The sequence below is a fragment of the Schistocerca gregaria genome, chromosome X (genome assembly GCF_023897955.1).
Source record: "Schistocerca gregaria isolate iqSchGreg1 chromosome X, iqSchGreg1.2, whole genome shotgun sequence".
NCBI lineage: Eukaryota > Metazoa > Arthropoda > Insecta > Orthoptera > Acrididae > Schistocerca > Schistocerca gregaria.
Genome location: NC_064931.1, coordinates 372,529,744 through 372,651,994, shown reverse-complemented (window position 1 = coordinate 372,651,994; position 122,251 = coordinate 372,529,744). Strand labels below are relative to the sequence as shown.

The window sequence follows — 122,251 nt, the reverse complement described above, 5'->3', positions numbered from 1 at the left end:
TAAATATGCAAAAATTCAATTGTAAAAATTGGAGCGAAGTGTGTAGAACTACAGAAAATTAACAATGGTGTTGTGTATTTTTGTGCACTACTTCAGTAGATACTGATCTTTTTCATAAGTAAAGTAGCGAAACCATTAAAATGCATATCATCCTATTAATATTGAAATAATAGATATTTCTGTTAAAGCTGGTTAGCTTTATGTACTAGCATGAATCTATGAACAGAAACACACAGAAATTATTTACTTCCTTTATTAAACACATTAATATCCATATCGCACCCATTCAGCACATCACTTTCAGGTGCTTATTGTCATTGATGCCAAAATCCTTTATAATCTAGAGGTCCTTCTGAGTAATAATGTGCATTCACTGGACTTCTTCAATATGGATGGTTCATCTCACATCATCCAAACTCCTCAGTACAGTTAAACCTTTTTGCAATTTTACCTACAACACTTCAATAGTTAGCCCAGTGACAAACTTCACTAAATAAATACTACTAACTATGCATGACACTCTAAAATTTATACTATTCTGTAAGGCTGAATTCTGTGGATAGAAAATGGTCTGTACTGAAAAGTTAATACAATACATAGTTGATGCAAGGTAAAAAGCTTACTGCAGTTCAGCAAAGATGACAAAAATAATCATTTTAATTTATGTAGGATATCAATGGTATGCAACAAAAACCTCATATTCCCATTTTGTTAAATTTTGCAGGTGAAGCAAAAATGGTTTCTCAAAAAATAATATATTTATGCAGAAAATTGCTACATGTGTGACACTATACTAGAAGCATAGCTATTGAGAGATTAGAGAAATCCATGTACTTTCAAATCTTTGTTTGGTTATGGATTTACTCGTCAGTGGAATTGCAAGTTTTCACAGACAGATGGAGTTATGAGGTTTTTGTTGCCTACCATCGATATGCAGAAATTATATCTTTAACAGAACTAACTACTTTTAATCTGTGGAAGACACACTGAAAGCAGTTACGTGTCTGGGTGTATATAATGTGTCATGTGAATTTGGGGGATATACATTGACAAAATACTGTCTACTGATGTACTGGTACTAAGAACATACTAGAGTAATACATTTAGTCTGCTACAGGAGAACACTATCTGTAAGAAAAGTATGACATCCGGAGGGGGCAAGAAAATTACTACAAGATAGCCAAAATAACATTTATCAACAACAGCAGAAACTGCTGCTGCATGCTTTTTGTGTTTCTTCGACACATTAAAAGTAGTTAGTTCTGTTAAAGACATAATTTCTGCATATCTACATCAATTAAAATGATTGTTTTCGCTATCTTTCTGAACTGCAGTAAGCTTTATACCCTGCATCAGTAATGCATTACGTTAACTGTTTATTTCAGGCCATTTGTTATCATACAGAATTCAGCCTGACTGAATGGCATAAAATCTAGAATGTATTGCGTAATCAGTAGTATTTGTTCAGTGATGTGTTTATAGTTGGTCTAACTACTGAAATGTTACAGGTAAAATTGCAAAAGGTGTAACTTCACTGATGATTTTGGATGATGTGAGATGCACCATCTGTACTGATGAAGTTCAGAGACTGCACCTAATTACTTAGGACCTCCACACTATAAAGAATTTCGGAATCATTGATATTCAGCACCTGAAAGTGAAGTGTTAACTGTGCGTGTGTTTGTGTGTATGAGTGTATAATTGGACTATGTGCATATTAATGGCTTTGCTACTTTACTTATGGAAGTAGTCTATAAAAATACACACTGTAGTACAGTACTGTTAGTTTTCTGTAGGTCTACATATTGTACTCCGATTTCTACAATTGCATTTTAGCAGGGCCGGCGCAAGGCGCGTGCGAAACGTGCGGCCGCACGGGACCTCGGAGGGAACGGCTTCGGGAACTGTGGCATGGCGCCTCGACTCCCTGCCGGCCACCCCTGTTGAGCAAGGGGAGGGAGGAGGAGTAATTTCTTCCTCTCCATTGTCGCAGCACCGTCGTGTTTACGCCGGAGGAACAGAGAGGGGGTAGCAGTCTGGTGTACACGCCAGTATTCTTATGAGTGGAGTGCTGGCAGCACTGTTACGCGCGGTGCGTTTACTCACAACTAATTTTGCAAAAGAAGCAAAAGGAAGCACTACAAAGATATTTCAAGCGAAAGAGAGAACGACCTAGCAGCGGCGAGGGTGTAAAGATAGAACCTGAAAGTATAGAAACTAGTGGAGCTACTGAAACTACATCTTCATCTTCAGGACATGACCAGAAAGTTGATGAACACAGTACTGTGACCACCGCATACAGTAGCAATGCTGATAGTGGGCCATCCTCAACATGTTCAATAGACCTCGTCTGGACTCAAGACCTGCTCCTAGATTGAAACATCAGGCAGAACTGAAATTAGGCGACCCGATTCGTTTAAATACCGGAGGAACATCAGCCAAGGTACTCACCACTGGACACGGGATTGAAGGCGAACCTAAACCGAAAGACACAATTGACTCAGATCCTGGAAGATGGTCGGAAATTATTACCGACTGCATTCGAACGACTTTGGTCATGCGAGGTCCTCCCAAGTGCATTAAGGAGACTGAAGAATGTCCTAAAAACACGGACAACCGGCGTTTCACCCCTGTGCACTACAACTATTCTTTGAAAAATTTAGAAGAAGTAGATGGTTGGTGTACTCAAAGAGCAATGATGCTGTGTTCTGCTTTTGTTGTAAACTTTTTTCGTCATCTGCAGTAAAAATTGCAAAGAACGGTATAAGCAACTGGCGGCACCTTGCTTCGATCCCGAATGTCACTGGAAGTCTACCGAGCATTTGAATTCATATAAAAAGTCTATCGTGTTTTCCAAGGGACTGAAAAAGTCACGAACTGTCGACGCCCATCATCAAAGGCTTCTGAATACTGAAATTCGAACATTGGAAAAATGTTCTTGAGCGCTTAATAGCAATAATTCATTTCCTGGGTCGGCAATGTGTGCCTTTGAGAGGAAGTACAGCTACACTCCTTCAGCCTGACAACTGAAACTTCTTGAAACTCGTTGAATTATTCGGAAAGTTCGACACCGTGATGATGGAGCACCTGCACAGAACAAAGCAAGATGTGAACAAGGATCATCATTATCTTGAAAAGAAACACAGACTGAAATAATTCATCTTATTGGATCATCTATAACCAACAACATTCAATTAATGATGAAATCTGCAAAGTATTACAGTATAATTCTGGACTGCACACCAGATATTTCAAAAGTTGAGCAGATGACAGTTGTGGTACGTTTCGTCCAGAAGACAAAACTCGATGGGGTATACGATGTCCGAATTTGGGAGCGTTTCCTGGGATTTCTTCCAGTGCTCGATTCTTCAAGCTCCACTTTGACGCAGATCTTACTCAAGTTCTTGGAAGATAAAAAAATCCTATTGTGTAATATGAGAGGGCAAGGATGCGACAATGGAGCAAACATGAAAGGAAAGAACTCTGGTCTCCAGAAAAGAATTTCAGATGTGAACGAGAGAGCATTTCATGTACCATGTAGTAGTCACTCAATGAATCTTGTTGTAAACGATGCCGCTATGTCTTCTAAATATGTTTTTTTTTCATGTTTTCGACAGTGAAAAGCTTGTATGACTTCTTCTCGTCCCCCGTTCGACTTTGGTATGTCTTGAAGAATCATCTGACTAGCCTTTCGCTGAAGCCACTGAGTGATACTAGGTGGGAAAGTCGTATCGATGCATTTACTTCCCTGGCGTTTAAAATTGGAGGCGTTTATGATGCATTGGTTCAGATATCAGAAGAATTCGATGACATGACCACTCACGAAGCAACGTCACTTGCGAATCAAATAAAATATTACACCTTTCTCACTTCTCTGGTAATATGGTAATCTGGCTTCACATCAATGTAGTCAGTTGACGTAAATGTTTCTGAGGGCGTGGAAATGCTTGAAAAAACGAAAGCATATTTTGAGACCTGCAGAACAGAAGAAAAGTTTGTGTCTTTCTTGACGGATTCCAAGGAATTGGCTACGTAATTACAGCTAGAAGATCTAACGTTACCACAGATAAGTGTTTTCCGGCGACGAAGTAAGAAGCCAATACGCTTTACCTATGAAGGAAGGGATGAGACAATAGACGACCCAGCAAAACGTTGCAAGATTGAATCCTACTATTATCTTTTAGATGTAGAGAGATCCAATCAACTGAAATCTCATTGTGATTATTTTGATTTCCTCACGACAACGGGGAGCTGAATAATGCACCTCCTGACAGCCTGGACACAAAGTGTAGAAACCTTGCAGAGATTTTGCAAGATCATGAGTCAAGAGACATTGATGCACTGGAGTCGAGGGAAGAACTAAAAGTGCTTTCAACATTGTTGAAACCTGGAATAGGTCCAAAAGAGGCTCTGAAGTTTATAGGAAAACATAATTTTTGACCTAATGTTAACATTGCTCTGAGAATTTTCCTAACACTCCCAGTGACAGCTGCGAGTGGAGAGAGGAGTTTCTCAAAACTGAAATTGATAAAGACGTACCTCAGATCAACGATAAGCCAAACTCATTTGAATGATCTTGCAACAATATCGATTGAGCACGACCTTGCAGAGGTCTTAAATTACACAGATCGTGTGAAAAAGTTTGCACAAACAAAAGCCAGGAAGGTTCGATTCGTCCAGTATTTTTTAAATTTTTATATTATGATCAGTATCTTAGTTATTTACTGTGTTGTTTCTTATTTTGTTCAAAATTAGTTATTGTACATATTATTGTTAAAACCAAATTATCGTTAAATTTTAAATATATTTTGTTTTCCGTTGAATACATTATCTGTTCACAACCAATGAAAAATGTTTATTTACATTAACTGTAAGTTCATGCCGCGCGGGATTAGCCGATCGGTCTCCTGCGCTGCAGTCATGGACTGTGCGGCTGGTCCCGGCGGAGGTTCGAGTCCTCACTCGGGCATGGGCGTTTGTGTTTGTCCTTAGGATAATTCAGGTTAAGTAGTGTGTAAGCTTAGGGACTGATGACCTTAGCAGTTAAGTCCCATAAGATTTCATACACATTTGAACATTTTTGTAAATTCACAAGGCTTATTAAAATTAGCTAGATTTCTTCAATCAGTTTTGACTCTATTTTTGAGCTGGTGCCCAGTGACTGCTTTGTACAAATCTGTAGAGAATGTCACCGATCAGTCGCAATCCTTGTTTTTATTTTCCAGATCTACATAGATTTCGGGCACAGTGTGGCTATTCTCAATGCTTTGAGTTATGTTTACATCTATACCGTCATGCTGAACATAACTGTCAATATGACGGTTTAGATGTAAGCACTTATTAACAGCTGTGAGACTGACCACTCAGTGGCCGAAACGTAGGTAGATCTGAAAAGTAAAAACAAAACTTGCAATTGATTGCTGACATTTCCTACAGATTTGTTTAAATAAAATTCCACAAACGTTTAGCAGCTCGCACGGGGCGGCACTTGGGCTTGCGCCGGCCCTGCATTTTAGCATATTTATTACTCTGCTGTGGCAAAAATGCACAGAGTAAAAAAAAATGTAAAATATTGAAATGGAACTTTTTAAAAGGTTGTCTTCTCTGACATTTTCCTTCTCTAATTCTCCATATTTAGCTAGGTTTTTAGGGGCCCTGAGTATAGGGTATATTCATTTGTGACACCACTGACACTGAAAGTTCTGCCAGAGAGTGCTATTTTTGCTATGAGGGATTTTTTGTTTTCCTTGGTTCCTTAATCAGTTATTTTGTAACACTGTAAAAGATATTTCAGACGCATAAGTCTGCTAGGAGCAGCAAGGAATATTTCATAGGAAAACTGAAATATTAGGAGCCCAGTATAATGAAAACTTACTTTGCATTTAATGTTTAGTGTAGGACTGCTCATGAAAAATTACTCATAGTTTGGGGATAGTTTACCTATGGTTTTAGTTGTAGGCTATTTTTTCGTGAATTTTTTTGTAAATTCCTTCATTACCTAAACCGTAGACTACAAAAAACGGGCAAGTCACTTGACACACTTTGGTGTGAAGACTGTGATAACGCGCATGAGTTTAAAACCTCATTAATGAACCGAAAATTTTTAATTTCGCGCGGAATGAATCAAACGCAAGGGCGCATGGAAAGTTTCGCAATCTGCCACCAGGAAGAGCTACGAGCTGCAGACCCGAGACCAGTCAAACGCAACTGATCGATACGGAGATTTGCTTTCACCTGTTAGAATCAGAAACAAGTCAGGGCCTTTAGGTGTGCGAGTACGGGAACGGGAATACCATCTGTCTCTCCAACTGATGTGTGAAGGAACGAGGGCAGTGCGGCTAGTGTTATGCTTCGCAGTATTTTGCAGTTTTTGGTGAGTAAAATGTTATAAAAGTGCAAATTTTTCATTCTAATAAGTAGTAAATATTTTATTTACAATACAGGGCATAAGTAAATGAATATGCATTAATGGAATACGAAATGTAAAATATGACGATACAGAATTTCTATTGTCATATCATATCTGAGAAATAGAATTCACAGTCTTATGGCGTAACGCTTGGAAATGAGCTACAATCTAAACCAGGAGCAGGAAATAAGTATTACCGAATATAAAGAAGCTACGGTGCTGTAGAGCAGCACACACAAGCAGAATTCTTAGGAACTAATTTCTTCCGAAATCCATGTTCTGTAACACCTATTATGTCTGAAGATTTGTGCTTCTGATAGATGCATTATGATATAGATAGCAATGTTCGACAAATGCTTCGTGGCAGTACATAGGCCTAAATGTTGAAATGAATACGCAAATTCGCTGTTAATATATTTTGGTATAAGCTATTTCTACAAGATTTAACTCACTGGAGGTTGCATTGAGGCAGTAGAGTTTGAGTGGTTTTTACGGCATAATTCTGGTGATAGGAAATGTAGTTGAACTACAGCAGAATAGGACAATTTCGTCTACCTAATTTGAGAATCATAGACCCTGTTGTGTATTTAAATGTGTTGGAATGTGTTGAAACAAATGGATAACGTATAGGAAAAATTTACTGGTATCGGTATCATTATATTCACATAAATTAAAAGGTGCATACAGAAATATAGCTCCACTGGTGTTATTTTGACTCTTACAAGCCATGTGAAGCTGTAATACCATATTTCCGATGCAGTTAGTGGAGGGCGACCAGATTTCCATAATCAAAATATGGGACATTAATTAATGTTGAAATGAATCAACATTTTCCGGAAATTGTTGTTAATACTATATATACTTGTAGTCAATTGGTATTAAAATGGTTTATGTTGAAACTACATAGATCGTTGTACAGTTTTAAGACGCTCACCAAAAAAAATACCTTGCATTATTAATAAAGTAAATAGCTTATTGTTTGTCACATGCAGACATATCACTTTAATATAACGAGATTTTAACTAAGGTATACAATGACTATTATGGGATTACATAATCGTCCGATTCCATCAGTCTGCTTTGATCTAAGACGTCATCAATATGGCGAGAATGGCTAGATTATCTGGAGGCAGCATTGTGTGTTACGAAGTCATGACGCTAGACTTCTTTGCCCGCCATTTTGCTAAACGTATCTCTCTCTATCTATCTAACTGCATGTATACAGCTGTTCCGCAAGTAGAAGAGTAAAATTTTGCCATTATTATGAGCACAAAACATCGAATTTTATCTGAATTTTGTATTTTTGACAGTGACTGCTCGGTCTGGCAATTATTTGAACAGGAAGCATTAAATGCCTACAGAAAATAGAGATGTAGCCTGCTGTTTAAAAATATCCTCTTCACATTATCAGCTGAAAAACTGAAAAACAAAACTTCCTTGACGACACAGCAGTTCTGTAATTTTATTGTAACTATTATTACATGTGTCGTTAAAAGTTTGACGACTTTCATTCGAAATAAAATGCAATATGTAGGGAGTGGGTGGGCCTAGTACAGACAGTTTTTATATTTCAAGATTTATCTCTACACAGTTTGAGGCAGATTTTTAAGATTTAATGTATCTCTATTAATCAGTTTTCATACTAAAAGAATCATTAACGTGATTCTGTTTCTTAGAGTTTGATCACCAAATGGAAAAATCTAAACAAATGCAATCTGTCCACATTTACCCCACTGTGAAGTGTTGCCATAAACTGAAGTGGCAAGGGGTAAAAGTTGACACAGTTCTTTTATATATAAATAAGACCTTTTTTCCCAAAACAAAAAGATTGTTTGATTAAAATTATTTTGTGTCCACTTTTACCATCCCCATTCTCCCCTATTTAAACAAAACGTTCAGTATGATAAAACTTCTGATACTTTGATCTAGTTTTTGTGCAAAGGGTGAAAAAAAAAACTTAGAAGTATACAATTTTCAGTTCCACATTAATTTGTATTTTTCATTTATGTTATACATTTGAAAACAAAATAATATTTGTCAGCTTCTGTCGAACAGAATAGTGTTTTCCACCGATCTTATCTGATACATTTTTTGCATTTTCTCTAAGCCTAACTACAATATATGTTGACGCAATAACTTTAATAAGTTTTGTTTTGGGCATGCCCAATAGGCCAAATGCAGAACTTATAGAATGTGAATTAGGTCCAAAAATAGTTTTTCATTAATAGAAAAATGGTGAGGCACTGAATTTACAAACTAGGAATAAACCTTAAGTACTTAAAGCTTGTTCCCCACAGATAAGTAGGATTCTCAGCCACGTATGTAATAGCTCTTTGGAGCAGGGTGTTTTCTCTGATAGACTGAAATATGCCATTGTAAAACCATTGCATAAAAAGGGGGATACGTCGGATGTCAACCACTACTGCCCAATCTCTCTTCTGACAGCTCTATCAAAAATTTTTGAGAAAGTAATGTATTCAAGAATAGCCTCCCATATTTGTAAAAATAAAGTACTAACAAAATGTCAGTTTGGTTTTCAGAAAGGCTTTTCAACAGAAAATGCTATATATGCTTTCACTGATCAAATATTAAATGCTCTGAATAACCGGACATCACCCATTGGTATTTTTTGTGATCTCTCAAAGGCCTTTGATTGTCTAAATCATGGAATTCTTTTAGATAAGCTAAATCATTGTGGTTTGAGTGGGGCAGTGCACAAATGGTTTAATTCATACTTAACTGGAAGAATGCAGAAAGTTGAAATAAGTGGTTCGTGTAATGTTAAAACAGCTGATTCCTCAAACTGGGGTGCTATCAAGCACGGGGTCCCACAGGGTTCGGTCTTAGGTCCTTTACTGTTCTTAATATACATTAATGACTTACCATTCCACATTGATGAAGATGCAAAGTTAGTTCTTTTTGCTGATGATACAAGTATAGTAATAACATCCAAAAACCAAGAACTAAGTGATGTAATTGTAAATGATGTTTTTCACAAAATTATTAAGTGGTTCTCAGCAAACGGACTCTCTTTAAATTTTGATAAAACACAGTATATACAGTTGCGTACAGTAAATGGCACAACTCCAGTAATAAATATAGAATTTGAACAGAAGTCTGTAGCTAAGGTAGAATTTTCAAAATTTTTAGGTGTGTCCATTGATGAGAGGTTAAACTGGAAGCAACACATTGATGGTCTGCTGAAACGTCTGAGTTCAGCTACGTATGCTATTAGGGTTATTGCAAATTTTGGTGATAAGAATCTCAGTAAATTAGCTTACTATGCCTACTTTCATTCACTGCTTTCGTATGGCATCATATTCTGGGGTAATTCATCGTTGAGTAGAAAAGTATTCATTGCACAAAAACGTGTAATCAGAATAATTGCTGGAGCCCACCCACGGTCATCCTGCAGACATCTATTTAAGGATCTAGGGATCCTCACAGTAACCTCACAGTATATATATTCCCTTATGAAATTTGTTGATAATAATCCAACCCAATTCAAAAGTAATAGCAGTGTGCATACCTATAACACCAGGAGAAAGGATGATCTTCACTATGCAGGGTTAAATCTGACTTTGGCACAGAAAGGGGTAAATTATGCTGCCACAAAAGTCTTTGGGCACCTACCAAACAGCATCAAAAGCCTGACAGATAGCCAACTAACATTTAAAAATAAATTAAAAGAATTTCTAGATGACAACTCCTTCTACTCATTGGCTGAATTTTTAGATATAAACTAAGGAAAAAAAACCTTAATCATTAGTGTCATGCAATATTTTGTGTAATGTAATTTCTTGTACAGACATCTTTTATTAACCTGACACGTTCCACATCATTACGAAGTGTCGTATTCATGTTCTATGGAACAAGTATTAATCTAATCTAATCTAATCTAATCTAATCCTTACCCAAATCTTCCACATTTGCAAACATACAAAACTACTTCTCACAATAAATAATAATTTTATAAACTGCTTCAGAAGCAAGCTTAAGTCCTCCTCCAGAAACCTGCTGAGTAAAAGTATTTGGGTCAGACAAATGCCTCTGGCAATGTGTGTGGTCACTTACTTTGTCGTTATCAAAAATTAACAAATTAGTACACAAAATTTCAAACCTTTTAACATTTCATAACTACAAATCCTGCTATGTAATATAAAATATTGCTGAGGTTTAGTCATTCAGTCTACTACAATAATCTAAACACACTCAGTGAAACATCATTTACATTAATATTTTCTGTTTGAACATGGCGGTACCTAAACTGAGCAGTTGAAAACACACTGTTTGATTCAAAATCGAGTACATTTGTCTTACATCCAGAGCATATGGTATTTTTTTAATAATAATAATAGGGCTTTGAGAGCTGACTGGAACTGAATAGTATTTGGGTTATTGTTCCAGCCACCTTTACCTCTAATACATGAAAATAATAATTCGAGTTGATCTCGACACTTTATACATTAAAAAATACTGAAATGGGTCTGTGTCAAGGAAAAGAAATTCTGTAGCAAGCATTCCTACACTTTTAATCGACAGCAAATGTCTTAAGAGGGTGCCATAGAATGGATAAACCTTGAATGGAGATACTTCAAAAAATATTCTATCTCTTCATAATAATTATGGCAGAAATAAATGTTGAACATATTTAATGGTTGTTTGAAGCCTTTCGAAAAAAATATTTCTGCTGTTTAACAAATAAAATAATTTGTCTACTTTTCTGATAAAAGAAACAGTTGCAGCTGACTCTTCAAAATCTGTATGTTGATGTGAATCAAGAAGTTCAATAGCATCTGCTACACTTGAACTCAGAGTTTGAGCAGCAAGAGAGACATTGATCTTCTTATTGTGGAACTTAACATGCTGGCTGGTGACTGAATTAGTAAACTTCAAGCCTTCACTCTCCTGGAGTTCATTTAAATTAACAATGTGGCTCCACTGGACTTCACCATCAACTGTGTGCAAAATCTGTTTGTCAGCCAAAGTATTTCTTGTTAATTTCAGCATGTGGCAAGGGTCCAAAACTACATAAACATTGAATTCAGCTGAAGGCTGCTTACAATACGAAATAATATTACCATGTTCATTGTTGCAGCCATTGTTTTTCAAAACTGGCAGGTTTACAACTAGGCTGTCACATGTGATGGACCATACAACTACACCAACTTCATGTAATTTCAGGAGGCATGTATGGAATAATTCAACTAAAAGATCAGCTTGAATACTGTTTACAAAAAAATATGCAACTGGACATTTAAATTTTTTTCCTGTAGGAAACAATTTGGAATACTAATGCTTCTCTAGCTAGTTCATCCTAATCTACTGGCTTAATGCCACCAAAATTTACATAACCACTGTTAATTTTTTCTACTATTGTCCCATAACAATTATTTATGGATCATCATACTGTCAAAAATTAAAGCACATTCTTTTAAGCAGGGTTTTTCTCCATGTTTTCTTTTAAGAAACTGAACACTTCAAGGATGAAATCAGGCTCACAGATGACAGAGGAGATCCAAGATCTGATGCAGTTTGTATGGGGCAGACTAAATAATGATCTAACATATCTAAATGCTTTAGGTGAATAAAAATGCAGTGTCTGAGCGAACTGTTTTCAGATCTCAGTATCTTCTAGCTTGTTTGTCACACACGGAGTTTTTCAATTCGTTAACGATGAAGTGCACAGGAAAACCACTAAAATTAAAGTTTATATGATTCTCTAAATCACTGTTCAGGTGTCCTTTTTTTCAGGTTCATTGATCAGCTTTGCCATTATCGAAATCTTTTTGTTTCATCGGCCTACAGCCATTTACAATCTTCTTTCTTAAATTTGTTTTTGTTGGTGAAGGGAGGTTTGCCTGAATTCCTTCATTTTCAGCAAGTGCTTCAGGAGACTTTCCCAGTTGTACACCTGCCTGGTTTACATCCTGCAAGAAAGGAGGTCATTGTAAATTTGCATACATCACAACAGTTCAAAATTATAAAACCTTCATAAGTAAGGTTAAAACAATAATTATAAATATAGACCTATTGATGTTTATTTCATTTAGGCCTATACAATTATAATTCAAAGCTTGTAACATATTCTACTTACTTGAGTACTAGCAGGTTCTTTACGAACCAACTGTCACCTTGCAGTCATATTTTTTCTGCATATTTTTTGGAAAATCATACGGATGAGATGGTATCTTCTTTTAACAGTCTTAATGATGCTCCTGGCCTCACTTGATAAGTTTTCTGTAAAGTGCTTCATGTCATACTGTATGCAGTAGGTGACCACTTGTCTCTACGAATTGATGCACCCATAATTTCAGAATTTCCGGACGAGAAAATGAAAACCTGCATAAACAAGAGGCAAATACAAAACTGAATCCAAGAAATATCATTTACAGTAGTCCAATTTATACATGAAATACAGAGCAGCAGAAACAAAACGTTCTGAACAAAATATAACTTCCTGAATGTGATTTTCACTCTGCAGCGGAGTGTGCTCTGATATGAAAGTTCCTGGCAGATTAAAACTGTGTGCCCGACCGAGACTCGAACTCGGGACCTTTGCCTTTCGCGGGCAAGTGCTCTACCAACTGAGCTACCGAAGCACGACTCACGCCTGGTACTCACAGCTGTACTTCTGCCAGTATCCGTCTCCTACCTTCCAAACTTTACAGAAGCTCTTCTGCGAAACATGCAGAACTAGCACTCCTGAAAGAAAGGATACTGTGGAGACATGGCTTAGCCACACCCTGGGGGAGCTTCTGTAAAGTTTGGAAGGTAGGAGACGGATACTGGCAGAAGTAAAGCTGTGAGTACCGAGCGTGAGTCGTGCTTCGGTAGCTCAGTTGGTAGAGCACTTGCCCGTGAAAGGCAAAGGTCCCGAGTTCGAGTCTCAGTCGGGAAGTTTCAAAATATAACTTATCAATGAAATTGCACTCCACTGCCTTTCCTCTGGAGTTCTTTACAACCATGAGCTACACAATATTTCACCATTATAGCTTCACAAACTTAATAAATTGCTCATGAATGAATGATTGTCAAACAACAGAAAGCACAAAACAACACGACCTATATGTATGGAGTTGCCAGCCAAACAAAGGTTGATGGTTACAATTTCCAAGGGTTCAAAGCACGTCAGTTGTGTATCCTGTTTTTATTGAAATCATTGGGCTATTATCAATGTCTCCATTATGGCGCCTTTGACGTCACCGCTCCCCCCCCCCCCCACACACACACAGACAATAACATCTCCCTCCAAAAATATAAAGAGGTAAATTGGGGGTTTTAGTGTGGGGACAAGTTAAATTTAAGGGTAAAAAAATCACACCACGATCCCAATACACACAACATTACAACATTCCGCTACACCAACAAAATCCATAGGAATCTGACACTTCCCTGGACCTATGTAGGTCAACCGCAACTGTCGATACCACAAAAAACACGTACAACTACGAAAATAGGAATCTTTGACCTATATAGATACACAACTACTATCGATACCAAAAAACCAACACCTACAACTACAAAAAAGAAAACCAGAACTACAGTACCTCAAATACCCAAAAATCAAACCACTACATAAATTAGAGCATAATCAATACACTATAGATACACACATCACAACAGCGCCCACCGGCACGCGCTCGCCCACACACACACACAACCAACCATTGCCGAACCATCCACGCTTCCCCCCCCCCCCTCTCACTCCCCCTCCCAAAGCAAAAAACCACCAATGAATAAAACCACAAAATAAACTGAAATCAGTCACACCTTACAAATCAACAAGAGCAACAAAAAAAGGGCTCTACAACATAATCATAAAACAACTCCCCCCACACACAACCCACGCACGTAAATCCACAATAATCAAGGTCACTCATAATCAAAACAGAATCCTCTGCTCAGTCACAAGCACTACTCGCCTGTGACAAGCTGGGAGAGCTTTGTTTCCATCACGCCCCATTAGAGCTTAAATATTGTCCAGGGTACTATATTTCACAGGGATCTTCTTTCACAGTCTGACAATGAGCTGCATGCCAATTTAGAGCAGCGAGATGTCCATTTCATCCGGCATGTCCACCAGGGACCAAGGGATAATCAGGTTGCCACCGGTGCCATCATCTTGGCCTTTGGGGAGGGGGGAGGGGGAGCGGCACAGCACACATGGACTTAATAACAGAATCAGTAAATGTGAGGCTCGAACAGCTTTACCCAATGCTCAACAGGAAAAGCATACTGAATAGGTGGGTGTCAACGTCCATCTACATGATACTGACTAGACCTCTGATGATATACGCACCAACACACTTGTGCCACCTGCAGGCTATACAAAACAGGTGCTCCCCCCTGCGGGTCCGGGATAAGAATAACCCCGAGGTATTCCTGCCTGTCGTAAGAGGCGACTAAAAGGAGTTTTAACCATTTCGGCCTTCCATGTGATGGTCCCCCTTGGGGTTTGACCTCCATTTTTCAAAATTCTAAAGAAGTACGAGCCTTTTGGGGAAGGATGCCTTACGTGGTGTATCACTAGTCCTCAGTGCACTAAGACCTTGGCACTCAGCATTGTAACGGCGGCATAACTGCACCCACTATTCCTCAAATTGGGCCTAAACGCCTGATGGGTTGCACAAGTTACGCCCATAGTGCATCCCCATCTGGACCTACGATCATGATGTACTTTCCATGGCACCCGAAATCCAGCACGGTAGCCAGCCCGTTGTGGTGGGGTCGTTATGTACCCTCTAGGTTGTAGCCCCCTGACAACACAGGGATCGTACTGCCGATACCTGAGCTGCACCCTCCCCATGTCAGCCAAGGAGTAGATGCCCGTCTCCTTGAGGCATCAGGACTCCCGGCAACGGTCATCCTGCCAGGTGGCCCTTGCTGAGGCTGGGTGGCGCCCATGGGGGGAGCCCCTGGTCGGAGTGGGTGGTATCGGGGCGGACGTTTAGAAGATGAAACGTCAATATGTATCAGGTCACTCTGCGGCTGAGTCTTTTAAAAAGAAAGGTACTGTATATGGTTCTGGTTCTCCTGCCCTTTCCCCTTGGCCACTCCCTGGGAGGAAGGACAGGCCCGCCGGCTTGGGGCAAAGTACTTCCCCCGCTATTTAGTCTGTTCTCAGACCAATGGGGGGACGTTCGCCACCTCCAAGCCCATGTTCTTTGTCCAGCACATCGAGGACATCTTCGGAGAAATCGAGGCTCTCAGTAAAATGCGTTCGGGGTCTGTTCTTATAAAGACCACCTCCACCACACAGTCGGCGGCGCTCCATGCGTGCGACCGACTAGAGGACATCCCAGTGTCCATTGTCCCGCATCTGGCACTGAATAGGACACAGGGGGTTATTTTTCATTGGGACATCCTGCTGCAATCTGATGAGAAGCTCAGGGCCAACCTGGAGTGCCGAGGCGTGCATTTCGTCTGACGAGTCCAGTGCGCCCCCAAAGACCATCGCATCGACACCGGGGCCTTTATCCTCGCCTTCGAGGGGGACGTTCTCCCGGAGAAGGTAAAGGTGATGTGCTAGCGGTGCAACGTGCGACCTTGCGTCCCACCTCCTATGCGCTGCTTTCAGTGTGCGCTTCGGGTACATGTCATCACAGTGTGAGGCTGAGCCCCTTTGTGGCGATTGTGGACGTCTTCTTAGTGAGGAACATGCATGCACCCCACCACCTCGGTGCGTCAATTGTCCTGGCCTCCACTCGCCTAGATCTTTAACCTGCCCCGCGTATCAGAAGAAGAAGAAGAAGAAGAAGAAGAAGAAGATTCAAGAATTAAAAACTTTGGACCGTCTCTCTTGTTCTGAGGCCAGGAAGTAGTATGACCGCCTCCATCCCGTGACGTTGACAACTTGGTTTGCCTCGGTCGTGTCCACTCCTTCCATAGTATCCTCATCCCTATCCTGTCCCCCCTCCACCTCCTCACCCCATCCGGGGTCTATGCCTCCACCTCCCAAATACCTCCCTTCCAAATCCTCCTCCCTCGTGGCCCCTGCCCCCTCTGCCCCAGGGGCCACCCTTCCTCCTCCTCCCCCTCTGCCGCCTGAGAAGCGATCCTCTTCTCAGGTGTCCATTGGGGAAACGTTCCGGACCCCGGCTTCCGAGGTTTGCATTCCAAAATGGACCCCCCTGCGTTAGGACCTTCTTTGGATCCAGCCCACCATCCCCGTGCCTCATCAGACTTCCAAGAAGGCCACCAAGAAGAAGTCTTTATCCCCCTCTCCACCCCAGCGCATTTCGTCTGACGCTCCATCCGTGAGTCACTGCTCCCAGCCGTCCTCAGTTTCGCCGGGACGCTCTGCTGCTAGGTGCTCAGCTGGCCTGTCGTCGGCGAATGATGCTGCCCCTCCTACGCAACCCAGGAATGCGGCCGCAGCTGGCGACGACTCGATGGAATAAGATCCGCCTCCCGCCGGTTGTAGCGTTGTTCCCTCGAAACCTGGGCCTCCGCGGCCGTCGAGGTGACCAGCTCTTCACCCGTTTCGTTCCCCCTTTTTTCTGACTAGCGATGGCTTTGTTACATTGGAACATAAGAGGTATTCGATCTAATCGGGAGGAATTACAACTTCTCCTCCGCCTGCACTGTCCGCTCGTCCTTGGTCTCCAGGAAACCAAGTTGCGCCCAACTGACCATATTGCTTTTACCCACTATACCTCTGAGCGGTCTGACCTCACCCCTGTGGACGGTATTGCAGCTCATGGTGGGGTCATGTTGCTCGTTCAGGACGATGTATATTATCATCCCATCCCATTGACCACCCCACTCCAAGTACTAGCTGTCCGTATTACTCTTTCTGCCTTTACTTTTTCTGTTTGTACTGACCACACTCCATCGTCATCCGCAGTTAGTCGGGCTGACATGATGCACCTGATTGTTCAGCTTCCTCCACCGTTTTTATTGTTTCGCGACTTCAATGCACATCATCCCCTTTGAGGCTCTCCTGCATCCTGTCAGAGAGGCTCCCTCTTGGCGGATGTCTTCAACCATCTCAATCTTGTCTGCCTCAATACTGGCGCCCCAACTTTCCTCATGGACTCTACTCATACCTACTCCCACTTGGACCTCTCGATCTGTTCTACCACTCTTGCCCGTCGGTTCGAGTGCTATGTCCTTTCTAACACCTATTCGAGCGACCATTTCCCCTGTATCGTTTGTCTCCTGCACCATACCCCATCCCCATGTCCTTTGAGCTGGAACATACCAAAAGTTGACTGGGGACTTTACCTCTCCCTGGCGACCTTTCCAGACCCGATTTTCTCAGTTGTGACAGTCAGGTCGAATACCTCATGGCTGTTATCATCAATGCTGCCGAACGTTCCATTCCTTGTACTACCTCTTCTTTACGTCGCGTTTCCATCCCCTGGTGGAATGAGGCTTGTAGAGACGCTATCCGGCTCGACGACGTGCTTTACGCACCTTTCGCCGCATCCTATGTTGGCGAATTGTATTGGATACAAACGACTCCGAGCGCAATGCCATAGAGTCATCAAAGACAGCAAAAAAGCTTTTTGGGCCTCGTTCACCAGGTCCTTTAACAGTTTTACTCCCTCTTCTGTCGTCTGGGGTGGCCTGCGCCGGCTGTTGGGCATTAAGGCCCACTCGTCGGTACCTGGCCTAACTTCAGGTAATGAGGTACTTGTTGATCCTGTGGATGTCTGCAATGCCTTCGGCCGCTTTTTCGCGGAGGTTTCAAGCTCCGCCCATTACCACCCTGCCTTCCTTCCAGGAAAGAGGCAGAAGAGGCTCGGCGACCTTCCTTCCTCTAGCTGAATCTTGAAAATTATAATGCCCGCTTTACTATGCGGGAACTCGAACGTGCACTTGCACTATCCCAGTCCTCTGCTCCGGGGCCAGATGCCATTCACGTTCAGATGCTAACATACCTTTCTCCGGCAGGCAAAAGCTTTCTTCTTCGTACCTACAATTGCGTCTGGACCGAAGGTCAAGTCCCCATGCGTTGGCATGACGCCGTCGTTGTTCCTATACCCAAACCCGGGAAGGATAGACACCTTCCTTCTAGTTACCGCCCCATTTATCTTACAAGCTGTGTCTGTACGGTGAAGGAGCACATGGTTAACGCTCGCTTAGTTTGGATTTTTGAATCTCGACGGCTACTTACCAATGTTCAATGTGGCTTTCGTCGCCGTCGCTCCGCTGATGACCACCTTGTGACCTTGTCAACATACATCATGAACAACTTTTTGCGAAAGCGCCAAACGGTAGCCGTGTTCTTCGATCTGAAGAAGGCTTATGATACCTGTTGGAGAGGAAGTATCATCCGCACTCTGCACAGGTGGGGTCTACGCAGTCGCCTGCCCCTTTTTATTGATTCCTTTTTAACAAATCGAAAGTTCAGAGTTGGTGTGGGTTCCGTATTGTCTGATGTCTCCAGGAGAACGGAGTGCCTCAGGGATCCGTCTTGAGCATAGCCCTTTTTGCCATAGTGATCAATCCAATTATGGATTGCATTCCACTTAATGTCTCAGGCTCTCTTTTTGTCGATGACTTCGCGATCTACTGCAGTGCTCAGAGAACATGCCTCCTGGATCGCTGCCTTCAGCGTTGTCTTGACAGCATATACTCATGGAGTGTGGCTAATGGCTTCCGGTTCTCTAAAGGAAGACGGTTTGCATCAACTTTTGGCGATATAAAGCGTTCCTTCCGCCATCCTTACATCTCGGTCCCGTTATTCTCCCATTCATGGAAACAAGTAAGTTTCTAGGGCTCACACTGGACAAGAAACTTTGTTGGTCTCCGCACGTCTCTTATTTGGCTGCCCGTTGTACACGTTCCCTTAATGTCCTCAGTGTTCTTAGTGGTTCATCTTGGGGAGCAGATCGCACTGTCCTGCTTCGCTTGTATCGGTCCATAGTCCGGTCAAAGCTGAATTATGGGAGCCTCGTCTACTCATCTGCTCGGCCATCCCTCTTACACCGTCTCAACTCCATCCAACATCGAGGGTTACGTCTTGCGACCGGAGCATTCTACACTAGTCCCATCGAGAGCCTTTATGCTGAAGCTGCCGAATTACCATTGACTTACTGGCACAGTGTACTGCTTTGTCGGTATGCCTGCCAGCTTTTGTCAATGCCCGACCACCCCTCTTATCAGTCCTTCTTCGCCGATTCTCTCAACCGTCAGTATGGATTGTACGTGTCTGCCCTGCTGCCCCCTGGAGTCCGCTTTCGTCGCCTGCTTCGACAATTGGATTTTGCCCTCTCTATCACCTTCAGAGAGGGTGAGAGCCCGACACCACCTTGGCTCCAGGCTCCGGTTCATATTCATCTCGACCTCAGCTCGCTCCCGAAGGAGGGTACTCCGGCTGCAGTGTATTGCTCACAGTTTGTCGAACTTCGTGCACGACTTGCCAGTCACACCTTTATTTACACTGATGGCTCAAACACTGACGATGGTGTCGGCTGTGCCTTTGTCGTCGGGGCCGTCACCTTTAAATACCAGCTCCTCGACCAGTATTCCAGCTTTACAGCTGAGCTTTTTGCTCTCCATCAGGCCGTTCAGTATGCCTGCCACCCCCGCCATTCGTCATATGTGCTCTGCTCTGATTCACTCAGTGCTCTTCAGAGCCTTGGAGCTCCATATCTGGTCCATCCCTTGGTGCAACGGATCCAGCAGTCCCTCCATTATTTTGCTGATGATGGCTCTCCTGTCAGCTTTCTGTGGGTTTCCGGCCATGTAGGAGTGCCTGGGAATGAGGCTGCTGATGCTGCAGCTGAGGCTGCTGATGCTGCAGCTGAGGCTGCTGATGCTGCAGCTGAGGCTGCAGTCCTCCTGCCTCGGCCAGCCTCCCATTGTGTCCCGTCATCTGACGTTAGTGGGGTTGTTTGTAAGAGGCTTGTGTCATTGTGGTGGGATACTGGGTCATCACTTCAAGGAAACAAGCTCCGGGCCGTAAAACCGTTCCCAACTGCTTGGACAACCTCCTCCCGACCATCTCGGCCAGAAGAGGTCCTTTTGACCAGGTTGCAGATTGGGCATTGCCGGTTTAGCCACCGCTACCTGCTCTCCGGTGACCCAGCCCCGCACTGCCGTTGTGCTCATGCATTGACAGTGCGCCATGTTTTATTGTCGTTTCCCCATTTTAGTCAATCTCGTGTTGTCCTGTCTCTGCCATCTACTTTACAGGATATTTTAGCTGATGTCGCTAGAGCAGCTGCTCATGTTCTTCGTTTTATTACTTTGACTGGCTTGTCCAAAGGCATCTAACTCTTTCACTTCTTTTATCTGCATCTTTGTAAGAACTTTCTGGTGTCCCCCCCCCCCCCCACCCCTCTTGAGTTTTACTAGATTCTATGTGCTCTTACAATTGTGACTGGGCGCTAATGAACTCAGTAGTTGAGCGCCCTTAAACCCCAAACAAACAAACAAACAAACAAAAAAAACCAGGTGCTACATGTAATAAGCAGTGCTCCACTACACACATATGCACTGCAGACCTTCACAGAGAATACTGCCTTTAGACTATCATGGAGGTATTAAAAAACTAACAAGACTGTATATGAACTTAAGAAGCTCAATCCCTTCATTCTAAACCTGATCAAAGCCATAGGTGAAAACATAGTCGATCAAAAACACTTCTTTCTGAGGACAATTAACCACTCATGGCTAGTTAATGGTCAAAAACTAAGCAAATATGACGAACCCCTGCATTACAACAAATCTGTGGCAGTGCCAGCTGAATGAACCCAGCCAACCATCCAGCAACACAGGGAAGTCGAATTGCATACCAAACACAAACAAAATCAAACAGTACCTCACACAATGTACAAATTAATGACCAATTGGCTGCTCATATGACAACCTTTGCATGTTACAGATACAGATGCTGCAGCTGGTCCTGGTGACTACACAGGTGACCAGACTCAGCAATACCTTTCCTCAATTGGGCTGATTGTCTTATGTATCCTCTAGCTGAACATGGAATCCATTTTTATCCATGGCAGATAATTCTAGTAGAGGGGAGAGGGATGGATAATACTCACGATGTCCATAGCATTGGATGAAGTACACAAGACCCCAGGTGAGACCAAATAGAGAACACATCTGGTAACTCTGATATTCTTTACTGCACGCTGTTCCAACCGAGCTCCATGGAGCCGGAGCGCTCACTGTGGCAGCTCGGAGCCCGCGTGGAGGGGGAAAGCGAACTCACTGCCACCTGGCGGCATGCAGCCGCAACTGACGCAATAATCCGTGTTCGATAACAGCTATGACTAGGGGCGGGAGCCCTGTACCTCTATTGGAGGATGTTACCTTTCTATTCATTGGGAGGGATGGTCGTCCGCAGTGTCTTGTGTGTCTAAAAGTATTTAATTCTGGGAAGAGCTACAATATACAACGACATTATGTACGTCTTCATGCACCGCACAGGTAGAAGGCGTTGCACGCAGAGAACTGGTAGCCACGCTTAAGAACGACATACCAGGACGCGTAAGTTTAAAAACGGTTTCGTAATACAGAGGGTACCAAAACATGCAACATAGTTCGTGTTCTGTAACGCGTTTATAATTTTCAGGTGAATGAGAGTGGAGAAAACACTACTGAATCTGCAATTGGAGCAAGCTACAGGGTCGCTCACATCATCGGGACGAGTGGCAAGCCGTTTTCGGTGGGACAACTCGTAAAATCGTGCATGGTAGCAGTTGCAGAATGTTTGTTTCCAAGGGAGGTGCAGGTAATTGAAGGGGTTTGCCTGTCGAAGCAAACAATGCCTCGTCGAATCCTGGACATGGCAGCGCATTTAGAGACACAGCTCAGGAAAAAGGTGGAGAAACTTGTTACATTTTCACTAGAGCCTGACGAAAGCACCGACATATCGGACTGTGCTCAGCTTGCAGTCTTTGTGCTTGGTGTCGACATGGAGCTGCAAGTAACTGAAAAACTCTGGGATGTGGTACCACCCGATTACACCGCAACAGGACGTGACATTTTTAAGCTGTTTGTGAATCAGTGGACAATATGAATTTGCAGTGGGATAAGCTCCATTCTGTAGCGACAGACGGTGCACCACGAATGATCGGGCGTCACCAAGGTTTTGCTTCTCGTTTGAAAAATAAACTCAGGGACGCATTCGGGAAAGACATTTTGACTCTTCATTGTTTTATTCACGAAGAAGCACTGTGTGCTGAAACAGTAGAGCTAGGTGGCGTAATGAAAGGTGTCGTGAAGTGTGTGAATTTTTTGCGGCGTCACGGTATGAATCATTGCCAATTCAAAGGACTCCTGAAAGATATGGAAGCGGAGTGAGGATATACCTTACCACAGTACAGTTCGTTGGTTGAGTCGGGGAAAAATTCTTGATGTTTTCTTTGCCATTCGTGAAGAAATATCCCTTTTTCTCGAAATGAAAGGGGAAGAAATGCGTTGTCTGAAAGATATAAAATGGATATCAGACCTGGCGTTCCTAGCTGACATAACTATGCATCTGAATAATATAAATCTGTCATTTCAGGGCAAAGGGCAGCTAATCGCAGACATGCACGACCAGATCAAGCGTTCATGGAAAAATTACGTTTATTTGAGAGGCAGATGAGTAATGGACATTTAACGTTCTTCAATCGTCTCGCTTCTTTAAAACTACCTGAGGGTACTACTTTCGGCGATTACCAAGCAAAGTTAAAGCAGCTCATCGCGTCGTTTGATCACGATTCCGAGACTTCACTAGTTTGAAAATGGAACTTAAGGTGTTCAGCGCTCCTTTTTCAGTTTCTCCTGATGACTTGTCATCGTCACTTCCATTTGAGATTATTGATTTGCCAAATTCAACTTTGTTGAAAGAGAGGTACTACAAGACGATGGTATCATTCATTACAACAAAAAACATTTCCCAAGCTTCACAACAATGCCGCTCAGATCACGTGCGTGTTTGGATCTACGTGTTGTTGTGAGCAGCTTTTCTCAGCAATGAAAAGAGTAAAAAGTAAGGAACGATCGTTTCTTCGGGATGCAACAATGAAGGCCTCCTCCGCATTAGCGCTGGACCACTTTGACGCCTGATATTTCCGATCTTGTAATGAAAAGAAAATTTCAAGCTACAGAGGCCCAATAAATTTAGTATGCAATTTCTTGTACAATAGTTATTTCTTATTTATTTTCTAAACATCATATTTCCTGGTGTAGCATGTCACCACGTCTTAGCAGCTACGAGTATGAGGTTGTCGATCTTGTAAGACACAGCTGGCACATCAAAACGCTTGCATTGCCGCCTGCCTCAGCCAGCCGTGCCACGTGCCGGCGTGCCGGCACACTTGAATTGTCACGGCGAGCGACACGGCTCCCTGGAGCAGGGAGCACTCCGCGGCTCATAACGGAGCCGACGAGCTGGAACAGCCTGCTTTACTGGGTATGGATTAGATGAAGCCAGGTCTCCCATCTGTCAACTGATGATGCTGTGAGACTTCTATGTAAACTACAAACACACTTCAGTGATCACCTTTTAGTGCAGTGGCACTTTGTGTGTCAGAGGAAATGAGATTTTTCACTGAACTACCTGCATCATGGGAATAATATCTAACTCGATTCTTGAACTTCTGCCGGCGTACTTGATAATCAAAATATCCACGGGTGTACTGCCGGTCTACAGTGTCCAGCGGGCACAATATTTCGGCGATCATAAATATCGCCATCATCAGGTGAACTGACGGACTGAGCTCCTGTGAACGTGCCGGCACGGAGATCCGTACGCTATGGTTGCTCAAAGGGAACGGGGTTCGGTCGCGGCGGCGGCCGATTTAAGTACCCTCCGCCTGCGGCGCGCTCCCTCCACTGTCCGCGCCACGGTCGCGCGGTAGAACAGACAGCTGCCACCACCCTTCACAGAGGAATGGAGTACTTAAAACTCTAGTACATAGGGCGCGCACTATCTCTGACGCAGAGTGTCTACCCCAGGAATTGGAACATCTGAGAACTGTATTTCGAAAAAAATGGGTACTCAGAATGGCACATTCAACGTGCTCTCCGCCCAACCACTACAGCACAACCTGTGGAGATGGATGAAATCACGATGGAGCCTCTGCACTGCGTTTATTCTATATACAGGCGCACTCTCGGGGAAAATCGCCCGCATTTTGAAGAAACACCGGGTCGGAACTGTGTTTTGTCCTCCGAATAAAACTCGTGCACTGGTGGCGAGCGCCAAAGATGACCTCGGTTTGAGGAAGGCCGACGTGTACCAGATTGCGTGCCAATGTGGCAAGTCGTATATTGGTCAGACGATGGGTACCATCGAGAATCGACGCCGTGAACACCAGAGGCACACTCGACTGATATATCCGAGCGAGTCGGCGGTTTGTTTGTCGGAAAATCACGCTATGGAATATGAACGCACGAGGATTCTGGTATAGACGTCGAGATACTGGGACAGCGTTGTTAGAGAGGCCATCGAAATTCGCACCAATTACGACCTCATAAACCGTGACTGTGGCTATAATCTTAGCAAGGGTTGGGAACCAGCGATTGGGTTAATCAAGAGTAAATCGAGGAAACGTATAGTTGTGACGACCACGGCGGACAGAGCCACCGCGCGACCGTGGCGCGGGGCGCGGGGCGCGGGCAGCGGAGGGAGCGTGCCGCGGGCGGAGGGTATTTAAATCGGCCGCCGCCGCGACGGAACCCTGTCACCTGCCCCCGCCCCCACTGTGTGGGGAGACGCTGACTAGAGCGGAGCGCTTGCTGCTGTTGCTGCCGTCGCTGTTGCTGCCCAGATGCCGCCCAGAAGAGATGGGAGGCCGGGGCGCCGCATTGTGGCTGCCTTAATGGAGCGTCTCGTCACTGAGGCGCTCGGTTTCGGCGGCAGCAAACCAAGCCGAGACGTGCAGTGCTTCCGCTGCCAGCAGATTGGCCACGTGGCTAAATATTGCCGGCGCAACCAAGCGGTGTGCACGACATCCGCGACTGCACAAAGCCGCGTGATGTGGCGCCGAAGTGCGCAAATTGCGGAGGAAAACACGTCGCGAGCTTCGTGGCTGCAGTTACATCGTTAACTGGGGTCGCGGGAGCAACATGAGGAAGAAGAAGAAGAAGAAGAAGAAGAAGCGACGACGGAAACGTCACGGCGTGGGCCAGCGCCTGTGGCAGGGACAGAGCAGCAGCATCAGGGGGCCTCTCCGCCCCTCGCAAGACGCAGCCATGACGCCGCAGTGCCGCACAACAAGCTCCGTGCGGCCACAGAATGCGCAATAGTGGACCTCAAAGCCGCATTTGCGGCAGAGAGGACCTCCCTACGGGACAAACTGGCTGCGGCGCACAGGGAAATCCAGCGGCTGCGGGCTGAAGTGGCTTCTGCCACGAAAGCCTTGCGGCCCCCGCACCTGCTCCCTCCCCCCCCCCACCCCCTCCACCCCCCCTTTCGGGGCAGGAGCCCACAGAGGCAATGGACACGACTGAATCGGAGGCAGATCACGCCCAGCCGCCACCCAAGAAGAAACTGGCGGTGCGGATCTCCGAGGACTTAGAAGGGCTGCTCGAACTGGCCGCCTCCCACAAGGTTGAGGCAGCCACCAAGCCAAAGGCAGCCCAGGTCTCCGAAGAAGCTCAGACGAAGAAGGTTCAGATGAAAGCTGCTTCACAGCAGCCAACAACCGTCCGACATATACCTCAAGACGTCAGGAACGCAGTTGCTGCCTTCATTATGGGGTCATGTTCGTTCGCCGAGCCACAACGTCATCGGCGCGTTGGGGCACAGGAAGCCAAGAAGACGCCGACTTCAGACAACATCCCATTCCATGATCAACCCACACCATAAATATCCACAAAATATCTTCAAACGAGTTAATTCCCCCATCCAAAACCCCAAATATCCGACAAGAGTAAAGGAACAAGTGCGTTCCGGGACTCTTAACACACGAAGACGTTAGTCCTATCCGACAAAGCTCTACTCTATTCTACCGAACCATGTTCCCTCTGAGCAGCCATAGCGTACGGATCTCCGTGTCAGCACGTTCACAGGAGCTCAGTCCATCAGTTCACCTGATGATGGCGACATGTATGATCACCAAAATAATGTGCCCGTTGGACACTGTAGACCGGCAGTACACCCGTGGATATTTTGAATATCTAACTCGGTCCCTAAAGGATATGGGATGGTGACAGTGGAGGCAGAACATTATCAGGCAATGTATGGGACACCTCTGGCCACACTTCAGTTGAGGCTTGTCCAAATAATCTAGGATGCTCCAAGGATTGACCTTCATTTCACTAGCTGCTCTCGGGCTTCAAATTCAGAAAACATAACACACTCACTGGAATCTGTGTACTGCCTGGGAGCAATAATACTCAAATAATATGCCCTGTGAAAATATCATTCCCAAATGTGGAACGAAACAATAACTGGACTGCAGTTATTTCTTAGAACACTTTATTTAGTAAAAGTGGTGACTAGCTGTTTCAAGTGTAAACAGCGTGTATAGAAAAGATGTGCACTATATTGTTGAAACCTTAAAATCTGTCAATTGAGTCTTGATTGAGATACTCTTGCTAAAACTGGCTACTTTGTAATGCAAGGTAGAAACATAGACTAAATTTCGTAAAAAAGTCCACCAGTTGCAGGACTGAATGACACCTTACTTTCATTTTCAGAGATTTAATTAATTCAGACTTGTAACATTTTAAACACAATGATAATTTGAAGGAATAATTGATTAGAAAAACTTCATGGAGTGGGTGAATGTTGACTGTTTTCAGTTACTTTCATATGCAGGATGATTCTGTGATGTTAGAAACTTTTAGGGATGATGGAGAGTAAATGCATCAGTTTGAGGTAAGGGACCCTAGTCTGGAAATCTCAGTTGAGTTATAAGTGAAAATGATTCAGACCTCTGACAGTGGAGTACATGTACTAGTACTGTTTTTGCTAAGATTGTAGGGTAGCATGAACCGAAACAATGAAATAACGTCCAGTAAAAAAGGGTTCTATAAAGTGCATACCTTAAGAGCTATGAACACTTGTTCATTTTCCTTACTGTGCAAAGAATCTAGTCTACTGAACAAGTGCCCATAGCTCTTAAGGTAGGCATTTTTTAGCCCATGTTTATTAGGCATTCTTTTCGTGGTTTGGTCCATATCATCTCCGGAAGTTGCCTGCCCTTCAATCCTAGCAACAACAGTGCTGATAGAGGTATTCCACCGTCAGAGATATCAGAATGATTGCAGTTTATAACTGAAGACCAAGTTATTTCTGGACCAGTGTCCATGATTTCAAATTGATACATTTATCCTTCTCCATCATGCTTGAAAGTCTGTAACATCCTCAAGGAATCACATTGTGTACCATCAATTTTGTGATACTACAAACATGAGTATGATTTTTTCATTAAGATTAGACCATACACTGCTAATGAACTGCACTATTTCAAATGTCACCTTTATGGGCACACCACAGTAGGCTAGCTACTGTAGAATATGGGAAACGTGGCCAACTAACACACAAATTTGGAGCCACATATACATTAGTTTTTTCTGTGTCAACTATTTAATCAGTCATGTTATATGTATTCACCACAGTTTGTGAGTGGGCAAATCAACATATGCAAAGGAGGATTTCTGTACACAGACATACGCAACTGAAGCCAGGTCAGGCACTTGCATCTGTAAGTGCACATGTAGTGGTTAAGTTATTGGTAAACCTGTAACCTTCCCCACAGCACAAATGTTGCTGGCAAATGTTTACCATGTGCAAGTTCCGTCTTGTAAGCAGACCAAGAACAGTGACAGTATGTATCATTTACAATGTCATCCATACTATGCAAATCACTGTGAAATACTACCCTTTGTCCCAGTTACTGTGGTTTCTTCCTGTTCCATTCATGTATAATGCATGGGACGAATTACTCTCAGGTGCCTCTGTGCACGTTGTAATTAATCTAACCTTGCCCTCATGATCTGTATGAGATCTATACTTATGGGGTTGTAGCATATTAATTAATTTATCATTTAAAGCTTGTTCTTGAAATTTTGTAAGTAGGCTTTCTCAGAACAGTTTGCATCTGTCTTTGTGTCTACTAGTTAAGTTTCTTCATCATATGACACTCTGCCATGGGTGAAACAAACTGTAGACTATTTGTGCTGCTTCTCTCCTCTTCATATGTTCAATACTCCCTTTTATCCCTGTTTGCATGGGTCCCACTCACTTGGGCAATATTCCAGGATGGGTTGCGTGAATGATTTGGAAGTAATCTCCTGTGTAGAGTGCTTGCATTTCACTTTAATTCTACAAGTAAACCCATTAAACCAATGTCTGCCATCCATTTTACCTGCTACTTAGCCTGTGTAGTCCTTCTACTTCATATTCCTGCAAACGTTTAAACCCAGGTATTTGTACAAGCCTAGCAGTTCCAGTTGTGACTAATTATGTTTGAGCTCATAATATTATAAGATTCTGCAAGGAATGGATTTAAGGGATAGTGGATAGTAGTTCTTTGGACCACTTATATTACCCTTCCCATAGGTGAGTGTGACCTACACTTTCTTTCAACTACTCCACTGGTTTTGTTAGAGGGATTTACTGTAGATTATGGTTAAAAGATGGGCTAACTTGGTGAAATGGCTATAGAACATGAAAGGGATTCCACAAGGCCCTAGAGATTTGTTCAATTTCAGTGATTTCGGAGGTTTCTCAACATAATGCTAAAATCTATAACATCTTGCAGTGGTGTGAGAATTAAATTATTCAGTATCCCTGAATAATTGTTTGCAAAGTGAAATTTGAAAACAGAATTGACTGTTCCTGCTTTTGTTTTGGAACCTGCAATTTCTATTCTTCTCATCTGTGTGTGCTCGCACACTAACTTTTGTGCCACGAACAGCCTTTACATATGATCAGAATGTATACAGGGGATGTGAGAGAGATCCTTCAATAAGATTCTTCTATGGTTGTCACTGAAGGCTTCCCGTGTTACCTGCTTAAGAACTAAAAACATTTTATTCAGTATCTCCTTATCTGTAGATGGATGCTTTGTTTTATGTCTGTTATGCAGTAGTCTTCGTTTATTTAGAAGTTTCTTTGCAGTGAGTATATACCATGTAGGCTCTCTTCACCAGCAACTTTTCTACTTGGTAGATAACTGTCAAGAATGTGGTTAACCATTCTTCTAAATTCGAGCTACAGTTCTTGTACATGCTGCTCTCTGGAGCTAAATGTTTAAGTTCCCTTAATGTAGTTTGCTGAACATATAAATCCTACTCTTTGTAGTTGCCCTTTGTACCTTCTTAATTACTTTTGCTACAACAGCCACATGGTCATCGATACCAGTTTCAATGCGAACATTTCTAAGATGATTTTATATCCAATATTTGTTCTTTGTAGTTGACAGAGCAAGAATGATGATAGGATGATTGAAAAACTTATGTACTAGTTAATTTAGGTTTTCTCTAAGGGTTTCAGTTAAGTATGGAGGTGAATCTGGTGGCAGATAGACGGATCTGATTACTTAATGCCCACCTTGATCCTGAATCTTGTCCAGGCATTTGTGCATGCAGTTTCAATTTATACCTCAGAGGATTTGTGTATTGGGATGTGCACCACCTCCATTTACCACATGCTTATCCTTTCGAGACACTCTTAGATTTTTCCAAAACGTCTGACAGCTGTACTGCAGTATAATTCCCTTTCTCATCTTCTTAATCTAAACTAGTGACACATCTCCCATAACAGTAATATTGGCGTTACTTCACTTCAACTTTCCTTCCACTTGTTGAAATATGCTAGAGATTTAATGAGTAGATTTTGCCGCTTCTTGGAACATCACCCCCCCCCCCCCCAAAATCCCTTGTTTTATGGAAACACATTTCACAGTATATTACCTCTTTGCAACTAGGTATTCATCTTCATGGAAAGAGTAACCTAACAAGGTGAAGAGATAAATGGAGACAGTCTGCTGTGTATACATTGCCCCATCAACTATACGTGTGACCTGAGTAGTGCTAGATGGTAAGCATAACAGTTAGCTAGTTAGCTTAGGTTTAGTCACAAATGGCTGGGCTCGGTTTTTGAGAGACTTGGAAATCCAGCCTGGGTACAAGTCACTGCCACCATTCATTTGTTACCCTAAGCTGTGGCATGCTGCAGCAACTAGTTGTTCGTATTCTGGTGATTTTTTGCGTTACAGGTATGGAGTTCCATGTCTGGCTCATGAGTAAGGCAGAAACCAGTTAATAACTCTATCTCAAGGTGACATGTAGATATTCTTGCCACATGTAAAATCTCTGTATGTCAGTACACACATTAAAAAAGTTTTGCATTTCCCCGGTTTCCAAAGTTCTTGAAGACAGACGTTGACTGTGGACGTTGTATCTGACACAGTCCCTTTGATTGTTCAGAGATGTCACTAAAACTGCCCAAAGATGTAAACAACCATGCATGAGCAGTATCTATTAGATGGAGGAGGTCTGACAGTTGATCAGTTCCAGTCATTCCATCAGAAATTAGGTACACTGCTTATTTTGTCTGTAGCTCAACCATTCCTAGACAGTCAATACCACAGTTTGATCGTGTCCGCATTGTTATTTTGTGCCATAAAGGGCTCTCAACAAGGGATTGTTATTTTGTGCCAGGAAGGGCTCTCAACAAGGGAAGTGTTCAGGTGTTTCGGAGTGAACCAAAGTTATGTTGTTCGCTCATGGAGGAGATACAGATTGACAGGAACTGTCGATGACATGCTTCGCTCAGACTGCCCAAAGGCTACTACTGCAGTGGATGACCACTACCTACGGATTATGGCTGACAGCAACTCCACCATGTTGAATATTGGACGTAATGTTATGATGCAAACTGTGCGCAATAGGCTGCACGATATGCAACTTCACTCCTGACATCCATGGTGAGGTCCATTCTTGCAACCATAGCACCACGCAGCATGGTACAGATGGGCCTAACAACATGCCGAATGGACCGCTCAGGATTGGCATTATGTTCTCTTAACCAATGAGTGTCGCATATGCCTTCAACCAGACAATCGTCGGAGATGTATTTGGAGGCAACCTGGTCAGGCTGAACGCCTGAAACAGTGTGTCCAGTGAGTGGAGCAGGGTGGAGGTTCCCTGCTGTTTTGCAGTGGCATTACGTGGGGCCAATGTATGCCACTTGTGGTCATGGAAGGCGCCGTAATGGCTGCAAGGTACGTGAATACCATCTTCCAACTGATAGTGCAAGCATTTCGGCAGCATATTGCCGAGGCATTCATCTCGTGGATGAAAATTCACGCCCCTATCTTGCACATCTTGTGAATGACTTCCTTCAGGATAGTGACATCGCTTGACTAGTGGCCAACATCTTCTCCAGACATGAACCATATCAAACATGCTTGGGATAGATTGAAAAGGGTTGTTTATGGATGACATGACCCACCAACCACTCTGAGGAATCTATGCCAAACTGCCATTGAAGAGTGGGATAATCTGGACCAACAGTGCTTTGATGAACTTGTGGATAGTATGCCACGATGAATACAGGCGTGCATCAGTTCAAGAGGGCATGCTACTAGGTATTAGAGGCACTGGTGTGTACAGCAATCTGGACCACCACCTCTGAAGGTCTCGCTGTATGGTGGTACAACATGCAATGTGTGATTTTCATGAGCCATAGAAAGGGAGGAAATGATGTTTATGTTGATCTCTCTTCCAATTTTCTGTACAGGATCCAGACTACTAACCCATCCGTGTGCACGCCAAAATGGCAGCTTCCTAAGGCTGACTGGCAGCTTTTCTCCTCCCTGGCGACCTTTGAGGAACAAGGTTTCCCCAGTTGTGATGACCAGGTGGACTCTCTCAAATGTTACCCTTACTGTTGCAGAACGTTCCAATCCTCGGAATTTCTCTCTACCACGTTATGTCCCAGTCTCTTGGTGGACTGAGGCATTCTGCAACGCAATTCACGCACGTAAATGTGTTCTCCACATTTTTAACTGCCACCTTATGCTGCCAAACTGCATTCATTATAAACAGATGGGTGAAAAGTGTCATTGCGTCCTTCAGGATAGCAAAAGAGCTAGCTGGATTTTATTCACTAGTTCTTTCAACAGTTCCACACATTCCTCTGTCATGTGGGCCAACGGAACCAAGATCCGTTCAACAATTTCTGGCCTGACCGTAGCTGATGATGTCATTGTGGACCCTCTTGTTATCTCGAACACCTTGGGCCGCCATTTTGTGGAAGTCTTGAACTCTTCCCACTATCACCCTGCCTTCCTCCATCGGAAACGAGCAGAGGAGGCTCCGGTGATACCCTTCTTGTCTCCAAATCATGAGTGCTACAATGTCGTCTTTACTATGAGGGAGTAAGTTCATGATCTCAGTTCATCTGGATCCTCTACCCAAAGGCCAGATGCCATCCACATTCAGATGTTACAGCACCTTTCTTTTGTCGGCAAGCACTTTCTGCTTAACATGTACAATCGTATATGAACAGAGGGCACACTTCCTGGACGCTGGTGTGAAGCCACTGTCATACCCATACCTAAGACCGGCAAGGCAAAAACCTTCCTTCTGGCTACCATCCCATTTCTCTTACCAGCTCCATTTGCAAGGCTGGTATCGTGGCTCAAGTCTCGACATTTAGTGATCAATGCACAGTGTGGATTTTGAGCACGGCGTTCTGCATATGACCATCTTGTTGCTTTGTCCACCCATTTCTGAATGGTTTTCTGAGGAAACACCAGACTGTGGTCGTGTTTTTCGATTTGGAGAACGCCTACAACACCTTCTGGAGAACTGGTATCCTCCGTACCCTTTACACATGGAGCTTCCTTGGGCGCCTGTCCTGTTTTCTTCGGGCATTTTTACAAGACCGAGTTTTCCAGGTGAGTGTGGATTCTGCCTTTTATCCAAGAAAATGGTGTGCCTCAGGGTTCTGCCCTGAGCAGTGTCATCTTTCCTATTGCCATTAAACCTATAATGGCCTGTCTACTGTGAGGCATCTCCGGCTCTCTTTTTGTAGAGGATTTTGCCATCTATTACGGTTCTCCATGGACCTGTTTCACTAAGTGGCGTCTTCAGCGCTGTGTTTATCGTCTTTACTACAGAAGCATCGACAATGGTTTTCGTTTTTCTCTGACAAAACCGTCTGTATGAATTTCTGGTGGGGCAAATGGTTTCTCCCACCATCTCCACATCTTGGGCCTGTTGCTCTTCCTTTCGTTGAAACTATGAAATTTCTGGAGCTCATGCTCGATAGGAAAGTCTCTTGGTCCTCCTATGCATCTTACCTGGCAGCCTACTTCACCCGGTTCCTCAATACCCTGTGTATCCTAAATGGTACTACCTGTGGTGCCGATTGAACCACCCTCCTCAGTTTGTACCGGTCCCTTGTCCGTTCGAAACTCGACTATGGGTGCTTTGTTTATGCGTCTGCATGCCCATCCCTCTTACACCGTCTCAACACTATCCACCATCATGGCATCCATTCTGCCACAGGTGCCTTTTACACCAGCCTGGTTGAGAGTCTGTATGCTGAAGCTGCTGAACTACCATTGTGACTTTCTCCTCAGCACGTATGCATGCCGTTTGTCTGCCATGCGTGGCCACCCCTCCTATGCCTCCTCCTTTTATGATCCCTTTCATAGTCAGTATGGGGCATGTCCCTCTTCTCTGTTACCTCGTGGAATATGCTTTCGCCACTGTCTACGGCAGCTTACCTTCACAATACCTTCAACTTTCTCGGTGGATGTGAATCCTTCACCACCTTGACTTCGAGAAGCAACCCATGTCAACCTTGACCTTCATTTGCTGCCTAAGGACACTACTTCAGCCTTGGTCTATCGTCTCCAGTCTCACAACCTTCGATTGGAACTTCGCAATAGTACCTTTGTCTACACTGATGATCTCAGAATGACCGTGGGGTCAGGTGTGCCGTCATCATTGGCACCCGTATCTTTCAATATCAGCTTCCGGCACACTCCTGAGTATTTACAGCCGAGCTCTTCGCCTTGTGTCAGGCCATGGAGCAAACCTGACGACAGAGCCTTTCCAGTTGTATCCTCTGCTCAGACTCACTCACTGCCCTCCAAAGTCTGTGTGTGCTGTACGCTGCTCATACCATAGTGCAGCGGGTCCAGGAAAACTGTCACTTGCTCACTCTTCGTGGAGGCAGTGTCATGTTTCTGTGGGTCCCTGGTCATTCCTGTTTGCCAGGCAACGAGGCTGCTTACGCTGCTGCCAAGGCTGCAGTCCTCGTACCGCATCCCACAAGTACCTATATTCTCTCTGATGATCTCTGCATTGCCATCTGTCAGGAAGTGTGTCCCTTCGGCGTCGCCAATGGTCCTCCCTTCATGGAAATAAGCTCAGGCTCAGACATTGTCTCGAAATTTGGTAGAAAATCCGAAGAAATTCTGGTCGTATGTAAAGTACACAAGCGGCAAGACGCAGTCAATACCTTCGCTGCGCAGTGCCGATGGTACTGTTATTGACGACTGCGCCGCTAAAGCGGAGTTATTGAACGCAGTTTTCCGAAATTCCTTCGCCAGGGAAGACGAATGGAATATTCCAGAATTTGAAACACGAACATCTGCTAACATGAGTTTCTTAGAAGTAGATACCTTAGGGGTTGCGAAGCAACTCAAATCGCTTGATACGGGCAAGTCTTCAGGTCCAGATTGTATACCGATTAGGTTCCTTTCAGATTACGCTGATACTATAGCTCCCTACTTAGCACTCTTATACAACCGCTCGCTCACCGATAGATCTGTACCTACAGATTGGAAAATTGCGCAGGTCGCACCAGTGTTCAAGAAGGGTAGTAGGAGTAATCCATTTAACTACAGACCTATATCATTGACATCGGTTTGCAGTAGGGTTTTGGAGCATATACTGTATTCAAACATTATGAATCACCTCGAAGGGAACGATCTATTGACACGTAATCAGCATGGCTTCAGAAAACATCGCTCTTGTGCAACGCAGCTAGCTCTTTATTCGCACGAAGTAATGGCCGCTATCGACAGGGGATCTCAAGTTGATTCCGTATTTCTAGATTTCCGGAAAGCTTTTGACACCGTTCCTCACCGCGGTGTGGGATCCTTACCAGGTGGGATTGACGGAGGACATCGAAAGGGTGCAAAAAAGGGCAGCTCGTTTTGTATTATCACGTTATAGGGGAGAGAGTGTGGCAGATATGATACACGAGTTGGGATGGAAGTCATTACAGCATAGACGTTTTTCGTCGCGGCGAGACCTTTTTACGAAATTTCAGTCACCAACTTTCTCTTCCGAATGCGAAATCAGTGCTCGAACAGAAAGGTTTAGGTGTTCGTTTTTCCCGCTCGCTGTGTGGGAGTGGAATAGTAGAGAGATAGTATGATTGCGTTTCATTGGCAGGACACTTAGAAGATGCAACAAGTCCACTAAAGACTTCTAATCAAGCTGCGGAGCTATGGGGTATCGTCTCAGTTGTGCGACTGGATTCGTGATTTCCTGTCAGGAAGGTCGCAGTTCGTAGTAATAGACGGCAAATCATCGAGTAAAACTGAAGTGATACCAGGTGTTCCCCAGGGAAGCGTCCTGGGACCTCTACTGTTCCTGATCTATATAAATGACCTGGGTGACAATCTGAACAGTTCTCTTAGACTGTTCGCAGATGATGCTGTAATTTACCGTCTAGTAAGGTCATCCGAAGACCAGTATCAGCTGCAAAGCGATTTAGAAAAGATTGCTGTATGGTGTGGCAGGTGGCAGTTGACGCTAAATAACGAAAAGTGTGAGATGATCCACATGAGTTCCAAAAAAATTCCGTTGGAATTCGATTACTCGATAAATAGTACAATTCTCAAGGCTGTCAATTCAGCTAAGTACCTGGGAGTTAAAATTACGAACAACTTCAGTTGGAAGGACCACATAGATAATATTGTCGGGAAGGCGAGCCAAAGGTTGCGTTTCATTGGCAGGACACTTAGAAGATGCAACAAGTCCACTAAAGAGACAGCTTATACTACACTCGTTCGTCCTCTGTTAGAATATTGCTGCGCAGTGTGGGATCCTTACCAGGTGGGATTGACGGAGGACATCGAGAGGGTGCAAAGAAGGGCAGCTCGTTTTGTATTATCGCGTTATAGGGGAGAGAGTGTGGCAGATATGATACACGAGTTGGGATGGAAGTCATTACAGCATAGACGTTTTTCGTCGCGGCGAGACCTTTTTACGAAATTTCAGTCACCAACTTTCTCTTCCGAATGCGAAAATATTTTGTTGAGCCCAACCTACATAGGTAGGAATGATCATCAAAATAAAATAAGAGAAATCAGAGCTCGAACAGAAAGGTTTAGGTGTTCGTTTTTCCCGCTCGCTGTGCGGGAGTGGAATAGTAGAGAGTTAGTATGATTGTGGTTCGATGAACCCTCTGCCAAGCACTTAAATGTTAATTGCAGAGTAGTCATGTAGATGTAGATGTAGAAGCGCCTTGGACGACCTTCTCTCGGCCCTCCCGCCGGGAGGAGATTATTTTGTGCGCCACTTCGTGCTGGCATGCCCCCTTTTAACAATTTATGTTCCAGCTTGGGTTTTCTGTCTGATTTATCAGCCGTTTTAGCGAATGACGTGCGAGCTGTTGACATCAATGTACTTTTTATCCACCAAAGTAAAATGTTGAAGGTCATTTAATTTTTAGCTTTGGCCCTCAATTTCTGTATGGTGTTTTTAGCCGTTTTTCCATGTGCTTGTTTTTAGCTGGCTCCTTTTCTGTCCGTTGGGACTGATGTATGGTCCTTTAACTCCTCTCTGTGTTCGTGTTTGTGTTCTGTAGTTTTTACTTAGGCGCGCTTCACCCCAGTTGCCTTTTGCGCCCTAAAGCAAAACAAAACAAAATAAAATCCTCCCTTTTGTTCCCAAACCACCTACCTTTGGAGCAATACCCCCCTCCCCAATCATTAGGGACACCAGTCCCCACTTCTCAGCTAGAGAAGCACCTGTCTTGTACAGCTCCTCTCGCTAGGAAGGGGTCCCTTGGATCACTCCCTTCCCAAGTTCCTACAAGTGGGAAAGCGAACACCTGCCAGTGGCTGTAGCACCCACAGGCAACTGGCCATAGGGCTTCAAGATCCTCCTCAACCGCAGAGACTGAGTCGGTGTATCCCTCCCAGCCAGAGAAACCCAAGGAGCAGAGAGAGAGAAATCTAAAAAGAAGAACCCCAAGAACAAGGAAATGGCAGTGGCACCCACGCCACCAACGCCTACAGGTTCTGCGTCTGTGGATGGTGTGGAGATTTTGGCGTCAGCGGAGGACCTAGATCTCACTGGACACTCAGACATAGTGGATATACACTCCTGGAAATGGAAAAAAGAACACATTGACACCGGTGTGTCAGACCCACCATACTTGCTCCGGACACTGCGAGAGGGCTGTACAAGCAATGATCACACGCACGGCACAGCGGACACACCAGGAACCGCGGTGTTGGCCGTCGAATGGCGCTAGCTGCGCAGCATTTGTGAACCGCCGCCGTCAGTGTCAGCCAGTTTGCCGTGGCATACGGAGCTCCATCGCAGTCTTTAACACTGGTAGCATGCCGCGACAGCGTGGACGTGAACCGTATGTGCAGTTGACGGACTTTGAGCGAGGGCGTATAGTGGGCATGCGGGAGGCCGGGTGGACGTACCGCCGAATTGCTCAACACGTGGGGCGTGAGGTCTCCACAGTACATCGATGTTGACGCCAGTGGTCGGCGGAAGGTGCACGTGCCCGTCGACCTGGGACCGGACCGCAGCGACGCACGGATGCACGCCAAGACCATAGGATCCTACGCAGTGCCGTAGGGGACCACATCGCCACTTCCCAGCAAATTAGGGACACTGTTGCTCCTGGGCTATCGGCGAGGACCATTCGCAACCGTCTCCATGAAGCTGGGCTACGGTCCCGCACACCGTTAGCCCGTCTCCCGCTCACGCCCCAACATCGTGCAGCCCGCCTCCAGTGGTGTCGCGACAGGCGTGAATGGAGGGACGAATGGAGATGTGTCGTCTTCAGCGATGAGAGTCGCTTCTGCCTTGGTGCCAATGATGGTCGTATGCGTGTTTGGCGCCGTGCAGGTGAGCGCCACAATCAGGACTGCATACGACCGAGGCACACAGGGCCAACACCCGGCATCATGGTGTGGGGAGCGATCTCCTACACTGGCCGTACACCTCTGGTGATCGTCGAGGGGACACTGAATAGTGCACGGTATATCCAAACCGTCATCGAACCCATCGTTCTACCATTCCTAGACCGGCAAGGGAACTTGCTGTTCCAACAGGACAATGCATGTCTGCATGTATCCCGTGCCACCCATCATGCTCTAGAAGGTGTAAGTCAACTACCCTGGCCAGTAAGATCTCCGGATCTGTCCCCCATTGAGCATGTTTGGGACTGGATGAAGTGTCGTCTCACGCGGTCTGCACGTCCAGCACGAACGCTGGTCCAACTGAGGCGCCAGGTGGAAATGGCATGGCAAGCCGTTCCACAGGACTACATCCAGCACCTCTACGATCGTCTCCATGGGAGAATAGCAGCCTGCATTGCTGCGAAAGGTGGATATACACTGTACTAGTGCCGACATTGTGCATGCTCTGTTGCCTGTGTCTATGTGCCCGTGGTTCTGTCAGTGTGATCATGTGATGTATCTGACCCCAGGAATGTGTCAATAACGTTTCCCCTTCCTGGGACAATGAATTCACGGTGTTCTTATTTCAATTTCCTGGAGTGTAGAATGATCAGGTACTAAGTTGGTGGCAGTAGGTGACCATGAGGCATAAACTCCCTCCTGTCTCACTTCATGCCTTCCCAGCCCCACGATGATGTCGTCTTCCAGTGGAATTGCGGTGGTTTTTTCCTCCACCTGGCTGAGCTATGACAACTGTTAAGCTTTACACCTGCTACCCGCATTGCCCTCCAGGAACCTGGTTCCCAGCAATTTCGACCACTGCCCTCCACAGCTATAAGGGATATTACAGGAACCATACAGACAATAATAGATTTTCAGGTGGATTTTGCGTTATGTGCTGACCTCAGTATGTTGTGAACCTGTGCCCTTTCAAACCTCACTTGAAGCTGTGGCTGTCAGAATTAAGAAGACTCAGGAAATAACTCTATGCATTGTTTATCTTCCTCTAGATGGTGCAGTATCGCTGAACGTATTGGCTGCGCTGATTCATCAACTTCCTAAACCTTTCCTAGTATTGGGAGATTTTAACGCCCATAACCCCTTCTTGGGTGGCACCATGCTTACTGGTTGAGGTAGAGATGTCGAAAATTTACTGTCTCAACTCGACCTCTGCCTCTTAAATACTGGGGCCCCCACACATTTCAGTGCAGCTTATTTTGTGTGCTTGTGTGTGCGCTGAACTGGGAGAGGCTTCATCCCACCATAGCCCTCAGTGGTTCACAATCCCACAACAGGCCATAGCAGTCCATCTGCCCCACTGCTGCCCCATACTGAACCCAAGGTTATTGTGCAGTTCAGCCCTACAGTGGACCCACCTCCGCCCCCTCCCCTCCCCTCCCATCCCCTTCCCCAGCAACATCTCACACCAGACGAGTGTAACCCCAAATGTTTATGTGGTAGAGTAATTATGGTGTACGTGTACATGGAGACAGTGTTTGCACAGCAATCGTCTACATAGTGTAACTGAGGCAGAGTGAGGGGAACTAGCACGCATTCGCCGAGGGAGATGGGAAACCGCCTTCAAAACCATCCACTGGGTGACATGCAGGACGGCACACCAGACCTTGACACATCCGCCGGGCAGATTCGTGCAGGGGACTGGCACACCTTCGTGCTCGGGAAGCAGCATGTTAGACAAAGTGGCTAGCCGGGCAGGCTGGCTCATGGTACTTACTTAGCCATTGATTTATCACTTTGCAGCCCAAGACTATTTCTGTCTGCCCACTGGAGAACCTGCAATGACGTGTGGTAGTGACTGCTTCCTCATTTTCCTGTCACACTCCTGATGTCATGCCCACTGATGCCTACACAGATGGGCTTTAAACAAGGCAGACTAGGAAGCTTTCACCTCTGACATCCCCATTGAATCTCCTCTACACGGTAACATTGATGTGCTGGTTGAGCGAGTCACCAGGACTATAGTTTCTGCTGCAGGAAATGCGATCCTTTGTTCCTTAGGGTGCCCTTGGCGAAAGACAGTACCTTGGTGGTCGCTGGAAGTTGCTGAGGCCATTAAAGAACACAGTCAGGCTCTACAGTGAGACAAGTGGCACTTGTCCCTGGAGCACCTAATAGCTTTTAAACGGCTCCCTGCCCGTGTTCAGCAACTCATAAAAAGACAGAAACAGGTGTATTGGGAGAGGTACGTCTCAACCATTGAGCACAATATATTGCCTTCACAAGTCTTGACGTAGATCAGACTTGTGTTTGAGTACCATACGCCGGCAGGTGTTCATGGCATTAACATCAATGGCGTATTGTCCTCTGATGCAAATGTAGTTGTCGAGCAATTTGCTGAAAACTATGTTAAAACCTGTGCATCGGAGAATTACCTCCCAGCCTTTCGCACCCTCAAACGGCGGATGGAAGGATTATGGCAGAAGTAAAGCTGTGAGTACCGGACGTGAGTCGTGCTTCGTTAGCTCAGATGGTAGAGCGCTTGCCCGCGAAAGGCAAAGGTCCCGAGTTCGAGTCTCGGTCGGGCACACAGTTTTAATCTGCCAGGAAGTTTCGAACCCTATAATGCTCCATTTGCTGTGTGGGAGTTCCTCAGTGCCCTTGCACATGGCCCCGACACAGCTCCTGGGCCAGATCGGATCCACAGTCAGACGATTAAACAGCTCTCATTGGACTATAAGCGACATCTCCTCCTCATCTTCAACTGGATCTTGTGCGATGGTGTCTTTCCATCACAATGGCAGAAGAGAACCATCGTTCCAGTACTCAAATGTGGCATGGTGTGGATAGCTATCAGCCCATCACCCTCGCTAACGTTCTTTGTAAGCTGTTAGAACTATGGTAAGTCTGCGATTGTGCTGGCTCCTGGAGTCACAGCGCCTACTGGCTCCATGCCAGGGCAGTTTCCGCGAGGCTCGCTCTACCACCGATAATCTTGTGTCCCTCGAGTCTGCCATCTAAACAACCTTTTCCAGACACCAACACCTGGTTGCAGTCTTTTTTCATTTAGGGAAAGCTTATGACACAACCTGGCAACATCAGATCCTTGCTACTTTATATGAGTGGGGTCTCCGTTGCCGTCTTTTTTCTTTTAAGGAAAGCTTATGACACAACCTGGCAACATCAGATCCTTGCCACTTTATATGACTGGGGTCTCCGTGGCCCGCTCCCGATTTTTATCCAAATCTTCATGTCGCTCCGTACTTTCCGTGTCCAAGTTGATACCTCCCATAGTTCCTCTGATATCGAGGAGAATGGAGTCCCACAGGGCTCCGTGTTGAGTGTCTCTCTATTTTTAGTGTCCATTAACAGTCTAGCAGCAGCTGTAGGGTTGTCTGTCTCACCTTCTCTGTATGCAGACGACACTTTTGCATTTAGTACTGCTCCTCCATTACTGGTGTTGCTGAGTGGCGCCTACAGGGAGCCATCCACAAGGTGCAGTCAAGAGTTCTAGCCCATAACTTCCAGTTTTCAGCTGCCAAGTCAGTGTCGTACCACTCATACGGAACCAGAACCTTACATTAAAGATTATCCACTCATGGTAAGGGAGACATATGGATTCTTAGGACTGGTTTTAGATGCTTGATTGACTTGGCTTCCTCATCTTTGTCAGCTTTAGCAGAAGTGCTGACTGCTCCCCAATGCCCTCTGCTGCTTGAGAAGCACCAACTGGGGTGCAGGTCGCTCTACACTGCTCCAGTTCTACAGAGCCCTTATTCAATCCTGCATGGATTATGAGAGTCTGGTATATAGTTTGGTGGAGCCCTCAGTGTTGGGATTACATACTGGTGAAGGCTGGAGTCATCGCATTACAGATGAGGCATGCACAACCGCTTGCCAGTTAGGTCGCTCACATTCCTGGCTCTCCTGAGCATCCAAATGCCATCTCCTTTACCCAGTCATGGTGGTTCATCTCTTGCATTGGCTGCCCAGGTCAGGGCTTAAGATTGTGGTTCACATTCAGTCCCTTCTGTCTGGAGTCCTCCCCTTTACCACCTCCCACCCAGGTCTGTCCGCATGCACCTTCCATGGTGTACATCTAGGCCACAGATTTGTCTGGACCTTCCGCGTAACCCTAAGGACTCAGTTACTCCTGCCGCTCTCCGCTGTCACTTCCTCTAGATTTTTGACATGTCTTGGGGCTCTGAAGTGATTTACACAAACAGCTCGATGGCTGATGGTCACGTTGGCTTCTCCTACATTCACAGAGGACATATTGAACAGCACTCTTTGCCAGATGGCTGCAGTGTTTCCATTGCAGAGCTGGTGGCCATATCTCCTGCTCTTGAGTACATCCATTCCTGCCCTGGCGAGTTGTTTCTTCTCTGTAGTGACTCCTTGAGTAGCCTACAAGCTATGAACGTGCGTTACCCACACCATCCTCACCATCCTATGGTAGCGGCCATCCAAGAGTCCATCTATGCCCTGGGACACTCCAGCTATTCTGTGGTCAGACATGACGGAATCCCAGGCGGTGAACTTGGTGACAGGTTGGCCAAATAGGCAACACGGAAAACGCTTCTTGAGATCGGCATCCCTGTAACTGACCTGCATTCATTGTTACGCCACACGGTTTTTTGGCTTTGGGAGATGGAATGGCGTAACCTCGGTACGCACAACAAACTGCGTGTCATTAAGGAGATGAAGACTGTATGGAATTCCTCCATGTGGGCATCTCACAGGGACTCTTTGGTTCTATGGCAGCTCCGCACTGGCCATACTTCTGTGACCCATGGTTATCTCCTGTGCTGTGAAGCGCTGTTGGCGTAGCACGCAGTTGGCAGTGGCAAAATTCTGTTATGCTGTCCTACTTTGGCTGCCATGCACCATAATCTTCGGTTTCTGGACTCATTACCATTAATTTAATGGATAACGCCTCATTGGCTGATTTAATTTTACTTTTTATACATGAGGCTGAGGTTTATAATTCTAAGTTTTAGCGCATGTCCTTTGTCCCTCTGTGTCCTCCACACTAGTGCTTTTATGCTCGAGGTTTTAATGTGTTGCAGAGTGGCTGGCTTAGCCTTTTTAGTCTCGTGATTGACCAGTAATGGTCATCTGCTCTCTTGTTTTAATCCCTACTACCTGTTTCTTGCGTCTCTCTGTGGTTTTATTGTCCTATTTTGTCCATTGTAGTGTTACCAACCAACGAATACATCTGCCAAAAAATCTTACACAAAAATGTTCTGCATAAGAAGTTGGCTGTTGTATGGTCAGTTGGTAATATGTAAAGCAAAATAAGTAGATTACAATCATGATCCAATGCACAAACACATCTGTTCCATTGTCCCGAGGAGAACTTAAGAGGCAATTTTTCTCCCATATGAGTGACTGGTGGACTGTTTTCAGAGCTTTAAGCCCAAACCAATGAAGTAATATCTACCAGCCATATCATTGGTGAAGACAAATAGGAGTATGTTAGGTGGAGGGAGTAAGAAGAGGATCAAGTGAGAGTTTTGAGTGTTCCTTGAATCGTTTCAGCCACAAGAGTATGGGATTAAATTCAGGGGATTTGTGGAAAAAAGGGTATAAGAACAGAAGATGACACACACAAAAAATAATAGGCTCGATATATCACCATAAATTATAATTTACTGATGCATCCTGGTAGATTACTTCTGCCAAGTAAATTCTTGTTACAGACTAGACCTTTTATAGAATCTGAATCTTCTGAGCCTCTCATAATCAGGGTGTAGATACTAACATTCTATTTTGAACACACAGCCCTATAGTAGTAACTGTATCTACATAGTGTAACGCCCCAAGGACAGAAAACCCCAATTAACAAGTAGGGAAGTGAGTCATCTTGACAGTGACAACAACTGTTGGTGATTAAAAATTAATTACACTGATAATACTTTGATTAACAACTATAACATTTAAATACTGACAATGAGAGGAACATATAAAAGAGGAGATAAAAGCAAAGGGTTGTTATGCATTATCTTTTAAACATCTATAGAATAAATTTAAATTCATATGAACGAAGGTTAAATCAAAGGAGGTAATTCGGTCAAAGATAACATTTACCATGGAAGAGAGTTGCTGCCACATTGAAAAGGAAATTCATGTCTTGAGTCGCTCCAGTGTACTATTGCGATAGTCTTCTGGAAGTAAACGCTATTAGATCGTTTCAGTTGTGAAAGTTCAATAGTTCGTGAGAGAAAGACTAAATCCATACTCAGTCATTTGACTGAATAAAGTAATCGCTACCTTTATCAATTGATTTTAATAGAGTGATACTGATTTACTGGACCTAACCTTCAGACTGAAGAACAGTTGCGAACTCGATAGTAATGGATCAGTGACACGAAAACTATTTGTAGTCTTCAGTAGAACACAGTAATAGAAAGTCATGAAGAAAAACCAATACGCTGGTCAATCAAAAGTTGTTGTCACTGTCACGATTACTGGACTGATGAGAAATTAATCTCGAATGAACGTATCGGTGTGTGTGCATGATAAGGACAAACAATTAATTACAAAAAGATTAACAAACTATTAATCGAGAGACAAACCAGATGTGTTGTCTACATGATTCGAGGAATAATATTACGTATGTTCTTGCTTTTGATTGAGTCTTTTAAACATTTTAAGTGACTCTGTGAAGACAAGAATAACAGACAGTGAAAGGTGAATAATATAAAAATCAGCATTACGGCGTGTTACAAGGACGTTACTTCAACATAAGTGATCTCTGGAGTTACGTGGGACCATTGTTAATAATTTGACATAGCAATGGCATAGCAACCGAATTACGAACAGCAATTATTGATCCTCTCTAAGGATGATGTGAAAAACGACCATAATGTTAGGATTAAGAACCAAAATTTCACTGCTCAACAAAACCAACCGGGCATAAGATGAAAGATAAAACAGTTGATCAGTTAACACAGACTGATAAGACTGTTACAGACGAACAATATAATATATCTTAACTACGCAGGGAGCTGTGTTTTACGAGAGTTACAGGTTCTGTTCCACGTCATACTGACGGGGACGAACATCATTACGAGATGCATCTCCTCTCGACAAGTGCAGAAGGAGCAAGGAATGTTACAATAGGAAACACTTTGTAGGAATATTTTTTTTCCTTACACAAGGTGTCAATGAAGGCTTGTTTGTTTCTTTACACGATCTGGGCATGAGTCCTCAAAACATCTACAGTAATTTCTTGATCCATGATGAATGAGTTTCTGATGAACCATGTCCCTGACGTATTCAGTGCAGTATTTGGCAAGTGATTCTGAAGACCTTTGAAGCAGTGAAACCTTCCGTTCCTGAAGGGTTTGCAGTCCTTTTAATACAAAAAGTGAACTTTCCTAATGTAACAGCTGTTGGTGTTCAGTGGGCTATATATGCACAGGAAGCAAGACAGTATCTTGTATCCGGTGTATGCCAAACCAACACACACAACCTTTGACCTTATGCTCCCACCATTGCAAGCTGCCAAATAGCACTGTTTATAGTAGTTTCCAATGTGGATGTGTTGTTATTCTTCTGTCAAACATGACACTACAATTTCATGCTGCTGTAAAGTAAGTTACTAACTGCATTGATTGAAGGCCCAAACAACACATACAGCTTTTTGGGGCATCAAGCCGAGAAGAGCACCAGAGGTATCAAAGTGCAAAATTTCTGTAAAGGGTAAAAAAAGCAAAAAGTTCCACTAAACAGTGACCTGCAAGAAAACCCATTTGTGACGTAACGGCATGACCATCAACTTAGTATCAAATATTGTCCTAGATTGCATAAATGTGTGTGAAGTGTAAACTTTTTGATTAAGTCCACATCTAAATGGCCACAACTTTAACCAAACAATGTTTTGTCCTTAGAACCCATCGTTCATGCTGGAAATATTGCAAATTATGTTGTCAAGTAGAAGTAGGTGTCACTAGATGAATGACGAACAATAACTTCACTTACCGAAGGTTTATTGAGCACTTGCATATACAAGAGCGCGGAGCGAACTGCCTCCGGCCTGAACACACATGGTATTTGTACAATCACAGAACATTCCAGTACAATGATTCTTGACATTTGTGGATACTTCTGGAAAGTACTCGAACTGAAAACACAAATTAAAATTTTACAGTTCATGTGAGTTTTGAACGCACGACCCTGCATGGAACAGTTTAGTATCATAGCCACTACACCACAGTGACTGTGCTACTCGGCTTCTTCTGCGACATTGCTCCCTCTTTAAGAAAGAGAACCACTTGGCCACTCCGGCCGGCCGTTTACCTACAACGCCGCCAAACAGGACACCACAGGATTTACGCCATTTTTCCTGGTGGATGGGCGTGAGGTGACTACGACGATGGACACTGTTTCCGTTACATCCTGATGACGTGGACGACGACTACATCAGCCAAGTGCTCAAGAGAGCTGAGGCAGCTCGGCAATTAGCTTGACTCCGCACGCTGAACGCTCAAGAAAACGATCGCCGAAGTTATGACGCGAGCCACCGCCCTGTTGTCTACCAACCTGGTGTTACGTCCTCCTAGTCTGGGAACAAGTCATCAGTCCTGCATACTTCGGCTCCCGATGACTGACGTTCGCCCTGGCGGTGGTCGTCTTAGAAATTCCTTTGCCGCTACACTCTTCGTCACCTTTCTGCTTGTTGCCTGTTGCTGGAGCTTCGAATTTCTCCTGAGTTGCAGCATCCTTATAGGGCTTCATTCGAAGAACGTGGACCGTGAGCTATCTCTGATCTTTTGTCGTCTTGTGTTGGGGTCGAAATCTTCAACTTCAAATATAACATTAGACAACTGTTTTACAACCTTATAAGGTCCAAAGTACAGCCTGAGGAGCTTCTCAGAGACACCAACCTTCCGAACAGGAGTGAAGATGCAGACGAGGTCACCAGGCTGGTAGACAACAGGGCGGGTGCTCGCGTCATAACTTCGGCGATCGTTTTCTTGAGCCTTCAGCGTGCGCAGTCAAGCTAATTGCCGAGCTGCCTCAGCTCTCTTGAGCACTTGGCTGATGTAGTCGTCGTCCACGTCATCAGGATGTAACGGAAACAGTGTCCATCGTCGTAGTCACCTCACGTCCATGCACCAGGAAAAATGGCGTAAATCCTGTGGTGTCTTGTTTGGCGGCGTTGTAGGTAAACGGCCGGCCGGAGTGGCCAAGTGGTTCTAGGTGCTACAGTCTGGAACCACGCGACCGCTACGGTCGCATGTTCGAATCCTGCCTCGGGCATGGATGTGTGTGACATCCTTAGGTTAGTTACGTTTAAGTAGTTCTAAGTTCTAGGGGACTGATGACCTCAGAAGTTAAGTCCCATAATGCTCAGAGCCATTTGAACCATTTTTTTTGTAGGTAAACGTCACGAAAGATACCACCTCTTCCCAGTTGCTCTGCTCAACATTGACAAACAAGGCATTCAGTAAGCTTGTTAGTTTGCGGATGGTAGGCAGTCCTCATGTGATGAGTAATGTTGCACCGACGGTTTGTCTTTCACAAGATTTGATTGAAAAACTTTACCTCAATCTGTAATTAACGACCTTGGGGGCATGCTTTAATGCAATGTCTTCCACGATGAATCTGACTGCCACAAATGCTTTGGCCGTTTTCAAGGCTTTTGTAATGGCATAGCATGTCAGATAATCAGTTGTAAGTAGGCTGTTTAGGTTTTCTTATTGGTAACACCGCTTAGCGCTCGGTATGAAAAATCACTGGCTGTGCTGTGCGCAGTCTGTGTTTAGTTTGCATTGTTGTCTGCCATTGTAGTGTTGAACAGCGGCAGCTGGATGCTAACAGCGCGTAGCGTTGCGCAGTTGGAGGTGAGCCGCCAGCAGTGGTGGACGTGGGGAGAGAGATGGCGGAGTTTTGTAATTTGTAAGACTGGATGTCATGAACTACGAATTATATTATGACTATTAAGGTAAATACATTGTTTGTTCTCTATTAAAATCTTTCATTTGCTAACTATACCTATCAGTAGTTAGTGCCTTCCGTAGTTTGAATCTTTTATTTAGCTGGCAGTAGTGGCGCTCGCTATATTGCAGTAGCTTGAGTAACGAAGATTTTTGTGAGGTAAGTGATTTGTGAAACGTATAGGTTAATGCTAGTCAGGGCCATTCTTTCGTAGGGATTTTTGGAAGTCAGATTGCGTTGCGCTAAAAATATTGTGTGTCAGTTTAAGCACAGTCCTGTATAATCTTTCGAAGGGGACGTTACATATGTCGACCCTTAGCCGAGGATACCTCACTGGAATCTTCTGATTTTTTCTTGTAGTTTGTGTAATTAGTGTAGATTTTGTTTATTGCTAGCGCGTAATTGTAGAGAGAATTTCCTTTGTAGTTGCAGTCTTTCATTGTTGTACTGTTGTACAGTAAAACAGTTGTGGCATGCATGTAGATTTGCACCAAGTATTTCGCAGCTTCGCTTGCAATTAACTAGATATTATTTTCAGTGCTACGTTAATGTGTTCTCTTATTTTTGCTCTTCAAATTGTGCTTTTATGTGTTATCGTGTGAAATATTGTGACAATAATGGCGTGTGAAAAACGAAACACTAGGCTCCAAAGTAAACTGAGAAATAATAGTGACGACGAGCGTCGCTTATCATCACCACTGTGTAGTGAATGAACAGACATTCGAAGTAGTAATTTGGTAATTGTGCATAGGGAAATGGAGCGGGTGGCAAATAATGGTGTAGACAATGAAACAAGTAGTGAACAGGTAACAATGATCGATCGATCAGTCGGCAACAGCTCGCCTCAGGAATCCGAAATGACAGAACACAATATTGCAAATACTGTAGACTTAGATTATAGGTCCTCACCGTTTTCTCAAATGAGTCAAGACACATTTTCTGCCTGTCAAAATGTAAATGTTGCCGGTGAAAATGCATTGCCAAAAAGCACAAAAAACAGATTCCAGACACTAATACATTATTATTGCAATTAATGCAACAAATGGAACAAAATCAGAAACAAATGGGACAAAAGCCTCAAAAGTTAGACACAATGGAACAAAATCAGAGACAAACACAGCAAAAGTTAGACGCAATGGAGCAAAAGCTTCAAAAGTTAGACTCAGTGGAACATACGCTTGAACAAACACGTGAAGATTTAACTACTGAATTACATAAAATCGAATAGAAATGTCAAAAAGTCTGTAATGACGTAAAAACACAAATTTGTGAGCATTTCCAACCTATTTTTTCGCGGCATGAAAATGCATTACAGAATCACGAAGCAGCCATAAAAGAACTGCAAACAATTGTTCATGAAAATCATGAGACCTTGCAAGCTAAAATTGACTCAGTTGCATCTACCGATTCGGTTACGCAACTTGCAAAAACTCAAGCGAACTTAAAGGACACCGTAGATACTCTGAAAATTGGTTCAGAAAGACACACAGAGGAAATAATTTCACTGTCGGATAAAGTAGCCGAACTTTCAGATCAGTTCACTAACTTATCTACGAAGGTAGATGATGATCTGAATGACACAAAACCTGTAGCCTTCACTGACACTGAAGAGTATGAACAAATTAGGAAATTCAAACAGAATCAAAATCAAATCAACACACTGTACAAAAGAGAAATGCGGGAAGTACAAGATCAGTTGGCTCAAGTAATACAAGAATTACATATTTCAGAGGACACTCGCGCCCCAGTATGGGAAGAGGGACGTAGCAATACAGAACAACCACAAAATAATAACACAGGGCTTTTCGGAAATCATGAAAGTAATTGGCAAGGTGCACCGAATTTTGAGATGGAACCGCCGATACGACGTAACAATGACCGATATGCTACCCGCCGACACGATGATTTTGACTATAAGCTGTTCATTACTGCAGGTAAATTCAAAACATTTAAGAATTCTGGCAACGACATTCATCCACAAGCGTGGCTCCATCAATTCTCTCATTGTTTTCCTCCCAACTGGTCATTAGAGCACAGATTAGAATTTATGTGTGGCTACTTGGAGAATGAACCAGCTGTAAGAATACGATCGGTCATTCACGATTGTCATAGTGAAGCAGAATTTTATCATGCCTTCCTCTCAGCATATTGGTCTCAAGCTACACAAGACCGAATAAAACATAGCATCATAATGATGAAACATTTCGAACAATCTGAATTTTCCAGTCTTGTCAAATATTTTGAAGTCATGTTACATAAGAATCAGTATCTTTCAAACCCATACAGCCCCTCAGAACTCATCCGCATTTGCTTAATCAAATTACCTGAACATTTACGACAGATTATTTTAGCAGGACGATGCAAAGACGACATTGAAGCTTTTCAGGGACTGTTACAAGAACTGGAAATTGACACTGACAATCGCGGAACGCGAAAACAGGAACACAACAATTACAGGTCACACCTGTCACAATTCCGCGATGAAAGAAATAATACACGACAAGGCTATTCGTACAACGTAAATCGTGACCAAAACGGACACCACCCGTATGACAACCGTTGGCAGAGTAGTAATTATTACAGGGAAAGATCACCTCTCCGCGGTAATGACTATCACAGAGACAATCAGAGAAACAGACAATATGGAAACCAAAATAACTATTATCAAGGGAGACGGAATAACTTAAGACGCAACGGTCCAGCGCGCAGTTACGATTCACGGAGAAATTCTCCACCACGTGACCGACAAGAAAGAAACTATGGAATCCGTAACGACAGACCTGAATTGCAGCAGAACTGGCGGGATTCAAACAGAGCAGGGCCCTCTGGACAAGGTGAATTTGTAGAAGTTAGGTCTCCTAATCCCATTAACGACTCGCGCCAACAAAGACACAATAGGCAATGACTCATACCGCTGGCAGCCACAAAACGTACGCATGAAACTGACGACGCAGCTGCCGTAGCTAGCAATTACGTAAAAATGGAAGACATTAGGGACATCTTACTCCAGGAACAGGACGTAAAACATAACAACATTGCATATCCTGTGATTGACATTACAGTCAATGACGTAAAATTTACGGCAGTACTTGACTCAGGCAGTCCCATTTCAGTAATTAGTGAAACAGCTTTTAGTAAATGCAGCAAATCGAAAGATTGCCCCACACTTCCGTTACGCAAGATTAAATTACAAGGTGCAGTCACTGGAAAAAGTGTAGATGTACGCCAACAAACCAACTTAGAATTCTTTTGTCAAAGCCACAGCTTCTCTATGAATTTTCTTATTGTTCCATTATTGTCGACGGAAATTATACTGGGAGTAGACTTTTTGAATGAAAACAAAGCAATCTTAAACTTTCACGATGCTGAAATAAGTTTAGAGGAAGAAGGTAAGTCAATATCTTTGAAATTTGAAGATTGGCTCTCAAACCATGACGAGGAAATTAATCGGCTTTACCTTCTGTTAGACAACAGTTCGGAATTTTCTACGGAACTAGACACTAACAGTCGTTCTGAAAGTACTGACAGGGATGATATCGACGGCACAATTGAAATTAATGAGTTAATTCAGAATAAAATTCAAACAATTGAGAATTGTAATGACCTTTTTGAGATTTTACAAGCACATTCCACAGTTTTTACTCACAAAACAGGAACAATCAAGGGATTTCAATACCAATTTCGTGTTCGTGAGCATACTAAATTTTGTGTTAGACCATACGTAATTCCAGCACATTATAGGGACCGTGTTAGAACAGAAATACAATCCATGCTTGACGACGGCATTATTGAGCCTGCAGTAAGCTCATACAACAATCCATTACATGTTGTTGAGAAGAAAAATGGATCGATCAGGCTTGTCTTAGATTCGAGACAAATCAATACTATCATTATTCCTGAAACAGACAGGCCGCAAACGTTGGAAGAACTTCTTCAAAATTTTAATGGTGTAAAAGTGTTGTCTTCCATTGATCTCAGATCCAGCTTTTATCAGATCGAACTTCATCCAGAATGTAGAAAATACACAGCTTTCCTTTGTTTCGGCGTTTGTTATCAGTTTCGGAAACTTCCTTTTGGTTTGAACATTTCCTCGGCAGCATTCATTCGCGGGCTAAATTCCATATTACCTGAGCTCTTAAAACGTCACATCACCTTATATGTGGACGATATTCTGATAGCAGAAGCCTCATGGGAACAACATAATCGCATCCTCAACAGCGTGTTACATATTTTTGCAGAATCTGGAATTACAGTTAACTTGGAAAAGTCTGAATTCGGTAGGACAAAAGTTAAGTTTTTGGGACATATTATTTCTTCTGAAGGCACCCAGCCGGATCCTGAAAAGTTAGAAGCAATCAGAGCCATTCCAATTCCATCCACAAAAAAACAAGTCCGCAGTTTTCTAGGTCTCGTAAATTTTTACCGTCGTTTTCTGAATATGCAAATTCTAGTTACACCAAAACTTTGTTCTCTCACTGGAAAAAATACTATTTGGAACTGGGACGAACAAGCACAGTTGGAATTCAATTCTTTGAAAGAATCGTTACTTAACGCGCCAATACTAGCTCATCCAGATCTCTCACAAGATTTTTGCCTTAGCACGGATTCTTCTAAAGTCGGTCTTGGTGCCAATTTATTTCAAGAAGCCACAGAAAATGACATTACTGTTCAGAAAACCATTGGTTTTGCTAGCCGAGTGCTAACAAAATCTGAAAAAAAATATTCCGTTACTGAATTAGAAGCTTTAGCTATCGTTTGGGTATTTAACAAATTCCGTTTCTTTCTTTATGGTAAGCACGTAAAAGTATACAGTGACCATCGTGCATTACAATTTCTTATGTCTTCAAAATTAAATCATGACAGGTTAAAACGTTGGGCATTGTTTCTGCAAGAATTCCACTTCACAATAGTCTACATTCCCGGCAAGGAGAACATTGTTGCGGACGCACTGTCACGCGCACCGGCTGGGCTTGAGAAAAGTAACACAGAAAGCAACCCTCGAGAGAAATTTCAGTATTCTTTACGTCCAGAAAGTCGCCTTTGAAAATTTCATCACCACATCTTTAAAGGACATTGCTCATGAACAAGATAAAGATCCGATTTGGAAAGACATCAAAAGTAAATGGCATGAAAAAACACACACACAGATTCGGCATTATTATCTGGTTAGAAACAACATACTGTTCAAACGATACACTGTTGATGACAAGCTATGGGTACTTTGCATTCCAGACGATTTTGTTAATAAGCTCATTTGGTACATTCATTTCAGCTATGCACATTTTGGTCCACGAAAATGTTATCATATTCTTCGAACGACTTGTTATTTTAACAATATGGAAAAGAGAATTCGAAGAGTCTTGTCTATTTGTAAACTTTGGCAAAAGGCGAAACCATCTACTGTCTCTTATCGTGCTCCATTGTTTCCTATCATTCCTTCTAAATTAAAAGAATTTGCTGCTGTTGATCTCTTGGGACCGCTTGTCAGAACATCTAATGGATCTTCGTACGTTCTAGTCGCTGTTGAACTTACTTCAAAATTTGTTTCTTTCACTCCGTTACGTAAAGCCACTGGACGGTCTGTATCCAACGCCTTTGTTAGAAATTTCTTATTTGAAGTTGGACACTTTAGTAAAGTAATTTCAGATAACGGACCGCAATTCAGATCTGCTGTTTGGTCACGTATGCTTCGTAACCATAAAATCAAATCTGTTTTTATTTCATTGTACTCACCACATTGTAACCCGTCTGAACGGATTATGAAAGAAATCAATAAGCTTTGCAGACTTTATTGTCACAGAAAGCATCAGCATTGGGACAGATATTTACACTTATTTCAAAACGTGCTTAATGAAATGCCTCATGACTCCACTGCTTTACCACCTGTTCTTGTACTGAAGAATAAAGAACCACCAAACAGAATCAGAGAGCTTGTACCTTTTCCGAATACACGTAAACTTCGACACAAAGACATAATTGATTTGGCTATTAAAAATATAAATTCTGCTGCAGACAAAAGGAAAAAATTACACGGTAAAGCAAATGCAAAGAAATTATATATTGGTCAGAAAGTTCTCATTAAAGCTCATCCATTGTCACATAAGAAGAAACACTTGAGTCACAAATTCTTTCCAGTTTACAATGGACCTTACAGAATCCGACGTATACCACATGATAATTGCGTTGAAGTTGAAACTCTGTGTACTAGGAAGAATAAAGGTTTACACCACATTTCACATGTAAAACCGTTTATTGAAAGATAATCTGCTTTTTAACTTTGTCTTTGCCATAAAACATTTCACTTCACATTTCTAGTATGCTTTGTCACACTTAGAAACTGTTAACATGCAACAATGTTTTGAAGTTAACTATCCAGTCTAGAACTTAGAGAACTTATTTAGACAGTATTTACGAGTGCATTGTTATAGTGAACAGACGTCACAGTGTTATTGTGTGTGTACATTCTTGCTTGTTAGTTGCACGATTACGTAATGACTATAAGGCTTACATACTTAGAACATATACTTTTAATGAGGTTTTAATGCAACATTTTGGTTCAGTTGAAAAGACATTCTTTATTTGAAGTACTTTCTGTGAGATTAAAGATGACTTAGCATTTGGTTTCTCTGACAGCTACACGATTTTATCACGACGCTACTAATATGTGACACGATTTACATTGTTGCTTTTGCGGTGTATCTGTTTTATATCCGCACAGTTTTTCTGTATTATTCTGGAAAGTAAAACATGTTTTAGTAGTAACTTTTGTGGTATAGCTACAATGAGACAGCCTTTATCGTAGCACAACAATTCGTCACATTATAGTACTTTCTTGATCACGGTAAGGTACGTAATAAATACGATATCTATACGCAAAGCATTTCACCTTCGTTTATGATGAGGTAAGTACATTGACTTCAGCAGAACTTTGCTTACAGAGGACGATCACTACGACAGTTCCACAGAATTATCTTACAGCAAAACGCACATTTAGCAACACAGGGCACGCATTTGACTGATTAATTTGGTACTTAAACCATTTATTTATTAATATTGTTGAATTAAAAAGAAAGTTTTCTGTGATACATTTCATTCCATTGCTGTAATCTGTAACACCTGAGGGTATAATTACATTAATCCTCAGGGGGGTACACGCTGACTTTGTGTACCATGTGTGTGGCAAGCACAAGGAGCCCTAGCTAATATGGTATTTGCTTATACAACTTTACACATCGGTACCATTTTTCTCTAACACATAAATTACACAGCTATCTGATCATTTAACTGGGAGAGTCAAACATTTATTTTAATACATCAGTGACAGATGTTTACGTAATTACACAGTTGGACAACTTCACACTTATGAAACTGTATTTTGACTGTACTTTGTGAACTCTTCATATTTTTCGGAAACCATTGTGATACTATGAGAGCTTTGAATGATGTATTTGGTATGGGATCATGATTTTTAAAGTACGTTTGAGGTAGATGACACTTTTGACATGAGCAGAGAATCCTTTTAGGTTTTGAAATTATTGGAGGAAGCTACGACGATTTTGAGAATTTGACTGAGGTGTTATGATATTATTACGATGACTATGTGTATTATGCTGCTGAGGTATGTTTATGATCAATAAGCTGATGCTATATGAGGAATTTAATTATGCTACATATTTATTATGATGAGATATTGAAGAAGTGTCGACGAATATGTATATGTGTAATAAGGTAAGGAATAATGAGTAGTGGTTAGGGACTCTGGTTTGTGAAAAAGGATGTTGGAAACCGAGAATCGTACTTTAAGTGTTATGAAATGTGTGTATATGTGTGAATGTATCACTATGCTAGTGAAAATGTTTTGGACACTATTATATTTAAAGGATTTTTTTTCTACAGATTTGTAACCAAATTCTCAACCTGTGAAAATATTTTTATATGAGACTGTCACTGTAGTGGAAACTGCTGTCGTAAATTTTTCAGTAAGAAAGGTAAGTGACCACCTGCACGTAATGCGTCGTGGGCACCCAGCTGTGCGACAGTCGCCTGGGAAAAGAGCCAGTAGTGTGTGCCTTTCAGAGGCATAGGTAAAAAAAAAAGGAAGCCATTATCCTCGCTATTGACATTCCTTTGTAGAAAGCATTGTAAATACGACACCCTCAAACTTGAAAACATGATTACACTGTAGAGATCTTAATTTATGACATTTAATGAAATGAAATGATGAGAAACATTTTATATCTATTGTCTTTCTAGCTGAGAGATTGCTCATTTTGTTTAATATCCAGTTTCTATCTGCACTGCAGCATTAGTTAAAATAAAATTTAATAGATGTACTAATATCACTATTTTCTGTCTACAGACCCATTAAAGAATCATTTTATGATTTACTTTCTTGGAAAAGAGAGCACGAATAGACATTTCCCTTCACGGGAATTGCGAAAATAATTTGTTAACGTTTTGGTAACTTATCTGCTAGCGTATGTTCTCATGATGCATCACTCTAGTGTTAAGATGTGACATAGGTATTAAACATTTTTACTGTAATATTTTTTCTGCTTCAGCTTCGTCATGTTTAGATATAAGTTATGACATTTATTGCCGCTTGCTTTGCTTACTTGCATTTTTTTTTGTCTTTGCTGTTTGTATTAATTGATTTGTGCTGCTGCATTGTCTCGTCCCTTAGTTTAGCATCTGAGCTCAGTAGATTTTAAGTTAGCTTAAGAGGGGGTAGACTATATAAGAAAATAACTATGATGAATTGGAAGAAATGCATTGAGAAGCTATAAGAAAAGGGTTTGGCCAAAAAGTAGTGTACAGTGGACAAAAACTATTTTTTGTAAGAGGACGTGAACAGAATACAGAAAGCAGGTTTAGATAGGACTTTTTGGGAATAATGATGAACTAAGAGAGATCTCTATGCAAAATACTGCAGTAAAACAAACCCTGTCCTTTCCTTTCGTATTATCCCTCTATGTGTTTATGTACCCTTGTGTATTTGTCTTTTTCCTGTCTTTATGTGTTTAGCTAATAAGATTTATGTTGTAGAATTTTTCAAATACTATGTTATTTTCTTTGTAAATATGTTCAGACATTATTTATTGTGTTTTGTTTTAATGCTCATGTGTGAAGTTGATGTTTCAAAAGTTATTCTGATCTTTTATGTATGTACTTATGTCATAATTTTTGTAACACTGATGTATTTGTTGTTTCGATTCTTTTGTAAAGCCTGTATTACTGCAAATGTTATCGGTACTATTATGTTCTTTAATGATATATTTTGTACCTTTGTTATTGTATTCTTATGTTATAAAATTGTAATTGACACCAGTTCATCAAATTAAGTAACTTGTAAATTACATTTCACTGCACACGTTTCTGTTGGTCGTAGTATATGGACAATATGTGAGAAGTAGGGACTGATAGTGTTTGCACGTGTGTTAATAACTCAGTAAGGGACTGGATAACAGCATTGCTGGTTCTAAGGACATTTCAAAAACAATTTTTCTGAGTGCACAAGTGGTGGTTATGGACTTGCTATATTATCCGCAAGACTCTTCAATGGTGATTGTGCGCCTGCACAGTCAAACAGATGGCTGCTGGCCATCTCTACAAGGACTACAGTTGGTCTACACCTTTGATGACCCACCAATACCATTATTTCTACAAGGACTGCAGTGGGTCTGCACCTCTGGTGGCCCACCAATAGTAATCTCTACCAGGACTACAGTGGGTCTGCTCTGTGATGACCTACCTACCGATAGTCTTCAACGTTGACTGACTCTGCTGTGGCCCATTAACTGTCTGCATGTCAAGAGTCAGCACTGTCTGTCTGTTGGAAGGACAACACTACTTCTTCAAGACAGCTTAGAAATCCACTACTTCGAAGTTCATTTTCATTTACTACTCAGACTTTGAGAAAAACACTGCAATTTTACTTTGATGAATGATCAGGACTGTCTTTATGGACTGTGAGAAAATTTTAGCTTTTGACCAACATTGTATCGATAAGTGTGTGCATTTCATTTCTTTGTTATTTTAATTATGAAAAAAATTTCAAATCTGTATTGGCCACTGCCCAAAACAATTTGTAAATTTTTTTGTGGGGAGCATGGGGGCTATGTAAGTAGGCTGTTAAGGTTTTCTTATTGGTAACGCCGCTTAGCGCTCGGTATGAAAAATCACTGGCTGTGCTGTGCGCAGTCTGTGTTTAGTTTGCATTGTTGTCTGCCATTGTAGTGTTGAGCAGCGGCAGCTGGATGCTAACAGCGCGTAGCGTTGTTCAGTTGGAGGTGAGCTGCCAGCAGTGGTGGACGTGGGGAGAGAGATGGCGGAGTTTTGAAATTTGTAAGAATTGGTGTCATGAACTGCTACATATATTATGACTAGTGAGGTAAATACATTGTTTTTGTTCTATTAAAATCTTTCATTTGCTAACTATGCCTATCAGTAGTTAGTGCCTTCAGTAGTTTGAATCTTTTATTTAGCTGTTTCACAGTGTATACAATAACCCATCTATTGCCGCTAGCAGATGTTGGAAATCGTCCGAGGCGGTCAATCCCAACACGCTGGAAGGGCATTTTGGCTCGTGGAATTGGTATTAGTCAGCCAGGCGGTTTCTGAGGAACTTTCGACAGTGTGACACATAGTGGCAGACACTCCTAAATAAACCTGGCCAGAAAAATCTCTTGCGGGTCCTATCTCATGTCTTATGTCTTAATAAATCCTAAATGACCAGTCTTAGGTGTCATGGAATTTCTGTAGAACATCTAAGCTTGTGTGTTTAGGAATCACTGGTAGCCGCCTCTTTCCAAATGGATCAAAGTTTTTTCTTGCAAAGTAATCCATTAACTACCTTAAATTGTCCTTTCACATCTTCTGACCAATTTAAGGCAAGCATAATTTGAGATATCTTGGTGTCCTTCTGCTCAGCAGAGAGATCCTGGAGTTCAACCAGACAGTCACTATCTTCATCGAAGTCTTGATGATCTTGCACAGGGTTTCTTGAGAGACAGTCGGCATCTTGGTGTTTCCATCCACTTTTGTACACTACGGTAATGTCATACTCTTGAAGATGTAGTGCCCACATGGCGAGTTGTCCTGTTGGTTCCTTAAGATCTGTCAACCAACAAAGTGAATGATGGTCTGTAAGAACTGTGAATGGCCTTCCGTAGAGATACTGTCAAACTTTGAAAATGATCCACATCACAGCAAGACATTTCTTTGTGTAGTTTCTCTCGGCTTTTGTAAGTGTCCTAGAAGCATAGGCTCTAACCTTCTCTTTTCCATCCGAAATCTGCACCAGAACCGTACTGATCCCATACCCACTGGCATCTGTTTGTAGTTCTGTAGGCGCTCTCTCGTCATACAGACCAAGTACAGGGTCAATCGTCAGAGCTTTTCGCAGCACATCAAAGGAATCTTGTTGAGCACCACCCCAGATAAATTTAGCATCAGCTTTTAACAACAATTGGAGTTGTCTGGCTTTGGTACAAAAGTCTTTGATAAAACGACAGTAATAAGAACATAATCCGAGGAAGCTTCTCACATCTCTAATACTTCTAGGAATAGGAAATTTCGTTATAGATCTCGCATTTCACACTTTCATTTGACACAAGGTGTCAAAGTGTTTTGATTTATTTTGCTCCAAAGATACTTTCTTGCATTAAATTTCAGTCTGCCTTATTGGAGACACTTAAGAACAGCCCTCAGTGTTTTTATATGTTCATCAAATGTCTCTGAGAACACCATATCATCTAAATAACAAAGACACATCGTCCACTTCAGGTGACTTAGAAGATTATCCATCATCCATTCAAAATTTGCTGGTGCATTGCACAAACCAAACGTCATTACCTTAGACTCGTACAGACCCTCAGGGGTGATGAATGCAGTTTTCTCACAACCAGCCTCATCTACTTCAATTTGCCAATATCCCGAGTATGTGTCCATGGTTGAGAAAAATTTAGCCCTCTTCAGGCAATCTACTGTATCGTCAGTTCGTGGAAGAGGGTAAATGCCCTTTTCAGTTATCTTATTCAGCTTCCTGTAATCGACACAAAAGCGCCAACAGCCATCCTCCTTCCTGATGAGAACCACTGGTGGTGACCATGGGCTCTGCAAAGGCTGAATGATATCATTTTTCATCATTTTCTCTACCTCATCGCGAGTTATTCAATGTTCCATTGCTAACACACGGTGCGCTCTCTGGCTTATTGGTTGATGGTCTCCAGTGCTGACCCGGTCCTTCACTGTAAATTTGTCGAATCTGCTTTTTACCTGTGGATTGAAGCATTCAGAGAACTCTTGAAGAATGGCAAGTAGCACAGGGTGCAGCCAGCTGCAGGCGGTGGCACATGTCGGCACTAATGACGTGTGTCGCTTTGGATCTGAGGAAATTCTCTCTGGATTCCAGCGACTATCTGATTTGGTGAAGGCTGCCGGTCTTGCTTACGAGATGAAGGCAGAGCTCACCATCTGCAGCATCGTTGACAGAACCGACTGCGGACCTTTTGGTGCAGAGCCAGGTGGAGGGTCTGAATCAGAGGCTCAGACGGTTTTGCGACCGTATTGGCTGCAGATTCCTTGACTTGCGCCATAGGGTGGTGGGGTTTCGGGTTCCGCTGAATAGGTCAGGAGTTCACTACACTCAGCTGGCGGCTACACGGGTAGCGGAGGCTGTGTGGCGTGGACTGGGCGGTTTTTTAGTTTAGAAGGCCTCAGGAAAGTGCGGGATGGGCTGCAATGTCAAAGGGTGCTTGGCAATTGCAGGACGTACTTGGATCAAGGAACAGTCGGAATTATGGTTGTAAATTGTTGTAGTTGCGCTGGAAAAGTCCCTGAGCTTCAAGCGCTAATAGAAAGCACAGAAGCTGATATCGTTATAGGTACAGAAAGCTGGCTAAAGCCTGAAATAAGTTCTGCAGAAATTTTTACGAAGTCTCAGACGGTGTTCAGGAAAGATAGATTGGGCAGAATTGGTGGTGGAGTGTTGGTGTCTGTCAGTAGTGGTTTATCTTGTAGTGAAGTCGAAGTAGATACTCCGTGCGAATTGGTGTGGGTGGAGGTTATACTTAACAGCCGAATTAAGTTAATAATTGGCTCCTTCTACCGACCCCCAGACTCCGATGATACAGTTGCGGAACAGTTCAGAGAAAATTTGAGTCTCGTAACAAATAAATACCCCACTCATACGGTTATAGTTGGTGGGGACTTCAACCTACCGTCGGTATGTTGGCAAAAATACTTGTTCAAAACCGGTGGTAGGCAGAAAACGTCTTCCGAGATTGTCCTAAATGCTTTCTCCGAAAATTATTTCGAGCAGTTAGTCCACGAACCCACGCGAATTGTAAATGGTTGCGAAACACACTTGACCTCTTAGCCACAAACAATCCAGAGCTGATAGAGAGCATCATGACTGATACAGGGATTAGTGACCACAAGGTCATTGTAGCTAGGCTCAATACCATTTCTTCCAAATCCATCAGAAACAAACGCAAAATAATTTTATTTAAGAAAGCGGATAAAGTGCCACTAGAAGCCTTCCTAAAAGACAACTTCCATTCCTTCCGAACTGACTATGCGAATGTAGACGAGATGTGGCTCAAATTCAAAGATATAGTAGCAACAGCAATTGAGATATTCATACCTCATAAATTGGTAAGAGATGGAACGGACCCCCCGTGGTACACAAAAAAGGTCCGAACGCTGTTGCAGAGGCAACGGAGAAAGCATGCGAAGTTCAGAAGAACGCGAAATCCCGAAGATGGGCTAAAATTTACAGACGCGCGAAATTTGGCACGGACTTCGATGCGAGATGCCTTTAATAGGTTCCACAACGAAACATTGTCTCGAAATTTGGTAGAAAATCCGAAGAAATTCTGGTCGTATGTAAAGTACACAAGCGGCAAGACGCAGTCAATACCTTCGCTGCGCAGTGCCGATGGTACTGTTATCGACGACTGTTCCGCTAAAGCGGTGTTATTGAACGCAGTTTTCCGAAATTCCTTCGCCAGGGAAGACGAATGGAATATTCCAGAATTTGAAACACGAACATCTGCTAACATGAGTTTCTTAGAAGTAGATACCTTAGGGGTTGCGAAGCAACTCAAATCGCTTGATACAGGCAAGTCTTCAGGTCCAGATTGTATACCGATTAGGTTCCTTTCAGATTACGCTGATACTATAGCTCCCTACTTAGCACTCATATACAACCACTCGCTCACCGATAGATCTGTACCTACAGATTGGAAAATTGCGCAGGTCGCACCAGTGTTCAAGAAGGGTAGTAGGAGTAATCCATTTAACTACAGACCTACATCATTGACGTCGGTTTGCAGTAGGGTTTTGGAGCATATACTGTATTCAAACATTATGAATCACCTCGAAGGGAACGATCTATTGACACGTAATCAGCATGGCTTCAGAAAACATCGCTCTTGTGCAACGCAGCTAGCTCTTTATTCGCACGAAGTAATGGCCGCTATCGACAGGGGATCTCAAGTTGATTCCGTATTTCTAGATTTCCGGAAAGCTTTTGACACCGTTCCTCACCGCGGTGTGGGATCCTTACCAGGTGGGATTGACGGAGGACATCGAAAGGGTGCAAAAAAGGGCAGCTCGTTTTGTATTATCACGTTATAGGGGAGAGAGTGTGGCAGATATGATACACGAGTTGGGATGGAAGTCATTACAGCATAGACGTTTTTCGTCGCGGCGAGACCTTTTTACGAAATTTCAGTCACCAACTTTCTCTTCCGAATGCGAAATCAGTGCTCGAACAGAAAGGTTTAGGTGTTCGTTTTTCCCGCTCGCTGTGTGGGAGTGGAATAGTAGAGAGATAGTATGATTGCGTTTCATTGGCAGGACACTTAGAAGATGCAACAAGTCCACTAAAGACTTCTAATCAAGCTGCGGAGCTATGGGGTATCGTCTCAGTTGTGCGACTGGATTCGTGATTTCCTGTCAGGAAGGTCGCAGTTCGTAGTAATAGACGGCAAATCATCGAGTAAAACTGAAGTGATACCAGGTGTTCCCCAGGGAAGCGTCCTGGGACCTCTACTGTTCCTGATCTATATAAATGACCTGGGTGACAATCTGAACAGTTCTCTTAGACTGTTCGCAGATGATGCTGTAATTTACCGTCTAGTAAGGTCATCCGAAGACCAGTATCAGCTGCAAAGCGATTTAGAAAAGATTGCTGTATGGTGTGGCAGGTGGCAGTTGACGCTAAATAACGAAAAGTGTGAGATGATCCACATGAGTTCCAAAAAAATTCCGTTGGAATTCGATTACTCGATAAATAGTACAATTCTCAAGGCTGTCAATTCAGCTAAGTACCTGGGAGTTAAAATTACGAACAACTTCAGTTGGAAGGACCACATAGATAATATTGTCGGGAAGGCGAGCCAAAGGTTGCGTTTCATTGGCAGGACACTTAGAAGATGCAACAAGTCCACTAAAGAGACAGCTTACACTACACACGTTCGTCCTCTGTTAGAATATTGCTGCGCAGTGTGGGATCCTTACCAGGTGGGATTGACGGAGGACATGGAAAGGGTGCAAAAAAGGGCAGCTCGTTTTGTATTATCACGTTATAGGGGAGAGAGTGTGGCAGATATGATACACGAGTTGGGATGGAAGTCATTACAGCATAGACGTTTTTCGTCGCGGCGAGACCTTTTTACGAAATTTCAGTCACCAACTTTCTCTTCCGAATGCGAAAATATTTTGTTGAGCCCAACCTACATAGGTAGGAATGATCGTCAAAATAAAATAAGAGAAATCAGTGCTCGAACAGAAAGGTTTAGGTGTTCGTTTTTCCCGCTCGCTGTGCGGGAGTGGAATAGTAGATAGTATGATTGTGGTTCGATGAACCCTCTGCCAAGCACTTAAATGTGAATTGCAGAGTAGTCATGTAGATGTAGATGTAGATGTAGCTTCTTCTGTTGTTCCTTAGTGAGATCTGGTGATAATTGAGCTAGATCATCTTGTCTTGTAGTGGTAGCACTAGTTTCGCTCACAGACTCAGCATGGGAAGTTTCTAAGATGCTCAGCTGTTCTGCAATTAACGGCTCAGCGTTGGTGATGCAATTGCGTCTTGGAAGGACCTGCAGTTCTTGGCGACAGTTAACTACCCAGCGTCTCCACCAGAATGATGTCACGTAGAAGAAGGTGTAATTACATGAATGACGAACACTAACTTCACTTAACTAAGGTTTATTGAGCACTTGCACATACAAGAGTGCAGAGCAAACTGCCTCCAGGCGGAACAAAAAATGGTTCAAATGGCTCTGAGTACTATGGGACTTAACAGCTGTGGTCATCAGTCCCCTAGAACTTAGAACTACTTAAACCTAACTAACCTAAGGGCATCACACACATCCATGCCCAAGGCAGGATTCGAACCTGCGACCTTAGCAGTCGCACGGTTCCGGACTGCGCGCCTAGACCCGCGAGACCACCGCGGCCGGCTCCAGGCGGAACACATACATTATATATACAGTTGCAGAACATTCCAGTACAATGATTCTTGGCATTTGTGTATACTTCTAGAATGTGCTCGGACTGAATACAGAAATTAATATTGTACAGTTCAGGTGAGTTTGAACTTGAGACCATCCATGCAACAGTCTAGTATCATAACCACTATACCATGGTGACTGTGCTACTCAAATTTTTCTGCGACAATATTATAAAACGAAGTTTTACTGTCATGTTTCCCAGTACTGCTGTAATCTTCCAGATGGTCCTGGCTTAACGTATATGTGTAACTAGTGGTGAAATGGGTTTTTCAGAACCCAGAACCTGTGTATACACTTTCCCAAGAATGATGTGAACTGTGAATGTTAGTCATTGAAAATGGCACTTCGATGTAAATAGATTGTTTCTATTTTGCAAGAATTGTGCTAAGGTAAAAAGGCCAGAAAATGTTAGTACAATGTTTTTTATAAAAGGCAGAAACTGTTAACATACTAAAGTACTGTTTTTTAATATAATATTTCTCTTTTGTATATCGTAGAAATTTGTTTTCCTTTCCAGTTGTACATCCAAAGTCTGACCATGTTTATCAGTTTTCAGCTACTGTCAGGATATTTTCTAAAATTGAACTACTTACTGCTGTATCCGTAATTGGAGAAACAACAAATAATGATTGGCGTCAGTTCCAAATTCTGTTTATTGCCAACAGTTCCACAATACTAACACAACTTCGTGCTTGATAAAGAGCAGCGACTGGGCCGCAGAGTCCAAGTCCGGTATGGTAAACAGCCATAGCGCAGTGTAGCGTCGTTCCAGGGTGCGACGTCGACGTAGCAAGTAGGTAGCCCAACACGAGACTGCCAGGCGTGGCAGCGTATGTGGCTGTATAGGGCGAGTAGTGGAGGAATATGCCCGCCGTAACTGAGTCCGCTTGTCGTGTCCTGTTATGATTGGTGGTGCGGCCTCATGTAACCCTTTCTCGGGAGGACGCCGGCTAAGGTTGCCATGACAGTGTGGAGGCACTCAGTGTATGAGGCCCGCGCATGCGCTGTACAGTTGTGCAGAGCTGCGCATAATCAGGGCGTGTCGGCCGTTGGCTGTATGACGTAAAGACTGCGTCCATGCAGCTGCTGGCGCCACGGTATGGGCATTGAGAATACCCCACTTACTGAATAATTTTCATCTCATGTCTATGGTTAACATGTCAATATAACAAATACGTTGTCTGACTCGTCCTGAAAAGTGCTGTCCCGAAATTTCAGATGATCATCTCTCCGTAATGCACAATGTCTCTCTTGTAACGTCTGCTAGTGGAGTTCGTTTAGCATCTCCGTTATGCTCTCTCGCCAGCTAAACAATCCCGTGTTGAAACAAGCCACTCTTCATTGGATCTTCTCTATCTCATCTATCACTCCTACCTGATGGGGATCCCAGATGGATGAACAATACTCAAAGAATTGGACAAACAAGTGACTTATAAGTCACTTCCTTTGTGGGTGGGTTACATTTCCTTAAGATTGTTCTGATGAATCTGAGTCTTGTCTGCTTTTCCCACTGTCTGTTTTATATTGTCATTCCACTTAAGGCCACTCTGGATAGTTTCGCCAAGATATTTTATGGCAGACACTGTTTCCAGCTGCGGTCTCCCCGCCCCGTCGGAGAGACAGGATGAAGGTGCTACCCCCAACATAGATGGCTCCCATACTTCAGTGGAACTTGCAAGGGTTCAGGACGCATGTGGAGGAACTTCGTCTACTCTCCCAGGGTAGACCACGGTGTCTCTGTCTCCAAGAGACTTATTTCCATCCCTCATACTCCCCTGAGCTGCGAGGCTATACACTCCACAAAAAGGACGACCTGCGTGGAGAGAGAGCTAGAGGAGGTGTAGGTATTTTCGTCAGGACGGACTACCACTCCTCGCCTCTCTCGCTTATGACGACTTTACAGCCTGTCGCTGTGTCTATGCAAGTACTTCATCCATTGACTGTCTGTTCACTTTACTTGCCCCCACATGACGCACTTGATGAAGTGGCCCTCACTGGCCTTCTTACACAGCTCCCCCAACCATTCATTATTTGTGGTGATTTTAATGCCCACAATGTGCTTTGGGGCTCTGCAATTACCTGCCCCAGGGGTAGAGCAATTGAGAGGCTTCTCCTATCATCCTGTGCCTACTTGCTCAATGGAGGACAGAGTACTCATTTCTGCACAGCGACTGGGTCGTTCTCTGCCACTGATCTCTCACTTTGCTCTCCAGCTCTTGCCGCCAGTGCTCACTGGGAAGTGGTCGCTGACTTGCATGGCAGTGATCATTTCCCCATCTGGATTCACCTGCCAGATGGCGTGGGCCCTGAAAGGAGACCACGATGGGTGCTCAGTGGAGCTGACTGGACACTTTATAGCCAGTTGGCCCAATTCGAACACTGTGCGACTGTTGAGGTGTGGGTGGATCATATTACCGAAACGGTCCACCACGCCGCTGCAGCATCCAGTCCACAGACCCCCAGAGGAGGCCACCTGTGCCTTGGTGGAGTGCCGACTGCCGCTCTGCAATCAGGACCAGGCGTGCGGCTCTGCATCAGTTCAAGTCTCGGCCGACTGCTGAGAATCTTGCAGTATTTCGGGTGGCAAGGGCAAGGTGTCGCCGCATTATTCGTGAGAGCAAGAAGAGGTCATGGCAACAGTTCCTGAACACCACTAATCGTTCCACCAAAAGTTCCATTGTGTGGGAGACCATCAGGAGAATTTCTGGCAGAGGAGGGAGGTGTCCCATAGCTGCTGTAATGAATAACGGCACTCTCCACACGGATCCGCGAAACATTGCCCAGACTATGGCAGCGTATTTTGCCACAGTTACTGCAACAACCAGTCAGGATCCAGGTTTCCAGCGCCAGAGGGCCGTTGCTGAGAGATGTAGTCTGGACTTCCAGTCCACCTCTCATGAAGTTTACAACTGCCCATTTTCTATGTGGGAGCTGGATTCTGCATTGTCTGGAGCTCGTGACACATCCCCTGGTCACGACAGGGTCCATTACAGTATGCTATGGCACCTCACAATGCGCAACAAAGAAATCCTCCTCGCACTTTTTAATGGAATTTGGGCGTCGGGTCACTTTCCTGATGCGTGGCGTGAGGCAGTTTTAATCCCTTTTTTAAAACCTGGGAAAGACCGCACGAGCCCGAGTAGCTACCGTAGTGTTGCCCTCACTAGTTGCATAGGGAAGACCTTGGAGCGGATGGTCAACCGCCGCCTTGTCTGGATGTTAGAATCCCGGCGACTCGTTAGTCACTTTCAGTGTGGGTTCAGGAGGTTTCGTTCCACCTTCGATAACCTGGCCCTACTGAAGGCGGCTATACAACAAGCTTTCCTACGCCGTCATCACCTTATAGGTGTATTTTTTGACATTGAGAAGGCCTACGATACCACTTGGAGGCGCCTCATCCTGGAGCAACTTCATGAATGGGGTTTTCGGGGTTGTCTTCCTCTTTTTATTCAGTCTTTCCTCTCGCCACGATATGTTAGATACCGAATTGGTGACGTCCTGTCTGATCGCTTTGAGCAGGAGAACGGTGTCCCTCAGGGTAGCGTTTTAAGTGTGACTCTCTTTGCCATCGCTATTAATAGCATTACGTTCATAGTGAAAAGTCCTGTCCAGTGTTCTTTGTTTGTGGATGATTTCTCTTTGTTTTGCTCTTCTTCAAGCCTTGCAACGACAACTCGTCAGTTGCAATTTACGATTAGACGTTTGGATGACTGGGCGCGGAAGAGTGGTTTTAAGTTTTCCACCGAGAAGTCTGTATGTGTTCTTTTTAACCGTTCTCGTGCGATTTTAACCTTTGCTGAGTTGCTGATGAGGGATACTATTCTCACTTTTAAAGACACGGTGAGGTTTCTGGGGCTCATTTTTGACTCGAAGCTCACGTGGTTACCTCATCTTAAAGACCTGAAACGGAGGTCGCTTAAGGCTTTAAGTATTTTAAAATGTCTTAGCCACAGTAAATGGGGAGCTGACAGGACTTGTCTGCTCCAGTTTTACAGGGCGTTTGTGCGATCTCAGCTCGATTATGGGTGCACGGTATATGGGTCTGCGAGGCCTTCTTACTTAAAGATGTTGGACGTTGTGCACCATGAAGGGCTTCGGTTGGCCACTGGGGCATTCCGAACTAGCCCCATACCAAGCCTCTGTGCAGAGGCTGGTGAACCGCCACTTCCTATGCGGCGACGGCTACTTACACTGCGCCAGGCGTATAAAACTTTGTCCACACCATACACCCCTGCATACCCTGCCATTGCTCATCCTCCTCTGGCACAGTTATTTCATAACCAGCAACGTGCGACGCAGCTCTATGGAATTCGCGCACAGGATTGCCTCGCTGCGATGTCTATGGCTGGTCTTCGTGTTTTGCATCGCGGTTGGAGCAGATCCCCACCTTGGCTCCTCCGGAGACCCAAACTTATTTTAGATTTGGCTAATTTTAAGAAAGATCGCACACCATATTTTACATTCCAATGTCTGTTTTTTAACATTCTAGATGTGCATCACGGTTTCACTGTCGTGTACACTGATGGCTCCAAACAGGAGAATTTCCTTGGCTGTTCTGTAGTGTTCCCTGATCAAGTCACCCGGATTCGCCTCCCTGCTGAATATACCGTTTTCGCAGCGGAGCTCCACGCGATCCTGAAGGCACTGGAACAGATGAATCGTGTTCGGGGCGATCGATTTCTTCTCTGCTCCGATTCTCTTAGTGCCTTACAATCACTGCAGAACCTGTACCCGACTGAGGCGATGGTCCAGCTGATACATGACCAACTGTACTTGCTCCAACGGCGGGGTACAGAAGTATCCTTCTGCTGGGTGCCTGGTCATGTTGGCTTCTGGGGCAATGAACAGGCCGATCGGGCTGCCAAGGAGGCCGGCAGAGAGCAGGATGTGGTCCAGTGTCGTATTCCCTTGCAGTCAGTCATCGCTGCACTCCACAGGAAGTGCATGGTGTTGTGGGAGGACAAATGGCTGGCGGTGACGGCCAATAAACTGCGGTTGATAAAGTCAACCACTCGGCCGTGGCGTTACTCCTGCCGGTTGCTCAGGTGGGAGGAGGTGGCCCTCACACGTCTTCGGATCGGGCACTGTCCTCTCACACATAGCTTTTTATTACGGCGGGAGGACCCATCGTTTTGTGATGCTTGTGGTGTGCACATCTCTGTCCGGCACATTTTAACAAACTGCATTTTGTACCGTGATGCACAGGCAGAAGCACAAGTTGCTGGGGATCTGCCTTCTGTTTTAGCTAATGATGAGACGTGTGTGTCTAGGGTTTTTAAGTTTTGTGATGTGTCTGGACTCTGGCCTAAAATTTTAGGCTGGAGGTTTTAGTGTATTGCAGAGTGGCTGACTTCTCCCCTTTTTTCCTTGTGGTCAGCCAGCCACTTCCATCTGCTACATTGTTTTAGCTTCCTCTATCATTTTCTTCCTGTGTTGTCCATGTTTCATCCCACGCTTTGGTGTGGGTGAGCACATGTTTTTCAACGATTGTTACACATGTTTTCTGTTCCGTTTTATATTCCTGTTCTGGGATTTTTCTTGACCCCCATCTCACTAAGTTACTGAACGGGTGCTGAAGACCTTGCTGTCGTGTGCCCCAAACCCCTTTACTACTACTACTACTACTACTACTACTACTGTTTCCAGCAGTTTGTCATCAATAGTGTAACTGTACAGTAGTGGATTTCTTTTCTTATGTATGGGCAATAGTTTACATTTATTTACATTCAGGGTCAACTGCCAGAGTCTGCATCATTCATCAGTTCTCTGCAGGTTGTTCTGCACTATCTTCTGGCGTTTCCACTTTGGTATAAACAACTGCATCATCTGAGAATAGCCTTAAAGAGCATCTGACACTTTCTATTATATCATTTATATATATTGTGAACAGCAACGGTCCTATCACACTTCCCTGTGGTACTCCTTATATTAACTTTACATCTGTTGATTTAGTTCCGTTAAAAGCGATGTGTTGATGCCTTACTGATTTTACATACAACCAAAATCTCCTACGGTTTTTACTCAGGTCGGTTGACAACATCTTACTTTCAAAATCATTGAATACTCCTCTCATTCAAATTGTTGATTATATTACCAATTTTTGTTCCATCTGCAATTATATTATTCTTAGTTCTCATTGACTTAATCAAATTTGTATTTACACTCTTTTGACTACTGTTTTCAATTTTGTTTGTTTGTTTCATAATTTGAATTTGCTACAGTCATGTTCATTGAAATGGCTTTTGCTTCTCTTATTGATAGCCTGTACTACTTCTGACCTTGAGTTCAGTCATTTCTTGATTGTGATCCATTTGTTACTGTGACTTTGCTTTTTCTGAGAGGTCATTTCGGGGAATACATGAAAATTATGCACTAGTGTGTTAAGAAATGTCACTACTTGCCATTTGTGTTTGCATTGTTTCAGTCCAATCTTCCATCCTCAATGTTATTTTTTAAAATGTTCATGTTTTTTCCTTTAATAATCTTGAGTTCTCTCTGGTCTTCCTTTCTTTGTTTTTCAGCTCCAACTTTTGTAAATACAAAATGTTAACTCATGATGAACAGAGATTGCTGTTTACAGAACTTTTGCTTCGCATTCACTGTTTTGATTATTGTTAATAATGTTATCAATGATGATGTGACTGATCACTCTTGTAGGTAGATTTATCACCACCATACTACACTGTATTACTGTTTCATTTGATTATTGTTTTGGTTTTGATTCTGATTATTTCCCATACCTATATTGTAGTCTCAAAATATTACAAAATCACTCAATTTAAATTTTAGTAATAATTTTGTTAGTTTTTTCAGAAATGTTGCTGTATTACCACTTGGAGACCTGTTTTACACAGAAAATTCTTAGTTTGTCACTCATTATGCCAGTAATTTCAAAATCTTTTTCCATGCATGCTATAAGGTTCATACATTTACTGTATTCAGTATCTTGTAGACTACAATTCTTCTTCTTGTATGTAGCATGATATCCACTTTTGTGTTTTGATCTCCAGAAATAATCAGATCATATTCTCTTATTTTTAGATAGCAAAGATCTCTTTCATTGAGGTATTACTGGGGTGACTGCAGTTAGAAAAAAAGGGGTACCCAATAATGCTCTCCCATGAATGTGTAGGATATGAGTGTAAGACAGGAAGATCACAGAACAACAGGTGAGTGTTTGTACTCTTGGAGCATAGATTGAGGATGTGCAAATACAATTGGAGCAGCTGAGAGGGGAAAACAAGATGGGGAGAAAATGGACTAGTCTGGATAGCACTTTTTAATTTAGTGCAAAAACAGACATGGCCTGCTACTGTTGAAGAGGGACAGTCCCATTCAGCTGTAGAGGAAATTAGGGTGCTCTAGACAAATAATAAGAATGTAATAGGCAGGGTAGACTCATAGTTCAGCAGAAAAAGAAAGACTTTGTTGCATGGTAGCAGTCGAAGGAGGGATGCAGGAAAAACTTGGATTACAGTACCAGATAACAAGTATTGTAAAACCTATTGCCAGCCTTGGCCAGGTAATATGATATTGTGGCTCTGACTTAGGATTTGAGAATAAAGGAGCAGATATTGGTAGTGGAGGGGGGAGTGGGGGTTCACAGGAAAATCTGGACCTGGTCCAGAACAGACTACTGGTGTAGAATGAGTAGTTTACCTTTATAAAATGTGTATTGGAACCTTACATGCATGTGATTTGTTTTGGTTGTACAGCAACATCAGGAATCTTGCATGAACAAAGATTTCTGGTGAGTTACCTCAGAACTGACCTGGTTGCTGCCAAGTTTTGTGGGGAGCCAGTTTCCACTTTTGGGAGATGGGGATACACAAGACAGAGCCTACACCTTAGCAGGAGGGAGAAAGATAGATCAGCTGAAATGGTAAATGAAAATATAAGGGGGAGACACTGCAACTAATGGTAGAATTCCTCTGATTACTAATGTGACAGTAAGCCTGTTTTAGTCTATACACATCATCCAGACTGACAGTTTAAAAGATATCCATATACATGCAGTATCAAAGAAAAAATACATGTATTCAAATAATCTTGCCATGGTGCATCATAATTTTTGAGGACTAAAAATATATGTTTACACAAACAAGGATATCAAGAGCAAGTTGGTGTCTTATGTCTCTCTGAACACCATATAAATACAGGACTGCATATGTTGAGCATAAAATACTGCAAATTAGCAGCCTCTTTCTGTAGCAAAATATAAGAAAGTAGTAGTCATCATTTATGTTAAAAATGCCAATTCAAAGCTATTGAAACCAGTATTTTACACTTAGATGAATAACTGGAATCTCTACTAGTTAATTGCTGTCAATGGAAAATCATGCATGGTTCTTACAGTATTTAGATGATGATGATACTCAGAGGAGTTTAGGGGATGAGGCAGGAGACATGCACCACTGACTAGGCAAAGTCCTAGCGGAGGTGGTTTGCCATTGCCTTCCTCAGTAGATACCCGCTGGTAAAGTTTCAAATCTTCTTGGAAATATCTGAGTCCTGGTTCTACCATCTAGCAACCAAAATAAAGCAAATCATTATGTGTGGAAGTCTAAAAAATAATTTTCAGAACATTCAGATAAATGAAATAATTTGGAAACCTGAGTTCTAATAATTTTTTCTCAAGAATTACACAGGAAAATAATACACTAATAGAAGACATGTTTGTAGGTGTACAGTTAATCAACAATATAAATGTTATCCACTAGTGAATGGGCTCTGGGCCATGATCCACAGCTTGCCAAACTAAATAACTTAACTAATTACAAGGAAGTGAAAAATAAGTTTGAGTAGTGGATTAACAAAACTCAAAGTTTAAAGGCAGACAGCAGTAAGCTGACCTGAAGAATATGTATAAAGTGACAGATAAATTCCAGATGTTATGTATTTAAAATGGGTTTCTATAAATCTTAAAAATTTGTTTCCCACATAAACAAAGCATGGTAGTAATAAGAAATAAAAGAAATCAGAAGAGACTTTGATCACAAAACAAATCAGCATATCATAAGCAAAGAAACAAAGCATGATACTAATAAAACATAAAATGTGCTCCTACTACAAAAAAAAAAAATCATACAAGGAAAGGGAACTGTATGAAGTAGTTAGGAAAAAGAAATAGGCCTGATCTCATAATACAAGAAATACTATACTCTCTTCAGGAATATGATCTTAAAGTTTTGTTATTGGTGTGCAGTATCCTACATTACTCGAAAGCTGAGTGAGGCTCTTCAACAGGTAGCAGACTGTGTCGGTTATTCAGCTCAATTAGAACACAACTATCCAGAATACTCCCATTTTTTTTCCCTTTCCTGTCTCTCTCTCTCTCTCTCTCTCTTTTCTCTCTCTCTCTCTCTCTCTCTCTCTCTCTCTCTCTCTCTCTCTCTCTCTCTCTCTCTCTCTCTCTCTCTCTCTCTTCATTTTCTCATACCTTGCATATTTATGGAGGGGCATTATCCTTCTTTCCAAGTGCAGTCACACCACGAAACTGAAATTTACAATCCTTGTGCACCAATCCCAAACTATTAACTAACATGCAACAACATGTAAATTTATTACCCACTCTCATACTTTTAGTTGCAGTTTGTCCTGCATCACCACATAGTAGTGAACCATTGTAGAAATATTCATGTCTAAGAGAATTTTGTAGTTCAAAAAGATTTTAAACTTAAAATTATCAATTCTCCTACCTCTTTAGCAGATAATTATTTAGTAAAGCATGCAAACCTTGCCACCAACATCCACAGTGGTGTCTGAAACTGGCTGTCAGCACTTGGTTAGCGTGACTCGTGTGCAAAATCTGATTCTGCACCCCCAATGACCAAATTCCATCTGTGGAGTTCATTGGTGAGGGATTGAGGGAGTGGAGGTAGGGTTTGTTTCATAACCTGAGCATTGGAGCAATGCTCTGGCATGTATCTGCGAGATCCTCATTTTGCCATGGAAACACTGCCAAAGTGTGGTGCCACTTCTTCCCCATTCATTCTGCCAACATGACACACACATAATTTTGAATCTAATTTCTATCCCAACTATTCTGTACCTTATAATATCTGTTGTCATTAAACACTGTAAGTAATTATATTTTTAAACTGAAATTACATTGTGAGTTTAGTCATCAGACAGAAAAGAATTTTCTTGTTCGTTGTAGCTAAAAGTACTGACACCCGATTTTACTGTCTGTCACTCTGGAGGATTCAATACACAGTTGAGAGTTTGAAGATAAGAGTTCGCATAATTGCAGTATCTACAGTACAAAGCCAATGTGTGAGACATTTCAGGGCAGAAGTTTACTGAGGAAATTGATTTTTCTCTGCTGCTTCAAGATGAGATCATTGTAAAGAACATAAGGGGACTGCCACTGGAAATATGTATAGTTAGTCAAGAAAATGAAAAATGAAAGTGAAGAAATTGTAAGAATTTTCAAACCAGGTATTCAAAGAAAGTAGGCTGAACATGTGGTTCTTATATCACACAGTATTGTACTTTTTTCAGAGTTTTTTGTTTGCAAATGTAAATGCTGGGTGTGAAACAATAAGGATGTTAAATGGTGGTGATGCCATTTACCACAGATGATAATATATCATGTAAGGGGTCCAGATCACATATAACTGTACAGCTAGATCACAATATTTTAGGGTAACAGGATATTAGACAAAAAATTCATAGTGCTTGTAGGCAGTCAATTGACACACCATTATTGGATTCAAAAATATTATGTACTCCCTAAAATTGTGTACTGAAATAAAGTTTGTTGTGTTTCTGAACTGACACTTCATGAACATAACGAATGCAGTGCTTTAGCTCCAGGAATTTTCTGTGGCCTTCTAAATTTCACTACAGAATTTTATGCTGTTCATAGCAATCAAGATTTGAAAGTTACTGTTTTCAAAGGCATATTTTTTTTTTTTTTTTTTTTTTTTTTTTTTTTTTTTTTTTTTTTTTTTTTTACTGGAGATTTACCATGAATGAATAAGAAATAAAATTGCTGCAACTGATTTTGCAACAGTTATTGGATGAGACAATGAATAATAACAATTTCACAGTTTGTTGTAGTTATCTGATATGTTTTGACAGAGGGTAAATCTCATGCATGTGACTGAAAAATGTTATCAGTGTGGCTCAACGAATACACTGGATATTGCTGATAATTTATATAAAGGGGCAGCTCTTAAAAGTGGTCATCATTTAGTTGTACAGACTTTTCTGATAAAGAATGTTAAACATGCCTGTTTTGTTGATTACTGTGCCCATAGGTTGAATTTGATTTTAACCGAACCAGAAAGTCGGAAGAACGACATCATTTTTTTATGACTCTAGTGCAATTCTTTGTTATGATATTTTCATAATTCATGGCAAACAGCAATACTAATTGACATAGTGAACAGGCAAGTCCCCCATATTTTATCATAAGGTAAACATATTTCAGTGTACATAGCAATTATTTTGTTACTAACTTTAGCTTTCTTATTTCAGTTATTTTAAACTACGTAGACCATTTTCATTGAACTCAATACAGAAGATGCACAAACTACCACCTCACATTGCTGTAAATCATTACTTGGACACATTTGTTTATTCACATTAGTGGCCTGTTACAGCAATGTTTACACTCGTGGATTCATGACAAGAAATTGTGCCAACTATTTGGCTTGTTAAGTCTCACAGTACATTAACACAGTTGTGAAGTTCAATGTCAACAGTTTGTTTCGAAGCAGCACTAGTATACATAAATATAATACCAAATGGAGAAATGGCCTGCCCTGTCCATCACTCACTCACTCACTGTGATACAGAAAAGATTGAGGTATTCACCCACAAAAAACTTTTGATCACCTATCTTGTTAGTTAAATTCTTTAATACCAGTAGATAAAAAGTTAAATTCCAACATGAACTAAACCCATATCTGATTGACAATTCCTAATCTTCCATAAAATAATTCCTGAATGTCTAATAATTATATATACAGGGGAAAAGAGGTATCATTGTGTGTGGCAACAGCATGTCCAGAAGGAAGGAAAATTATAGAGGGCGGGGAGGGAATGTACTATAGTATAATGGGTTCATCTCTCTGCATGTCAGTACCTGGTTTCTATTTCACACTCAAAATTTGATTGTGGTGTGTCGTTCACCCAACCAGTGAATTATAACCTAGACACATGCTTTCTAAATGTCATTGTGATCATCATTACCACAGCAAGCAATTGACATCCACTAGTATTAAAGACCTCATTTAGACATTTTTATGTATTACAGTTTGGTGTTAACCTCTTCAGCTATTCATACTTGTTTTCTACTGGCATCTGTTATACTTTCAGTGGCTCAATGTTTTGGGCAGTTTTTCTCTGTTGGAATCCAGAAGAGAACACTTTGGTCCTGGTTACAGGTCCTGCCCACCCCCATTTAGTATTTGTTACTGTCATAATTATGTCTTCCATTCCAGCCTAATCCCTGATTAATTTATTTTCCTTTCTCTCCCTGTCCTTCTGAATATCTCCATTCCTAAGAGATGAATCCTCAGATTTTGACTTTTTTAATTTAAAGTCAATGACTCAAGACACTGGGTTCATTGTTACAAGTAATGCTTCAGACAAGTTGCACAGTTTATTTTGAAAGCTGTTGTACTAAAATTGCTCTAGGCCATTTCTAAACTTCTGTTTATTTTTCTCTCATTCCAATTGTCCTGTCTGCCATCAGTATAAAATCTCAGCAACTTGTTCTGTGACTTAATTGCTAATTACTGCTGTTTTCCTGTAGTGTGTTGGTGTACATTATTTTGTTGTTGTTGTTGTTGTTGTTGTTGTTGTTGTTGTCGTCGTCGTGGTCTTCAGTCCTGAGACTGGTTTGATGCAGCTCTCCATGCTACTCTATCCTGTGCAAGCTTCTTCATCTCCCAATACGTACTGCAGCCTACATCCTTCTGAACCTGTTTAGTGTATTCATCTCTTTGTCTCCCTCTACGATTTTTGCCCTCCACGCTGCCCTCCAATACCAAATTGGTGATCCCTTGATGCCTCAGAACATGTCCTACCAACTGATCCCTTCTTCTTGTCAAGTTGTGCCACAAACTCCTTTTCTCCCCAATCCTATTCAATATCTCCTCATTAGTTACATGATCTACCCATCTAATCTTCAGCATTCTTCTGTAGCACCACATTTCAAATGCTTATATTCTCTTCTTGTCCAAACTATTTATCGTCCATGTTTCACTTCCATACATGGCTACACTCCATACAAATACTTTCAGAAACGACTTCCTGACACTTAAATCTATACTCGATGTTAACAAATTTCTCTTCTTCAGAAACGCTTTCCTTGCCATTGTCAGCCTACATTTTATATCATCTCTACCTCAACCATCATCAGTTACTTTGCTCCCCAAATAGCAAAACTCCTTTACTACTCTAAGTGTCTCATTTCCTAATCTAATTCCCTCAGCATCACCCAACTTAATTCGACTACATTCCATTATCCTCGTTTTAATTTTCTTGATGTTCATCTAATATCCTCCTTTCAAGACACTGTCAATTCCATTCAACTGCTCTTCCAAGTCCTTTGCTGTCTCTGACAGTATTACAATGTCATCGGCGAACCTTAAAGTTTTTATTTCTTCTCCATGGATTTTAATACCTACTCTGAGTTTTTCTTTTGTTCGCTTTACTGCTTGCTCAATATACAGATTGAATAACATCGAGGAGATGCTACAACGCTGTCTCACTCCATTCTCAACCACTGCTTCCCTTTCATGTCCCTCGACTCTTATAACTGCCATCTGGTTTCTGTACAAATTGTAAATAGCCTTTTGCTCCCTGTATTTTACCCCTGCCACCTTCAGAATTTGAAAGAGAGTATTCCAGTCAACAATGTCAAAAGCTTTCTCCAAGTCTACAAATGCTAGAAACGTAGGTTTGCCTTTCCTTAATCTTTCTTCTAAGATAAGCCGTAAGGTTAGTATTGCCTCATGTGTTCCAACATTTCTACAGAATCCAAACTGATCCTCCCTGAGGTCATCTTCTACCAGTATTTTGCAGCTGTGACTTATTAAACTGATAGTTCAGTAATTTTCACATCTGTCAACACCTGCTTTCTTTGGGATTGGAATTATTATATTCTTCTTGAAGTCTGAGAGTATTTCGCCTGTCTCATACACCTTGTTCACAAGATGGTAGAGTTTTGTCAGGACTGGCTCTCCCAAGACTGTCAGTGGTTCTAATGGAATGTTGTCTACTCCGGGGGGGCCTTGTTTCGACTTAGGTCTTTCAGTGCTCCATCAAATTCTTCACGCAGTTTCGTATCTCCCATTTCATCTTCATCTACATCCTCTTCCATTTCCATCACCTAACCAAAAATCTTGTTCCTCCTGCCACCGAACTTACATTATTTTAGCCTTTTAAATTAATTTCCAGGGCAATTTTTTAAACTTGCTCTATTAAGTTAGTTCCATTCATCATAGAAGTTTCCCTGCATTCACATGTGCTGACTCTATGGGGCCTAAGGGGGCCCGAGCCCCCTCAGAAATTCATTTGGGGGGGGGGGGAGGGGGGAAGGGGGAGGCTCCCTCCCCATCTTCGCCCCTACCCCACCCCAGCCTCTCCCCCTAGCCTCCTTCCCCCCCAATAATTTAAGAAAATTATTAGTTATATTACACTCTGTAAAATCACAAAATTATGTTGGAATTTTTTTATTTTCCTTGTTTGATGATAGCTACCTTTTAAAATACATTCAGTAATGAGTTAAAACAAATAATTGTTATGGTAGTAATCAAGTTAACTGAAAATGAGTGGTGTGATTCATGATAGTGTTACGGTGCTGTGGGCACACTTAGAATTTGTCCCGTTGTGTGAATATTTGGGTAAAGTCTGGCACCGGAGGGCCAGCGCTGCGGCCACAGCAGCATCAAAAGGACTGGAGCAGGAGCGCCTGGAACCCACGTCGCCTTGACACTTCGAGAAATTATGATGCAGTGGTTATACAAAGCCCACTCTGCTATCCCAGTTATTCAGTGTGGATAGTTTTGTTCAGTGCATGCTGCAGATGTGTTTAGTGCTCAGACTTTAGTGTCTAGTGGACTATTTTATAGGACTATATTTTATTTGTTTACATTAGTCTCTTAGTGTATTGTAAATTTTATTTGCAATGGATACATTTGTTATCAAAATGGCACACTTGGAAGTTGATGCTCCTGCAAGTCAACCTCCAACAATTATTGTGTCATCAGTTGCTTCATCGTCTTTAGGCGAGAACCATTCACAGCCTACACCTGGACAATTCAGTAAGGGAAGATCATTTCAGTAGTCTTGGTTGATCAAATGTAGATGGCTAGAATATGAAGCGTCTACCAAAAAGGTTTTTGCAAATCCTGCAAATAGGCAGATGCTAAAAGTCTATTACAGTTTTCTTAAAAAAAAAAAAAAATGCATTTACTTCAGTAGGGTTTTCTAACTGGAAAAAGGCTTTGGAAAAATTCTGTCTTCATGAAAATATGTTAATGCATAAAGATGATGTTCTGAAACTAAATTCTATCACTAACCAAAGTGTGGCCTCCCAATTGAATGAACAGTTAGTGATATAAAGAAAGGTCATTTAGGTCTTGAGACAATTTTTACTACCGTGCAATTTCTATGCTGACAAGGACTAGCAATTAGAGGGCACAAAGAGGTAAACTCAATTTTTTTTCAATTGTTGGAACTCTGAAAGAATGAAATATGAGTTAAAGATTGGTTAGGGGGTTCGGAGTATAAGTGGACATCCCACGATATTCAAAACAAGGTCATTAATCTACTAGGAAAGTCTGTGTTGAGAAAGGTATTGGCATGAGTTTTTCTGTTATGGTTGGCAAAAAAGTGATTCTTAGATTCATGAACAAATGTAATTTTGTATTTGTACTGTTGATGATTCCTTAATCATCAGTGAAGACTTTATTGGATTATATGAGGCCCCCAACACTGAATCACAAGCTCTGTTTAGTATTTTAAAAAATGCTTTTGCTCATCTTGATTTGTCAATGGATAACTTAAGAGGATAGTGCTATGATGGTGCCTCGAATATGAGAGGTAAGTTCAAAGGATTAAAAAAGTTAGCTTTGGATATTCAACCAAAAGCATGTTATGTGCTCTCCACTGCTCACAGTTTAAACTTTTCAGTTGCTCAGTCTCCGCCACCTTACATCTATGAGGGATATTATGGCTTTAGCGCAGGACTTAATAAACACCGCAAGGGAATCCATCAAAAGGATGGGACTTTTCAGAAGCATACGCTATGAGAGTGCCAACGACCAAGCTGGTCTATGACTCCTTTGTCTGACTTATTGGACTATGCAAGCTTCTAGTATCTTGAGAATATTGGAAAACTTTAAAGAACTTCTACAGTTTCTGGAAACATTTTGTGTAGAGGACAAAAGAGAGGCAGGTTACAAATGTGCAGGATACTTTGAGTCAATGTTACAATTCAAGACTTATTTCTTTTTATGTCATTATTGCCATGCGATGAACCCAATATAGGATGTTAATGAAAAAATTCAATGCCCTCATCTAAGTGTTACTGATCTGGAAAAAATATGAGGGCTTGATTTGTATATTGAATGGAAGGCATGATAGTTTTGAACACTTTTGGGAATTGTATTTAAAAGAAAAACCTTCACAAGTTGATGATCCTTCGCTTCCTCAGAATCGATGTACACCAAAGAGGCATGAAAACAATGAAGCCAGCTAACTGCACACTTTCAAATGCCCAAAGGAATGCTACAAAGCTATTTACATTGAAGTTTATGAAACAGTGCAGCCTTGCATTACTGAGCAGTTTTCTTCACTTGGACTCACACATGGTCATTGCAGTTGAAGAAGAATGCTTGATTTTAGTAAACAGAAGTGAGACAAATTTGGAAAAATCAACTGAGTTTTTCAAAAATGACCTAGACATTGCACTTACACCTGAATATGTTAGCCGATATCACTAATAAAAACAACTGGTCTTAAAAAGCACGAGTGATATAAGAAAGTACATTACACAAGAGCCTGCAGTTGGAGAAATGTTGTGTTAAGTAGTGAAGTGCATTAAGCTTCTCCAAGTAGTTCCAATCACAACAGCAACAGCAGAAACATCATTTAGCACCCTTAGGTGTCTGAAGTCAAATCTCCAGTTAACAATGGCACAGAAGCTATCTATTCTTCATGCCCACCTAGATGTTTTGGATGAATTGGATATCCAACCAGTCAACTACTTCATATTCAGTAATCCAGTCAGACGGTCGACATTTTGCACCTTTCTAAAGACACTCTAGCATTAATGACGGCATTTAGAGCAATATTAAAAATCTTTATAAAATAGAGAATTGAATACATACGTAATGTCAAATTTTCAGTTTTGAAATATTAGTACTAGTTTAGTACGGTATTACTATATTACTGTATTAGTTATTTTCAATTACTTAAATATTTTCAGGGTGTAAGACCCAATTAAAACCCACTATTTAAATACTTTTTGACAGAAAGTATTAGGCACACTGTATTAACTTTATTAACTATATTAAAGCATTAACTTTGAGATATTCTTTTTGTTTAATGAACCCTTAGGCTTGTTCAAAGTAAGCTTAAATTAACTATTTCACTTATTAATCGAAGTGCTATTACTGTGTGACAGCAATATTTTGTGTTTTATTCTTTTAGTGATAGTTTAGGATTTATTTGAATATAATTGCAGTCTTTTCAGAGCTATATTTTCACTGAGCATATGATTCTAAAATGCTTAAAAAGCTTTAAAACTCAATATTTTTCATGTAAAATTTAGAAAATTTCCTGGGGCAAAACCCCTTATATGACCTCCCCCCTCCCCCAATATTTTTTATAAGTCGGTGCCCCTGTCTGCATTAGAGGCTAATGCTACGATTTCATCTGCAGAACTGTGGGGGGTTCCATGTGTGTTATATCAATAAATATTATGTTCTAATTTTCTCTGTTTTAAGGGTTGGAAAACTACCTGCAGGTCTAGTGAGAATGTGTGTAACTCTTGCCATTAACACAAGTAGTAAGCATTGTTTGTATTTGTTATTGCATTTTTGAAACTCCTTTTCACCTGAAATTTTCCTGAATTTATAATATTTGTTCAACAGGTACTGGATGATAGTCTTTGACCAAAACTGGTCACACAGTTAACAATAATTTAAACATTGTCTCCTGGTGTTATGAAATGTCATTTTGAAAGTTTAGCAAAGCTGTGATACACTGTAAACTATTTTGAAGTGATTATAGGGTGACGGAAACAATGTCATTGTTGTGAGCAAAGAATAAGACAAAAGATCTGTAGTACCAAAATAGCTCATATTGACATTTCCAATTATAGAAACTGAGCATGTATAAGCTGGTTCTTTCAGGATATACTTACAAAAGCAGTATGATATAACTATTCAGGTGCAAGCTGACACATGAGAAAAAAAAGACCTCATTATACACTAGCCATTCATGTGACCTGATACCACATTTCATTTACAGGGCTCAAAGAGTGTTCTTTTAGGAAGAATATAGAGCCAAGAGTTAAGTGACTGAAACATCTCAGTTCCTAATTAGGTGAGTAAGAACATTAATTTTAGAATAATTTATGAAATAACAAATATCTAAAGGAAGATGATTGTATATTATTATTTACCCAGTATAGGTGTAAGATTGAAATTACTAAATATAAGGTTGGTGCAAAAATTCTAATTGTTTTTGTTTTGCATGCTGGCATTTTGGTTGCTATGGGTTTATTTGTCAATCATCATTTTCAATTTGTAGTTCACTGTTGCTGTTTAATTTACATATTGTTATTTTGTCATCTGGAGATAGTGGGTGGAGCTTTGGACACTAGATAATAGTGCCAAGTGGAGAAATTGGAACATGTCCAACAAATTCTGAGTTTGATAGGGCGATAGAGGTGTGACAGCAGTAGAAGCAGCCAGAAATGTTTGCGCCATGTATGGGGATAATTCCATTGGACATAACGCAGCAAGAAAATGGTTCCCACATTTCAAGGAGGATATTTTTGAGTTCAGTGACTCCATGTTCATGAAGAGCTTCAGGGTTGGATGAAGATCATTTAGTCACATTAATCCACAATGATTCACACCATTGTACTTGATAACTGGCAAATGTGATGAACTGTGATTATTCCACCATTGTGCAACATTTGCATGCAATGAGGAAAGGTAAAAAATTCAGTGTATGGGTACCACATGGACTAAGCCAAAGCCAAACAAATTATTGGATGCCACTCTGTACTTGTTTGCTTGCTCATGAGCAGTACCATTCATTCTTATCCTGCATCATTACTGATGATCAGAAATGGTGTCTTTATGCTAATGTAAGGACAAGAATTGTTGAGCCCAAACAAAGCAGCAACTCTCTGTTCAGAGATCTGCACATGTCCAAAAAAGATAATGTTAGGGTTGGTTGGAGGATTAAAGGGACCAAACTACTAGGTTAGCAGTCCCTGATAATGTTATGAATGTGGTGGAACAGTGATGGTGTGGTGCATTAAGAATTGCTTCCCCAAGGTGTAGCCATCACTGTTGACATTTGTCAACAACTGAGATGCTTTTCAGATGCAATCCAAGGATGGTGACCATGATAACATCCACTTCCCTTCTCCTAGACAGATAAAAAAGCTATAAAGGAGTCATTCTACACCCACCTTATTCACCTGATCTTGTACTGTCAGATTTTCATCTTTCCTTCTCTCTATCAACCATCCTTCATGGAACTTCCTTTCTGGATGAAAATGCAGTCCAAACATAAATTGGCAAGTTCCTCACATCAAAACTACCTGATATCTAAATTTGTGGAATTGAAAAGTTACCCCAGCATTGGCAGACTGTTGTAAATAGTGAAGGAGAATAGGTATATTATTGATGACTAGAGTGTGTTATGTATATCTGTTGTGTTTATGAAACTTACAGAAAAATGGTTATATTTATGTAACCAACCCAATAACCATGAGCAAATGTTCATCAGCTTTGATATCTAGTATCATCCCTGAAAAGCAACTGACAGCGGAGAAAAACTGATTTACAAGGGGGCTGTAGTTCTTGGCCAGGTAGTGAGACACTTTATTTTAGATCAATGATGTATTTATTTTTCTTGCTACTTTTTAGTTTAGTACACTGTGTCCATTGTTTTGCCAATGTACTGATACAATTTAGAAACTGATTCAGAAAATCTGCAAAATACCCTTTCCCATATTCCATAGCCCTTTCAGTGGATTCATTGTTTCCCTGCCACAAATGTCTTTAGACAGATGGAACCCAGAGTGTACCAAATCTATTAAAAAGAGACGATTTGGCAAAAATACTGAAGTTTTTATCAGTGCCGAAGTGCCCTTGTGGATTTGTGAATTTTTGTTAGCTATTCGGACCACCTCTCACATTTTTTTATCGAGATTGTGTGAAAGACTTTAGTTGTAATCACTGTTCTAATATTTGCAATGTAACAATTGTTTTGCATTCCACAGAACACTTGCTGTAAACCATCTAGCAGAAGAAACCTACTTCACCATTTCTAAAATGGGACCATTAGCTTCGAGTTATTGCTTTGACTGCATGTGAAGTAGTGGACCAACATTTCGTACACAATAAAAGACTGTTGTACAAGATCAGTTAGATTTTATATAAAACGTTCTGAACATCACTGATAAATTCATATTTCCTTTTGCTTTGGCCATGATTCAAGAACTGTGGCAACCTATTAGCACAAAGCTTTTACATTGTTAACTAATTATATAATATTGCTCTTATGATACGCCTATGATGTTACCTGTTTCATGCATCCTAACTGATCATTAACTGTTTGTTTTTTCTCAATTTTTCATATGTGGTTTCATGTTTTGGCATATCCTTCATATGGACTCTCATCTAGAAAATTATGGCTACGTTTAAATTCAGCTGTCCATTTGTTGAAAATGAAGAAAGGCAGTCTCCTTATGATGATAAATTTTTCAGGAGAGTATGACTACATTAAATTCTAGATTCCCTTTCAACAAAGCACCACTGCTTCAAAAAACTGTACAAACAGAACTAATCTACTGATGATGCTTGTTCTTGCCAGACCGTGTACTTTCCACCTTGCCAAACATATAAAAATAAAGTGTGTATTATGAATTGCCAAAGTGTCATAAATTACATTTATGTACTGTAATTCATATTGGAGATGTAAGAGTTTGCATAAAACTTGGAATACATAAATGTTTCTCTGAAGTTTGATAAGATAGGTCTAAACAGTAAGTTTGCACATATTCATTTCACAACACTGCTGAACAAAGGTGGTTGTTTTTTGGGGTAATGTTGGTCAGGTCCATATTGTTTTACTAAAATTGTTGCTATAGTATGATGGTGATTTCATGTTCCCAAAAATATTTTCTCACTCTTACAGTGTTTTCTATTGGGCCCTTCATATTTCCTATGTAACTTAATATTTCCTACATAACAATGTTGATTCATTCCTGCTTTCATGTTAACATAATTTTGAATTTCCCTCAATTTACGCTTAACAAAAAATAACACAAAATTCATGAAGAGAAAAGATTTAACTTACATAACATGATGAGGGCATGGTGTTGGCATTCAAATAGTGTTTACAAACTTTATGTGGTTAACTTTTAGTCCTTGACTCCATATCCTAAATCAGAAGAAAACATTAAAATTTAGAAAAGTTTGTACCACTAGTGCTTTGTCTCCTAACAGAGTCAACATGACAATTATATTGCGTGGAACATTGTCTTTAATCATAGTTGTCAGAAGGGAGAGTGAGTTGGCAACAGTAAACTAAAGCTACAATAGTACCTCTCTCAGATAATTTTCAAACTACTTTGAAACCCCTCTCATACACTTTCAAAGGTCTTTTTAAAAAGGTGTAAATTGTGGACAAATGAAAATAGCGATAATTACTTTTTAAGAACATACTTTACAAAATGTCAATGACCCATTGTATTAATTGTACCAATCTCTAGATTGATCCCAAGTGGGGTTGCTGGTTCCCCATTGGGCACTTCCCCAAGTGGCAGATAGGGGAGCATTCTCCAGATATGGTGGGTACCAAGGAAATAAAATCCCTATGGTGGACCAAAACCAGCAGGTATGAGGGCCAATGGCTTGGAAGAAAGGCAGAGGAGCCCCCATCTCTCAACTGCTGCCTTGCAGTCAGTACCCGGCGAACTGTAAGGGGCAACACGCCAAATGGTTGAGCGGAAAATTAACAATCTTCCCCTGTAAAAATAACTTGTTGCAAATGCTAACAAAGGAATAATCCAGACAGATATTTTGATGACAACCCTAGCAAACAAAAAAGGATGAGAAAGATGTACACAAGAACATTGAATGTGCGGAGCCTGTGCTGAGCTGGAGCCCTATGCCAGCTGCTAATGCAAGTAAACAACTTTGTATAAAACTATTGGCTGTCTAGGAAATGATGTGCCAGGGAAGTGACATAATGGACTCAGGAAATGTCACTCTCTTCTACAGTGGTGGGAAGACAAATACCTTTTGTACAGGTTTAGTGGTCGCTAAATGGGCTTCAAACCAATCAATGAATGGATGTCCATGTTAAGATTCAGGGGAAAATTTTTCAACATAACAATTATAAATGTTCATGCACCCACAGAGGAGGCAGATGAAAAACAGGACGAGTTTTATAGCAAGGTGGAGTAGTTGCATGATCAGGCTCTCAAATATAAGATCTTAATAAGACTTGACTGCAAAAAAGGGAAAGAAGAGGCTTATCAGCCAATTATAGGAAGACATAGCCTCCTTGAAATATCAAATGGCAATGGAATTAGGGTTTTGGATTTTGCTTTAAGTAAAAACACGACTGTCAGCAGTATATGTTTTCCATACAGAAAGATACAGATACAGAAATAAACATGGATATACCAGATGGACAAACTAGAAATCAGATAGACCATATGTTGATTGATCGGAGGCACAGATCAGACATAATGGATATTAAGAGCCAACGTGGAGCTGACTGCAATGCAGACCATCATCTAGTGAGAATTAATTACAGGCAAAGGATCACAGTATTGAGTAAACAAACGGGCCACAAACAGAAGAATTTTGACATTAAGAAACTGAAGTTAGAAGAAATATGGAGAGCATATCAGATGAAAATAGAAGGTGATTATAAACAATATTGACACATCAAATAAATGTATAGAAATAATATAGAAACGATGTAAGACTGCAATCTTCGAGGAAGCTGGGGAAGTTTTGGAACACACATGTGCTCAAAGGAAGGCAGATTTGTTTGATGAAGAATGTATAAGAAGAACTGAGGAGTGTATCATAGCACGAATTAAATTATTTCAGAGAACTAGAGCAAATCTGAATGAATATAATGAGAAGTGCTGTGTAGCTAAGAGGGTTTACAGACAGAATAAAATTGCACTAGAAAAGAAAAATAGGAAGGAATTTGAGCAGCTATGAGAAGAGAAGCAAGTACGTGAAATGAACCAAAAGATTAAAGAAGGAAAGGCTGGGTTTCAAGCCAGAACAAATACATGTAGAAGTAAAGAAGGGGATTGGGTAGGGTCAAGTAATAAAATACTTGACAGATGGGCAGAATACTTCCAAGAGTTGTTAAACCCAGAAGGAGGAGGATTAGAACAAGACTTATTATGAACCAGAAGTCTTAACACCAGAACTCACACTAGAGGAAGTGATAAAAGCCATTAAGACCTTAAATAATAATGAGGCACCTGGAGAAGATCAGATCCAAGTGGAACTTCTCAAATGTGGTGAGGAAGCACTGTGGAAAGCAATACATATGAGGGGGGACCCAAAAATAACCAGAATTTCTTTCTAGAAAGCATATACTTTAATGTTTTCAAATACAACCTTAATCTCCTTCAAAGTAGTCTCCATTAGCATTAATACACTTGTCCAAACGTTCATTCCAGTGTACAAAGCACCTTTTAAATTCGTCGTCTTTGATATCTGCTAGCACTTTCATGACATTGCGTTTTACGTCTTCCACATCCACAAAACACTTTCCTCTCAAGTCTGTTTTCATCCGCGGGAAGAGGAAGAAGTCCAAGGGTGCTAAATCCAGCAAATAGGGTGCGTGGGTCAAGGTAGTCATCTTCATTAAGGCCAAAAACTGGCAAACGCTGAGAGCCATGTGCGACAGAGCTTTGTTGTGATGCAGGAACCACATGCCAGAATCCCACAAAGCTGGACGTTTTGCGACAAACTTCTGCGAAGCCATTTCATAACCTCCAAATAGAATTGTTGGTTTACTGTCTGGTTTTCAGGGAGAAATTCAGAGTGTACAATTCCTTTGCTGTCAAAGAAACTGATCAACATCATTTTCACATTCGATTTCACTTGTCGAGGATTTTTTGGTCGAGGTGAGCCAGGTGACTTCCATTGTGATGACTGTTGTTTACTTTCTGGATCATACCCATAGCACCATGACTCATCACCTGTAATGATTTTGTTGAAAAAAATGTGAATCATCTTTGAACACATCCTTCATTTCGAGACAGGCTTGAATGCGAGGATCCCTTTGATCTCCGGTAAGAAGCTTTGGCATGAAGTTTGATGACACTCTTCGCATCCCCAAATCGATGGTAAAGATGCACTGAATTGAGCTCCAGGAGAACCCAGACAAGTTCTTGAGTTGCTAAATTGTCGTGCGTTGATCTTTGCTGATGAGATCATGGATTTTGTTGATGTTGTCTTCACTTCGAACAGTTGAAGGTCGACCGAAATGGGGCTGATCTTCAACCACCATTTCTCCCTTTTTAAACTGAGAAAACCATTTGTACACTTGTGTTTTATTAAGAGCATTGTCTTTGTAGGCTGTCTGAATCATCACAACAGTTTCTGCTGCGTTCTTGCTGAGCAAGAAACAAAACTTCATTGCTGCACATTGTTTGTAAGAACTTGCCATTTCCTCGTGTCATGTCTGCACTGTACACACACTCAAACAGCTGCAAAAGAAACCATGGTTTTCACTGTTGCGTGACGCCACATGGCAGAATGACTCAGCAAAGCAGCTCCTACAACCCTCTGGCAGTGCAACCTGCTACTACATGATGTGCTACTACACGATGTGCTACTGCACGATGTGCAGTGTTAAGACTCCAGTTACTTTTTGGTTCCCCTTCGTAAAGTAATCCTGGGCATCTGGCAGGAGGAGAGCATGCCAATGGAGTGCAAAACAGCTATTATGTACCCCATACATAACAAAGGAGATAAATTAAACTTCCAGAATTACCAAGGAGTCTCACTGCTAAATATTACATATAAAGTGTCCACAAAAATTGTAACTTGGAGGCTTACTCCCTATGTGGAAGAGAGAATTGGAGACTATCAGAGTGGCTTTGAGAAGAAATAGGTGAACAACTGACTGAATATTCACATCACACATACTGCTTGAAAAATGTTATGGACATCAAATAAACATACACCAGCTTTATATAGATTTAAAAAAAGTTTGTGATAGCATCTCAAGACTGGCATTGAGGAATGTGATGGAAGAGGCTGGAATACCTAAGAAACTTGTTAAACTTATTATGATGACCCTCAGTGAAACTAACTGTAAAGTAAAAATACAGAGCGAAATCTCAGGAGAATTTGAAGTGAAGAAGGGACTGAAACAGGGCGACAATATATCCTCATTGCTATTAAACTTCTGCCTAGAAAAAGTCATAAGTCAGAGTTAAATTGAAGAGAAACCATTTTTAATTGTTCACTGCAGTACCACAGATGATGTGGCACTACTTGCATGAAACACTGCTGTGCTGACTGATGCCTATCAGCAACTGGAGAGAGGTACAAGGGAACTTGGCCTGGTAGTCAAAGTCAAAAAGACCAAATATATGGTAATGGCTAACCAACGAAACCTACCAAATCTCAGGATAGCCAACAAGGAGTTTGAAAGAGTGAGAAACTTACTGCCTTGGATCGACTATCACAGAGACAAATGACATCAACAGTGAGGTGAAAGCTAGAACAGCAGCAGACAACAGATGCTACTTTGCTACACTACCCATGCTTAGGAGCTCACTTTCATCATGAAAATCTAAAATCCTCATTTACAAAACAATTATAAGAGCAGTTATTTTGTATGGTGCTGAGACATGGACCATGACTGAAAATGAGGAAAGTACCCTTAGCATTTGGGAGAGAAAAGTTCTGCATAAAATATACAGCCCAATATACGATCAAGGTCGTTTGCACATCTGTATGAATGCAGAATTAGAACAACTTTTCACACATTGTCTGAATGGAGGAAGATAAAACATGCAAGATGATTTTTGATGGCAAGGCTGAAGACAGATGATGGAAAGGACATCCTAGAAAGAGATGAGTGGGTGGAGTTGAAGAAGACATGAAAAAGCTGGGTGTCAGATGATAGAGATGAAAAGCCATGGACCAGATAGAATGGCAGGATATTGTGATGTGGGTCAAGGTCCTTCAAGGCTGTAAAGTCAGGGAGTGAGTAAGTAAGTAACCTCTAGGTTGATGCCCTTGGTCCTGATGTATGAAATTGTAGGTATTTCTTGGAGTATTATTTCATTGCTTTTCAGAGACACACTATCAATTGGTGTGCGGTACACTCTCATTGTTTTTCTCTCCCCAGAGTGATTTCTGTGGTGATGAGTACATTGTGACCTACTAGCATAGTTAAAATTTCTGCAGCTGAAATGAACAGCAGAAATACTTACAATGATGACTGTCACATGTGCTAGGCATTTCTTTCAGAATATGTCTTGCTTTCTGAGGTGTTACTGGTCTTTGACTTGACAGCACAGCTGAAACTGAACTGTATATTTCACATGCACAATCTCCTACATGCCACCACATATCTTTATAGGTAATTTCAGAATATTTACTGTATGCAATTCTCCAAGAGGTTCTGTCAACTTATGACATCAACCATTCCCAATTTCTGTCTCACAGAGAGGTGTGTGTGTGAGTGTGTGTGTGAGTGTGAGTGTGAGTGTGAGTGTGAGTGTGTGTGTGAGAGAGAGAGAGAGAGAGAGAGAGAGAGAGAGAGAGAGAGAGAGAGAGAGAGAGAGAGATCACACTGTGTGCATAAATCAGCATGTATCAATAACACATTACACAACTCACATTAACATACCAGTTTACCGTACAATTTTCCTACTTACATGTGTAATATTATATACTAGATCCAAGATACGAGGAAGGGCAGCATCTGTCATAAGCGTTTAAGCTGTGTATTGCAGGTCAGTTTCAGCTACTGTTCAGTTATCTTGAGTGCTACGTAAATACAAGAACATAATGAGAATTGGGCATTAAATTATAAACTAAAACCAAGTCACAAATACATCAACTTCTAAACTGTATAAATTTACATACCAATTATGCCCAGGTCATCACAGTTCACCGTAAATATGTCACATGCTACTACTTCGCACTACAAATAACAAACATCAGTTGAACTCAGCTTGCTTGCTTACATTTCCATGCAGTTAACCTTGGTATTTGTGTAGCAACCCATTATTACTGTCATTTGTGTTCTACATCATAAAAAAATATTTGGAAAGTAAAATGTAATAGCCTTACATAAAATTAGTGGCATCCTTAAATACTGAAATACATTCAGTAATTATGTTTAAACCAGGAAGAAGACTCCACATGTAGGTGGCACAAATTGAAATACTAATAAGACTCTTTTTATATCAAAGCTAAAATCAATACAAATATTGAAAAAAATATATATGTTGTGGATCAAAGCACATGTTGTATGCTTAATTATCTCTTTCAAATTGACTTACATGATGAAAAGTAACTTAGATGGTTGTCAAGTATTAATCAGTGTTAAGACCTCAAAGAAAATACTATGAACAATAACTCATAAAGTCTTATCACAGTTTATTACGGAAACATGTGTAACTTGGTTTGGTGTTTGTTACTGTTATTAGTATTAATTGTAATAGATACATGTACTGTCAGAGGCTACTGGAAAAATGGCTTGGTTCATGAGCTATGAATTTTGTTGTCACTTAATGAGCTGTCCCACAGCACTACATACAGCCACAATTCTGTGGTGTTGTCTCCTCCTTTGAACCTATGGAAGCCTCTTAATTTTATTATTTAGGTGGGTTTTGAAAAACTCCCAAAGTGGACTGCTTCTCATTCCCACCTGATCATTGAGTAAGGTGGCAAGGGGAGATCTCTGATAACATACAGTATCTCCACCTCCTCTAGGAGATCCAAAAACCTGTGCTTATCCCCTTGATGCAGCAGCTTCAGTTGTGAGATCATCTAATGCCACACACACACACACACACACACACACAAGCAAATGTCATAGTCCATCATTACATTGGGAATGGATCCACATAAACATCACCTCTTCACATTCATAATGGTAACTGATCTACGTGCTACAGCTTGACAATTAACAACAGCTGATATGATGTTGTAAAAGATACATATACATCCAAACACAACAGAACTACTGATAGTGGAGTAGAGCACAATACATAAACTGCAGTTGTGCTGGACTGTTGATGTATGTTAGGTAATCAGCAACCAAAGGCTACTTGAGTGCAACAGACATAATAAAATATTTTATACAGTATATTACAAATACTACATGCAATAAGTACAATCTCCATAAAATATTGAAAGATGAACACTTCATTAACTGCTGATGTGCCAGACTTAATGAATGCATTGTATCACCACTCATCAGAGCATGAAGGTTATGTATAGACACAAAAGCCAATCTGTTGACATTTTTTTTACAGAAGAGTACTCTAGAAGAATGTAAATTTCACAATATTTTTTTAAAAAATTATGTTATCATTGATGAACCAGCTGAATTGTCTTATACAGGACAATTTATACACACAAACATATGCCTATGTGTCTGCAATGTATTTCACTAACATTGGTAGATAGTGGTAGCAGGTCACAAAATGAGACTAGGAATATAATGGGCACTCATTTCTGGGTACACCTTACTGGAGACAAGGGTACCAAAATGAAACACTGAAATATAAACTGTGCAGAAATTGCCATACTTTTTAAAAAATGAGTATTTACAGTACATATTCAGCATTCATTACAGCACATTGTTGTGACTCACCGATCTTTCAAAGTGCCGCCGTGCAATTACGCACAGTCTCTATATGCGGCGCTGTCTGCCAGGCATGCAGGAGCAGCACCACCTAAGCGGCTAGCCAGCCTGTGGCCGCTAGACTTGGACTCAGTTATGATTTGACTGTTAAAGTGTACACACATCTTACTCTGTTTACTTGATCTGTGACTTTCCAGTATTGCGTCTTCCTTGAAATATATTTGTTCAACTTGAAGTTATAACAATTGGCAACGAGGATGGAATTTTTCTTTTCCATCGTTGACCCACATGTTTCCATGGCTACTTTAGAGCAACTATTGCAAGGTCTCATTAAACAGCAAATGCTTCTCACAAATGCAGTTCGTGATTTTGTCGCAGCATCAAATGTGGGGCATCTCTCGTTGTCGTCTGTACCTACTTTTCCTCCTTACGACAAGACGGCGGAAGACTGGTCTGATTACAAAAAACGTCTTCGACAGCACTTCTTGGCATTTCATGTCACGGATGAACAAACATGTAAGTATCTGCTCCTTTCATGAATTTCACCTCAAATGTATCGGTTTGTTGTTGCAATTGGCTCCTTTGAAAGATCCTGCATCTTTGTCCTTTGCTGACATTTGCTCACTTCTGTCCATTTATTTCCAAAAGTAAACACATGTGGTAGCCTCTTGTGTTGCCTTTTATCATTGTCAAAAACAACTGAATCAATCCTATTGCGCTTGGGCTGCTGAACTTCACGGCCTCAGTAGAAAGTGTCAATTTATTACTGAAGTTCACAAAGAGTCCTGTGCCAATTCCATGGTACAGGATGCTATTATCCGATCGGCGCCCAACAAAGAACATAGGCAACATGCCCTTCAGTTGGCAAATCTGACTCTAGATGAAATCCTATCCATTGCTCGATCTTTTGAAATTTCTCGCACTGCTGGTGTACAAATAGAGGCATGGGGGGGATGTCGGGGAAATACAACCTCTGTGCATGTCTCCGCCGGCCGACGTGGCCGCAGTATGCTCCAAAGTGCAGCCTTGGCCTAACCATAAACAAACCTCTAAGAAACTGCTGTGATTTACGAAACATTCACGAGAAGATTGTCCACAATGTTGGGCCGTGTGTCACAAATGAAAAAAAAAAAAAAAAAGAGGGTCATGTGTCATCCGTTTGCAAATCTGACCACATACATGATCATGAACATGACACTGATTCTGTGTACTTCTTCCCTTTCAGGGACGTTATTCCTCAATGTCCAAATACTTGGTCGAGATGTTTGCATGCAGGTGGATACTGGTTCCGCTGCCACTATCAACAATTCTCAGACGTATCTTCAGTTGGGTTCTCTGATCCTGTCACCTGTCACTAGGCAATTACGGACTTACAATAAACAGAAGATTTCTCTCTTGGGACAATTTGATGCTGAGGTATCTTACAAATCTGTCGTTCGCACTGTTCCCATATTTGTGGTCGACCATAGTAATGCAGAGAATCTTTTTGGTTTCAATATCTTTTGCGTTTTTGGGTTCTCCATAGATGACTCTGTCAATCTTGTCTCTGATGCCATTCCTTATGCTCAATTGGATTCCTCGTCGACCAAATTTTTTTTCCCTTTTTTCTTCTGGATTAGGCCGTTCAAATGACTTTGAAGCTCATATCATGCGCAAACCCACTGCTTGGCCTAAGTTTTTTCAGGCTCAGCCCATTCCTATGGTCCTTCGTGATCAGGTCAAATGGGAGCTGGATTGTCTCACTGCTTCAGGGGTCTTGCTTCCTGTCATTTCCAGTGAGTGGTCCTCTTCTGTCATCGTCATTGTTAAGCAAAATGGTGATATTCATCTCTGTGGTGATTTCAAAGCCACTGTAAATGCTCAATGCCTTATCAACACTTACCCTATGCCTTGACCTGAATAATTGTTCACTAAACTTGCTGGAGGCCAGTATTTTTCGGAAGCTTATCATCAACTTCCTCTCGACACCACTTCCTGGCAGTTTCTGGTCCTTAACATGCCTTTTGGCCTCTATCAGTACCAATGATTGCCATTCGGGGTTGCCAGCACCGCTGTTCTTTTTCAGCGATTCTTGGAACAATTACTGCTCGATGTCCCTGGGTGTATAAATTGCCAGGACGTCATTGTTGTCACTGGCTCCATCACTGACGAACATCTTCAAAATCTCCACACTCTTTTTCATGTCTTACAGACTGCTGTCTTAAGTGTAATCTTCTAAAATGAAATTTTTTCAGGCATCTATCATGTACTTGGTGTTTCAATTCTCTCAGGATGGTATTCGTCTGCTTCAGCAAACTGTCACTGCGATCAATGCCCTTCCTTGCCCTACATCTGTTAAGGAACTGCAGGCCTTCTTGGGGAAAAGAGCATACTATCACAGGCTTTTACCGTCTGCTGCTTCAGTGGCTCAGCCGTTGCATCGTCTGTTGCATAAAAACGTGCCCCTGCAGCTTTCCAGAAACTGAAGAATATGCTGAAACAGGCCCCGTGCCTGGCTGCTTATTGACCTAGCCAACATCTTGTTCTTGCCACAGATGCCTCAATATGGGGTCGGTGCAGTCTTTGCACACCATTTTTCTGACGGTTCTGAACAATCCATTGCTTATGCCTCCAAAACACTCGCGGATGCCCAACAAAAGTGTTCTCAAATTAAAGAAGAAGCTGTCATGTGTACTGGCCCAGCATAGACTCTGAAATCACACACATGGTCATTGCCTGCGGCCCTTGTGTGTCACAGGCCGCAGCCCCAAAGTCATCTTTGTCACCGTGGCCTGCGCCTGAGAAGCCCTGGGAGTGTATTCTTGCTGACTTCATGGTACCTGTTTTAGGTACTTATTTGCTTCTCATTATTGACGCCTACTCTAACTTTCCTTTCATTGTCCGTTGCACGTCATCTACCACTGCAGCAACCACCAATGCTCTAGCTCGCATTTTCTCTTTGGAAGGCCTTCCCTCTACCTTTGTTACTGATAATGGTCTGCAATTTGCCTCTTCTGAATTTGCAGATTTTTGTGCCCGTTGTGGCGGCATGCATGTCACGGCCCCTCCGTTCCATCCACAGTCAAATGGTGAGGCTGTACGAATGGTCCGCACATTTAAGGCTCAAATGAGGAAACTCCTGACTTCTTCTGCTGCTGATGATGCGTTTATCCAATTTCTGGCTTCTTACCATTTCAGCCCCATGGGCGACCACAGCCCGGCTGAGCTCTTACATGGCTGACAGTCCCGCACACTACTTCATCTTCTGCGGCTTTCCACGTCAAGGCCGCTGGTGCCTTCGCTTGGCCGGTTCACCACTAACGACCTTGTATGGGTATGGGGATATGGCAGGCGGCCAGAATGGAGTCCTGGCTGCATCTTACGACACCGTGGCCAATGACTGTATGAAATCCAGACAGACACGGGTGTTGCAGTGCGTCATTCGGACCAGCTTCGGCCTCATGTGCTGGCAACACCTGTTCCAGATACCGCTCCACCACCTTCGGCTCTACCTGATGCTTGGTATACTGGCATCTCTCATCACTCACAATGCAATCCTCTGACCGTCATATCGGTGCCAGCACAAGAACTAACGCCACCAGCAGACCTGCCCATGCAAGAACCAGATGACCGTCATCTGTCGGAGCAACTCTACTCGCCTCCTTCTCCTATGGATGCGGACACATCACCCATGTCTCCTGGTATAACAACCGGACTTGCCGCAATGGGCAGATTGATGCATGGGGCCCCAGCAGATTCGACCCCCACGTCTCCTGTCATCTCGACCCGTTATCATCGGGGTCACTTCCGTCCATACAGGAAGCCTCCTCCTCCAGTCAAACAACACCTCAGGACGTTAGCAATCTACAGGCCACCTTCATCAAGACCTGTGCAAAAAATTCAAAGGGGGGAAAGTGTTCTGACTAACCAATCTTTCAAAGTACCGCCGCGCAGTTACGCGCGTCCTCTACATGTGCTGCTGTCTGCCAGCTATGCAGCAGCAGCGCCACCTAAGCGGCCAGCCAGCCAGTGGCCGCTAGACTTGGACTCACTTATGATTTGACTGTTAAAGTGTACACACATCTTACTCTGTTTACTTGATCTGTGACTTTCACGTATTGCGTCTTCCTTGAAATATATTTGTTCAACTTGAAGTTATAACACATATAATATTGGTAAATGTAAGGATGCCAACACATTCTTCCCGAAATCATGTATATGACTCTTATATTAAGCAAAATATGTGCTAACACATCACATTATTTGAAGAATGATACATGGTAAGTAAATAGAAAGATCAGTAAAAGCACAGGTAATAATTATTCCATGATTATACATAAAGTAAAAGTACAGGTAATACAAACTACTACTTAAGAGCAAACAAGGTGTCAATTGATGTGGCATTCAGTAACTTAAAAAAAAACTAGTCCTCAAAAATGGAAGCTTTCTAATACCTGTCAACAGATTTAAGATGCAAGGAATGGCAGCAAACAAACACCACTTGGGATAAGAAGTGTAGGGGCAGATACTGAGTACTCTATGTAATAATGAGATGCTGTATATTCTGTTGTCATAATATAAAATGTTATAAAAATTATGGAAAAATGAAAAACCTTAGGGATCAGTGCATACATGTGTTTTAGAAAGGATTGTTCAAGTGGTCTTGTGTCCAGTAAGGTTTACTCAAAAATATGTGCGATTATATTCATTCTTTTTAGTTCTGTTACCTACCGTCAGTGCTTACCCATATTAGTGAAATAAGACAAACATACTGACATACTTATGTTTGTGTTTGTAAGTAATCCTCTATAAGATGATTCTACTGCTTTGTCAGTGATATAATTTTATAGAAATATTATGAAATTTGTGTTTTATGGATTATTCTTCTGTAAAAAATGTTACTAGGTTACCTTTTAAATGTTCCATGGATCATTTTGCATGATACAGTGTAATGATGTGGAACGAGTCTTTTTACATTCACATTAATTTGTACATATGGTTACATTCTGAACATTTAGTTCTAAGTGTTTAAATAAAGAAAAAATATACATTGTGAGTTAGTAACACCTACCTACCACCTTTTACACATTACAGTAAAAGAAATTCTTCTTCAGAATAGGAGTTGTCAAGGAGAAACTTTTTTCAAATTTCACTTTGCTGCATCAGACATTTTATATTACTGGGTAAGTGATCAAAAATTTTTGTTGCTGCATTGTTGCCCCAATCCCTTTTTGTGCTAAAGACAGCCTTAATGTGGCATAATGTTTGTCATCTTTCCCTCTGGTATTGTAATTATGTAAATCATTGTCCCTTTTGAACTGTAGTGGGTTATTTACAATGAACTTGAGTGAAACAGTAGTCAGAATGCCCAACTCCTTAAACAGATGTTTACAATATGACCATAGGTGAGCCCACATTATTCTTACAGTACATTTTTGTGCAATGAAGACTCTTCTTAAAGATGAGTTACCCCAAACATTATCCCATATGACATTATTGAATGAAAGTATGCAAAATATGTCAACTTACTTATTTGCCTCTCTTCAATATTTGCAATGATTGTAAGTGCAAAAATGGCTCAGCTAAGTTGTTTCAGAAGTTCCAAAACGTAATTTTTTTCAACTTTAAATTCTCATCAGTATGGACACCTAAGAATTTTGAAGTTTTCCCCCTATTTATTATTCCCTCACCATGTGTTACTTGTCATTGGATTAGTACCTTTATATTTGGAGAACTGAATATGTTACCATTTTAAAACTGGGATGAGAGAATTTGTAGAAAACCAATGATACTTTTAAGAACATAATTTATCTTTTCTTCTGTTTCTGAATGTATGCTTTGATTACAATACTAGTGTCATGTGCAAAATGAACTAAGTCCTAGTTTTATATTAGGCAGAAGGTTTACATATATGAGGAAAAATAGTGGACCTAAGATTGTGCAATGGTGGAACCCTGTGTGTGTGTGTGTGTGTGTGTGTGTGTGTGTGTGTGTGTGTGTGTGTGATTTCTCCCCAATCAAGATAACATCCCTGGACTATATTGGTTGAATTACTAAGAACAACTTTCTTCATTCCTTTGGTTAGGTATGCATTAGTTGGCTATACCATAAGTCCCATAAAACTTAAATTTATCTAGGAGAATACTGTGATTTTCGCTGTCAGATGTCTTAAATAGGTTACAGAAAATGCCAACTTGCACTATTTTATTATTTAATGGTTGTAAAACCTGATGAGTGACCATGTAAATGCCATTCTCAGTAGAGCAACCCTTCTGAAACCCAAACTGTGACTTGCTGATATCATTGTTGCTAAGGTGAGATTCTATTCTAGAATACATAACCTTATCAAGTATTGGAAAATATCAGCAGTAAAATAGGTAGACTGTTATTGACATCCCTCCACTCACCTTTCTTAAACAGAGGTTTAACAATGGTATATTTCAATCTCTCTGGAAAAATGCTTTGAATTAATAATGCATTATATATTTCAGATAAGACTAGGCATATTTATATGAGAGCAAATCTTTAGTACTCTATTGACAACACCATCAAAACCAGATGAGCTTTTATTTTTGAGAGAACATATTATTTTTTCAGTTTCAGGACAAGACATTATTGATACATTCATATGATTTAATTTTATGAAAGTTGCTTTTTCAACATACTGTTGTGAATTTTCTCTCTAATTTTGTCCCTATGCTTTCCTACTATATTTAAGAAACGATTATTAAATAAATTTACTACCTGTAACCCCTCATATATAGATGTTCCATTCAGTTCAATAGTGATGTTATCTTGTTCTGTGGCTGGTTGTCCTGTGCCTAGTTTCACTTAGTGTTGCATCTGTTGTCAGAATTACTGATGTCCGACATTATGTCTGTTTGTTGATTTATCCTTACTTTTCTGTGCATTCTTAAGCATTTGTAGGGCTCTTCTGTTATTTTGACTTCTGAAACACAGTGCCTGAATCCTGATACGTGGTGGTGGGTGTGTGTCAATACATAGCCTTTAGGTGCTATTCCATGTTGGTTTTATGGTTGCTTGTAAAGGACAAATTGTTGAAACTAGCTAATGACACTTCCTGGCAGATTAAAACTGTGTGCCGACCAAGACTCGGGACCTTTGCCTTTTGCAGGCAAGTGCTCTACCATCTGAGATACCCAAGCATGAATCATGCCCCATCCTCACAGCTTTACTTCTGCCAGTACCTCATCTCCTACTTTCCAAACTTTAGAGAAGCTCTCCTGCGAACCTTGCAGAACTAGCACTCCTGAAAGAAAGGATATTGCAGAGACATGACTTAGCCACAGCCTGGGAGATGCTTCCAGAATGAGAAGTTTTTATAAAGTAAATGCTTAAAATGTAATGACCCACCATCTACATTTTTCCACAATTTACACTGGTTTTAAAAACCCTTGAAATGTGCAAAACAGATCTTTTGCTATATCACAAATAAAATTTGATTAAATGTGAAGATAGAAGTTTACACTGTAAGAATAACGCTTTGCATATTGTGAATCATACATCAGTTTTTAGACTTCCTGGCAGATTAAAACTATTAGCCAGTCTGAAACTGAAACTTGGGATCTTTGCTTATCATGAACAAGTGCTGTACTGACTGAGCTATCTATGTGAGACTCAAACCTGTCTTATTTGCCATACTTTCGTCAGTACTTACTCTCCTATTTTGCAAGGTTTGAAAGATAGAACTGTATGGACTGCATTTTGTGCAGTTAAGCTTTGTTTCACATCTTGTGACTGGGGGATAGTCCTGGTATTGTTTGTGAAGATGAAAAATGTGTTATTTCTTTGGATTTTATGACTGTGTAAAGGGTTAGAATATTTGTTCAACAACTCCTCTTAAATTAACATACAGTTTCAATTCTTTGGTGTTGGGTGTAAGATCTGTCTAGGATAAAAGCTGGAGTAATGCTATGTCACCAAAGATAGGGAGATTTCTGTAGTTGTTGTTTCCCTTTATTCCCATCACAGACTGGTCAGTGCAGTGTCTCAATCTTTGTTTTCTTGTCCTAAAATTTCTACTTTCCAGTTGACTCATCTGACAATTAAAACTGATACTCCTCCAGGCACATTGTTGTCCCATAAGTAATGTAATGTACTGGTTATTTCATCCTTATCAGGTGATCTGTATTGTTTATATGTTAAGTATGGCCTTGTTAGTTTTTCCATAATTGAGTGGATTTTTAAAGTGTTCCCCAGGTATCTTCATTTGTGGTTGTTAATGTGACACCTTTTGTTGAAACACCAGCAATGTTAGTTTGTAACTCACAAGTTCATTTTAAATGCCTCTAGTACTGTCATTTTGATTTGTTTGAATTTTGATCATATCTTTTCAGTAAGCAACATCTGATGGCCACTTTGAGCAGCATTGATCATCCTTTGGGAAGATTGCATTTTGTTACTTTCTCAGTTGGTTTCTGATTTGTTTGAATAATATTTTACATACATTGGATCTCTTTTAAATTGATTCACCTTTGGTGTGATTCACTGGTATCATTCCACCATGTATGTGGCTTCTTCCTTAGATTTGTAAGTGTTTGTTAGTTTCTCACAGGCTCAGATAGGTTTTCCTGATGTTGAAGATCCAGCTCCTTGATCTGACCATTTTATGAAACTCCATCAGTTTTTCTTTAATTTTTATGGAGTGAAAACGTGTAATCTGTTTAGGAGCCTTGCTGGTAATGAACATAAACATTGAGCTCTTTTTTCCTGGAAATTACAAACTAATCTGTTTGAAATTATTCAGTGCACCTCTTCTGACTGTAGACAGTAAAAACTGATTGATATAATCTAGGAGGAAAGGAGGGGTGATTTTTCAGAGTGAGAAAATTTCTTACCATTAATGTTAATTCTTTGGTGAGCTTGATAATTTCTTGTGATTTTTCTTCTATTTTCTTTTCTTGACAAGTTGAGCAATGAAATCATGCCTAGTAATTTCTATGTAATATTTGGTAACTTCTATTATATTTTCATTCATTAGTTCTAACTCTCGCGGTTCTAGGCGCGCAGTCCGGAACCGTGCAACTGCTACGGTCGCAGGTTCGAATCCTGCCTCGGGCATGGATGTGTGTGATGTCCTTAGGATAGTTAGGTTTAAGTAGTTCTAAGTTCTAGGGGACTAATGACCACAGCAGTTGAGTCCCATAGTGCTCAGAGCCATTTGAACCATTTAGTTCTAACAAGTTAGTTTTCCACTTTATCTAGATAAACTTTGTTAGAGGAGACCTGGAAAATAAGAAGTATGCATGGAAATTGATTTTACTGGAAGTCAGGGCTAATTCAGGTGATTCTACACTCCTGGAATTCTAAGAGACTAATGATGGGTTGAAACTGGAAAGAAATATACAGTCATTTTCTTACAAATCATGTGAGGTTGTGATTTAGAAACAATTCTTTGTGGAATTGCACAAGAAAAGGTCAAGAAGAAATTCTCTGAATTTACATGTGTTAGGTGCAGAATTACAGCTACCTCTGGCATGTTCATCAACCTTAGAAATCTTCATTATTGTCTATTGGTTCTTGAATTCTGTTTATTTCCCATTGCATGGTCCTTAGTGCATTGGCATGTGACATAAACATGATAATTTGTGCAATAATCGGGTCTACTGCCAGATGTTTGTGTCGCTCTGGCCAGTGCGACACAAACATCTGGCAGCAGACCCGATTATTCCACATGCCAAGATCTTACTGGGAAAGCCTGAAGAGTTACATGATAATGTGTCATTTAGTTTAGATATAAGAACTAAAAGTACAGATTCATATTTGAACATGCTTGTTTTTTAAATTGGCAATTAATACAATTAGTAGTAGGTCTTTTTCTTCTTTTATTAAGTTTAGTGCAATGTAGTGCTTTGCTAACTTTCTTGCAAAGTCATGCTTCAGGTTAACAATGACCATAGAGTAAATAGCATCTGGTTTAAAAATTATGCACTATTTCCTTCAAAGTCTATTGACATTAGAAACTGGTGGCAATGGTTTGAAGTGTGATCCTGCAAGGATATCTAATATACTCAACATTATCACACAAGAACACAATATGACACAATGGTGATGGATGAATGTAATGAAAGAATTGCTGTGCTGGCAAAGCATTTAAACATGATAGTTGATCTTCTTTTCATTAACATCTTTATTTTCTTTCATAACTAGAATCGTAAAAGTCCTGTCACACTCTTAAATTATGGAAATTAAAAAGTGAACAAATGCAGAGTGAAGGTAATGGTAGTATGGAAAATGTGGAAGAAATCAAAGCCAACATAAAAATTGATGACCCCAGATTTGACGAGATGAAATAATTGTCATCTAATTGGCATAAGAAGACAGTAGATGCTGAATAGAAGTGAAAGATTCCATTGACAAAAAAACCATTTATGACTATGAAATACATTTTTACGTAGCTTTTGTATGAATATAAATGCCAAAAAATCAATTGCAAACCCATTTGTGTGACGTACACTGTTCTATCGAAGTGAAAGTTGGACTCCGGTAAACTTGAAAGGAATCAAACAAAAGCTGCTTAAATGTGGATATGGTGGAAAATGATAAGGTGGATGGACCAATCTGGAGATCTTAAGAAAGTCAATGAAGAGGGAAGTTTATTAAAGGAAATGGAAAACAGAAAAATAAAATGTATTGAACATGTTGTCAGACACAACACTCTCATCATTAACCTTCCTGAAAGAAATGTGCTGGGAAAGAAAGAAAAAGGGCAGCCTAGAAATAAATATTTGGAGGATGGAAAGAGGATCAGATATGACAAGTACATAGAACTGAAATGAACAGCCAATGATAGAAGTGTGTCATTGCACCAGCAAGGTATTAATCTTTCAGAATATGTATGAATGTAAAATCTTTGTCATGTCTGAAAGAGTAACATAGTCTTAATCCATATTACATTTTTGTAGTTTACACTTTCAAAGTAAATGTATCTGAAGTCTTTATGAAAATTAGGTAAATTAACCGGAATGTTTGTGCAAGGAATGTTAAACTTCCTGCAGAGCAAAAATTGCAGGGACAGAAAAAGCTCCATGCAGTGCAAAAATACTCTATACTCACTGTTGTTACATAATGATACACACAGTTTTATCTTAATTTAATGTTTGTACTCATGGCTTGAAAAAGCTAATATTGTCAAGCTAGGAATACAAATGTTAGTCAGGTAATCATGACTAGAGTATTTTTGGACATTAATTTATACCTTCTGTATTGCTGCCAAGCTGTACTGCTTGCAATGTGATGTAACAGTTATCATTGCTAGCTGCTACACTGTAGGTTGTTGTTTAAACCTTGACCACCAGAAACTATTTGTTATTTAGTATATCTTATTTCTGGAAGGTTCTAGAAATTTATTATGTGTGTAATGTATGTTTGTTCATGAGTATTTGATGTTGATGTAAATGACAGCTCTTCCCCTTCCATGAGGTCAGTTTTGTTCTGTCTGTACTTAAATGTTCATAATAAATGCTTTCCATGCTAAGAGTTGTAGTTAATAATCCAGCTTTCAAATTTGGGGTTGGATCTCTTTCCAGTGTGATAATTATAGCTTTTTGCATCTGACTTTGAAGAGATTATGTAGTCTGTGTCGGTTCATTGAGAAGTTTGTTTTGTTTCTACAAAGACGAGTTTTGTTTTTTGAATTGCAGTACTGATATGTTTTAAACACATTGTGAACCTGCTTACAGCATGCTGCATGACAGCTCACCCATCATATTGAGATATAGATGTTGATTTTTTAGTGCCTGTAAACCTAGTATGTATAAGTGCAGAAAATCAGGGTTTTGTGTTACCACTCTTTGGAAATTCTTTTCAAGCTCTATCAAAATAAATGTTTGTGTAGCGTCTGACTGTTTTACTTTATTTGTAAGTACATAATTATAAGTTTTTTATTTCATTGAATATACCAAACATGGATTCTGTTCTTGTCTGTGCAGGCTTTCTACACAAGTTGGAATGATGAACTCTGCAAAAGTCATAGTTTGATGTTCTCCGGTCTGATAATCCACACAGCTCTTCAAAATGTATATCCATATGCAGATTGGGCCAGTCCTGCCACAAGTTAACTTCAAGTGCAGAAGATGTATGCTGCTGTTGGTACACCTTCGATCCAGAATTTGTGCTGCTTCTGGGCCACAGTTGGACATCAAGATGCTCTAATAGCTAGCCAACCTCTTCATTTAAATAACACTATAAAACCTTGAACATGACACACTATCACAAACAGATCTGCATCTGTCGGACAGAAACTGCTGCTGGACACTATATTAGAAGCATATAATATACAGGGTGTTACAAAAAGGTATGGCCAAACTTTCAGGAAAATTTCCTCACACACAAATAAAGAAAAGATGTTATGTGGACATGTGTTCGGAAACGCTTAATTTCCATGTTAGAGCTCATTTTAGTTTCGTCAGTATGTACTGTACTTCCTCCATTCACCACCATGATTTCATATGGGATAATCTACCTGTGCTGCTAGAACATGTGCCTTTACAAATATGACACAACATGTGGTTCACACACAATGGAGCTCCTGCACATTTCAGGTGTAGTGTTTGTACGCTTCTCAACAACAGATTCGGTGACAAATGGATTGGTAGAGATGGACCAATTCCATGGCCTCCACGCTCTCCTGACCTCAACCCTCTTGACTTTCATTTATGGGGGCATTTGAAAGCTCTTGTCTACGCAACCCCAGTACCAACTGTAGAGACTTTTCGTGCTCGCATTGTGGATGGCTGTGATACAATACGCCATTCTCCAGGGCTGCATCAGCACATCAGGGATTCCATGCGACGGAGGGTGGATGCATGTATCCTCGCTAACGGAGGACATTTTGAACATTTCCTGTAACAAAGTGTTTGAAGTCACGCTGGTACATTCTGTTGCTGTGTGTTTCCATTCCATAATTAATGTGATTTGAAGAGAAGTAATAAAATGAGCTGTAATATGGAAAGTAAGCATTTCCGGACACATGTCCATATAACATATTTTCTTTCTTTGTGTGTGAGGAATGTTTCCTGAAAGTTTGGACATACCTTTTTGTAACACCCTGTAGTGTGCCCCCACAGGGTTGCCTGTTCCATAATAAGCAACCATGAAAGATGCATCTGCAGTCAAATTCAATAATTCATATTTGTGTATTATGCTCTCTACATATGACTCATTTGTTCATCTCGCCAATATGTCGTATGATGTTTCAGCACAGACTGCAGCACCAGTTTTGTCTGATGGTTATCTGATGCATGTCATTACAGATAGGTCTAATTAATTATCATTACATTCCACATATATCAGTTTGGCAAGCTATATTTTAGTGTAACAATCACCTCTGTTCAGTTCCCAATGAACACTTTAGCTCTTGCATATCAAGGATTATTTCTGTGCCAAAATTATCAAAGCTATAAGTTCATTTGGCTCGTGCATCTTCAATATCTGATTGGACATTTCCATATAATGCAATAACTGCCCCCCCTCCCCTCCAGTGAGATAGCAGACTCTCCAAAATGGTTATTTCTAACAGCTTTTACTGGAATACAGAACTTGTGAAATCTTCTCCTTTTTGTTTCTGTATTTGTTGAGACTTCTGTAAATCACTTGCACTAGGATTAGCAAATAATGTTTTCGAACTGTCACCATAAATTCCAGCACTGAGAACTGTGTGCATTTTAATAGTAGAAACCTGTAAATCATTGTTCTATGTTATAGCAGTATTACTGGAAGTCCAATGTGATCAGTAGTTCTATCATGATTTTCAGCTATATTTCTAGAGCAAAGGTGAAGTCTGCTTCCCTGCTACTTTTATATGGAGAACAATACTATGTTTTGATCAAATTAGTACAGGACTGTTCAAGTCAGTGTGCAATCTTTTCATCTTTAATTACATACATTTAGCAATACTTTGTCAACAGTCTCTTACAAGAGGGCCAAATAATGCCAATAGAAACCATTTATAATAGCAGATAATGGGCATCAAACTCTTAGTCACTGACTTTATTTAGAATAGTAGTGGAATGAATCTTTCATTTTGGAGTGGAATGTATGTTGTTATAAACATTCCCAAGAAATGGAAAACTGTATGGGGTACTGGAATCAGTCTGCTTTTCAGTTCTAATCAATGAGGAAGTTTCTTGCAAGGTAGAGTGAGTGAGTGAGTGAGTGAGTGAGTGAGTGAGTGAGTGAGTGAGTGAGTGAGTGTGTGTGTGTGGAGGGGGGTAGTTTCTGCAGGGGGGCAGTTTGAGGGGGAGAGAGAGGGGGAGGGAGAGGTGAGGGCGAGGGGCGAGGGGCGAGGGGCGAGGGGGAGAGGTCCTTATTTTCGTCACCTGTTTTGTTTATTTTGCTGATCTCAAGTTGCTCACTCACCTCGAAGACTGACTTCCAGATACCCTGGCCTGGGCTGCTGGAGTGTTAATTATGAATGTATTCTCTCTTTTCTAAGGAAACTTGTTACTAACACAGTGCAACTTTAGCAAATTTGCATATCAGACTCTGCAGGGCAATTTAGCATCACACCAACAATTAGTTTCTGCTTATGAAGAGCAAAAACACTAAAATTCTTTTTGCATAGTACAGATAATCCTTGTAAAAATGTCAGACAATTGACAATATAACTATGTATGAGACAAAATATAAAATGTACTTGACAACCTGCATTCCCCCAGGGTACGTGCTGATTCTTCTTCTTCTTCTTCTTCTTCTTCTTCTTCTGTCTTTGTCCTGTAGGTTGTGCAGGGTTGGTGTGGTTAGTCAGATTTGACAGGGTTAATAGGAAGGGGTGGCTGTATGCCCTTCCTGCCACGACCCCATACCCCCAGGATGGAATCAGTGTACCCCAGCTGTCTGCATCTGGTGTAAATCATGAAATAGTGTGAACGTGTTCCAAATGTCTGTGAGTCATGTAACTGAGGTGTGATGTGGGGGACAAGCCAGGTATTCAGGATGTGGAAAACCACCTAAAAAACATACCCAGGCTGGTCAAGGCACCAGCATTTGATGTTACTGCAGGCGGATTCATCCTGGGCTGGCACGCCTACCCAAATCAGATACCACTGCATTAGCATTCTCGGCTAACCTGGCAGGTTATTATTTGTGTATACTGTAAATTCTAATGCATCCGTTCTTCTCAGAGAAATATCCTCACTGAACACACCCACTTAATCTCTTACATATATTGTACAACTTAATTATTTGTATAATTGAAAATTCATAGCACCATATGATGAAAAATTTCAGTGGTTTTTAGAGCTGTTCTATCACTGTGACATTTACTGTATCAATGTCACAGCTGCAATAAGCCTCGCTGTGTCTGACATGTTTAGAAATACAGTTATTTTGTTCGTGTCTAAATATTTTTCCCAATGATCTTCTTTGAATAGGATTAAACCTGCAGCGTTAGTACTGTAAGGAAGCTTCATGTTAGCAAAAGTATCTTGCATCACAGGTTTTCATCTGTCAGAACCAGATTTTTGCCTCCAAATTTTCCCCAAGTACTGTTTCTCATTCCTCCTCTTTCTTTCCTTAGTACAAGCTTCACAATCCTTTCTCATACTTCAAGTCACTTTCTGATGTGCAGGCTTTAGTTGTTTGAAAAGTATTGCATAAGACCTCTTATTTTGTGCCAAAATGATGTCTTTTAAAGCTGTGGACAAGTACTCTGATTCCGTAGGTGTAGTCGATGCTTTGTCACATACATACCTAAAGCCTTCCCAAGGAAGCCTCTTTTACTGTGACTAATAATTTGTTTGTTCAATGAGTGGGGGTCAGTATATATAGCAGGTCTGCATCAGTCCTAGCAGGAAGCCTGAATTGAAAAACTCTTATCAGCTTAGACCATTTTGATGATTTGGTGTTATCTTTGATGGCTTTATTTTTATTAAAATCAATTTTCAGTGATACTCTTTAGGGCAAGGCAAATCATTTAGCTGTGCACAATTCTCCATAGCAAAATTTTTCTGAATTTGCTCTTATGAAACATCACCCTTTACGGAACACTGGTCAATTCTAAAATGAACCACAGACAGTTTTTTTTTTTTCAGAATTAGTTCTCATTTAAAGGAGGTGACTTTATCAATATTTCTTTCTATACGTAAGCTGATACTCTTATTGGTGGCAGAGAACACAACCTCATGTAGTTCACATGACATACCCATCAAAATGGTCTAAGCTCATAAGAGCTTTTCAATTAAGGCTTTCTGCTAGGACTGATGCAAACTTGCTATATATACTGATAAACAAATTACTAGCCACAGTAAAAGAGGCTCCCTTGAGAAGGTTTTTGGCATGTGTGTGACATAAAGCATCAACTACACCTAAGGAATCAGATTACTTGTCCACGGCTTTAAAAGACATCATTTTGGCACAAAATAAGAGGTCTTTTGCAATACTTTTCAAACAACTAAAGCTTGTGCATTGGAGACTGACTTGAAGTACGAGAAAGGATTGCGAAGAATGTACTAAGGCAACAAAGATGAGGAATTAGTAACAGTACTTGGGGATAATTTGGAGGCAAAAATCTGGTTCTGACAGATGAAAACCTGTGATGCTAGACACTTTTGCTAAAATGAAGCTTCCTTACAGTACTAACTCTGCAGGTTTAATCCTATTCAAAGAATATCATTGGGAAAAATATTTAGACACAAACAAAATAACTGTATTTCTAAAGATGTCGGACACAGTGAGGCTTATTGCAGCTGTGACATTGATACAGTAAATGTCACAGTGAAAGAACAGCTCTAAAAACCACACTGAAATTTTTCATCATACAGTGCTATGAGTTTTCCATTATACAAATAAGTCTTCCATAAATCCAACCCTGCATCCAAGCCATGGGAGACAGGCAACTTTGTGAAGTAGCGGATTTTCTGTAAGGGTGAAGTTCAGCAGCAATTGGGTGTTGTTGGGCACCATTACAGTAACTGTGAAGACCCCACAGGAACCCTGAAAAGTGATGGCTAAAGGGGCTCTGGTGGATCTATGTCATGCACTGCTGGCCAGTTGTTGATAAAATTATGCTCAGTTGTAGATAATATTGTGCTTTCAAAACAGATAGAGACCTCTGAAGCAAAAAACCTAAGGCAGTTTATAAAGGTGGTAGAGTGGCAGTTCAGAGCTGACTCAATACCAGCAACTTGACTCAAATGCAGGCAGATTTTCTGGATGGGAACATTGCATATTCTCTCTCAAACTAAACTGAGGAGCAGGTCTACCTCAGGGGGAGAACACTGACGGTCATGTAATTAAGTGAAACAAAATTGAAGTCCAGGCAATCATCATGAAATGTCTGCTTTATGCCATGTGAGTTTTAGTGCCTTCCCACTTTATGAAAGCTAGAATTAATTGTTAAAATGATAATTTTCATGAAAGGAGGTCATATGCAAGTAAGCTAATAGTACACTATCAGCTGTCTTTGTTATTTGTAGGTTCTGGTAAAGAAACACGTAGCTTCCACATTAGAATAATTCACAGCTTTCATACAGAGAATACAATGAATTTCAATGACAATTAAAAGCTGTCTTTTTATTTGTAATACTATTTTTAAGACATTAAAAGTGAAGCAGGCATAAAAAGTACTGAGTATTATTTTGTGAAAGATATGCACTTCCATATGTATGTTTTGAAACTGTCAGACATGCTCAGATTTTGTCAGATTTCTGTGCTGTATACCTGAGTGTTGCTGATGGCAGATAGATTTTATGACTGTTAGAAAGCAATAAATATTTTACACTATAGATACAGCTAGGTGACATTTTAATTTTTAGCACCATTTGTTATCAATTGAAGGGCTTATTTCAATAGTGGTACAAGTCCATTACCTCCACTTTTCTGCCTATAATACTTCTGAAATTAATGATCCAAACAAACAGATAGAAAGGTTCATCTCTAGCAAGAAGCCATATGCTTGAATATTTCTGGTATCTCAACTGCAGATTTTTCAGTGCTCATTTAACTTTAGGACCCTGTATTTCCAAATGTACAAAAATGGACTTGTACTACTATTGAAGTAAGCCCTTCAATTAATTCTGAAAGTGTTCTATTCAGCTAGTCTTGATTTTTCTTTTATATATTCCCTATTGTATACTTTGTACTTAAATCTGTCATGGATTCTAATTAGTGTCCAACTTCTATGAGGTATTGAGCTTTTGTTTTGCTGATTATTGTATAGAATTGGTATATTTGTGTCTTGTAACAGTGTATAGAGAAGTGATGTACTACCTCTACACTTTTAAAGGACTACGTGTTTTTCTCTTTACGTGTGTGAAACATTTTAATGGTAAATTATTATTAAAAGTATTGTTCATTACATTTTTGATGAAAAAATATGTCTGAAATTAAATTTCTCAGAATCCACAAGACAAGCTGCTTAGTCAGCAACTTGCATTGATAATATTTTAACAAATTGTATGTTTGAAGATATAAGTGAATATAACTCAAATTTATGATAAAATTCTGATTTCAGGCTGAAAGGGACAGAATGGTGCTGTGACAGTAGTATTTAAAATAGTTCAGAGTTTGATAACTTTCTTAGCAATTTCCTAGATGTGTTCAGAGAAACATTCCCGCATCAAACCTGCTGTAGAGAAGTGACAAATTCAAAAAGGTCACTAAAGGAAAAACAGCCTCTACTGGTGGGCAAAAGCAACTACAGAATAAACTAAAATCTTACTTTTATTGAAAATGTGAAGTGTTAAATTAAATTTGAGAATCTTGGGAACACAGCAAAACAAATGTCACACAATAAGTTAATTTTAAAGTATAAAAATAAATCAAGCTGTTGTGGTATATTATTAAATTTGAATTGAGTGCCAGTTTAACCACAATTTCTATAGTTAAGCACGAAACACTACTGTAAATCCTATGTGAATGGTAGTGGTTCCTCTTTTTTTCCATAAAAGAGGCCCTTAGAATAGCAGAGGTGTATGTGTGAAAGTATGTCCTTTTGGTTTTTCTTGCAATATTTTGTATGAAATGTACTGTTTCATGCCTGATAAGTGTGAATGGACAATACACTTTGATATGAACAAACTCACCATTTGATTGCAGCCTGACCAGTTGGGCTGCATTTGAATCATGAGAATGGCAGAAGCGTATGAGCCAGTCTGTGGACCGAGGTTGAGTATCTGTTGAGTTCACTCTGCTGTGGGTGGTGATGACAGTTATAATGTGCAGTCTGGTAGCTTGTAGCTCTCGGATTAAGGTTTATTGAGTGGAGTGTAGAGTAGTGTTACTTATTGAAAATACCGTTATGTAATAATGATACAATCAGCAAACCCATAGTGCATTTAGTGTAATGATGTACATTTCTTAAACACAATGAGTAATACAGCTTACTGTCTCATTGCGTAAGTCGTCCTTGAAAATGTCGAGTGTAGCAACACCAATGGAAAATGCACGTGGCCAAGAAGAAGAGAAATACAGGTAAAGGATATGCAAGTATGAAAACAGTGTTGTAAAGGCCAAAGAAGTAGGTCCCAAGGGTCGGTGTGGTTGTTTAGGGAAACTGGGCTATGATAAAGTTGATGAAATATTTCAAAAATATTGGGACATAGGGGGATTACACCTTACATAATAGTTGTTTCAATAAACTAATAAGTGTGGATATAAAATGATCACTCATAAAGACATGTTGTCTCATAGATTGTGCACAGTAAATAACAAAGTGGTTCATGGAAATGAGAGTTAAAATGTTAGTGCAGTTGATTTTTGTAACATACATCATTTCAGTAGAAAGTGACTGTGTACTGCTAGTGACAAGGTTACAGGAACTGGAGCCATTGATGTAGATCATTGTGAGCATCATGAAAAGACACAAGGAATACCAGATTCAGATAGAGACAAAGTAAATGTGCACAATAACAGTTTCCCCTGCCTTATCTGGCCACTACAGTAGAGCCAAAAGTTCAGAAAGGAGATACTTAGTCTATGATTTAAATGTATCCAAAATGAATGAGGGTTATTGTGACTGGATTGTTGAAAACCATGATGAAGATTGTCCAGTTTGAGTCTTAGCATCATGTCTTTAACATGAAATTTTACACTTGATTTACTACTACTGACACCTGCAACTATTATGACAAAAAAGTGACAACTGGAGACAGTCAATACATCAATTCTGAGCAAATAACATAATTGAAACAGGAAAAGTTCGCATCAATGCTGAGCTATGATGGCACGCACACACACTATTAAGGCAAATGTCAGATAACGATTCAACAGTTGCTGCTTTTGCTATAGACATGCAACAGGTGCTTCCCACACACAAACTAAATTCTGGAATCCAATTTTACAAAAGTAAATTCTGACCTTTTGATTTTGGTGTCCATAGTTATAAAGTTCAGAACTGCTTCAATGTATCTTTGGGATGAAAGTACTGGAAAAGGAGACTCTGCTGAAATTGCAAGTTGCCTCATGCACTATATTGAAATTAAAATATCACCAGCAGTGCCAACATTATGTGTTTTCAGCAATAACTGTAGTTCACAGAATAAAAATGTGAACAGGGTGCTGACCTGTCTCAGATATAACAATGGAACATGTCTTCATGGTTCCTGACGATTCTTACCGTTCTTGTGATTGTGATTTTGAGAATATAAATTGGTATCTTAGGAGAAGAGAGATGTTTACTAGGATTCAATTAGGTCAGCAAATAAGAATTTGCAGGAGAAATAAACCTTTTGATACTGTTAACATATTGAGGGACCAGTTTAAATATGTAGGAATTTTTTAACAGTGCAAAAGGAAGTGGCAAGTTCCGGATGCCAAGTTTTCAGAGGGAAGAGTTTGTAGTTTCTCCAGCAACCCCAAAATAGAACTCGGCATTAAACCAACACACAGTGGATAACTTTATCAAGTGCACATGCAAAAGGTTGTGTGAAGAGCTATGATAATCATTTCACTCTATCGATACTCAGGCTACCAAATAAGTACACTAAACCTGTAATTATTTTACCAGAAAAACTTGCATATCTTCACTCTCTTATTCTATACATTCCTGCAAATCATCATGCATACTTCATGGGTATATTTACTTATCAAGAAAACATGAATCACACATCACACATCAGAGAGAGAAGAGATGGTAGCAGTGGATGATGATGCTTTACATTACTGCCATACATGTGGTTCCTCGCAGCACAACACAACATGGAGCAGCGCTTATTCGTTTTCAGTGCACTGTACTTTATACTTCATGGTTACATATTTATTTATGTACATTAGTTTATTCATTATGTTCTTTTGTGTTTCTTATTATTTGTATTAATCATTAATATTAGATCAATTACTCCAAACTGTTAATGTTATAAGAAAAGCTTTAGCTATCGTGCGTATGAATACATACCTTACTTAAATAACATTGTTCATGAAATTACTATTTAGAAACCTTGAATATATCTCAGATAGCATTCATACTTCATATGTTCACATCTGAACACTTCTTAATGTCCTTACAAGTTCTGTTTATAAAGTCCAGTAAACCTTTAATTGCATTGTTCTACAAAACTAGCTTTTGACACATGTGCATTGGCTATTCTGAGGGTATCAAATGTTGTGTACTCAGGTGTCAGTGTAGCAGATTAATAGAAAATGTAAATGCCATTGGGCTTGATGACAAGTTGGAATGCATCATAAAATTAAGGAAAATGTCAACAATGAACATAACAAATATTTTATTAGTGAGAAACAAATATTCTGCAGATTGGAATGGTATACATATGAAGGTAATTAAATCCATGTATAAAACAAGTCATCCAATAGCTTCATTAAGGAATCAGTTTTTCAAATAAACTGGTTTCCCAACTGTACTAAAATATACAGAAAAACTGCTTTTCTAGAAAGGGACAAGGGAAAAATGGGAAATATCACCCCACCTCTTTCCTTCCTTCCTTCCTTCCTTCCTTCCTTCCTTTCTTTCTTTCTTCCTTCCTTCCTTCTTGCCCTGTTACAAGTGTTTGAAGAAATTGTTGCTACAAGTTACATTGTAAAACATTTCAATATTTTGAACAACTAATTTTGTTCCCAACAAGGAAAAAAATAATATGTATGTCTTGAAACGCTTTGTTGACTAAATTAGCACTGTACTAGATAATCACAAAGTGGCAGGAAATAGTCGGTGATCTCACAATGACCAACTTGGTAAATCACACCTTGTGCATTAAATTGATGGTAGAAAATTGTAATTATTTCTCACTGCATCCAGTGCAAGTATCTGTAAAAGTTCAAACACTACTGATAACATTCCTTATGCAACACACAATTAAAATCACAACACTGATGCGCTGCTTGGTATGTGCACTCTGTGATGGTAACATGATGAGTAATACTATCATATAAACATCAGTCTGACACAGATGTTTTAGTAGGATTGTATCTGAGTGATGACTGCACACATGTATTAACTTAACACCTACTACAAACAGTGAATAACAGATCACATTTCTTTGTGTGCATTTGGAGGGAAGGAGGGAGGGAGGTAGGATGTGAAGGCTTTCCAAATTCGGTTATTTTCATCGACAGTGAGATACTAATGTTTGTGTATTACTGTCCATAGCAAATCTGTTCTGTGATCTGTATCATTAATAGTTGATGGATTTTGTAATAAACAATAGTGGTATTGGCAATTTTGCACCTATATTGTTAGTCCTTATCTCCAATTGCATAGTCAGCATTCAGTCTGATGGTTTCTGCTATGCCTCACTTTGTCTTCAGCTGAAGCTAACTGTCTGTCACTAAACTTGGCCACATGTGCTCCCTTTACCTGTGAGTAAATGGAGTTGTGCTGTTAAAAAGACATCTTACTCTTTCTTTATTAACACCAGATCTACTTCAAAGGAAGTGCCTCATTACGGTTTCTGATAAACAGTGAACGAAACAATTTGAAGATGTTAATTGAAAAAAGCTGAAATGTTAGTTCTGCATACAGTATATCAGTGTGCAAATTTCATAGCTAACTTCCTGAGAATGAGTTAGGTAGTATAAAAACTAAGAATCTCAAACAATGGCAAGGAATTCTAGAACTTGTGAGTTATTTTTGACAGAGGACTCTTTTCTGTTGTTTCTGTGGGGTGCCTGCTCACATGGATGGACTTGGGGCCTGACCATCAACATTCCAGTCTGGTTTGGTTGGTTGGTTGATTTTGCAGAGGGGGAACAAACATCGTGGTCATTGGTCCCATAGGATTAGGGAAGGTTGGAGAAGAAAGTTGGCTGTGCCCCTTCAAAGGAACCATCCTAGCATTTGACTGAAACAATTTAGGGAAATAACAAAAAATCTGGATTGCTGGATCCCCCAGGGGGCTCACCACTCTTTGGCATGTTTTTGCTTGGCTGCCACGGGCCCCCAGCCTTTGCAGCATCTTTTACCTTCCATGCTGTGTGTCTATCCTCTTCGTGTTCTTTTTCCCCTCCCTTGCGAACATGTCTGTGCGTTTTTTGGAAATGTATTCTGCATTTTTGGTAGTCAAGGTTAGAAACTCTCTACTGTTTATCATTCCTTTTTTCTTTCTTTGTTCACCCTCTCCTATCCTTCCTCCACTTCAGCATTTCAGGTTCCTCTTTTTCTTTTTCCTTCCTGTGCACTCCTGAAGGTCTGTCAACAACTCTGACACATAATAGGTGACTGGGTAACACAAAATTCCCAGCCCTGGTTTAACAGGTAGGTTTCGCATGTACCCCTGCTACAAGCCAGGCCCAGGGAGGGGTGACTGACTGAGCTGCTACCTTACCAAATTGCTGATTGGTCCCTTGTCAGGTGTTAGAGAAGTGTGATCTGTGGTGTGAACAATAACCTAAGGTGGGTGCGCCTTCTCAGTTGGGAGGAGCGCAATCAGAGACGCTGGCAATCATGGGGGATTTTCTCGCACTGAGCCAATCTTCTTCTTCACAGTCAATCTCTAATAGACATAAACAGAATGAGGCTAACAATTCAAAGACCCTCCCAGCTGCACAACAGTTCCTCATGGTTTCATGTACTGAAAATGGTCAGTCCTTTGCTACCTCCATTTGTTATTCAGAAAGGTCTTGATGCAAGTCTGGCGCTGTGAAATTCTGCTTTCATTGAAGCAAAGGCACTTTGCTTTTGCAGACCACTTCTGATTCTCAGGCACAGCAACTGCTTGCAGCTTTTCTCCTCCATGGCTATTCTGTTTGAGTCAAGGTCCATCGAATGTTGAATTCTTCCCATAGTATTATTTACACTGGGCTGCTCAATGGTCTGACCAAGACAGAAATCCAAACATACCTCTCTTATCAGGGTGTCATTGCAGTTCATTGGGTCATGGAAAAGGTAGATGCATCCTTAGTGCCTCCACCCACTCTTTTCCTCACTTTTGGTAGAGTGATGCCTATGTCAGAAATCAAAGCAAGCAACGATGTTATCACAGACCAACCGTACGTTCTGAACCTGATGAGCTGCTACCAGTGTCACTGTTAAGACCACATTTGAATGTGCTTTCAAAACACGGCCAAATGTCTAACCTGTGCTAGGGATGTTCATAAGGGCCATTGTCTGCCTCTTCCTCCCTGCTTTATCAATTGCAATGGCGACCATACTGCCTACTCCCAAGATTTTTCCTTGTGTCCGAATGAGTGGGCCATCCAGGACACCTGCGTGAAGGAAAAACTGCATTACCCAGCCTCTTGTTTGTTGTTGGAGTTGGAAATCTTGTGTTCTTTCATCCAGCACAAGCAGTACTCTTCTTGCTACATCTCGCTCCATGAAGAATATCGCCACACAGACATGCTGCCTCAAATTCAGCACTGCAGTCATAAAATCACCCAGTGTCATGGTAGCATCCCTGTCCCCTACTCCCGCTGTGCAACAAGTCACCAAACTTTTGCCTCATGGGGTGAAGTCTCCTCCTACACAACTAGCAGGCTAGAAAGGCCAGAATGAATACTCCCGTGAAAACTTCTAACATTCCTCCAGCCAACGAACACCTGAGCCTTCCTCTGCCAACCAGAAAGGCTCCAAAAAATCATTCAAAGGCAAACGGTCTTCTCCTTCATTGACTTAGAGATCCTCATCGGTGGTGTTGCCATGTGATATCCTTGCCCACCTGACCTCCTTGTGCCTGCGCGCAACACCAATCAATTTTTTGCCTTGAACTCCATAGACTAACAGAAGGAGAATGCTGATGCCTCTGTAGATCTCATGAAACAGGATTATCCAGCCTATGTGTCCTGTAGCAGAGTGTCTTTAAAGGCTGACAATGACTCTCCTCCAATGGAACATTTGTGGCCTTCAATCCAACAAAGAGGACTTATGGCTGCTCTTGGAATAACAGCATCTTATTGTCGTCTACCTCCAGGAAACAAAATTGCATCCTCATTATTGCTTTCAGCTCTTGAATTTCTTAGTGGGCTTCACATACCCCCCTTCTTTGCTATCACCATTAACCCTATTATGACCTGTCTCCTGCTGGGCATCTCTAACTTACTTTTCGTTGACAATTTTGCAATCTATTGCAGTTCTGTGCAGACTTGTCTCCTCGAGCAATCTCTTCAGTGATGTCCCAATCTTCTTTACTCATGGAGCATCAACAATGGCTTTCCCTTTTCCACTGACAAAATCATTACCTGTCTGCCCACTGTATGCAGTCCCTCAGTGTCCTACGTGTCCTCAACGATATTTCCTGGGGAGCAGATCGGACCACCCTCCTCTGTTTGTACTGATCACTTGTCGATTTGAAACTAGACTATGGGTGTTTCGTTTATGCATCTGCATGCCTGTACCTGTTCTGCCATCATGGCATCCGTTTGGCCATTAGCACCTTCTAAACTAGCCTGGTTGAGAGTCTCTATGCAGAAGCTGCCAAACCACTCATAACTTTCTCCTCAGCAGATATGCGTGCTGTTTGTCTGCCATGTCTGGCCAACCATCCTATGCCTCCTTCTTCTATAACTCTTTTGATGGCCAGTATGGGGCACATCCTTCTTCTCTGCTACCTCCTGGTGTTTGCTTTCGACTCTTGCTCTGAAATCTTAACTTCACACTACCTCTCACTTTCCCAATGGGTGTGAACCCCTCACCACCTCAGCTTTGTGTGGCAGCTCATGTCATTGGCACTGGCGATTTTTGATATTGGCTTCCAAAGCAATGCTCAGTATTTATAGCAGAGCCCTTCACCGTGAATCAGACGATGCAATACAACTGGCTAGACAGCCTTTTCAATTGTGTCATCTGTTCTGACACTCTCAGTGCCCTTAAGAGACTCTGCGTGCTGTACACTGCCCATCCCTTAGAGCAACAGGTCCAGGAAAGCTGTCACCTGCTCATCTTGATGGAGCCAGTGTGATGTTTATGTGGGTTCCTGTTCACATCGGTCTGATGGGAAACAGGACCACTGACGCTGCTGCCAATGCTGCAGTCCTAGTACCTTGGTCAACTAGTTCTTCCATTCTCTCTAGTGATCTCTCTGTTGCTGTCTGTCAGCAGATGGGTCACTTTGGCATCACCACTGGTCCTCCCTTCATGGGAACAATCTCCTAGGAATTACTCTCTCCCAGCAGCTTGGATGACCACCTCTTTACCCTCTCGCTGTTAAATCATTTCAACTAGGTTGCTTATTGGGCTCTGTCTTTTTAGCTTTCACCATTTCTTAAATGGTGCTTCCCACCACTTTGTGCTCATTGCCCTCATCCTTCGATAGTTTGCCATTGCCTGATAAAATGCCCTTTTTTAACCACTTATGTTTACCATCTGAGTTGTTATCTGTTTCAGTGAACAATGTGTGGGCTACCAACTGTGTTTTACATTTTATATATTGTGGCAATATGGTGAAGGACATTTGATCTTTAGTTCAGGACCACCATTTCTCAATGTCATGTTTTATGGACCTTGCTCAAAGTTTCTATTATTAGCTAACTTTCCTTCTGTCGATTTGGCTTAACATGTAGTCTTTTTCAACTCCTTTTTTGTCAGTCTTCTTCTGTTTTGACAAGGGTGTGTGTGACCCTAGTTGTTTTTTGCACCCTAAAACAAAAACAAAGCAAGGATGGCCAGATGCATGTTTGAACCATTGTCCTCCCAAATGCAAGTTCAGTGTGCTAACCACTGTGCCACCTCATGCGCTCCAATCTGATAAAGATGTGCATTCACTGGTTGCCATATCTTTTGTTATCAGTAAAATCATTGATGGTATACATTATGTCTTATAAAAAAGAATACTTTCTAGACTGTTGCTCCATTTTTACAATTGATATCCATAATATGGTCTGGTAGAAAAATAATTTCAATAGTATTCACACAGTACAACATAACATTTTGTAGTAAAATCTTGTGTACAACTTTTCATAGTAATAACCTGTAAATCATTTTGTAAATAACATAAACATATGAAAATCCTAATTACTGTGACATGAAGGAAGCACTAAAATTTAGAAAAATTTAATTTAACTTAATTTAATTTAATTTTTCTATAAGAGACACACAGGTGTGTAGAAAAATGTAATATAGTGTTATAACACAAATTTTGTAGCAGTTTATATAACCTTATACTTTTAAGATAGCTTATTGTTAGATTTTCTTCCCAGTGCAATGGTCATTCAGATAGTGGTATGTAATTTATCTATTTGTGTCAAAGCACCCAACTTTTTGCATTCAAGGTACATACGTAACAATGTTTACAAACTAATTTAAAAAAAAAAAACAAGACAATGCTATCTGTTATACTGTAGATCATAGTTTACTTATTTATACATTAAAGTAATGTTTAAAAAATAAAGACAGAGATGACGATCTAAGCAACTTCAACACAGCATTTGACAACCACTGTGAGTTCAGAGCATATAGATATCAGGTCATCATTAGTACATCTTGCAGGACATACTCTACATTGGTATAAGTGGTCCATTGTTTTTTGAACTCCACAGTATAAAAGGTGGATGGTGTGTAACCCCCTTTCTAAACATTGTCTTTTGACCTTGTGACACAAGTTCTGAGCCTCTTCAGAGTTATCCACACAGGCCTCTCTTCAGTGAAACTTGCAGCTACGTTTTCTGACAGTCTCAAGTGATGGTCATATGTCATGTATATATAATTAGGAACATGTCTGTTAGAGAGTGTTGTGTATTGTTTTCATGAAGTTTTATGTAACAGAACATAATAAATTATGTTGTATTTGCACCTGGCAGACTGTCTCCTATTCATGGCTGTCCTTGGTTTATTCACATTGATGATCTGCTGTCCTATGGTTGATTTGGCTACTTTCAGAGAAGTAAGATCATTACTGTGATTCTGCATTACTTTAAGAACAAAT

At 41.2% G+C, this 122,251-nt stretch overlaps 1 long non-coding RNA gene across 1 annotated transcript; it reads left to right on the top strand.

Moving 5' to 3' along the window:
* The first annotated feature begins 6,224 nt into the window (after nt 1-6,224).
* On the top strand, nt 6,225-108,165 carry LOC126299131 (uncharacterized). Its single transcript, XR_007552727.1, has 3 exons — nt 6,225-6,373; nt 83,412-83,486; nt 105,935-108,165. It is a non-coding gene; the product is annotated as an uncharacterized LOC126299131 (long non-coding RNA).
* The last annotated feature ends 14,086 nt before the right edge of the window (nt 108,166-122,251 follow it).